Source organism: Melitaea cinxia, chromosome 21 (assembly GCF_905220565.1).
Source record: "Melitaea cinxia chromosome 21, ilMelCinx1.1, whole genome shotgun sequence".
NCBI classification, from domain to species: domain Eukaryota; kingdom Metazoa; phylum Arthropoda; class Insecta; order Lepidoptera; family Nymphalidae; genus Melitaea; species Melitaea cinxia.
Window position 1 is genome coordinate 4,807,087 of NC_059414.1, and position 144,179 is coordinate 4,951,265.

General features: G+C 35.9%; 3 protein-coding genes across 3 annotated transcripts; 1 reads left to right on the forward strand and 2 right to left on the reverse strand.

Annotated features, from left to right (window-relative positions):
• The first annotated feature begins 5,411 nt into the window (after nt 1-5,411).
• Nucleotides 5,412-17,039, forward strand: LOC123664060 (CDC42 small effector protein homolog). Its single transcript, XM_045598679.1, has 2 exons — nt 5,412-5,732; nt 16,939-17,039. Exons 1-2 carry the CDS (start codon nt 5,591-5,593, stop codon nt 17,037-17,039), a joined length of 243 nt encoding a protein of 80 aa, XP_045454635.1. The 5' UTR covers nt 5,412-5,590.
• Nucleotides 17,040-22,366: 5,327 nt separating this feature from the next.
• On the reverse strand, nt 22,367-34,835 carry LOC123664249 (zinc finger CCCH domain-containing protein 13-like). The gene is given in 14 exon segments (XM_045598843.1): nt 22,367-22,626; nt 23,502-23,678; nt 24,956-25,064; nt 25,584-25,694; nt 26,779-26,895; nt 27,406-27,516; nt 27,598-28,413; nt 28,580-28,697; nt 29,303-29,422; nt 31,537-31,628; nt 31,703-31,775; nt 32,779-32,913; nt 34,025-34,083; nt 34,710-34,835. Coding segments are annotated over 14 exon segments (2,235 nt in total). The 3' UTR covers nt 22,367-22,555.
• A 2,253-nt stretch (nt 34,836-37,088) lies between these two features.
• On the reverse strand, nt 37,089-113,250 carry LOC123664251 (trithorax group protein osa). Its single transcript, XM_045598845.1, has 17 exons — nt 113,245-113,250; nt 112,479-112,628; nt 70,599-70,728; nt 57,138-57,427; nt 56,526-56,700; nt 53,469-53,629; nt 52,156-52,197; nt 50,517-50,705; nt 48,938-49,154; nt 48,069-48,185; nt 46,717-46,791; nt 45,733-45,820; nt 44,985-45,303; nt 43,932-44,009; nt 42,152-42,391; nt 39,702-39,767; nt 37,089-39,315 (listed from the first exon to the last, which is right to left on the reverse strand). The coding sequence occupies exons 1-17, from the start codon at nt 113,248-113,250 to the stop codon at nt 37,414-37,416; spliced, it is 4,245 nt and encodes a 1,414-aa protein (XP_045454801.1). The 3' UTR covers nt 37,089-37,413.
• Between the last annotated feature and the right edge of the window lie 30,929 nt (nt 113,251-144,179).

A 144,179-nucleotide genomic window follows, 5' to 3' on the forward strand; every position in this document is an offset into this window, starting at 1 on the left:
CGTGTTAAGTGTAGTCACTAGTCGACCATAAGTATCGTATAAAGAGCTTCCTGTATCTTAGGGTGCTCAGGAAACGGTGCAATTTAATCTATTAGACACGTATTTATCCTCACAGACGAATACATTGATCAATATAGATAACGTAGCATATGTTTCTTTTTTTAATTTGTTTCTATTTCTATATTCATGTGTTTATAAATTAAGATAATTTTGAAATTTTGAGTACTAAGGATTTATAATACCTTTTCACACTAAAGCCAACCATTTTTGTATCGTAAAGTTAAATCTTAGTATGGTAGTTGAACATCCAGATTAACACATAAGTTGTTTTTATTCCATGAGTGCAACAAGATTAAGAAAAACTTCTAACTACACAACAATATAAACCATTAAAATATAAAATGACAAATGATACGACTTGTCTACGCATACGGAACTTCACGTCGCATCTTTGCGCAACTTTTTTTACCCATATAAGCGCAAGTTCTTCACATAATATTAATTATAAACACCGCGATGTTAGATATTAAGCTTTCAAACTATCTGTGCCAAATATTTGACCGGATAATTGGAAATTTAAAACCGAATACACGGTATATGTTGAACAAAGCTAAATACTGAAATATCTCAGGCATTAAAACAAAAACACGCGCTTGCCTATGCAAAATTTTATACATGAAATGATTATTTTTGTTATGTACTAGCAGCGCGGACAGACTTTGTTCTGTCAAAAGTTAATAGTAATTTTTATTTTTATTTTTTTTAGTATTAAAACCTTGGAAAGGAACTTCAAAGGAACATACAAAAAAAAAAATAGCTGGATTGGTCGAGCCACTCTCGAGTCATGCGCTTAGCAACATTGATTTTTATTTATATAGATTGTTTTTGTTTTGAATAAAAACCTTAAATAATTTATAATATTATTTATAGTTGTGTCTTTGCAAGAAACTTCGAATGAATTAGGTCCATCTTGTATCAATGGTAAGCAAACCTAATGAAGTGAAAACTTTCGCTTCCCTTGCTGTTCTATCAACCATAAACTTTCACTGCTGTGATGTCATCGGTCTTCAGAACTGATGTAAGCTTTACGAGATAACTACGAGTGTCCCTGCGGTGTAATCACTCATGTTACAATAGAATAACTACCTACACTTACCTATAAATTTTCGTACAATATTAACGTAAGTCGTTTTTTAATGATTGTTTACTTAAATTAACGAGATTATTATTTGCACCATATCAGTGTTCAGAGTAGAGGATTTCTTATTGATTTTTCAATGTTGGAAAGTTCATATACCAAAGATGTCTAGAGGACGTCCTGACGTTATAGCACGATACAATAGTCTCAAGTATATTTTGGTTACGAACTACCTAGCTTGCTAATGCTTCAAATAAAAAGGGAAAATATGCATTTGTTATAAAAATAACACCACTATACTCAAGTAATCGTATATAAGTACGCAAAGTATACATTTTATATCTACGTATATCTGATAATGCCTGGTATTTTTAGTAGTAAATATGTAAACAATTTGTTTAACGTTATTTATTATTGATTTTTCCTCCTTAATATGTGGACACTTCTAACCACTGATACTGTATCGTGTTTATCTGGAAATTTATCCCAAAGTTTATCTGAAAGAAATCGCTCTTTAGCGATAAGATCGCCTTTGTACATATTGTATTGTATCTTTCTTTATCTTTTTATGTATCTAAATTTTAGTGTACATTGAGAATAAATAAATAAGAAATTTTTTAGTACAGATTAGCAAAGGTACTTGTAGAGAACAATTGTTTCCTACGTGCGTGACTTAAACTCTCTCCTAATGCTGTATCTTATGTCAAACAAACTAAAGTGCTCGCTTGGAGCACGCATCCTCTCCACAGCTTCAGTTTCAGACAAAACCAGTCTGCCGGAGTTGAAATTGTCATCTATTGTGGTACATTTGCTTTAAACGCACCATAATAACAAGTTATATAAATCTTAGGAAATAGGTAGTTGCATACTAATAAAAGTATTTATTTATTTATTTATACTTTATTGCACTCAAAAAATAGATATAAAACATACAATAATAGAAAGGTTTATGGCAAAGGTGGACTTATCTCTTAAAGAGATTTCTTCCAGTCAACCCATGGTCATGAGTAAGTGTTTCATATAACGAGGCAAACAGTGCAAGAAGTATTCATTCTGAAGAAAATAAAAAGTATTAAAATTTAAAGCTATTCGTAAATTAAATGTAACCTGTTACATGTAACATAATGTATTAGAGTATGTATATAAACTACCTCGCATTTTATAATTGTATTATGTAATTATATATATAATTATATATATGTGTAATTGATCAAGATACTTAATAGAGCTATTTATAAAAAAGACACGTTATCTTTTCCTATATAAATTATGTTGGTCTTAAATAAATTAGTTCGCGTTCATATTGACAATAAACATTTATTTTATTGTAAATTTGAAATAAGTTTTCATATAAGAAGCCATATTTGTCTTCAAATAATAACGTTTAGGAGTTTAAAAGAGAAATATTTCTACGTCTGCGTACTTAGGCTAAGTGTCTGGCTTCGTTCCAACATTCCTTACTAATAAGACTGCTTTCCTTAGAAAAATAGCATATTAAAGTATTTTTACTCTAGGTACAACAGCGTACTCTATGAAACCTAAAAATTTAATTCTATCTATTAAAACCAAATCTACTTACATAGTGGCAAAACCGAATAGTGGCGCCACTTCGTAAAAGCTCTTTTATCAAAGATGTGTACTTATTATTTTTGTATTCATAGTGTGTATATTAGCGTAGGTCCTTTGTCTTCATATAATAGCCCGTTTTTTATAAATAGTCTATAGCCTTATAAATAGCCTTAATTGCCTTAGAGTAAATCCTGTTTTTAAAAGCTGTATGGCTACGGCAGTTAAGAATATAGCCACCCACTCTCTTGCCGTGGCTGTCTTAAGAGGCGACTAAGGGATAAAACAGTTCAACTACCACCTTGGAACTTATAAAGCCAACCGATGCGATGGCGGGATAACCATCCAACTGCTGGCTTTGAAATACACAGGCCGAAGACGGGCAGCAGCATCTTCGGTGCGACAAAGCCAACCCTGTGGTCACCAACCCGCCTGCCCAGCGTGGTGACTATGGGCAAAACACATGAGATCACGCCATTTGTGGAGGCCTATATCCAGCAGTGGACTGCGATAGGCTGAAGTGTGTGTGTCTAATATATTTATATTTAGAATCTGATTTAAAAATTTCTTGAGTTTTTTCATCTCTTAATTTATCCACTGGTGTACAAATACATTTTGTCATATACAGGAGAATATGGAATAAGGGTTAGAGCTGAGGTGATGACACTGCTCCATTACTGATTTGTTGCACTACTTCATTACTTTTGCAGTGGACTGCGAGAGGCTGATGAAAGAAAGGAAGGATGGGATGAAAGAAAGATGGAGTGATGAAATCCTGTTTTATTTGACCTCTAATTAGAGGGATACTTACCTAGTGTGAAAGATAGTAAGTAGTAGTAAGCCTAACGTTATAAATGCTTCATGTGCTACTTGCCACATTTGCTAGACGCCTCTCTACGTTTTTTCATACCATTTATTGTTTAATTTTCAAAGCAAGAAGTGTTCCCTCTTCTCGCTTTTCCTAAAATAGTCGAAAATTCAATTATATTAGTAGTAAATTAATTCTATTCTTGTTCCTTCACTGCTAAAGCTGTCCGCCTTTGGAATTCACTTCCGCTTCCAATAAGACGTGCTTCTACTCCAGCCTGTTTTAAGCAACGTCTAAAGAAGTACTATATGTCCCTTAACATATAATAATATTCAGAATTTTAACATGCATATTTTATATTATCAATATATATTTTACATTTATACACGCATATTAATAGTATTTTGATTATTTATGTATGGATACTTGTATGTATTTATGATTATTTATGTATTGATATTTGTATATGTGTATGCGTATGTATTATTGGATCTATCATACACTATTTTTATTCATCCTTAAGAATATTGTACACTTCCTATCCGTCACTACTATATCATGTCCTGTGCCCAAAGGTTATCTGGAAGAAGTCGCTCTTCAGCGATAAGATCGCCTTTGTACATCTTTTTTTTATTTACTATTGTTTTTTCATATTATGGTGTTGCAATAAAAACTCTATTATTATTATTATTAATTATTTTTTATTTTATTTATTCGTTCATCAACATTTAATCGTTCCCTTAAATATCATAAATAAAACAAATTGCAAAGACATTGAACATTGCAATAATAAACAAAAAACAATTTTGTAGTTGCTTTATAACTTATATTAATAGTAGCTTTACCTAATTTATAAAACAAAACCGGTAAAATAATTTACCGACACGTAATTACAAAAGGAGTGAAAATATTAAAATAAACTCGAATAAATGCTCTTTTCGTTATCAGAATGATGATCACGACTGAGGTCGACTCAACGCAGCATCCGTCGCATGTTATCGGCATTATCGCCTTCATTCTCTTAACTGACGTGATAAGTCAAAGATATGATTAAGGCTAAGCATTTCTTAGTAAAAGTGTTCAGTTAGAAATTGCGTATGTTGTGTTGTTTTTCTTTTTTTCGTATGTCGGTAACGGGATTATATTATATGAGTAGTTTTACGTAGATTATTCAATTTGCACAGTTGCACTGGATATGAGTGTGTATATTTGGAAATACGTTACACTGTGTACCAGTGTTGCGTTAGTCAACTTACGAGTAACATGCGTTCTTATCACTTTATTAAAAGTGGACAGAAAATAAACAAACAATAGCTACAAGTCTGAGTAATTCTTTTGTTTCATATACAAAAATGCATAAACTAAATGATGAATAAATTTGTTTATTTCTGACTTGTTTCTAATGTTAACTTTTTTACTAAAACTTTATAAACAAAAACATTTGAAACGTTTACACTGAAACTGTCATTAGTTGATTAACAAAAAAATGTCAACATGTTCTGTAATGTAATGTAACTGTAATGTAATTTTAACGACAACTAATTGTGATAAAAATTCTACAGTAAAGACTCTTTTATTCGTTTGTTCAATGACGAATAAAATAAAATATTGATTGATCGTCTGGACAAATAATCATTAGCTTAATATATAACCTAAATAGGCAGTTACTATAATTTATCCTATTACAAAAAAAAAAAAAACGTTTATCGATTCGTTGAACATCCTTTTATGAAGTTTTTCTTTTACAGCTAACTGGCGAGCCATGCGGACATCACTATCAGTACACGCGAGATCAACGAAGGAGACGCATCTCTCAGTTTGAGATATATTTTGATAATAAGACATATATAATCTGACAAAGGGACAATCTATTACATTCAAGTGTTAACTACTTCTAGTCAAGAACGAAAAAAATATTCGTGAGCCATTTGCGACCTTCGATCCTCGAAGGTTCGAATATTTACTTTTCGAAATTTGAATTTTACTACCGTTATAAAGTTTGTAAAATCTGTGCCGCGTTTAGACGCGCCGTTTCTTGAAGGCTAGTGTCGTGTAGTGGTGTTGTAGACTTTTTTAAAATGGCAACTACGGGCAGTGAGATGTGGCTGCAGTGGTTCGCTTGCTGCTACCAACCCGCAGCGCAGGCACAGAGGACCCGGCGGAGAATAGACAGATCTATGATTGGTGCACCGACCAATTTCCAACACACAGGACACATCGGTAAGTTAAACATTATTAAAAAAACTACTCAATTTCGATAGTTTATGTTTCTTTATTACTTTCTCCATATTGTTCTAGATTATGTTGTCAAACATACATTATGTCTTGTATAAATTTACATATTTCGTAAGATACATGAACCAGATATGTATATTTTTTTTAAGATACAATCTCTAACAGTTAGGCTTAAAACTATAGTTCATCAAATAATGCAAATAAAATGAGAAACTTAATATACCTAAGCATATTTTTACAAAATGTAAGTCTAATTTCATACGTCAAGTGGCACTTGAATACGATAAGTCTGTCACTCGATTAATGACAACCTTCTAGAACAATGTGAATGACCCATCACTAATACGATATCGATACTCGACTCGAATACATAATTATGTATAACAAAGTTTTCGTACATTTTTTTTACCGTTAACCAAATTATTATTAAAATTGTTACACTGTAGTAACAGTCTATTAAATTATATGCGGGTTTTAATTTTTATGGAATTCTTTCTGGCATAATATGTAAATATTTTGATATAAATTATATTTTGTTTTAAATTTCACAGATAGTAAAGTCTCTTCTCAGATATTATTTTTACAAAGATGTAAAAAGTATTATTGCAATATTCCAAATACGATATACAAGAAAAAAAATACAATTTATGGTTTTAAGGATGTATCAAACCCCATTTTAAAAATGTCAACAGCCTCTTACATTTTTTATTCGCAAATAGACTTAGATGCTTAACTTATTTAGTCTTTATCTTCATACTTAAACCAATTATAGTAGTCCTTAAAATGTTATAAAAACTAGACAAGCGTTGTCATGCAACTTCCATTTATGAACTAGTTGTTTGCTCACAAAGATTAGTCTCGTGACTTGAATATTGTTAAATCAAAAATGTCTCATATTTTTGATAGTAAAATATCCTCGTTTACATCAAAATTATAGATAATATATTATATGCAAAAAGGCTAACATTTTATCACTATGCTTAGGATACCAATAGTCTAAAGTCCTGTAAAAATCAATAAGCATTCTGGAATGTTTCCAACAAAAATGCTTTCCAAGCTCTCTTCGAGAGGGTATTCAAAACGATTCCAAAGTAGGTCATTTTGTCGTCACAATGTAGAGGAAGTTCAAATCTGTCTACACATCATACCTAAACCTGCAGCTGTCAAGTTATTTAAATGTTTCAAAGAAACTTGAACACAGACTTTAATGGACGATGGCTTTATTAACGTTGTAAAACTTTATTTTCATAACTATATATTTTACGGTAAAGAAAAGTTTTTCGTAAAAAGATTAAATTCGACGATGTTTTATGCACTTGGACGTCAGTAACTTTTTCCTACGTCACAATACAGCCACGGTCTGATGCAACAAAGGAACGTGGATCTTATGTTATTATACGTAAAGAATCATTTGAATATCAATGATTACGTATTATAATTATAGTTACATAAAACCGTTTCATTAGTATGCTGGATATACACGGGTGTACCAAATTCGGAGTCAGAGCAGCCAGTTGGACGTCTTCTTCCGTATATGGGAAAGAATTGTCGCATCGTTGATGCTACAACGAATGAATTCATACAAATTACGTGTAATGCGACAGACGCACACAGTCTGGAATAATTATTGCATTTATACCATGAACACTTAACTTATTGCAGAAGCCTTGTATTATATAATAAGGCTGATGGATTTTTAATGCCACACCAACGTGCACGAGTATCTAAGTCTAGTTTAAGTCTATTTCTGCACATCATTATGACAACCTTTTTAAATAGAACGAAATTTCCGGCAAGAACGAGTATGAGTCTGATATAATTACTTAGTGGTGATTGACGATTGGACTTGATCGATAGAGGGGATAATGAGAGTACGGCTACGTGCGGTCTTGTACATACAATTTCCATTAGATTTTTGATAATTATTTGACACTTAATTATAAATGACATAAATGTTAAGATTAAAGATAATATAATTTCGTATCAGATTTCAATTCATACTGGGCTTGACATGTGTTTTCATTCGCATTGAACATTTGTTAGATTGATCAACATTTACGGTCATTGCTAGCCTACTATGATAATTTAACGTTTTATGACATCCTCTTCAATAATCACCATTAACATTCAAAAGTAAAATAATTACACAAATTGACTGAATAAACGCTGAGATTAACTTTTTCGCAGAAATAAATAATCAATAACCAGAATTGATACAAAGTTAAATATTATATGTATAAATTGTAGGTATTTTTATTTATTCATATTTTGACGCTTTTCGAGAGCGATTGTGTATGGACACCAATTTATTAGATTTACGCATTCGTGTTGATTTAATTCTTATGTTTACCATGTCTTGCAAACTAATACAACAAATTTGAATTTGAATACCACAGTGAATAAAAACAAATTGATAAAAAATATTGTAAATTTTTTAATGTTTATAGATATGATATTGTTTTAGGTAATTATTTTCTTCTTTATTAAGTTTATTATTATTTCTTAATAATTGTGGAATCCCGTTAATTTATCTTATCAAATTATTTACGAACTAAAAGGTAGGATTGATTCAATATTTCCCACTGACCATTCTAATAATGTTAATATTAAAGTTATATTTTTATATATATAAATGTTAATCTGTGCTCCGTTTTGTTATAAAGTGAGAGCTTACTGAATACTGCTACATAGAGCTTACCTAGATTTGTAATATATTGCTAATATGAATGCCGTTTAAATTACAACTAAATTCTCAGTAAATGTAATTTCTTAATACAAAAAAAAAATTAGAACAATTTAATCGTCTTGACAGATACATTGAAGTTAGTATGAGTCATTTTTAAATAGAGTAAACACAACCGCGTTCGTTCGGCTTCAGTGAATTTTAATTAAATGTGAATATTAATCGATTTGCTTAACCTTCACTTTGTTTCAGCACTTAATATGATTATTTCGGGTAGTATCGTGTTACTTATCGATGCAAAAGCTTGTAGTGGTTGTAATTTTGTAAAAAAAATCTAAGCTACTATGTCCTTTATACTTTTTTTTTTAAATACTAGTGGAATAAATTTAAAACATATTTGTTAAAATTCTGTTCCTTTACTGAGTTATAACTTAAAGCATTTTGTCGACAAATCCATCAGCCATTCGAAAATATACTCGATAAACATTGGTCTGTGACTTAATGGAACTACATAATTTAATTATAAGGTTTAGGTATTTTAAGAACAAAAAATATTTTACGACTATCCGCCCTCCGTACGAACGCAATCAATACTTTTATATTTTAAACAAAATAAAGTATAGTACCTATATACAGTAATAGCCGCTGTTGTCGTTTTTATTTAAATTTAGAATACTTTACACATTCAGTGTTACCAACCAACCGAATGAAGAAAATAAACAAAGTTCGTCGGCCGAGGCGAGTAAGCAGGCGAGTGACTCATCTCCGTTCTAAACGCGCATAAATTCTATTTTCTTTATTTTTCAACATACGACATCGCCTACGAAACATTTTCTAACGTTTAAATTTTTTATTGTTACATTTTACTAATATTAAATACTAATAATATTAAATATATATATTATTCTCATAAATTTAACTAAAATATTGTCGATTTTGCTTTCATAGTATAAAAGAACAAAAATTTAATAGGTACTAACATTAAGGATCACTAACCTAATTCGTTCGCCAAATTACTGAGTGGCATACAATATGTTAGTTTATATTTATAACAAGGCAATGTTTCGACATCGCGCATATGGTTTCATATATCATGACGTGACACTATGTAATTAAGCGTAAAAACATATATAATAAACAAAGTAGGTACCGTAGTATTTAAGGTCACCTATTTTTATAAATTTCAAAGTAGTGCAAAACTATTTCAAAATACATATAAAAAGAATGAATAGCAGGTCGCTATTGTGTTAGAAACTGGGTTTCGAAGAGTTGAAATGACTTTAATTATCTTTGTGGGGCACAAAGCCGTAATTATGAAAACAAAATAATATTCAGTAATCTTAATTACGAATATACGCTATTATTTTGAACTTACCGCTTCAATTAAAATCAAAATTTTAGTCAAAATTGAGTCATTTACTTTTTTCATATTTCATGTAAGACAGTAAACCTAACTTTTTTATTTTTGCGAATCTCACCCAGGGGAGGAATTAGTTTTTTTCTTCTTCAAAATACCTATTAGCGTACGTCCAGCATATTTACAAAGCCAATCTTTATGTTACAAACAGCTTGTGTTTACAAGCAGAACGGTAAACATAAATGTTAACTTTTTTGAAACCGCATGGGTGCTACAGTATCATCATTTAAAAAATGTTATATCTCAATTTTCCATATAATTATATTAACTATTTGTTTACCTGTCCATTGTTTGATGAAATATATTATAGATATAGATTTAAACTTTTATTAGTAATCCCACTAATTTAATAAAACACTTTTTTCGGATTTTATCGTGGTTTATTGTTAACTTTTGATTCCCGACGTTTCGGATACTTTACAGCAACCATGGTCACGGGAGGACTGACACTCGAAAAAAGTGTTTTATTAAATGAGTAAAATTCGCGTAATCTCACTAATATTATAAATATGAAAACAAAATGTGGGGAAAAAAAATAACAAAAAATATATGAACGCAAAATATGGGATGAATGTATGAATCGTGCAAATCTACTTAAATTATTTAAAACTTACAATTAGTAATAGCTAGCTATTATGACAGGTAGAAAAAGGAAAACAATCCTGCGTCTGATGTCTAGAATAGACTAGGACTGTTGATAAAATATCGATATATCGAAATATCGATATTATTATTTAGAAATATCGATATTTATTACTAATTTAATACTTTTTTGGACGATATATCGAAAGTTCTATATTGAAATTTAAATATCGACACTCGATATTTTGAAGTAAAACTTTTTTACGCAAGCTTGTCTTGGGGAGTAAACTGGGAAATACGTGATAAGAGTGTTACGAAAAGTGTGATCGGGTGAGGCGAACGGAAGCTCAAAGGGACACATAAGTTAGTGAAAGTAGAAAGACAGAGAAACTTATGTTTCGTAATGCTTTCGTCGTGTAGTCTAAAACTTACTCGTATTTTTAAGTAAATTTTAATTTTTCTTATTTTTTCTCGTCAATTAAACTAGAACTTAATCTACTGAACTTTATTTACACTACATTATTTTTTCCTCTTTTAGTTTATTTATTTACATACTAGCTTTTACCCGCGGCTACGCTCGAACTGAAGCCATTAAATAAGAAGAGAGATTTTATCTTTCGTAAAAAAAAAAAAAAAAAAAAAAATATATATATATATATTTTTTTTTTCTCTTTTATATTTGATACTTTTATCCTATGTTACTTCTTATACCTCCAAGAATATATGTACAATGTTTCATGATGATAAGTAGTTTTCGCGTGAAAGCGTAACAAACATTTATGATATTAGTAGTAATTATCGTAAATCAAAATGTAATTTTCGTAGGCACTTCCCCACGCAGAGAAAAGGAAAATACTTCATCATTATGGGACAGACATGAAGGTATGCTCTTGAAAAATTCGTCTAATGCCAATGAATTTTTTTTCACAATTTTTGTTACAATGTCTGATGTATTAAAGCATCATTTAGATCAACCGAATATTTCAAGGTTATTAAATTATGGGTTGTTAACATTTTGGATTTATAGTAAAAATTTTTACTCTTGTGCTATCAGAAATAGCTGTTAAATATTTGATTTCTTCTGCTACGTCTATAGCATCTGAACGAATTGCTTCTATGATCAATCTTTTAGTGCCTAATAATCGTAATAGTCAAATAATTAAACATATAATCATTATCATCATCATCATCATCATCATTACAGCCTATCACAGTCCACTGTTGGACATAGGCCTCCACAAGTTAACACCAAAAATGGCGTGAACTCATGTGTTATGTGTAACATGTATTATGTGTAAACATATAAAACAACGAGTATTTTTTAAATACTTACTTCATATTGGTACGGATTAAAATTGAACAATAATGACTTAAAATCTTACATTTTAATACACTTATAATTTAATTTGTTTAACAAATATACCGAATTATAAACTGTATAAGCTGCAAATAACTCAAAATTTTAAAGAGCTTGGAGGTTGTATTTCAATTTTGGCGTATCCTCTCTCAGAACTTGCTAAGCTATTGTATAAGATTGTAAACATTGATATGCGACGACGACCTCATTAATTTCTTGTATGTAAATGTGTGATGTTCCTATGTAGTGGCGTAGTCCTTATGGACTAAAACTCCTTAAAAAAAAACTTTATAAATTATTTTTGAGCCGACTTACTATTGTTTTTTTTAAAACAAAGCCGATGAAATCCAATCGAAAAAATATCGATATATCGAAATATCGATATTTTGAAGAATATCAACAGCCCTAGAATAGACAATGCAAATGGTTTGACATTGACAACGATAATCATCTGTACAACTATGGTACAACTGATGGAAAGTTGATCATAAGTTTTCTCATTAGTGGAGTGGACCAGAGAACCAGTAGCGCCACAGCTAGTTCCCATGACCAATGAGCACTTCTACGTAAACATAAATAAGTGTGACAGGACTACGTACTTTATCATTCAATAGATTTTAGTCAATAACACATTGTTTTTTGTTTCTGATAATAGATAAGGAACAAGATTGATTGCATGTTACTGAATGACTATATCGTATTATTAGAAATGAGTTAGTCAATTGCCTGTTTCAAAGAAAAAAAAATAAGACTAGTGTAAACATTTTTGAATATCATATCAAAAATTGACCGCTCCAGCGGGGATCGAACCCGCGTCTCCGACTGGAACTTAAAAAGCCGACCGATGGCGGGATAACCACTCAACTGCTGGCTTTGAAATACACAGGCCGAAGACGGGCAGCAGCGTCTTCGGTGCGACAAAGTCAGCCCTGCGGTCACCAACCCGCCTACCCAGCGTGGTAACTATGGGCAAAACACATGAGTTCACGCCATTTTTGGCGTGAACTTGTGGAGGCCTATGTCCAGTAGGGGATTGCGAAAGGCTGCTGTGATGATGATGTGATGATCACTCAACCGGCGTGCGCAGTGCGCACTCCGCACCGCACCGCGTGACCGCACATAGCGATAGCAGTGTCGTACAGCGGCGTTGACGCAAACTAAAAGCTATGAATGACACTATCGTACTAATTTCTCACCATTGAGATTGGGCTCCGTTGCATGACCTATATAAGACGTTGGTTATGGACGTGGTTTTGATTTTGAGTCCGCTTCACAACTGACACACAATTTTGTATTTTTACCATTACAAGATTTCTCATACAATATTTATCGAAGAACTTAACAATAGTTCATAAGATATGGGATTTTTTTTCACAGTTACCTCGATATCTCGAACAGTCCAATTTACACTGACCTTACACATAAGGTCTCAAATTAACTTCGCTTAAACATTTCAACATTGACCTTACGTTGCAGATTAACCTTTTTTTACGCAAATACAATTGTTACACGTAATTAACTTTAAACGCCAGCAATATTTTGTCTGATATTATATTATTTTTAGATACATCTAAATATCGAAAAGGTCAATAATACATTATAATTGATATAAGTTTATTTTACTGAGATAGGGCTCGGCAGGAAAATCTGAAGCAGCCCGACTGAGGAAGTACCTCACCATACAGAATCGTTCCGAACTTAAAGACTGCAGCTAAATAATAGTCATCTCAAGTAATAAACATCGCACACTCAACAGACCCCTACTAGGATTCACTTGTGTATCGGGGATACGCAAACACACAATACACAAGCACAAACGACCAGACCACGATAAACGTTTAGTAAGTAAATGGAGGTAAATAAAAGAGGTCTTGTTGCAGTAAAACATTACACATGTGTAGATTCTAACACAGTAAATGTAACAATTGAAATGTATGGTTTTACTCAATATCTCCACAACGGCTAAACCGACCAAAATATAAAATCAGAAGGAATGATCGTTAGGCAAATATAAAAAATAAACTCGTATCACGTATGACTATTAATCATCTGATTTACTACATTAAAATGTATGCAAACACTGTCATTAAAACACTTAAATATGCAATTAATTTAAAATTCGCAGCTTCGTAGATTAATTTATAATAGGTACAATCTCGCGGTCGAGTTAGAAAGCGCCAGTATCACTTCCAAGCTAGTAATAGTACTGGCCTAGTAAAGTAGAAAATTAATAAAATAATTAGCACTCGTCGTTATCTACTTTACTACTATATAAAATAACTTATTTTCAATATAATAATTATAATGGACTTCATTTTCTATACTTTATAGTTTGTATGCAGGTAATATTTAACTCAATATTCACTTTAGCACAAAATCATCAAATAAAGTAATTCCCCATAGTGGGGTGTGAATCCTGAGTTAAAAGTCCGAATACTAACATACACAACATGAACACAATTACCCAGAACACGAAGAATATATCTATAATTCTTATAAACATAATAATAAAAACTAACAAATAACGTTAACAAGTTAGTAACACTTAACAACTTTTTGAAGTAAAACTTTATGCACGCTTGACTTGGGGAGAGTAAGCAAATGAATGCGTAACGAGAGCGTTACGAAAAGTGTGATCGGGCAATGCGAACGAAAGGTGAATGGGAAAAGTGAAGGGGGAAGATATAAGTTAGATGGAGCTAAAGAAGTTTTACTTCAGTCATGTGGTCTAAAGCACACTCGTTTTTCTGATAATACAATCGTTTTCTGCACGAAATAAGAATGTAATGAATTTGAAAGGCAAGAAATTTTTAAGTTTTGAATCTTAATATACGATAAAGGTAATATTATTACATTCTAAAAGAGAGGGTAAAATATGATAACTCTTTACATACATAATTATTTCACTTGTCTATATTAATATAGGTACGTTTAATGGTTATATTCTCTTTGAAACGGATCAAGTAGGTACAGGCTTATAAAATAATAATAAATACTAGAAATTATATCTAAAATGCGGGACAACTAACCGTATACTATAATAATCTTATATGTGCACTATGCTGTAAGGAATGTCAGGTGAATCAAGGACGGCTCTCACAGCCGGCCCTAACCGAGTCTTCATGGCTTTGCCAGCATTCGAACGCAAGGTCGCACCCGCCGGCGTCGCACGTAAACCTGATCACGTTAGTCGTGATATCGAATTATAAATAAATATATTAATTTCCATATTAGGAACTATTAAAGTTCGTTTGCATTAGTCATTAGATTAGACTTGTCAATCTTAACAAGTATACAAACGTACCTTTATGTTTGTATAATACTAGCGGCCGCCCGCGACATGGGAGTTAGTTATTTGCACATAATTTTTAATTACATTCGAAACAGCTAAATACTCAATGAAAGGAACAAATAAAAGAAAGATAAATAAATTAAAATCCTTCTGCGATAGTACTTTTACTTCAATAACATTGGACTTTCATACAAACTACCATCCCTTGTTTTAACCCCAAAAGGGAGTTGATTTCTAAAGATACATTATTAGTACACGCCTCCACACCATCTATAGAGTACACATTTAAAATTTCAAGTCTCTTACTTCAAAAACACAGGACTTTCATACAGACTTCTAACCACCGTTTTGCCCCATTTGGGGTGGAGTTTCCTGCCAAATTTCAAGTTTGTAGGTGTTATAGTTTCTGAGATTTCGTGATTAATCAGTGAGTGGTATTTCGCTTCTATATATCTATATATTAATAAGTGAAGCAAAAACTTTGTACGGCTTTTGTTGATTGTCAGTCTGTAGTCAAATTAAAAAATTTAAGAAAAGGTTCTTAATTTGACTTTTCTTTTTTTAATTTAATTTTTTAATTTTGGTCGAATTTCGACCACTAGGCGACTACTAGTAATAAACGTATATTAATAAATTATATATTAATAAAAATTCATCGCCAAAACGTATGTTCACGCATAACTTCCAAACGACTACACCGAATTCGATCATACTTTTTTTGCGTTCGTTTTTTATTACAAGACAAAGTTTGTATGTAAATGTAAAGGCAGTACTAAGTGCGCCGGTTCGCCTACTAGCCAATTCATAAAATTTTTGTACTTTCTGTGTACTCAAAGTTAATGAAATAAAATAAGTATAAGCTTGAGAAAGAAAATATTGACCCACACATCAATTTAATTACGATAAACTATTATCTAACCGCCAAAAATAGTTATGTAATTTATTAGCTGTTAAAAATATGCCTTAATTTTCATTACAGATAGCGTGACTTGTGTAATCTATTCGATGTAATTAATTCTAATAATAAAAGTCGGCAGTGTCGTTTCATTGTATCGTGAACGCCTAACCTTCTAATTAATTACGTATATTGTGAAGATTTTGCTGCTTTTAGCGTTTAGTACTTGTTATAACATTCAGTTTGCTTGGAGTTAATGAAAGTTTTTTAATAATTCATTGTTATGACGTTTGTATATATTACTGCCTTTATTGTAAAGTATTGATTATGAAGTACCTACGCAACCTTCCTTTTTAATATCATTATAGAAACTTTCGTGCAGAAATAACTTAGCTACAGTCCTGTAACAGTATACAGTGTAGTGCTGTAAAAAAGAATTATGAAGATCCATGAATTAAAAAAAGTTGCCAGTTTTCATTTCAGAATACTAATTTCAGAATACAGTACTAAAGTCTTATGACCTAATTATTTATTCATTTATTTTTTGAATAAAATTTCATCATTATCATCATCATTACAGCCTATACAGTCCACTGCTGGACATAGGCCTCCACAACTTTACGCCAAAAATAACGTGAACTTATGTGTTTTGCCCATAGTCACCACGCTGGGCAGGCGGGTTGGTGACCGCAGGGCTGGCTTTGTCGCACCGAAGTCGCTGCTGCCCGTCTTCGGCCTGTGTATTTCAAAGCCAGCAGTTGGATGGTTATCCCGCCATCGGTCGGCTTCTTAAGTCCCAAGGTGGTTGTGGAACCTTGTTATCCCTTAGTCGCCTCTTACGACACCCACGGGAAGAGAGGGGGTGGCTAAATTCTTTAGTGCCGTAGCCACACAGCACATATTACATATATATATATACAGAATAAAATTTATCTGTAATTAAAAAACCCTCTGTCTCCTTTCAGGGTCGACCGACGTGGACATGCCCTCGTCACTCCTACACTCCATACAGAACCAGATGCAGAGCAAGGGGGGATACGAAATGGCGTACGGTGTTAAGGTATAGAGAACTTTGTCTTTTTTTAGATAAGAACGAACAATTAATTTAAAAAAGTGCTTCTGTACAATAGGTACTTATTGTATATTTATTATTATTATTTATTTTAAGTTTGAAAATATTTAAATCTCGTAAACCTACCGTTACTACCACTACATTATTTAAGAATGTCAAGAGAGAAAAGAAATGAAAATGTATTCGATCTTTTACACATTTTTATTTGAAGCATTATTCTTTCGAAATATTTTAAATAAATTACCATTAATATATTTTCATTTCAATTGATTAAAGATCTACATTAGTAACCTTAGGGGCCGGTTTCACCTGTTTTGGATAAAGTTTATCATACATATAAGTTACGAGTAGACTAACAGCAGAAGGTAATATAGACCATTAGGATCTATCAGATTTTATATACATATATGATATTAGAAATTAATAAAATAAAATACAGTTTCACACTCAACGCTTTACACTTAACGGCCTCCAGTAGGATTTTCTCCTGTGTCGGGGGTCCGGAAACACACGCAATACACAAGCACAACGCCCAGACCACGACAAACATCTATATGGTCGATACAAATGCCTGTCGTGAGCGGGAATCGAACCCGCGAACGCCAGCGCAACAGCCAGTGCTATGACCGCTGCGCCAACGCGTCGTCATACAGTGGAATTCGATGGTGATAATGAATAATAAACCTATAACTTTTATTGGTTCGATACCGTCATCTGTCAAATAGCGTTAACGGCAACCAGTGAAACAGTGTTGATATAATATAACTAGCTGACTCGGCAAACGTTGTGTTGCCGCTAAACGCTATTTAAAAATAAGGGTTGGTGGTAGAAGGGTGAAAATTTATGGGTGTATGTATTTTTCAACGCCAAATCATAATGAACTAAATAATAAATAATTTATCTAAAAATTAAAAAAATATATATTTTGGGGTGGACTACCCTTAAGATTTAGGGGGATGAAAAATAGATGTTGTTCGATTCTCAGACCTAGCCAATATCCACACAAAATTTCATGAGAATCGGTCAAGCCGTTTCGGAGGAGTTTAACTACAAACATCGCGACACGAGAATTTTATATATTACATATTTAATATTTTAAGCTACATAAACCAGTTATGTAAATGTTTCTTTAATTTAATAATTTTTCTTTTCTTTCAGGTTTATTAAGCGACAGTAGCAGCAATGAGAGACGTTTGTGACAAAATAGAGTGAAAATGTTCTAATAACATGATCTTATTATGTATTTATTAAAGAACCTTTAGTTTTAAGATTAGGTAGTTGTCTTTTGTTGTGTATAGAGAAAAACATCAGAGCTGAAAATGTATGAGGTACCTAAAATTAGATGATGCACGCACATAACGATAATATAATATTTTTTTCTGTACCAAATAAGTATAATAAATCATCAATTTAACAAACAATTTGTCTGTACGTATATAAATGTCTCTAAATTAGTATAATAGCGTTTATCCGCTAGGTAAAAGCTTAATGACAAGCTATTTTGTGCTTTTACGGTGCGTCATAAACTACTATTCAGAAAATCTTTAGAAAATAATCACTGAATTTACTTTTGATGAAACTTATTTATGCATTTATGATAGAACGCGAATAAAAATTATGGCATGTCATTATAAAATATTATACCATATATTTAAAGACAAATATAACATTATTCTCAATACTTAGACACGGTAGTACATAAATAATGATGATTAAATGATATCTTTACAAAATGACAGTTGCCTTTAATTTAATAAATAAAATTGTCCAATGTTAACTTTGTATTTTTATACGAATTACTTCAAAATAGTCACATCTATTTAAAATTTTAATTTGTTTAAATTTTATAAGATCATCGAGTCGTTTTTGATGTTCGAAGCAATATGTAGTGTTAGCATCTAAATTTAAAATACATAATTATCATGTTTAGCTATTATATTAGTATTTCAGTCTTACGAAGAATTAAATATTTTATTTGTAAATACCGAATTACTTTGTCTAAAGTTTATGTAGTGTGTGTAACGTAAAAAATAAATAATACTTCTAAAAGTATGAAGTAAATTGTTCGTACTGATATAAAAGTCTCATACACTTGTATACCAAAATGTAGTCCATGTATTCCTTTAGACGTCCTCCTGTGTGTTTTAATAGTTAAGCGAACTTTTCTCATGAATAAAGAGTAAATTGTTTGTAATATTTTCCACATGTAATTAGTTTTAGTTTGTTGTGAATTTTAGTGTAATGTCTTCATGCCCGAACATTTTTGGGCATACGAATGACTAAGAGATTAACACCCAATAACAACAATAGATTGAAGTTGTATTATTCATAGTCTATAGAGTTTTGTATTTATTTACATTCTGTGTACCATCGCTGTATTTGCAAAACTGAAGAAAACCAATTAAGAAAGAAACAACTTCTGTAATTCTTCTTCCCTTCTTAGTCGTACACTCTTGTTAGAGTGGTCGTCGTTGCGCTGACGAGGTACATTGTGGGGTGTTTGGTGGGTCGATAACATTTCCGAGGGTAGCTCTCCTGGCGATGTGCTTCCATTCTTTTTCTGTTGGAGGCGTCGCAAGTACACTGGACCATGGTCGACTCAGTACCCCTAATTCTGTAATTAGCTAAAAATAAAGAAATGTATGTTTTGAACAAACGCAAATTGTATATTTTATGCATTAACCTTATTGGTTTAATTAAAAATATAAAATACGTAAGTATAAAATAAAATACACAACAACAGGATTAAATTAATCAAAAAATAATTAATAATAAAATAACGCGAAAGTAGAATCGGAGCTGGTTATAATTACTTTACTGGCAACACTAAAATGACGTCACAACAGACACAATCAATTGATTTCTTAATATATAATCAATTCAATATTAATATTTTAAGTTTGAATATTTGAATAGATATGGGAAACGCACTTACTGTTTTAGTATCTTTTAAAATTACAAATGTGAAAATTATTATTGTTTTTATCACAATGTTTTTTCTAGTTATAGTTTTAATATACCACACAAGATTTATTAAATTACCTGTAGTTTTTTGAAGTTCTACCTTCGAGTAACTAGAGATATTTATTATCAAAAGCAAAAATATCATTTTAATATTTCTGTTTCTCCGTTTTTTTTTTTCTTTTTTTTTTTTTGAAAGAAGGTTTTCTTCTGTCGTGTGTTCAAAAGCACACTCGTTTTTTTTTTGTAAGTACAGCGTTGATACTAGCCAAATACTTATTTAGCAATTCTGTTAATAATTTTGTCATTTTATTGTTAAAATGACAAAGTTGTGTGTAACTCAATATAATGATATACATTGTATAATATTTGAAAAAAATATCAGTTGTGGAAACATGTTTTGTGATTTTATTTACCTACTTTAACTCCTTAGAGCTCCAACCAAGTAAATTAAGGTTTAGCGGCATGATTTAGCATCAAAATGAAGATGTAATTTAGATAATGTGACGCTCTACTTTCTCTCTCACACCCATCAAATAGCTAAAATTCTAGAACCTTATAGCTTGGCAATAATATTTTATGTACGATTTCTTGCAGGCAAGCTTATATGATTGGTTTTGTAATTACAATATCTTACCTATGATATCAATTTGACTTATATTGACTTACCTGTTCACATCTACTTGCCTGGTAATAAAATAAGTAGACAAGCCTACCTAGGCATATTCTGTGTGTTAAAAACTATCAATAGGCAAGTTATCATAGGAATATTTGTTTATAAATTATCTATATATATAAAAATCAATTGCTGTTCGTTAGTCTCGCTAAAACTCGAGAACGGCTAAACAGATTTATCTTATCTTGGTCTTAAAATGTTCATAGAGGTCAGAGAAGGTTTAAAAGGTGAGAAAAATTCGAATAATTGGTCGATTGGTTCGAGTAAATGTTGTTTTTTATATATTTTTTTATTTTCTTCTTAATGAATACTTCTTGCACTGTTTGCCTCGCTATATGAAACACTTACTCATGACCATGGGTTGACTGGAAGAAATCTCTTTCAGAGATAAGTTCACCTTTGCCATAAACCATACTATTATTTTATGTTTTATATCTATGTTTTGAGTGCAATAAAGTATATAATAATAATTTTTTTTCAAGATAGAAATTGAGCTTCGCCGTTCGATATTTAAAATTGATGACTATTATACTCACACGAAGACAAGGCTGAATAGCAAAGCGACCTCTTTGGTCATTGGGCTGAATGCGTGATGTCTATTGCCAGTATAATGGTTAGCTGTACGCGAACTTTTTGAAAGAAAGAAGTGTTTTTTTTAATTACTTACTGCCCTAGGGCTTTTCTAGCTACATTATTACCCCAGAGCGCTAACTATTCACCTACAAGCCCCATTTGGATGTAACAAGAACCTACTTACCGAACATGAGACATGTAAATTTAATTTACATACAGTAAAAATGGTATTATCTAGCTATTTCACATTACTTATTATATTCTTGCGGGGGCGTTATCAATGGAAAATTCCCGTTTTTAAACTATAGCCTGCCTATCGACTCCAAATTTCGTACGAATCTCCTATATATGTGACATAGAAATGATCAATGAGCGGATTTTAGGATAACTCATTCCCAATAAGGATTTCGGGATGAACATTTTAAATGTATGTAACTCCGAAACTACTGAACCAATTTTTATCAAGTTTTGTAAGCAGTAAGTAATTTGGTCTAACTTGGAAGATATGGTAGTTTATATCTCAATTTGATCCGATAAGTGGCGCTGCTATTGGTACGTAACTCCGAAACTACTGAACTATTTTATTGTTGGAAAGAAGATATCCCTACTTTGGTACCATGATAAGGAAACCAGGATCTGATGATGGGGGATGGGAGAAATAGAGGGAAACCCTCGAAAATCGTAGTGACGACTAGTGCGTTTGTTAATTTTTTTTTTCATCTTCTTACGTTGTATTACTTGTCGATGTAATTGAAGTCGGTCTTTTTCGTTTGCGAGCAAACACAATTATTTATGTGTTCATTCGTTGTAAACACTTCAGAATTAACGACAAACCTTTAATCCTTCGGAACACATCTATGTTCCATTGAAATATAGCCTTAAGCGTAAAGACAAAAAGTCTGTTTTAATATATATTTTAAGTTAAGACTTCATTCCTCTAAAGCAACAAACTGTTATATAGTGTAGGCTACAAAAATGTGTTTTCTTAAATTAATGGAAATATAATAGTAATATTTTAATTACATAATTATTCTATTAAAAAAATAACACACTATTACACTATAAAAGTTTATTAAACACATAAAAAATCCATTTATCAAAAGAAAAACAATCACTGGTAGGTATTTTAATTACTTATTATTAATTTGGGACATATATTTCAGGATAGGGGTTCTTGAAAGTAACAATGTTTTAAAAATTTCAATAAACTACTCTTACACATTTAAAATTAGAAGTAGGACATACATATACGGATTTTTTTTTTGTTTTTTTTTATGGGCAACTGTTTTTTATTTATATCTCATCTTTTCCTGTGTCTATGTTCGGAACGCGCGCCGCTTGGTTTCGACTTTTCTTTGTATCTCGTATCATCTGAAAAATCAACAAGTACCAGATTATGTAGTACAATGTAGACAATAAAATGATTGAGGAAAAAGGATATGTCGCTACTACTACTTGGATTTTTAGGTCGTCAAACAAGCGTACGGTTCACCAATGATAAGCGATTATCGTAACTTATAGACGATTGCAACACTACAAGCATCCCAAGCGCGTTGCCTACCCTACCCCCAATCCCCCAAGGAACTCTGGTCACCTTACTTACCACAGGAACACGACACTGCTAGAAAGCAGTATTATTTAGCTGTGATCTGTAAGGTCGGAGTTCAAACGTTGGATATGGATTTTTAGGTAAATAATTCTTTCCGGTTTCGATGGCTGTCCCCACTGTGCGAGTACCTTAGTTAAGCTGCCAGTCAGTTATCACCTGATAGCGATCTATTCTCATAGTACTCACCAACCGCAATGGAGCAGCGTGGTGGATTAAGACTCATCCCATCTCCGACCCATCTTCTACATGGAGGAAGAGGCCTCCGCCGAGCAGAGTGCGACATTACAGGCTGAACCAAGTCAAATCTCAAGCTCATGAACTATACAATTTGGTTCCACCATCACCTTTCTACCACCGAACCGCAAGGCATCGCATGAATCTACACCGCTATGTGGTTGAAATGCCACGATCTCGCACTAAACGATTTGCTTCCTCGTTCCTAATACGCACCGCAAAAATTTGGAATGCCCTTCCGGCTTCCGTTTTTCCAACGAACTATAATTTGGGTATCTTTAAATCAAGAGTGAATAGGCATCTTCTAGGCAAGCGCGCACCACCTTAGGCTGCATCTTCACTTGCCATCAGGTGAGATCGCATTCAAGCGCCAGTCTATATATTTAAAAAAAAAAATACAGACCTCGCTCTCTCTCCTTGTGGCGGTGTCGCCGCTCGCGGTCGGCGCGCGAGTCGGGCGAGGAGCGGCGGCGCGGCGAGCGCTCGGGCGCCCACCACCACGCGGGCGGCGCGGAGGCGCGCGCGCGCAGCGGCGAGCCCGCGTAGCCGGGGGGGAGCGGGGGCGCCTGCGGGGGGAGGCCTTATGGGAATCGATAGAGAGAGAGGATATTATGTACAATCGAGGAGTGTAATTTATGGATAAGTTAGGGTTATTTTTTTTTTTTTTGTATAACAAAACTGTCGTTAAACGTTGTACTTTTAAGTTAGATAGGTTAGGGTTTTTTTTTTTTGTTTGTTAAACGAAACTGTCGTTAAACGTTGTACTTTTTAAGTTAGATAGGTTAGGATTAAATTACACTCCGTGATTGTACACAATTACCGAGAGAAATCCGAGCCTGATGGTCACAACACTGGCTTACAGCTGTTGCGCTGGCGGTTGCGAGTTCGATCCCCGCACATGGTGTACATTTGTATAGACCATACAGATGCTTTTCGTGGCCTGGGCGTTTGTGCTTGTGTATTGTGTGCGTTTTCGAACCCCGATACAGGGGTGAATCCTAGTAGGAGCCGTTGAGCGTGTGTGAGGCGTTTAATTTAAGTGCAAGCGGCCGTCCATAAAATACGTCATTCGGGATTTTACTGTTTCGGACCCCCCCCCCCCCCACATACAAGCTAATTGTAAGTCACAATTTGAATGTCCCCCTTACGAATATTACTTCACAAAAGCTAGACGCTTACCCCACAAATATAATAGCATACAGCTTAATAAATTAGATCTTTTTATTTGAAGGTATATACAAATTTCCTCTGCCTCATCACGCTAAGCAAATAAACCTCATATGGGAACGTATGTTATGGACAACCCTAAAGTAAATTGTAATAATTTAGAAGATTGGAAAAATCAATAATAATAATTTAGTTACTAAAAATACTTTTTAACCGACTTCAAAAAAGGAGGAGGTTACTCAATTCGAACGTATAATGTATGTTCGGGGATAGCTTTGTCGTTTACGAACCGATTTTGATAATTCTTTTTTTTATTGGAAAGGAGATATCGCAAGTGTGGTCTCATGATAAGGAAAACAGAATCTGATGATGGACACGACTAGTGCACTTGTTAATTTTTTTTCGCTACTAACGTTATATTACTATCGATATAATTGAAGTCTGTTTTTTTTTTTGTTTGCGAGCAAATACAATTATTTAAACTATATTTTAATGGTAACACTTTTTAATGGTATTTAAGTAAAATGTCTCAAATACAAATTCGCACTGTACTTATGTGTATTGGTTTAACAGTTTATACACGACATTTAAAGTACCTAATCGGATCGCTTCGAATATTAGTCGGAGTAGACAATACAATCTTTTCTGACAACATGCATAAAAAATAAAAGTATATCCAATAGAAATCACATACAGCAGGATACGTGGGCGGCAGGCGGTAGGGCGCCACCGGTGGGCCTTCGCCTTCCGCGCACACAAGCGGCGGACCGGCGCGCGTAGGGCTCTCCGATGTTGCCAGCTGTGAAATTAAATTTAGGTTTTAGTGATATAATGTTTTTTATGAGTTTGATACGCGTTTATTTGCTGAGTTTGGATGCTGAAATTAATTTCGAAACGATTTACATAACTACATAAACTATAATATTACATACTAGATATTTTATAGGTTTATTGTAAATATTTGCTGTCCTACATTTTTAAATTAATTTTTGCGTAACATTGTCTAGATTTGTTCTAGTTTTGTGGCAACATTACAAGCTCAATAGCTCATAAATCAAAAAACGTGTAAGCAGATTGTTAATGTCCTACGCCGTTTTTGTCTTTACACAAAATCTTTGTGGCCCTCTATTTCTGGCTAAAAGGCAAAAGTTGTTAGGACGCCTTCACAAAATAAATATTTTCGAATTAATCGGCAATAGTACACAAAAAGTTTTAAGTTTAACACTTTACTTACAGTCTTATGATTTGTTTTACGCCATTTTTCAAAGAATACTCTTCTAGATTTCTAGACATTTAGTAGGTAGTTATATAAAATTACCTGTTGCTTGAGATTATTGAAATCGTTGCTCATGTCGCGGTAACGTTGCAGACACTCCTGCCACATGTTCGCCATCTCAGACATTTCAGACCTCTGCTTGTTTATTTCCTCCTATAACATGATAAACAAGATATAAAAATTACTTTTGATACATAATTTTATTAGTGGTTAAAAACGCAAATAAAATATGATCCCCGCCAAACCATTTGGCCGTGCGGTTTCTAATATAAAATATCGACTTGGAAAATATTACGTAATAATCAGTTTGACCCCCCAAGTAAGGGTATGTAGAGATCCTTTTTTACAAGGATCCTTGCGTAATTATTGAATGGCGTAAAAATTGTGTCGCTTATATGGGTAAAAATGGCCGCACGCCTAAACTGCTTAGATTGTTCGCAAGTTATATGAAAGAAAGAAGGCAGTATGTGGAGTACAATGGTTACTAATATTTTAGTATTAAATTGCATGTTTTGAATTTGCAGATGTATTTTTTTTTCTTATAATATTATATCTTTGTTCGATAGCAAGATGTTAAACAATGTTTTAAATATTTATATAATTGATGACTTTCTCCATATAGGTCGGAGCTTCCCCATGGAAAAAATCTCATAAAACATGGATTAATGCAGACCAAATTCTCATACAGGGCTGAGAGTCTATGAGATCTGATAGATTGCTACACTGAGGTTTGGCGAATATATTCCCTACTATGAGTAACGATAACTCACATCGTCATCAAGTGTCTATAGTAACAACCGGGACTGATAGCATAACGTGCTCTCCGAGCTACGATACAGACCCACTAGGATGACATCCAGACACGAAACAAATATTTGTACAAATACAATTAAATACCCATTCCGAGTGGGAATTAAACCCGTGACGGCTAGTATTTAAGCCCCTACACCCACCAATAGTTGTCAAATATTTGTAAAATCCTACAATGTTGGTACAAATTTTTGTTTCGGTACATTTCCTTTTATTTCACGTATCGAGTAAGTAATAGTAGTAGTAAGTGTTAGTACTAGTTAATGTTCCTAAAGAATTTGTTTATTAAATATCCGGTTGCTATATTGAGAAAAACTGTTCGTTTTGCTTATGAACTGTTGAATTTAGAACATGTATTGTTCAAAATTTAATGATTCTTAAGAAAAACGAAACGTTTTCTGAATATTACAATCGGGTATAAGTGTACCATTAGTCTCGCGTCAGTGTCGCCGACATCGCGAGCAACAGTCTCGTAGCGTCGCATACACTCGCGCCACAGACGTAGTTGTTCGGCGGCTGATTCACGCATATTAGCCGCCGGCTCCTGGAATATAATGTATATATTCGATATTTTCATTCCTATTTTTATACATAAACTTCAGCCTGTAATATCCTACGGCTGGGCATAGGCCTTTTTTCACATGTAGGAGAAGAATCAGAGCTTAATCCACCACGCTGTTCTAATGCGGGTTGGCGGATATGTTCCCTGTCTTTGAGTAACGATCGCTATCGGGTGTACATGATAACAACCGGGACCGACGGCTTTACGTGCTCTCCGAGGCACTGTGGGGAGACCCACAATGACTGCACAAACACCCAGACTACAGCAAACATCCTAATGGGCAACACAGAAGTTTGTCATGTGCGGGGTATAGAACTTGCAACCGCCAGCGGAACAGCCACAAACCAGTGCTGTGACCGTTGTGCCAACGCCTCGTCGTCTAATTTGGTAGCGTGTCTTAAATTCATGTTCAATTTTATTACACATGTACCTATATAAATCTTTTCTACAATTATTAAAAAGTCTAAGCGTCTTTACTTTGTAAATACTTACATTAACTTTATTTGGACTCTGAGTTTGCGAGATACCCTTAAAGCACCTCATCAATTCTTTCCACAATTTCATCATTTTGTCCATTGCTTCACGTTGCTCTGATATCTCTTGCTAAAAGTAAATAATTGATTAAGATATCACTTTCAAACTAAGTAGGTACCTATACTTTGTCAAAAGCAAATAATCAATCACCTTAACAACACGCAAATAATTGCTCCGTCCGCTTATCGTACTCGTCTCACCGTCCGCCACACTCAAACCTGAATCTCTTTCCCTCTCTGAATATCTATCTCTATAATCTTCATCTCTCGAAACAACTGAAGCACGTTCAAATTTTTCCAAGTTCCTCCTTGACCTGTGCTCTTTACTCGGCAAGTGAGAAAAATTTCGCTCTTGAACGTCTTTATCGTAATATTTTTCCCTGATCTTTCTCTCTTCGTGTCTTCTCTCTATATATTCTCGGTCATCGTAACTTGTGTCCTTAATTCCATCGCTTCTGGCTGTTCTTCTATAATTTCTATCGTCAGTATATGGCTCTCTTTGCATATCAAAACTTCGACTAGCCTTATGCTCGCATTGTCGCCGTCTGTCATCATACTTTCTATTTCGCTCATCGTATGATCTGATGTCTCTTCGTTCTGGTACACTAGATCTGTACTTTCCATTTACACAACTTTTTGTCGGACACATATCGGGAGGGTAACATCTAAACCTATCATCTTCATAATGCTTCGTTTCTATATTCATTTTGCTCGAATATTTAGGCATTTGCTTGTCATATGGATCGCAACAGACACATTTCTCCTTTCGATCGTCTATGGGCACAGCAATAGTATCTTGACTTCGATTTCTGCTGCGAACATGTTCGTGGCTACGTATTCTCGAAGGCGAAAGATTGTCTCTGGAATAATTTCGACCACGAAGACGTTCTAGTCGTTGAGTGTCTTCAAGTAAATCACGACGAGATACCACTTCACATTGTAATGATTTATGACTTTGAGAACGAGCCTATGACAGAAGTTAAGACACTAAATTTTATTTCAAAATTAAACTAATTAATTTTTTAATTTAAATAATAACTATGGGTATATTAGATCTACTAGTAAATTAAATCTTAGATTAAAATATCTTACAGAAACACAGAAACAAATATAAATTTTCTAAAAAAGCTTACAACTTGGTTAGCAGTGGCAAAATGTGCAGTTTTCTCATTCATCTGGGCACACAGTTTCGCAAACGTTTCAAAAAGTGCTGCTTGATCTAATGTAGGGGTTTCTTCCTTCTTAGCATGCCTATGATTAAAATCAATAGCATATTCTATATTGTTAGAAGTTATTTTATTAAACTACCACAACTATTATATCTATTGGTAGATATTTGCATTGGAGACAGCGATCACTCTACGATAAATTAGTAAGTTGATCGATTCTTTATAAATGATGCACCCACGCCAGGTTGAAAAGATCAGTCAATCTGTAGAGGGTCTATATAAATGTCCTATATCTTGTATAATATTTTTTCTGATCTTAAAAAGGATCAGAAATTAATGTCGCACCTTTTTACCACGGATTTGCTCGTTATCACTAAGTAGACATCTCACTAGCATAGTCATCAGTGACGGTGGCGTATGCAACGTCACCGAAAAATCGATAGTTTCAAAATGACAATCGCAGTAAGTGTCGCATTAGTAAAAGTGAGGATATCTCAAAATTTCTCTGGTAGGTTACAACCGCTCAAAGCATGATTTCTTTCACACACGACTGTTTAAACTACTGCAAACTTCTAAATTTTGCCTAACAATGGTCTAGTTAATATCCGTATGAATAGGTATAGCAATCGGGTTCTCATTGTTATGGATCACACGGAACGTAAAATATATGTAGCAACATGTCCTTACTTGTCCCGTTCTCTAGTCTCTTCTCGGTGTCTCCGATGCTGGTGTCGACGATCCTTTGACTCAGATGCATCGCGAGCGTGATTTGAGCGTCGACCCTCACGATGCTTACTATGTCTGTGTCTAAAGACAATACATTTGTATTTATTTGTATCATTTGTTGTACTTGTAACATGGGCGTACTCATAGTGGGGCAAGGAGGCACATTTGTCTCACCCTGACTCGAAGCTAATAATAACCCTTTAGTTTGTAATATCCCACTACGGGGCATAGGCCTCTTTCCCCATGTAGTAGAAGGATCAGAGCTTAATCCACCACGCTGCTCCAATGCGGGTTGGCGGATATATGAGTAACGATCGCTATCAGGTATAAGGTACCTTAAGGTTTGTTACCCTTTTTTTATAATAAAAAAAGCTAAAAAAGCAAGTTTTGGCATTTATTTATGAAGAGTGACTATTTATCTTTATAATAAAGGCAAAAAATACAAAGATTATAAACAATAAATAGTATTTTAAACAGTTTAAAAAAAAAATAGAAATTGGCCATATTTTCGATGGGGTAGCTTAATATGTGAAAATATTTGTTGTGTTTATTTACTTGTTTAAAAACCACTATTCAGTAACTGAAATAAAAATGGATAATATATTTTAATAGTGTTTATTTAAAAGGTATTCTTTGGACGACATTCATTACAAATATGAAGTATGAATAAGAACTATTTAAATATTTAACAAGTAATGTAAATTTGAAAATATCAACATTGATATTCAAACAATAAGATAGAAAATCAACAAAAAATTAAAAAAGAAAACGTAACATTTGAGATCCTTCATAGACAAACGAGTTCATACAAATTTATCAGTATCTTCTTTTGTTAACCCAACGCAGTCTTCGTGGACATACGTTTTACTTAAAAAGCATAGTCTCATGTCTGCTACTCTATCCTCATTGCAAACGTAACAATACCAAGTCTTCAGATTTTTTTAGAATGTCATTTAACTTTTTGTTTAGAAACCTTGGAAGTTACTGATTCACTCTTGTTCATATTAGCAGAATATTGTTTTCTTTTTTGGGAAGAAACTTTAGGTGATCCTGGCTAATGAGCCATTTTTCTCTGTAAACATCGATTTTGTTATCTCCCGTTTCAGAGTTCTCAGTTTCAGTTTCGTTTTGCCATTGATGCAGTTTTTAGTCTTGAAATTTTCTCCGGAGTTTTTAAAATTTCACAAAAATATAAATATGACTCATTACATTTTGTGGAGCAAACGTTTCTGTAAATATGGCCAAACACTGGCCATATTTACAGTCATGCAAATTTTTTGCATTTATATTAATAATAAAAAATAAAACACGCAATGTTTTGATAAATAAACAAAGAAATATTGAATTGCAATCGTCACACAATATCGTAATGTGAATAGCAACGATTTTTATTAGAAAATTAACGAAATACAAGACAATATTTACTTAATATTTTTATAACCACAACGGTATGTTTCACAATAATGGACGCTGGGCGACCAGCGAGTGCGCGAGAGGGGTGACAAATACGCTGTTCTGATACATGCGGCATTAGCGAGTTATGATCACTTTGAAGTTATTACAATGCTTCGTGTTTTAAATAATGGCATGTGGCCATATTTTCCGGCTAGCCATATTCGACCCAGGTACCTTACATGATAACAACCGGGACCGACGGCTTAACGTGCTCTCCGAGGCACGGTGGGAAGACCCACAAGGACTGCACAAACACCCGAACACAACAATTGATATTTTAGATTTAAATATCTAAGTAAATTTTAGATCAATTTCGCTTAAACCTACGCAAGCTATTTGAATTAGTGTAACTATTGGCAATAAATGAAAAAATGTAGTAAATAAAAGAAAAAAAAAATCTCTTACTTATCGGGTTTTACATTTTTTTTTTGCCCCGCTTTTACAAATTCTGTTTACGTTTATAACTTGTAACATACTCAAACGAAGGAATTCAATTAGTTTGGGCTACGTAATCATTTAGATCTACTCCGTACGTTGCTGCTTTTTTAAGTTTTTCAACTTAGTGCACTTTATTTCGTCTACAACTGCTATATTCACTCCATGCTTAACTTTTTCGAATAATCCTACATATTAGCGTACGTCCAATTGACATTAGCTTCACCCAGGACAATTAAAAGTTGTAGGTAGAAAATAAAGCTCTAACAATAATAAAAGAATCAGCTATAAGTATTTTTACTTACTTTTTTTTATCTCTTTTAACAGCTTCTTCCAGAAAAGCATAAATAAATGAATCTTGATCCTTTGGAATTGATGAAATTATGTCATCTCCCGCCTAATTAATAATTCAATATTTAAGTAAGTAGGTAACCAATTTTACAGTACAGCATGTTAAATAAAGTAATTTACCTGCGGGTTAGGAGACAGAGATCTTGGCGTTGACACAAGACCAGCTTTTAGAGCCAGAGATATACCGTCTCGCCTGTGATATAAAAACTGGACTTGATATTAAGCATATTGTAATATTTGACTTGAATCGTAACTTAGTTTTCGTCATTTGATGTAATCATTATATTAAGTTCTATCGACTTTTATATTAAATTCTATCAACTTTCTTCCTCATTATTATTTATATTGAAGCGATTATAAATGCAAATACTTATATTTATAGTTAGGTACTGTTTTTTTGTTAAGTGAAAGTTGCACCAAAAATTGTTATCAAATTAAAATATTTTTAGAAGTTGCCAAAAATATTGTAATTTTTTACTAAAAATATCTAGTATAGACTCTGCTACCTTGGTAGCTTCAGCTTTTAATATCCCACAGCTGGGCATAGGCCTCTTTCTCCGTGTAGGATAAGGATCAGAGCTTAATCCATCACGCTGCTCCAATGCGGGTTGGCGGATATATTCCTTACTATAAGTAACGATCGCTATCCCGGTTGTTATCATGTATACCTGTACATGATAACAACCGGGACCGACGGCTTAACGTGCTCTCCGAGGCACTTTGGGGAGATCTACAAGAAAGAACTACACAAACACCCAGACCACGGCAAACATATTCATGGCCAATACCAATGTTTGTCATGTGCCCCGCAAGATCATAGAACCCGCAACCGCAACAAACCAGTACTATGACCGTTGCGCCAATGCATCGTCGTCTACCTTGGTAGCGTGTCTTAAAATCATGTGCAATAAAAAATAGAAAAACAAATAAGACAATCATTTTTTCTCTCTATTGTTTTCGCGAATTTCACTCATTATAATAAAAAAAAACTTTTTCGGATTTTATCGCGGTTTATTAAGTTTTTTTAGAAGTCGACGTGTCGGATACTTTACAGCAACCATGGTAACAGGACTCCTCCTCGAGAAAACCCGAAAAAGTTGTTTCATTATAACAAACATTTTTATTATAATATTTAGCAACTTCGCAGCTGTAAAGTACATTTAGAAGGTATATAATGCTTTATGATCAAATCATACGTAGGCCGTCGGTGACGTCGTGGCGAGCGAGACAGACGGTGTGGGTCAGCCGGTGAGCGAGATACCGACGGGCTGCTGTCTCTGTCTCTGAAGTTTTTTATTATATATTTTAATTAAAAATTTAGCTTTGATAGACTTTTATTATTATGAAAATTATCACTTATTAGTATTAATAATGAACTAGTAATACAAAGACTATATAGAATTAATAATTAATAAATAAATTAGCCACATAAATAATAATAAATAATAATTTTTTGGTTAAATTTGTACATATTTTTTGGTTGTTAAATTAAAAAAAGCTTGAAATTGCTCCTGAAAAGGTTGTGTTATAATTGTGTTTGCAGGTAAACGAAAAAAAAAAACGACTTCTATTATATCGATCATTAATAAAACGTAGGTAGACGAAAAATTAGTCAAGTAAATACGTATTATCAAAGATTACTCCAAAAGTTGTAATCAGATCTCGATGAAATTTTAATGTGACCACATGATAAACATCGTCTTTCGATTAAATTAAAAATTATCAAAATCGGTACACCCAGTAAAAAGTTATGTGAATTTTCGAGTTTCCCTCGAGTTCTCTGCGATCCCATCATCAGATCCTGGTTCCCTTATCATGGTACCACCCACACCAGGGATATCTTCTTTCCAACAAAAAAAGAATTATCAAAATCGGTTGATAAACGACGAAGTTATCCCCGAACATACATATCGTATCTAGAACATCATATATAGAACGGTCGAATTGAGTAAAGTCCTCCTTTTTTAAAGTCGGTTAAAAATAACTCAATTCTTTTTTCCCTCTGGCCCTTCAATTTAAACAATTTTATTTAATATCTTATAACATTCAAACACGGTCGTCTGTTCCTACGCTGAGTAACTTAATGCTTGTATTATAGGGAATAGCCAGCTGATAGAGCTTTTTTTATATATAAATCATAAGTAACATGGTCAGTTGAAGAGATAATATACATGGAAATAATTCATATATAAATATTACACCCAGACTCAGGCAGGAATCGAACCCACAACCCGAGGAGCAGAAAGCAAGCCCACTACAAACTGTGCCAACGAACTAGTCGAAAATTATACTAAAACTGTTTTTTTTTTTTTTTAATTGTATAACCTACTAGTGCTTAATACATTTCGTAATGTTTTAATAATGACATTAACTTATTCTTATAACCTTTTAGTCGGACCATTTAGATCGGTTTCTTGACTCCCGTCTATACATTTAGAAGGCAAAATGTTCTGAAGACTCGCCTTAGCAGAATTTATCCGACGCCCGTTACCTTGACAATCCTGAAGTTTTTAATTATTTTAAGCTATCTGTAATACTTTTGTTTATTTAATTTGAAGTAAAAGTTGTGAAATATTTTAACAACTTTTTGGCCCCCTACCCTTGGTGATAATTTTAAGGTTTTAGACTACCGTACCAAAAATCACGTGTAATTTTTGTGTAAAGTACATGGAATTTTTTATTATATTATTTTTAAATACAGGTATAATTTGATTAAATTTTGAAAAATTAAGCACCGCGATACAAATTTCTAGACATGTATTTAAGGGTATTTGTACAATAAAACTTTTATTTGGCACCATTAATATGCCTTATAAACTTTATAACTTTTGAGTAAGCTTATAAATGAAACGATCACTTCAGCCTATCACAGTCCACTGCTGGACATAGGCCTCCCCAAGTTCGCGCCACACATCCCGGTCTTCCGCAATCCTCATCCAGCCTACACCGGCAACCTTACGTAGATCGTCGGTCCATCGGGCCGGAGGACGTCCCACACTGCGTTTGCCAAGACGCGGTCTCCACTCTAGGACCCGTCTACTAATAAATGAAACGATAGTATATCGAAATCACTAGGTTTTGGTAAATTAAAGCTAATCACTTATTTGTGTTGATCAAATATACTTACGCCTGCAGAATCATCTGTAGCTATCGAGTTACTGTCATCTCCTTCACGTTTTTTCCTGGTGCGTTTACGTTTTGATGCATCAAAAACTTTAAATAATTTTTTACTATCGCTCGGCTGACACTCCATCTTATATGTTCGAATGGATCGCGAAACATCTGATCGACTAAACTATTTCCATTACTCTTACCGCTTTTAAATATGTTACTAATATGAATGATTTAATTTAATTTTAATTGTTAAAAATTTATTCGGAATTTTCATATGTTTGATAACCAAATAACCACGGACAGAAGTGAGTGTCACTTTTATTGAATTGAAAAAAGAATAACGAAGCTGTGGCAGATCTTTAATGCCAGGATTGTTTTAAGAAATGTACAGACATGTAATAGAAACAAGAATATTTAGTTATTCAATGAAAACCACGCGAAAATACCAGAAAACCATAAACTCGTTAAGCTAAATACGATTTTTATTACTAACTGCGATGAAGTTGTGGCCTTTTGGTCGTGCCCACATTTAGCAAGTTGTATATAGCTCAGCGCTAAGGCATTTGAAAATGAAGTGAAAAACGCCGTGTTCATATCGACTAAAGTAAGCCGTCAGTCGTTTTAATTTAATAAGATATAATTAGTCTGTCGAATGGAGTAGCCAAGCTAACGGCGATGAATCACTATTTTCTTAGCGCGAATAGACTGTTACTTTTTCTCATCTGTTGTAACAAATATAATGTTACTGATTTATTTTGGTGGCGTAATTGCTCTTTTCTTCTTGCTAGGCGTTGTCGTATATTAGTGCGGTCCTTGTGACGTGTGGTTTTGCGGATGGGGCCATAGGTAGGGATCTGGTGAGTTAGGGTTTAGCTCATCAGTATATAAGCGCTTGTGACGAGTGGCTCCTTCTTTTTCTTCGTCTCCAGCCACGGCCAGGTCCAGGTGCCACGTGGTGCTTCGGAGCATGATCGGCTAAGTGACCTTTTATAACCTCCAACCATGTGCCAGGAATAATTCGACCCTTTGATAAGCTAGTACTAGTTTTTTAATTAAGTTTTATTTGTTAAAAATTTAGACAAGTTTTTGTTCCTAATTTTAATATTAAGAATTTGTAATCTTATTTAAACTAAAAGAGCGTGCATACTTTGTAATCAATTAATTTCAATGTTTTATTTTTGATTTCATCATCCTTTTATTCAATTATAGTTTTTTTTTGTTTGTCGTGTTAGAAATTTAATTTCTCTTATTTTTTTTTAACAGGCGACACTATGGTAAATTAAAAAGAATACAGCTATTATATTTTAGCGCCATACTTGGACAATTTCATATTGTAACACTAGTTTTTTACATAGGTGTTATAATAATTATCACTATAGTCATGTATGTATATATATATAATAATTTTCCACACGGATTCACACAGATTCACCCGCGTAGTATTTGGTTATTCCGTTTTATCTCGTTAAAATATAGTCTATATCACTCAGTGATGGCATAGTATACTTGTGGTGAAAGAATTTTAACGGTGCAGTAGCTTTTAAGCTGACCAAATTACAAATGAACAAAAAATAAATCTTTCATATCTATAGTACTAGTATTGATTGTATAAACAAAATCTACAGAGGTAGGTTAAGGTATTTTTAAATATGAAATGATAATCTAATATACAAAATTCTCGTGTCGCGGTGTTTATAGTTAATCTCCTCCGAAACGGTTTGAACGATTCTCATGAAATTTTGTGTGCATATTGGGTAGGTCTGAGAATCAAACAACATCTATTTTTCATCCCCCTAAATGTTCAGGGTAGTCCACCACTAATTTTTGTTTTTAATTTTTAGATAAATTATTTATTTTTTATTTTATTATGATTTGGCGTTGAAAAATACATACAAACCTAAATTTTCACCCTTCTACCACCAACCCCTATTTTTAAATAGCGTTTAGCGGCAAGACAACGTTTGCCTAGTCAGCTAGTGAGTGTCACAATATCAATTGCTCATAACTTGTCTATAGGGTCTTTATTTTAAATTTGATACAGTGCTGTGGCCATTAAAACACATCAAGACAAAAAAAAAATGGAATAAAAATTGCGAACATCTTATTTTGCAATAAATATTGCAGTTTTATATTATTTATTAATTCGTTACCGTGTAAAATATAAAAATAAAAATTTGGTAATTTGGAACCAAGGTTTATGGAATGTTAAATGCCAATTAGAAAAGAAAATAATGAAATCAGATTCAATTTCAATATATTATAGATTATTGTAATAATTCACATTAAACTTAATTAAAACTTATAGCCCACATAAGCTCCTCACTATTCACTACTCTCTTATAGTCAAGGCGCTAAGGTACTCGGTATTCAATCTCCATCATAAAACCAATAATAGATTCGAAGTCCCATTTTATTATAAAAATCAAAATTACGAGTTATAATACATCTGTTTTTCAATCGAACAATAGAAATCGATTGTAGCACATTGACATTCTTGTAAATAAATCATCATGGACATAAATAACAAAATTCAGATTGTACAGCCTAACGCCCGACGACCGAGCGCCGGGCGGCGCGAACGCGGCGCGCGCCAAATCACTATATGTACACGTACCCAGCGGTAGTCCGGCGCGGGCCGCGTCACGAGTCACGATCACGATCACGAGTCACAGCGTCACGGGTCACGTCACAACACGTCACAACAAGTCCGCGGCACTTCAGTCGTCCCCCGGGCGCGGCTCGTCGGGCCGCTGCTGGCTGCAGTGGAACAGCACGTCCGCCAGCTCGTGCGCCACCTTCTGGTCCAGGATCTGGCTCATGACGAGCGAGAGCAGGCGGCGCTCGTGGCGGCGGATGAGCGGCCGGTTCTCCGCGTGCTCGGCCAGGCGCAGCAGCGTGGCGGCCGCGCGCCGCAGCATGTCCAGCGACGTGCCCATGGCGTCCGGGTTGTCGCGCAGCGCCGCCACGCCGTGCTGGTTGGCCACGCCCAGCGCCGTCTGCTCGGCGCGCTCGATGAACGCCACGAGCTGCGCCACGGCCGGCGCGTGCAGCGCCACCTCGCGCGCCGCCGCGCCGCCCGCGCCCGCCAGGTAGTGCAGCAGGTTCACGGCGAACTCGCGCACCACCGGCCGCTCGGGCCGGCACAGGTCGCGCGCCAGCCCCGCGCACAGCGCCGCGATGCGCCCGCGCGGCGGCGTCGCCAGCACCAGGTCCACGTTGGCGTCCGTCACGCACAGCTTGCACAGCGCCTCGAGCGCGAGCCGGCGCGGCGACAGCGGCGAGCCGGGCGCGGCCGCGGGCGGCGCGTCGCCCGCCACGGCGGCCGGGCACACGCTCCAGTGCAGCAGGCCGTCCAGCAGCGGGCGCGCCACGGCCTCCGGCTGCCCCGCCAGCTCCACGCTGCCGGCGATGTTGGCGCAGCACACGAGCGCGTCCTCGCGCAGCTGCGCCAGCGCGTCCCACCACCACTCGCCCTCGCCGCGCAGGCTGGAGCAGCACGCGTCGACGTCCACCTCGTCGCGCGCGGCGCGTTCGTAGGCGCGGGCGCGCGCCGCGCGGGGTGCGTGCTCGTGGTGCAGCAGCAGCAGCTTGCCGGCGAGCGCGAGGAAGGCCCCCGACCTCGAGAACTCAGCCTCGTTCCCGGGCACGAAGGTGAGGCCTCGCAAAATGTTCGAGAGGGCTATACACCGCTTGGCGAGGGCGTCCCGCGACTCGTTGACGAGGTTGAGACTCGGCTCGTCCCGCGTGTAGCACTCGTCCTCGTAGTCTTCGAGCCGGCGGCGCTTGAGGACGCCGGCGGGGTCGCGGACTTGCAACGAGGGCCGACGCTCGGGCTCGAGATCCATCGGTTCAGCCTCGAGGTTGTCGCCCTCGGGCTCGGCGGAGGGCTCCCGCGGCTCGGGCTCGGGCGCGGGCTCCGGGCGCGGCGAGGCGGCGGGCGCGGGCGCGGCGGGCGGCGAGGGCGCGCGCGCGCCGTCCAGCACGCGCACGAAGGGCAGGTGCACGAACTCACCGCGGAAGCACGGCATGACGTGCGCGCCGCCGTCCGACTCACCGCCCAGCTGCCAGGGCTCGAGTACGTCCCCGACATCTCGGTCGGGCTCGGGATCCTCGGGTGCGAACAGATCTTCGTCGGGGCGGGCTGCGAGAGTTACGGGCAGGCGCCGCCGCGACTCGAGCGTGTAGTTTTCGCAGGAGAGTAGGCGCACTCGGTCGCCGGGATCCGGCGGTTCCTCTCTCCGCCGCGTCTTAGCCGCAGGTTCCGGACTAGTGGGCGGCGCGTACCACGGCTCGCTTTCGGTCGCAGGAGCGTCAAACACGTCCGTCAAGCTCTTGTGAAAGTGTTCCAGCAGCAGATCGAGCATTCCGGGCATATGCTGGAGCCCGAAATAGCCTATGCAGTTGTCGTCGAAGAGGAGTATATTCAGGATATCGAGCGCCCAGCAGGTCTCGGCGAGCAGTCCCGACTTGAGCGCCATCATGATGCGCCACGCGTCCACCGGCGCCACGTCGGCCTTCGTAAGACGACGCCGCTTTTCTGCGGAAGGTACGGTCGCTTCTACACACTCCGCGGGGAACGTCAATTCTCTTTTTATTTGACCGACGGCAGACGTTGCACCCTGAGGAAATGAAAAATATCATCTTTAGAAATCTAAATGGACGGCTAGAACGGAATAGACGGAAAAATCTTACTTTTTTTTTTTTAAATATTACAAACCTAATATGAATGCATTACTAACGGTTAAACTTTATTGACATTTAATTAACTAACCGTTTCTACTAAATACACCTTGAAAAATTAACTACAACTTATTTTTTAAAGAATAAGTTTTTGTCAAAGAAACATTGAAGATACAACGTGAGTGTATTGGCTAACGCGGAATGCCGGTGCGTGTGAATTGCGTGCGAATGAGAGTGAGACAAAAATGAATAAGATAAGTGTAAATGAGATGTGTGCAAGCGTGTGGAGGCTGTATGCGAGTGAGATGAGTGCGAGTGAACTCACGGGCGAGTGCGCGGCGGGCGGCAGTTCCTGCGGCGGCCGCGGGCCCCACGCCGCGCCTCCCGCCGTCTACAACACCCAATAGCGCGCGTTACTACCCCGTTTACATATAAGTTGTCAAACTTTCACGGTCACTATGAATACTTCGGTTCTACGGGACTTACCACGATTAATATTTAGAAACTTCCGATATTTCTTCTGATGATACTCAGGCATAGCGACCGTGGTGCATGCTACGACGTCGAAATATAGGCAGTTTCAAAATATTAATCGCGGTCAGTCACGCAGAATCATCCAATGTGTACCCCGTTTACTGTATACTACTTATTTAACGCGGTAACATGACGACCTAAATATATTGTTTCGCTAACAAGAACAGAAGTTCTTGATCTTTGTTTGATCTACAACTACACACATCGAGTATTTTCAAAAATACTTAGATCCATTAAAAGTTTCTCAAAAGTGAATTTTCCATTTACAAAAATTTATGTTCTTTTTTATTATTATTGAAATGAATGAAATAGCAAAAGCGTGCGTTTTGATGATATGTCACTGATGAACATCCGAATCAATATCACTAAAAATGTACAATACAACAGCGATGTCATTAATTTTCTTACAATAATTTTATTCCTCTGTAAAATGAAAAAATTATCACAATACTAATGACGGTTCAGTACTATCAAAATATTTAAAATATAGTAATATTCCAGAATTTAAACGATACAATGTGATACTTTAAAATTGAAAATCAAAATATGAAAAAGTGAAAACTAAGCGTTGCTATATTTCTCTCTTAAAAATAAATACGATTTAAATAGTAACTTAACCTTTATTAAAATATGGTTTTAATTAGTGTTAATTTAGTGATATTCATTCAAACATTGTGAGATAAAATGGTAGGGTATGGTTATATATTTTAACTCGATTTTGAATTAGGTCAGATTTCAATATGATACTTAAAATTAAGAGCCATTTCACAATTTCTCGCTATGCAAGTTTTGGTAAATTTGGTCGCATCGCGCGAGTCGTACTAGCCGTGCGATCTTTGTGCTACTTGGTATAGTGTGACAACCAGAAAACCATCTTGAACTTTTTCTAATGTTTAATAAAAATTAATAACTATGTTATAAAATATTTTTTACATAATTTATTAAAAATTTCAAGTATGCTATATAAGTGTAACGATTTTGATGATTTTTAATTTAATCGAAAGCCGATGTTTATCATGTGGTTACATTTAAACATCGAGAACTGATTACAACTTTTGGAGTAATCTTTGATAATGCGTATTTACTTGACTATTTTTACGTCTACCTACGTTGTATTACTTGTCGATATAATTGAAGTCGGTTTTTCTTCGTTTGCCTGCAAACACAATTATTATTTTGTAATTAAATTATTAATTATCCACATTCTACATCCTTTTATTCTAAATCTTTTACTGTGGAAGCTTGTCGTCTTTGGAACTCATTGCCACTGTCTATAAAGAATGCTCAAACATTAGAGACATTTAAAAAACTCACAAAAGAAATGTATTTATCGTCTTAATGTATGTCAAGCAATTTTATTTCAATGAGTACTTTATGCTATGATGTTTTGTCTGTCATTTAAAATTTATCAGGTTTTTTTTTACTATTATTGATATATATGTATTTGTGTATGTATGTGTATGTGTATGTATATGTAAGTAAGTATTATGTATATGTAAGTAAATGTATTTGGTGTACATGTACGTTTGTGACTATGTTCATATGTATGTTACATAACATTTTTGCGCCCCATCCCACACTTCTTATTTAGTCCTCTGCCCAAAGGTTGCCTGGAAGAGATCGCTGTATTAGCGATAAGGCCGCCTGTTGCAGCTGATGCAAATTTTATTTTTATATTTCATTTGTTATGCTGTTAAAATGTTAAATAAATAAATATTTTGAAATGGCTCTTAAGACTAATATTCAAGTATAGTTAACTGTTCAGATATTAAAACCGAAAACTTAACCAATTTCAAACATTCCCGTAAGTTTTATTATTATTATTATTTTTTTTTTATGTAATAGATAATTCGCCAGTCACATAAAGTTTAGTTGAACCAACCAAAGTAGTATAACGCACTAATAGATTGACGTAAACTATAAACTAATAACTTCCCATTTTACAAAGAGAGTCGTTACTTTTCAAATGTTTTTCTCCTATCCTTAGCTCCACTTAATTTGCTGATGTCAGAACTAGTTTCCCAGTTCCCGTACTGTACAGTACATGTTAGTTGGATGTGACTAGCCCGTTGGCGTAGTTCGTAGTCGTACCGCTTTATGCTCCGAGGGTTGTGGGTTCGATTTCTGCTCGAGTCTGGATGTACATTCATATTTATACGTCGCTTACCTTAGGAACAGGAGGCCGTGTGTGCGTGTGTGTGTGGTGTGTGCTACGGATAGTAACGAGTAGAGGGTGGGTACCGGCGGGTGGTAGGGCTGGTGCGGGTGCGCGTGCGCGTGCGGGTGCGCGTGCCAGGCGGGCGCGTGGTGCGGCGGGCCGGGCGCGCGCCACGCCGGCGCCGGCGAGCGCGGGAAGCTGCCCGCCCACGCGCTGCCCGCGAAGCGCGCGCCGCCCGCGTACCCGCCCTCCGCCTTCGCGAAGTCCGGGTGCCGCCGCGGGGCGCCCGCCGCCGCTCCGGCCGCCGCTCCTCCCTTCGCGTACTGTCCGTTGTATATGCATATCATTTATACTTCACACACCGTGCCCCGCTAAGGCGCTGCTCGCTTTGTAATAGTGCCTTCGATAAACAAAGTGCGTACTGTAAGGCAGGTGTTTATAAACTGTCAATCTTACGGTAGTATTTTCACACAATTCATATGATCTTATTTCCTACAAGGAAAAAGTCGACATATTAAGTTTATGTTATAATTGTATATCTCTGCTAGTAAAATTAATAAATAGTTTATATGCACCAGCCGTTAGCCGTTGCTCTAAAACGTCGTAAAGTTACGCCTTTTGAGTACAAAGGTCTTTTGACAGAATCGCAATAATGCCATAGAATAAATACGACATTTTAGCGCAGTTAGTAAAAGTTTCGATAAAGTACTCACACTGTTTGATTACCTAATGTTGTCCATTCAAATTAGATATAAACTTTCTTGTTTTCCAGAAAAATACTAGTTTTTTAAAACTCAACCTTAGCGGAGCAACTTCTATATTTTTGCCATATTATAGTAAAAGGATGCTGAAATTAGTTTTTAAAACCATTGTTAGAACAACTTAAAAAATTTATAGTAACCGAATTAAAAACTAATTTCCCAGCCTTCGTGATTTGTGTAACTCTGATTACACTAGCCATGAGCCCAAATATGATCATAATGATGATTAACCGTAAATGTTCTAAACACATCTCAACTAGACCATTTCATAGAATACTTTCGTTGGCTCAGTTAAGATGAGTTAAAACATCGCTCTTTACAAAGCTAAAACGTCGATGGTCCACTTATAGCTAAGCTTACATGATAACTGTGAAAGCATGCAAATGAATCAGTGACAACTTTTTTTCACGTAAAGCCACCACCACACACTCTAAACCTTAACTTCCATGTTCTTATTGTTTGTTAAATTTTGAGTCGGGTTTTGGTCCGAAACGTTACGTTTTTGAGAATCAAGAAGCCAATTAATCACACCGCAAGCCAAAATTTAGTAAAACGAAAACTGAAGAAAATTAATTGTGACAGCTTGAAATTTCGTTAAGCGAGTGGTATTATTTATAAAAAAATATAATTAAATGAAGCCAAAACCACGGATGAGTTCCACCTTCACAGTCCAATGTAACCCTCGACACGAAGATATCGAATCGAAAATTACAAAGGACATCATCACCACGTCATCATTGGGATTTACCGGAGACATTGATCTTACATTAGTGTGAGAGGGTGTCAAAAATCCGATCGTACAACTTGAGTATTGACAAACGGAAGGTCAAATTTAAAATTTTCTAAAAGGGGTGCAGGTGGCTGGAAGAAATTACTTACAAGCCAGACAAATCATTTCGTCAACAAAAAGAAAATGTATCAAAATGTCACATCAGTGTCAGATCAGTCGTCGCTAATATAGGGTGACTAGACTAGACAGACTACGGGGGACGGGTCTACGGGTGGGGGTGGTAAGTGCCCAACGACGGCGGCTCGTGAGGCGTGCCCGGTCGCCAATATGGGAAGCGGTGTTGAGTGCGTGGTACAAACGGGGCGTCCGTACGTAGGGGCGGACGGGCGACGGCAGCGGCGCCACGAGCTGGCGCGCGAGCTGCGAGCTCATGAGCGCGCCTCCGGACATCTACGGCAACACACTCCGTCAGACTGGCGCGCACACGCGCTCGCTAGGCGACGCTCCTAACTACTACTCCCGTGCGTCGTGCCATTAGGGCTATGACGTCTAACTTTAACTTGGTTTTATGAAAAGAGGGGGATTTTTAACAGAATCTAGTAAGCCTCGATATTTCTATTTCCAAGATAAAAACAAACAAACAGACTATTGTAAAAGTACCTAATTAAATCAATGAAAGGCCCCTGGAGTTTATCAGTCTTTTCTAATAAATTAAACTTTGTCTAATGTTAAGCATTGCAATGTATTTTCATAACTTATTATTCCCTAACCAGATTTCCGTCAGCAACAATACAAAGATTGTTTTTTAAATCTGTATACAATTTATTCTACAATTTTATAACAGTTTATTTAGGAAGCACAAAATGTTGTTAAATAAATTTTCATAACAAAAGATCAGTAAATCTAACAAAAATTTAGAAGTCAATAATATTATATTTAATATTAATAATAAAGAAACTAGTAATTTGTTCCTTACTTGCTAACCATGCTTATACTAAATGTGTCTCGATATCTCTATCTACTTAACTAGTTGTCGAATGATATTATTTTATTATTACAATTACGATATCTATAAGCACATCTAGTTCTTTAATTATAATCAAGAACATTTTTTATCTATCGCAACTTTAGATTATAAAAAAATTACTAAAATTATGCACACAAAAACAGAATCAAAATGAATTTTTCATTGAAGACGTTAGATTAAAAATTAATTTAAAATAATAGTTACACCGTTTTTTGAGTCGTGTCAAGAACATTCTAAAGATGCGATATTTTCCATGTAAATAGAATCTTGACAATTATATACTAATTTTGATGATAGTTAAACAAATCTTAAGAGTATAGTCGAGTTCACGCACACAATCGACACGAACGTACTACAGTCGCAACTCACGCCGCAGCAGTAAGTAGTCAGATACGCACCTCGTGTGGCTGTTGCGGCGAATGCGGCGGATGCGGTGGGTGCGGCGGGTGCGGCGGGTGCTGCGGGTGCGGCGGGTGCGGGTGCGGGTGCGGCGGGCGGTAGTAGTCGGGGTAGGGCTGCGCCGGGTGCGCGGGGTGCGCGGGGTGCGGCGGGTGCGCGGGGTGCGGCGGGTGCGGCGGGTGCGGCGGCTGCGCGGGCGGCGGCGCGGCGGGCTGCGCGGGCGCGGGCTGCGCCGCCGCCGCGCCGCCCGCCGGCGCGCCCGCGCGGTACCCGCCGCCGTAGCCGCCGTACCGGTACTCGCCGCCCGACCCGTAGCCCCTGGAAACGAGTTGAGGAACACTCCGTTTGATAAACAGGCCCACGTACTGTAACTGAATGCAGCTCGATCTTAACGAAGGTCACAACTAAATAATACTTCTTTAAAGTAGTCTTGTGTTTCTGTAGTGAGTGAGGCGACCGGCGGTCCTGGCAGCACACACCGGAAGTGCAAGTGCAATCGCAAAGCGCGTTGCCGATATCTTCTGGTTTGCATCTATAGGCTACGGTAACGAGGTGATCGGTACGCTTGTATGCTGCCCTGATCGTATAAAAAAATACCTCACTAAATTATCATTCATTGCGCTTGCGGTATCTGGTAGTATACTACAAATGTCACGTTTGCTGCATGCTCATTAATCTCAAAACCATAACATTAAGACACAGACTGAATAAAAAAAAATTATCTTTTGGTATGTAACGTCTATATACCTATCACCATCGGGACCGTAGGGCGGGTAAACAGGCCTATTCGACGGATAAGGAGATCCATATTCATACCCGTAACCTTGCTGATAGCCTGTAAATAAAAAATTATTAAATTACTTATATTTTGTTTAAATCACGTGTACTGAATATTATGTTATTAGTAAGTAAAATACATAAAACAATATTTTATAATGATCAGAACGACAAATACAATGTACAAAAACCATCACTATTATTTATTACCTCTATCAGCTATTCAAGCAGTTAGTCAAACAGACACAGCGTTAGTAGACTAATCAAGCTGTAGCAAATTCACAAAAGCTGAGAAGCCAAACCTATTTCTATAATTATTAATACGAACCATTACAAAGCGTATGACATAAGTACTATTAAATCACTACACAAATTCAAAAGAGAAATTTCTCACGTCTATTGAGAAACTAGTAAAACATTATATCTCATATATTTAAGAATTCTGACTTACAACCTTATTATTCAACTATTTCTGTTCTGAAATAAAACTTATTTAATATGCATTTTGACATATTTAGAAAAATTCCACTAAACTGTTCACATCGATATACTGAAGATTTACAAATTTTTATATCCAATTGAAAAGTTTTATTTCAAAAAAATACATTAGGCATGGAAGATTAAGCATTCATTATTGATAAAAGCAATTCTTTAAATCGATACTTTATTTTGAGAATGAACCAAACCTCTATTGTTTATATCGCATTATTAGTTTATATTAGTTTATATTAGAACTAAAAAAATTACTGTAAATTCTATATTCGTTTTGCAAGTCTAGAAATGTATCGACCTAAAAAGATCTTTTATTTCATTCAGCTCAAATTGCTATTTAAACGAAAAGATTAGGAAGCAGTTTGGCAATGGTTAAGTTCGTGGGGGGTTGGATTTTAAGTTAGTTTGAGGGTGTGTCGGGGTCGGGTGTGGAGTAAAGGTTAAGGGTTGGGGGTTTAGTACCTGGGGGTCGCCTCGGCCCCGGCGGCTCGTCGAACGGGTTGGAGGCGGCGAGGTTGTCGCCGCCCGGCCCGCCGCCTACAACCACACGAGGTTATACCACCCGTTACGTGCTTCGTGGAAATCTACTGACACTACTTAACTTGCATGTTTCGGAATTATTTAATTAAATGTATGACGTTATAATAATTGAATTTAAGCATGCAATAACTTCGTCAGTGGATTTCCTTAATATATTTTAAATTCACAGATTAAATCTCGCCACGAAATAACTTACTTAACCCTACATGAATTAAAAAAAATTATGATATAATTATTGATTCTATGATATTATATAATTATATATTATGTATTCTATATATATTTATTCAATGGCGATCTCTAAGCTGGTTGAATTATGATGGTGCATAATTAGTAAGGAGATAGTGACAAGCAAACTAAAGCCAAATGATTTGTTAGCTATTGTCATAAGAACAACACAGACTAATTCAATACAGCTATGACGATCCTTATGTTAGAACTACATTTTAACGAACACACATATGTATAAAGACATATATATGGCAAGTAGAAAATTAGTCTATCCTGTTCTAATTATTTAGCTAGTAAAACTTAATCGTCAAGGGTTAGTTCAGACCGCATAAATAAAAACAAGCTCCGAGCGTTGTTCTCCGGGAACCACGAAGCGCTTTTCTAACACTATATCTATGTAGCGCTTATTTACAGCGTAGACAAATTTTCCGTGCAATCGGTTAAACTAAACACTAATGATTCGAGGTTGGGATTATTTAAGAAAAAGAAGAATATTTACATATCCATCAAATTGGTAAAAAACGAAACAATATAATTATGAGTATGTTGTAATTTCAATTTGAGGTTTTTTCTTGAGGTTTAATTTATTTTAACTTGTAGTAAATGAAGTAAGTGAAATAAAACTTTGTAGCATTTAATACTGTAGTAATTTGTAGGTGGTAGATGATACAGTTGTGTTGCGACACATTTATATTATTTATTGTTAATTAAAAGTCTTAATCAGATAGGTGGTACATTATCATTCCCTGCCTACCCCTCTGCGAAACAGGTGTGAGGTATCTGTGTATTACAATTTACATTATTAATGGAAATCCAACAACACGTTTTATTTGTTTTTAATGAATTTTTGTATTTCAATATATCAGTTCAAACTAGTATGATCGCACTGTTGGCACAGAATTTACTAGCAATTGAGTAGTACCTTAGTATTGCCACATGTATACTCGGTTTTGCCAAGCTATAGATATGCCCGAGGTAGTTATGATTCGTGCAGTGAAGCAGTACGGAGAGCATTGTGTGTGCGTGTGTGCGTGTGCGCGTACCCTGCGGCTGCGCGGGCTGCGGCGGGTAGGGCGCGTAGTGCGCGGGGTAGCCGTCCATGGGCGCGCCGCCCTGCCCCGCGCCGCCGCCGCCGAACTGCTCCGCCGCGTTGGACGAGCCTGCAACAGCGCGCTTGCTGTACACCGCCCCGTTCGTCACAGGGATATAGGGTTTAATGTTGAGGTATATATGTATAACTGACGGTAGGGCACAGCAGGAATTTCCTGCCCAAAAAATATGGAGCAGTCCGACTTTGTTAGTACCTTACAGAAGACCACAGCTAAATAATACTGTTTTCAAGCAGTATTGTGTTCATGTTGGTGAGTAAGGTGACCGAAGCTCCTGGGGGGATTAGGCATTGCGTCGGCAACGCACTTGCGATGCTTCTGGTCGTCTTCAGGAGTCTATAAACTACGGTAATTGCTTACCATCAGGTGAGCCGTACGCTTTGTTTGCCGATTATAGAAAAAAAGGTACATTCTTCGACGGTTAGTACCTTTTAAAAAATAACACAATCATTTGATTGTTAGTGCAGGAGACGATTTTAGATCCTTGAACCTCACTCTTAGTTAAGTACCGATGACTGAATACCGCAAGTGCTTAATATACTTATATATACAATATTATAAAGCGGCCGACAAAATAGTTGATGTTACGGTCGGTTACTTCAGTAGCGTAATTTGATAACTTAAGTTCTACCATTGTGTGTGTTCATTAGATATGCTTTCTAAGAACAAAATAAATTTTTGATACTAAATCAAGGTGTACAAATAAAGTAACAACATTTTCTTACCTTATTATAGTTGACGTAATGACATAACAATTGGCAATTTTAAATACTATTTTACTTTAAAAAATAATGATAAATCACCTGCACTCGCCGTGCTGTTAGCCTTGCCACCCTTCTTCTTAGTGGACGCCTCGACCTGGTTGATGATGGGCTGCGGGTCGATGCCCCCGCGGTCGAAGTGGCACTCGTACGCCAGCAGGTTCTTCGTGTAGTGCTTCCTCAGCGTGTAAGCCGCCGAAGACGACGCGCCGATGCCGAGCAAACCCGCAATATCTTTCCACGTTTTATTTTTCGTCACCTTGAAAGACAAATAATTATACATTTACGACACGATTGAGGTAAGAAATATTAGATGTAAAACGACTATAACTTGTACTATTAACGACTGATAATCCCACCATGATTTTTACGATATTAACTTTGTAAGAAAACGTGCGCTACGATCGACGGTCAGCGGTCTACTGATCGACGTACTATTAGTACAAAACAATGTTCGTGCAGTCGATGCGTTCTCGACGAACGTTCTAATGATAAAAATTTATTAACTATCGTTAAAATGCCGGCCAGTTTATGGCGGCTATTCGCATAGCACCGACATGCACTAACATAAATCCGACTTCAGGTCTATTAGTTTTACTTGCACAAGTACGATGTGAAGTTTTAATACCGCACTTAAGTTGGGTTGAAAGTTACGAATGTTTGCAACCACACACAAATATAATTAGATCTAGGAAATGAATCTGTCTGGAAATACTTTAACTTCTTTTTAAAACGTTAAATTTTTTACTTTTTCCAATCGAGTTAAAGTTGGACCACTTTCTTTCATTCGTTTTATTTATACTGATTTAATAAGTCATAAGAGACTACGACCCACCTCGACGAAGTCGCCGCGGTCGCGCACGAGCAGGTAGAGGCGGTAGAGGTCGAGCGGCTGCTTGGAGATGGTGGGGCAGGCGGCGATGGGCGTGCGGCGCTCCTCCATGAAGGTAAGAGACTACGACTCACCTCGACGAAGCCGCCGCGGTCGCGCACGAGCAGGTAGAGGCGGTAGAGGTCGAGCGGCTGCTTGGAGATGGTGGGGCAGGCGGCGATGGGCGTGCGGCGCTCCTCCATGAAGGTAAGAGACTACGACTCACCTCGACGAAGCCGCCGCGGTCGCGCACGAGCAGGTAGAGGCGGTAGAGGTCGAGCGGCTGCTTGGAGATGGTGGGGCAGGCGGCGATGGGCGTGCGGCGCTCCTCCATGAAGGTAAGAGACTACGACTCACCTCGACGAAGCCGCCGCGGTCGCGCACGAGCAGGTAGAGGCGGTAGAGGTCGAGCGGCTGCTTGGAGATGGTGGGGCAGGCGGCGATGGGCGTGCGGCGCTCCTCCATGAAGGTAAGAGACTACGACTCACCTCGACGAAGCCGCCGCGGTCGCGCACGAGCAGGTAGAGGCGGTAGAGGTCGAGCGGCTGCTTGGAGATGGTGGGGCAGGCGGCGATGGGCGTGCGGCGCTCCTCCATGAAGGTAAGAGACTACGACTCACCTCGACGAAGCCGCCGCGGTCGCGCACGAGCAGGTAGAGGCGGTAGAGGTCGAGCGGCTGCTTGGAGATGGTGGGGCAGGCGGCGATGGGCGTGCGGCGCTCCTCCATGAAGGTAAGAGACTACGACTCACCTCGACGAAGCCGCCGCGGTCGCGCACGAGCAGGTAGAGGCGGTAGAGGTCGAGCGGCTGCTTGGAGATGGTGGGGCAGGCGGCGATGGGCGTGCGGCGCTCCTCCATGAAGGCCAGCAGGCGCTCCACCCAGCCGCGCCGCTCGGGCGCGTCGTCCATCTCGTACAACTTGCCCAGCGAGTCCGACTTCTGGCGCAACACAACTCATCATACACCCGGCGGCTGAGCCAACGTCGACAATCGGCACAGACAGTTCGATTCGTCTCCACGAGCCACTATGTGTGCGTATTATACTGGTTTGGTTATAGACGCTTATTCGGACCGCTTTGTTATGCGAGTACTGTATATAAATTAAAAACTTGATCCTTTGGTACAGAGATATTGCTCTTTTTTAAATTAAATGAATCCAGGAAATTACCAAATGCAATACTGAAACTATCAATTATTACCACAAACATATGCAGTTACTGTATCGATTAAAACTTTACGCACACACAGCACCAACGTAGATATGACTTGAAGCATCTGTGGACTGGTACAGCAACTCAGCCATTATATTCGTGCAATATGGGAGCGAGAGTTCCATTTTGATACCAAGTGAGTATTGATCGGGTATATTATATGAGCTACTTATGTGAATCTTAGCAAATCTTGTAACTTTGAGCATCGTCATAAAGATCAGAACTCTAATACAGTAATTTGTACACATGTAACAATTTAAATATTAATAATATTATAGTGCTCCGAAATCATAACAAAATCATTTCAATCAGTCGTTTTACAAAAGTATTTTATTTTATTTTATTAGCAGTATCATGAAAGCTCCGAATCAAATTCCATCCCATTAAATAATAAATACCCATCTTTGATGTTTCATCACACCTTAGCAACTGCATAAAATACTAAAGATCCCTTGCGATCTTTTGGTGTTGCGAATATTCATAGCCCATGGTCGCTCTCACTTTGCTTAGTTACAAAGCAGTATTAGTATATTATTTTATTTCGTGCACAATGAAATGAAACGTAATGTACATACACATCTTTAAAACTGATAACTTATTTATAATAAGCAAAAGTTTATTAAATTATTAGTTTGGCACGTCGTGGCATATTAGAGGCAGGCAATATAATGATCTGATTATTGAATGTTATTTTTCTAAACCAGGCATGCTACATTATCAATATATTTAGATAAAGAAGAAAATAAAAATATTATAATAATAGAACTGTGAAATAATAATACTGTAAATCTACCATACTCATACCAAATAAATACGCATAAATCACCTTGAACCAGTACACAATTTTTTGTAAATTACAAAATCAAACTACAATAGCTACAGACAAGACTTTTTAGTTTAACCGGAACTGTATTAAAATTATCAATTGAATGGAAGAAAAAAACCAACACCAATAGGAAGAGTATAGCTGGAAGCACAACAGATTGTAGTTTTTAAAGCTCAAGCGAAAAAATAATTTTGATTAATTTCGCACAACATTCCAGATAAGGTCCGATCAGTCGTCTACGGGGCATTATGAATGCATGGTATACGTAAATCGTAAATATAATTATGTCGCCATGCATTCACGCGGTTTTGAGCACTACACATGCTTAGTGAGCTTTAACATGGATATAAACCTTTGATCTGTAGGACTCCGGCGCTATGTGACTGTTAAATACCTGAAATATACGACACAATGCAATGCTTCGTCTAGACATATTGTTAGCATAACTAGGGAGGTAAAGTTACGGCAATCATTAGGGGGACAGTGTCGTCATTGAAAATAAGATGTGCACATGTTATTATTGACAATTACATATAAGAACTGTTAAAATTAATTTAGTGTGGTGGGTGATTGGGGGATTGTAACCAACATTCTACGTGTTTAACCAGATTGTCTTAAAATTATACAAAAAATTTACAATTTGTACATTTACATACAACAGACTTGTTTGCTATACAATCCGTGAGGGTTTTCAGGCTTACACATATTTACACAGACAGGAACAATTTTTATCAACACTGATATAATTGTTAGTTTTTATCGAAATATTTTACAATGATATTTAAACAAAATATATAAAGTCGAAATTGTTGTCTCCTCTACAAACTTTGACTTATGACGTTCGTGACTTCTATTATATTCATATTCGACATTAAAGCTCCAAATGTTGGTATTAAAGAGGCATGTATTTTATATACATTTTGTTTTTTAATTTACTCTGTATCAGTTCAGCATCATACCAATATTTTAAGGTAATTTTTATGGAAAAATTACCTTAAAATATTATTTTCCTAATTTTCCAAGTTCGTGGCCTATGACGTCATCCGTTCAAGCGGCATCTGCCTTTGAATAAATCCGACGACTGTGTTTTATAACTTCTGATAGTAAAGACGAAATGACGCGAACAAGTCTGTTGGTAGTGTCGTGGTAGGTGTGGAGTGTGTGGCGTGTGTAGTGCGGTGTGGAGTGTGTGGTGCGGTGTGGAGTGTGTGGTGCGGTGTGGAGCGTGTGGTGCGGTGTGGAGTGTGTGGGGCGTTGTGGAATGTGGTGCGGTGTGGAGTGTGTGGTGCCGAGTGGAGTGTGTGGTGCCGAGTGGAGTGTGTGGTGCCGTGTGGAGTGTGTGGTGCCGAATGGAGTGTGTGGTGCCGAGTGGAGTGTGTGGTGCGGTGTGGAGTGGGTGATGCGTTGTGGAATGTGTGGTGCTGTGTGGAGTGTGTGGTGCGGTGTGGAGTTTGTGGTTGGGTATGGAGTGTGCGGTGTGGAATAAGCGGTGTAGTGTGTAGTGCGGTGTGGAGAGTGCGCTATGAAGAGTGCAGTGCGATGTAGTGCTTTGTGTGTGTGGTGCGGTGTAATGCGTTGTGTGTGTGTGGTGCGGTGTAATGCGTTGTGTGTGTGTGGTGCGGTGTAGAGCGTTGTGTGTGTGGTGCGGTGTGCAGAGCAGCTCACAGGGCTAGAAGGCGGGCGCGGCCAGGGCGAGGGCGAGGTGTCGTAGTCGTCGTGCGCAGAGGAGTGCGAGGCACCGCCGGGCGAGGGCGAGGGCGCCGCGCTGCCCGCGCCGTACTCCTTGCGCGAGCCCTTCGGCGTGCCGCACTGCTCCTCGCCGGACGCTGGAACGAGCGACAATAACGTTATGTACATGTTACTTGCTGCACAGAGCCAGTGGAAATGCTGCTACTTAACGTGTCTCAATAACATAGTTTTCAGAATAAACTAGATATCAAAAGCACAAGTTTTTTTTTATTTGTTTGTTGTTTTGTGATTGTCGAGATCAGTACATTATTTAGTCTCATACTCGCAAGTGTAAGAAGAGTTGCTATAGACCTTAATAGGCTAAGTTTTGTGGAAAGAAACATAAACAATGCTCAATATTTTAAAGAGATAGTAACACATAGATTATTGTTTTTCTTCAACTCTATTTGTCAACCCTGTGCTTTAACTGAGGTAGGGCACAGCAGGAATTTCCTGCTCAAAATATGGAGCAGCCCGACTGGGGTAGTACCTCGACCTTACAGAAGATCACAGCAAAATAATACTGTTTTCAAGCAGTATTGTGTTCCTGTTGGTGAGTAAGGTGACCAGAGCTCCTGGGGGGATTAGGGATTTGGTCGGTAACGCGCTTGCGATGCTTCTGGTGTTGCAGGCGTCTATAAGCTACGGTAATCGCTTACCATCAGCTGAGCCGTACGCTTGTTTGCCGACCTACTGACATAAAAAAAAAAATAGATCGACTATAACGAATCAGCAATCAAAGTTGTGTGTTATTAATAAAGACATTATTGAATTACATATACATAGTCTTGTCCTAAATATTGTTACAAAGAAAATAACATTTTTTTCTATAGCATGCAACGTTTATTTCTACTACAGAGTGTTAGTTTAATAGATTAATATAAAACCATTAAAATATATATAAAAAGTGTCAAAAGTGAAAGTGTGAAGACCCCATTGGCTGCAGAACAGAAACGTTGCGACCAGTTTTCAATAGAAGCACGCACTCTTTCAATGGGAAAATTCTTCACTGCCAATCGTATAGATTGTTCTAGGGACTCTCAAATTATGATCATATTGAGAGCAAGCCATACTCTTTAAAACTGACCATAAATCATGCAGCGGATTAAGATCGGGACTAGATGACGGCCAGTCTTGAGCTTTGGTGAAGCCCTTAACGTTGGTTTTTAACCAAGATTGCGTGGATCGAGCTTGATGACCCAGAACCAAGTCTTGCTGCAAGGACAATTCTTGATTGTTGAACATGGTTGTTGTTAAGGGGCTTAACTACCTTCTCTGGAATGGTATCTTGACACCTTTTTCACAAAAATATGGCTCAGTCACTCCTTCATAGCTAACACCCTACCAAACCATCACTGAAGTCGAATAATGCACATGTTGTACTATGTTGACAACACAACAAAATTTCTCATCCGTAAACAAAATTTTTCTGTGACCCTTTTCGTACCGCTAAGTAGTTATTTTGATTTTACCACCCCCTTCTTTTGTAAATTATCAGTTAAGAAATAACCAGTGCGTCTCTTATAGACTGCAAATCCTGAGTCATCTTTTAAAATACGCGACATGGTTCTAGGTTCTATCCTCATCTCCCGAGATAAGATCTGTTGCTTTCGGACGGGATGCTTTGATTGCTTTTTTCGTACGCACACTACGTGGACGGCCAGATCTTTTTCTGTCACAAAAGAGGAAGTTTCATTGTACCTAACAATAGGTACACAAACATTTAACTAATACCAAGTGTATGGAGAGTTTTCAAAATTGTATTTTGCTCCATACCTACTTTATGTAATGCATGCACAGCCATTCGGTTCCTTTATCACCCCACTCCATATTAGACTGGGCCAAAAAACTACTATATTTTTTCAACGATACTGTGAAAATATAATTCATGATGATAAAAAAATATCGTGAAAGTTTGAGCCCTTAACAAGAATATTAAGGGGTCTATCATTACGACTATAAGTTTTTTCAGAGTAATCGCATTTTTTAACTCAAAACTCGTCAATTATCAATCTGAAAAATTTGAGAGATGCGTATTTTTAGAGTGAATTAAATTTCCTAGAAAAAAGCTTTCTTAGTAAATTTATGTAAGACAAGCCGTTTCCTTGTAAATGGATTTATTTTTTCAATTTTGCGTTTTGATTTTGGATTTCTGTAACTACCAGAAGTATCTAATTTTTTATGGTTCAAAATATATATTTTCAAAGGAAATTTAATACTCAACAAAAAAGTTTTTTAACATAAAATTTAATTAAAAAATTAAATTCACTCCTTTCATAGTTATCGTTTTTTAGCGGTAGACATGATTTTTTCCAATTGATTGAAAAATTTATGACTTAAAGATTGAGAATAACTTTGTTGGACCACAATTTTTTTTTTTTTATTATTATAAAATCATAATTTATCAGTGTATTGTTTTGCTTTTTATCGATTGGTTATCTAAACAGTGGCGTAGCGAGCTAAACTCGCGCCCAGGGCATACCTTTTTATCCCCCCCTCCCCCGTATAATATCATATGTAAAATATACTCGCAAATTAATAAATGAATAAAGTAAAATAAATAAGCTCACTGAATAATAGAAAAATCATATCAAATCAGTCTAATTATATAATAATGATATCGATGGCGCTGCACTGACTGATTGCGGTATCTCTTCTCTCTTAGCGTCTTAGTCAATAAAGGGGCCTTGGCGCACTGATTCACATTTTATTGAGATATTTAGCAGAATATATCCCGCTCCTGCTCAAAACCTGAAGTAACCCGACTGGGGAAGTATCTCAATCTTACAGCTAAATAACACCGCACTCAAACGGTGTTGCGTTTCGGTGGTTAGATCGACAGAGATCCTGGGGAGGGTCGGCGGATGGGTCGGCAACGCGCTTACGATTCTTACCATCAGGTGGGCCGTACATTTGTTTGTCGACCTAGTCACATGAAATAAAATTGTGTAGGTGGTGAACTTATAAATAATATATAATATATGGCGATCCTACCAGCGGACGCATTACTAAGTGTGCTCTGTTGGCTGCCTTCATCGAGTGGTGTGCCATCAGGCCCTGTAGTGACCAGTGCTGTAGCAGGCGCCGCAGGGCCATTGTCGTGAGGCTCGCCCGGCGCGGTGGGCGGTGGCATGGCTTCGCCTGGCGGGCCCATGTGCCGCCCTGCCTGCTGTAATGATAAACAGTGCATTGTTGGTAATGTGATCTTAAGTAATTATGTCAAGTTTTCTACCCAATGTCAGCAATGATGTTCTACATTATTTGGTAATTAATTTTGAGAGACCTTAAAATAGGCGTGTAATTATTTTTATCGCTTGAGAACTCAATATTTTTCTTAGGCAGCTTCAAAACTTTCAATATACTTATCGATAAGATTATTTTTGTATTTTTTTCGTATATTACGAGGACCAAAGAATGCGCCGTCTGTAGCTTTTTTTTGTACATATTATACAAACGATGCTACGTAAAAGCTTTATGTTGTTTTGAACAGTAATTTTTTTTATTGTAATATATTTAAAAAAAAAATTATCTCCAGTATATAGATTCAAATAATGTAAAGCCATAAGGTAAAGCTTAATATTAAGAAAATAAAATTTATATTTTAACCTTAAGTGGCGGATAGTGTTGTGAAGGATGTGGCGGTGGCGTCGGCCGGTAGCCTCCGTACGGGTAGGGATGATGGTTGCGAGGCGGGTACGCGTAGGGCTGCGGCGGATAGGGTGCCGGTTTGTAGGGCCCGTGGTGGTAGGGCTGTGGTAGCATCGCGCCCGGCGGTGGCGCTGCAGACGGTGGCGGGCCGGCGCCCGCGCCCGCGCCCGAGCCGGCCCGCGCGGTCGGACCGCCGCCGTCCGAGAGCGACGACGATGGCCTCGGTGGCATCGGTACGTTCTGGGTACCTACAAGTACACAAATTATAATTCAATTAAAACATGTTATAATTTTCACACACACATACATACAATATATATATATATATATATATATATATATAAATTTCGTGTCAAGATGTATGTTAGCGAAAAACTTCGAAACTACTGAACTAATTTTTATCAAATTTAGTAGATTTTATCTCAATTATTGATCTCAATATTAGTTATTGCAAATTAAATGTTTATTATACGACTTTAGTGTGTGTATTTATCGGTTACTATTTCAATAAAATCCTAATAGATGGCGGTTTAGCATCTAAGTTGCACAGATACCTGGTAGATGGCGCCGTATTTCTATTTCTCAAGATAGCGGTTTGGCATCTAAATGTCACAGATATCCGGTAGATAGCGCCGTAGTTCTATTTCTAGATTGTAGATGGCGCGTTTGAATATAGTATTTACAATTATACAAATTATAATTACTGAGCCACACACAGCAACGCGTGGCTGGGTCAGCTAGTATTCTATATAAATTTAAATGAAACGCTATGTTGTTCTTAAGCGCAAAATAGATGAAGAAGGTTCTTACGAAATGAAAAATTAAGATAACTAACTAGTTGTCTAGAAGAAATATCTAAATAGTCGTAAGTCCGCCCATTGTACGTCACAGTCTGTTACTATTGTGGTCTATGTCTCTATTACTAAATATGTGTATATGACTAAATTGTGGTGTACAATAAATAAATAAGTAAATGAATAAATAACTGCACAGAAGATTGAAAAATTATGAAGTTCTTAACACACATAATATATACAAGGCAAAAGTTAATATGCGTTATAGTATTGTGATGGATACTATTCCGTCGAATCTCCCGGTCATAACATAAAGGTACAATAAGTAATATTATTGCGACAACATTAGTTAGACGTAAAAAAAATATCAAAGCGTGGACAACAGAGACGTTTTAAGCGTCTACCTATTTTCTGAACTACATAATAAGTTTAGTTAATGTTAATAAAGCGGATAGTTTAATAAAACAACAAAGAAATAATTGTCGAAATAATAACGTACATTTGTTTATGTTTGGTTTAGATGGCTACAATTCAGACATCCCCAAAAGCGGTTTACAGTACCCAGGGGTCGATTTCAACCCATGTCAATGGTATGTAAAGTTGGGAGTTCGTGAGATATAAATAGAGGTTTATATTAGTAAATGATGTCCTTTGTTTTTTAATCGTAACAAGTATGTTTTAAGGTAGGTACATTTTTATAATTTAAAAGTAGTACTTTATACTGTAATAACTGAGATGAAGCCTTGAAATAATTTAAAAAAAATCCTCTCTTACAACCATATCTAGGTGATAAACTTTGTACCAGATTCAAAACCCACCTAGGTCGTTTAAATTACACATATAGGAATTGTAAGAAATTTATTCACTTTTCTGTCAGAAGAAAGTAAATATATATTTACGTGTGTAGGTAGGTAAAGATACATTTGATTACTTGTAATTGGATATATTTCAGATACGCCATGTACAGAAAGTATATAGGTTGAATCATTATAAGCATAATCTTAATACGTTAAAATTGTGTAATTTTAAGAAAAGCAAACGGGAATGTTATCAAGGAACACAATAAAATTATCTTTACTGCACGCTAATAAAAATTTCTCATTTCATTCTATGAAGATACATTTAAGAGTCATTAACAAATTAGTAAACATCTCAAAACACGGCAATAATGATAAGGTTCGAAATAAAGACAATCACCTCACGTTAAACAGAATAGCATTTGAGATAACAAAACAATTGAATGATACTTTTATTGGGTCGTAAAGTTCTCTCAACGTGCACGGGGTGCGAGGTGCGTTGAAGGGGGATACGAAACGTTGTGGTAGAACCTGAATTAAATTGTATTCGAGAGTGCAAGCGGCAAACGTTTCCGTGTGTGATCGATCCGAGCTCGCAGCTCCTCGTCGTACACACAATTTGAATAATACAGTTAACGAGGGCTCGCCTAAGCTGGGCGCACATCAATCGAGGGAGGAGAGACGCATCAGATCACTTTCGTTTTCCGGCGGCACGTGAGCCGCATACACCGCTAGCCTGCGAATTCTCGCTGCACTTTATTGCATCCGTATATGTGCATACGACTCACGCAACACATTGACCGAGGCCGAGATACAAACGGCAGTGATTTGCGACGACGAAAGTGGTATTGCAGCTTTTATGTAGGTCGAATTGAACTTATGCAGTAACGTCGACATTACGAGACATAACTCACCCTGCTCTCGTATCGAAGTCGGCGTCTTAGTTATCGCCACTAGCGCACTCGCCGACTCTATAGCATAAACAATGCGTTATCACGTGCATGAGACGACACTTTAATCTCGTCAGTGAGTAATTATCGGAGCATTATAATATTGTCGGTGCGATCAGACGGCACGCAGACGGCGAGGCGCCGATGAATCATATCGAATGAGGCATATACCTATATTTATATCTATTTGCTGATGGTCATTAATGATTGAAGCCCGAGCAACTAGGTCGCCTGATAAGAGTCACTGATCCGTGAAAATAACGCACTGTCAAATTGTCAGAAGAATCTCAGAATTAGTATCAGTACAGTACCAGCAGCCACGTTTATGGGGTGAAAATTAACACCCGCATGTGAAAAGATTCAAGTATCACAAATCCCAACTGTACAAATGAAATTCATTAAAAATAATCTGCATAAGTGATTCGGAAATAAACAGTTTGTGAATCTGAAAACGGTATAAAACATTTTTACAAATGTATTATACAACAACCACATATTATATATTAAAATTAAAAAATAACAATGAACCAATATAGCCCTGTAAAACCTTAAGTGATCCAACATCCTTAGTCTTATGAATAACCGTTTTTAATGTAGAAGGATAGACTGTTTTAATTTTCATACTTTATCCAAAATATGAATATCGGTAGATCCTGGGTGTCGGAATATTGACTGTAGTTATAGTTAAAGAAAACACATAGTAAATAAATCGTTGTCTAAATTTCAATTATTCCATCAAGTACCTATAATATATTTGTATTTAGATAAGTTAAATAAAATTTTGAAACGCGACATTTTCCGTTAGGAGCCGAATTTAAAAAATTAAATTAAATACATAGTCGCCTGAAGTAAACTGCCGCCTTACACACTACGTACTCACTAATATTACTTCTAGTTTATAATCTACATATAAATATATAAATTTCTTGTCACGGTGTATGTAAGCGATAAACTCCGAAACTGCTGAGCCAATTTTTATCAAATTTTGTAAGCATCTGTAATTTGGTCCAACTTGGGAGATAGGGTAGTTTTTATCTCAATTATTGAACACAATATTTACTATAGCAAATTAAATGTTTATTACTAGTATACGACTTTAGAGTGTATTTATCGGTTGGTTCTATAAAATTATAATAGATGGCGGTTGGCATCTAAGTTGCACAGATATCCGCGGAAGATGGCACCGAATATCAAAAATATTAGTAAAAAAATTATTCAAATATATTATAATTACTGAGCCACAGCAACGCGTGGCTGGGTCAGCTAGTAGAACTAGTCTAGCAACGTCAGTTTGACTAACTCATCATTTTTTTTTTTTTAATTTACGTTATAGTTATGAATAAAAGATAACTGGTAAATTAAATACGATTTTGATTCGTCGATTGACAGATAAGACTAAGCTTTAACTTTCATGTACTGAATCTCGAATGAAAACTAAATCTTCGAAACCACATTAAATCAATTAATTTACATTTCAAATAAACTGTGATCTCAAAACAAAAACAAATCGAGTTCGACTTTAACGAAACGTGCCACAATCCACAACCGTAATATGGCAGTGCACGCACACAGACGCCAGTCGCTGTCAAGGGCAGCAGCAGCCACGACGAGGTCTTTACTTTCGCGTCTCAACCGCGCACTGTCAGTCGCGCTCGATATGATCGTAATCGATCGAAATAATAATACTGTCAATATTTACTTCCATTAAAAGAAAAAGCAAGGGTTTTATTCCTTGCCCTAAGGAAGCATTGTTTATAAAATTTGACTATTTATTGCTCTTTTACTAAAAATTTCTGGAAAAATTTGTCATCCAAAAAAAACGCAGTAAGGTTAGGTAAGGTAAGGTTTCATTATAAAGGTCAGAATACAAAATTTATAATGAAACTAGAACTGAATGTTTATCAACTAAATGACAGACAGTTTTACAACAATTTACATTACTTATAAAAGAAACTTATTCAAAAGCGTTACCCACTCAAACTGACTCTACGAATGATATAGAAAAAACATGTAACTTGAAAGAATAAAAATTCTTCCTACCAAAAATTAACGATCGTTATCAGGTGTTTATGATAGTAACTTAAACCGTAGGTTTTACGCGTTTTCCGTGACTTTTTTTTTATATCACTAGGTCGGCAAACAAGCCTACGGCTCACCTGATGGTAAGAGATTACCGTAGCTTATAGACGCCTGCAACACCAGAAGCATCGCAAGCGCGTTGCCGACCCAATCCCCAATCCCCCCTCCCCAGGAGCTCTGGTCACCTTACTCACCAACAGGAACCCAATAGTGCTTGAAAACAGTATTATTTTGCTGTGATCTTCTGTAAGGTCGAGGTACTACCCCAGTCGGGCTGCTCCATATTTTGAGCAGGAATTTTCCTGCTGTGCCCTACCTCAGTTAGTCAGTGACTAACTGAGGTAGTGCACAGCAGGAGAGTGAGTAGTGAATAGTAGTAACTGAGTAGTGGCGGATAGACTAAGGAAAAACGCATAAACGACAAACAATTTAATATTTGTACGAGTACAAATATTCGCTCTGAGCAGAAATCGAACACGCTAATCGCGTAAATAGAACATTCGTTACCACTATATCAATACCACTAATATACATAAAATATAATTAACAAAAAAAAGTGATAAACAATATTATTAACATTAATTTAAAGATATCATCGGCAAGTGCGTGAAATAAAAAGCGTATTTCAAAACACCTTGGCTGCATCCAAGTCATATCGACAAAATTCACTTCAATAGGCATCTCAGCAACAGGTGAAAACAGTTGTAATTTTCAGAATTACGCGCCTTAGTCATCCCGAGAAGGGGAACTTCACTACTAACGAACAATTAGATGGTACAATAAATCGTAATACGAGGCATGTAAGGCTCATTTCGTATTGGCTAGTGTCGTGCGGCTAGCTAATTAGTGCTGGTAGTGTTACGGTGTAGTGTTGTACACGTATCGATATCACGTGTGGAGAATGTGGTGTTGCGGGCTGGTAATGTGCGGCGAGCCACGTACCGCTAAATCCGCCAACGGTAGTCCGACATTCCGTGAAAATGATCACATACACAATATACATTGCAATAATGGAGCCAAAATATAACCGCGCTCTTTAGAAAAACATTTCCATCGTACAGCTTCGTATTGGCATTCCATATCATGTTTAACAAATAATAATTGTTACATATTATATAACTAGGTTAATGAAGTATTAACAACTTAATTATTTTGAAGTATGATCAACGGATAATATTATTAGATACTTAAAATAATTATATCTACGGGAAATTTATTTGACATATATAAAAACTTAATTAAACTTTGTTCAACATAGTCAACACCGCAACCAATCTATCACTGACATCCGTTTCTCTAGTTTTGATATGTTTACAAGGAGCATTTCAATCACATTTATAGTAATTAAACTAGTTTTTTTATTTAATGTCATATTTAACCATAAATTATTGTTAATCAATCTACTATATCACCAACCCGCCTGCCCAGCGTGGTGACTATGGGCAAAACACATGAATTCACGTTATTTTTGGCGTAAACTTGTGGAGGCCTATGTCCAGCAGTGTACTGTATAGGCTGTAATGATGAATCTACTATATTGTACCGAAAAAACCAATTAATGTTCAAATAACTTTATTAATTTGAATTACGAATTAGCGATTTGAATCACGATTTAGCGAGTTAGCTCTCTTGTTTGACCCTGACAAGAAAAGAGTAATAAAAGATTAGTTATTAGCTAACTCTACCACTCTATTCCACTAACAAAATGAGATATTAACTGGTAATAGTAAGATCATAAATTAATTTTACATGACACGAACAACTTTTAGTTTTAGATATAATTTAATCACAATAATTATAGCGTTAGACCGGCTTTCAATGTAAAATTAGAAATAAACTTGAACTATAAATAACTGGCTCAATATGTTATGCATCACATTGAACCAATAAACCAAATGCCTACCGATTAACTGATAGCTAATTTCAATTTTATATTTTATGAAAGTAAAATACACCCCAATCTGTACCTACCTATAAATCGTTTATGTCGGACTGCGTTCTCAAAATTTTTAAGGAGCAATTGCACTTTTGAAGAATAAATTACGTCGATTTTCACGTGTTATATATATATATATATATATATATATATATATGTATATGTGTGTGTGTTCAAATGTAATTAACATGCACGCATTTTCGTATATATTGAATAAATCGAAAGTTTTATTTACATCTCTACGATAACATTCCGAGACGTAGCACTCAACACTCAACTGTATTTAATGTCCTCGGGGGACACGAAATGTTTACCTTCTCTTAGACAACGTGCGCTAAGTCGATTATGTCCAATAGCAACGTAATCTACAATGTACACCGAGCGCGCTAACAAGAACGGCCTAGTTGAGACTAACGCCGGCGTCACGGCGACCAGGCTCGTTTGTGGTCCATTTAAATAGATCGTCACCGAAGCCGGCTTCTAATAAACACAGCTAGCTCTCTGCGTCTGTTCTACGTTGATTGATACAGGGACACGAATAGAACAAAGAATTACGTAGGCAAGGATTGCACTTTGATGCTTTTAAATTAAATCGTCTTAATAAATTATAATGTAACACATAAATTTATGAACTTTTTTTTTAATTTATATTATGTACTAGCTGTAACCGCGACTTTGTCCGCGTGGAATTTAACAAAGAAGTTATTCTTCAGTTCGCAGAGCTATAAAATAAATAAATTTGTAAAATAAATGCAGCCTAAGTTACTCCTTACTACATCAGTAATCTGCCAGTGAAAGTCCCAAAATCAGTCCAGCCGTTTCAGAGATTAGCCAGAACAAACAGACAGACAGACTATTGTCTTTATCATGAAAAATGTTATTTTGGTATATGTACCTTGTATAAATCGTTATTTTAATATTACAAACCGACACTTCAATTTTATTTAATTGTATAGATAAAAAATAATGTAACGTAAGGTATATTTTCGTATTACATGCAGACAATTAAGTACCATGACAGACATAATATCAAATATAATCATGTTACTGTGAAGTAATGGTATGAAAACTAATGTTGCATACACACCTTGCTGTAGGTAAACTAGTGACTTTAAATATTACAAATATATAAAGTAAACGTTTAATATTAATCGTGAGAACAACCATTATATGTCAAAGAATAATTCTTACACATAGATAACAAATATTCTATGTTGTAAACACGATAACCTTTTAGAATCAGGAGAACCCCAATACCTAAAATAGTTCGTAACAACGTATTGCCATACCTGGCACACCTCGCGCGCAGGTTGAAATAAATTCCTTGACTTCTATAAATTCCAGCCATCTGGTAATGTAACAGTTATGTTTATTAATATTCAATTTAATGAAAAGAGCGTTGAATAAGTTATTTAACGCCGTCACTTGCATCTTTTACTTTAAAAATTCTTGCATATTTGACACAACAGTTACAAAGCGTAGTTAATCTAAGCTCCCAAGCCGGTATTAGTTTCAGGCTTAGTATTATGTGCTCATATTTACATAATACAAGTATTTTAAATTATACACGTTTTCGTTCTTGTATTTTTAGCAACCCTATTTTATATTCATTAATGAATTACCTTTTCAACATCGACTATTCATTGACTTTTAACCTCGAAAAGTTACTTAAAACATTCGTAAAAATTAGCAATGAAAAAATTGTGCATGTTTAAGACCGAGTGGTGTTAAAAAAAAAGAATATTCCACGCCGTTAACAGAGGGCGGGAAAAGGGTGAATGAAATTTCGAACCTCCGGTTGACCTCGAGGGAGGAATTTATTACTTTCCGGGAAACACTGAAGACAATTAGACGTTGTTGAACTGTCGAAGACAGATGTCGCGAAACCAAGACAACTTTCAATTTATGAATGAAAGGAACACTTTACGAGGACTATACTTGTTAAGAAACCCGAATAGATATTGCCAATGTACCTATACAAGTAGTTTGATGATTCGCACGCAGAGATAAAAAGTTGATGATAAAAATGTAAGAGGACTAAGTGATCGGATCGACTCGGCAGTTCGATTCTGATAAGAAATAAAATAACTGACACAATTATTAATCGACGAGTCAGTCGGACCGTGAAACGTCATGAATAATAATAACGAACATCAATCTCGGTACAAAAAACCAAAACATCGTCTATGGATCGTTTACGTGAAAACGATCAAAACAAACATTATGGCGGGGATCGGGGCAAAAAGCGTTTTGTTTCTTTTTTTCTCATTCTCATTTAAAGGTCGTTGGCCTTGCCAAGGACGCGAGGCACGTGGCGGTCGACGAATAGGCAGTGCGACAAACACTGCAGGTGCCTGAATACGAATACATGTACTTACCTACCGGGATTTGAGGGGGACGAATACGTGCCCTATGTTATTACCGCAAAAATAACAACTATGCAGAGCGTCTTTTATCATTTCAAATAAAGAAACTATTGGAACTTGTTTAAGTTAACATTTATTTTTTTTACAACTTTTTTTCAAAATAACATTTTTAAATGCATACATGCTAATACAATAATCGGCATTGTTGCAGTGACAATCAATATACAAATTGGTCAAAAACAATAAAACGACGAAATAAATCGTTTTCGCGAAACAAACTTACGTAAAGATATCACATACAATTTTGCCTTAACAGTTACTTGCACTACTTATAAGGAAAACGAATACAATATTAAAACTAAAGCTTTTTTAGTCACCCAATGATTAGTAATAAAAACTTTCTCATTGAATCGGGTATTTTTTTATTTATTTCGCTTGTTCCAATCATAAAAACTACAATTTCACGAATACAATTTTTCAGAAAATATATACATTATTTTCTTTTTTTAATCGGAATGACATTAAGTAAATTCTTTGACATATATCATTTTTTAGTATATCATATAGAAGAGTTTTGCACAGCCCAAAAGTTGATCCTAGTTTTGGCCGAGTCCGAATCAGACTTGTCTTAGTTGATGACATTCCAGCTCGACCACCTGTACGTGCAACGAACGAACTGCGAAATGCTTTTAGCGCCCATAATTAACACAACAACACTGATACTTTGGATAATATACCTTAAATACTTGTAATAGAACACAAAATAGTTACTGAAGTAATCCGATACAACGACGAGCAAAAGAAACCTTATTCATCAAAATTTAAAGTCGGTTTCAAAAGTCACGTTGCATGCGGGCTTCGAACAATACGCAATTCACCTTCGAACGCCTCGGGTTGCGGTATTGCGGCTTCATTGTGATAAAATAACGATGGAACTTGGATTGGAAACGGGCACAATGCGCCAGATAAACTGAACTTTATATTCATAAACGGCGATAAAGCGATATTTTATACGGACAAGATTACGTGAAAAACAAACACGTGTAATTCGTTACACTTTTTACATAAGAAAAAAGTAGTGAAAATGAGAATACTTTTTTTTAAAGTAAAATTTCTGCAGGCTTGACTTGGGGAGTAAGCTGATGAATGTGTGGCGAGAGCGTTACAAAAAGTGTGACCGGGCGAGGTAAATGGAGCAAAAGAGGTGTGAGCACACATTTTCTTTCTTTCTTTCTCTCATACCCAGTTACGTTTCGTATGTATATCTAAGACACAGTACAGGCTTATTGTGCAGAAGTTTTACTCCAATCGTGTGGTCTAAAGCACACTCGTTTTTTTATTTGTCACTCATATTTATACACGCTTAAATCAAAGTAAATCGCTAACTTTGTACCTAAATATATTAATAAATATAGAAACAACACAGAATAAATAGCGTTACATTTAATATTTTAAGTTTCAAACTCTTTTAGCGTATATTCTCGGTTCTTTCCTCAAGCGCTTTGTATAATTTTCCAATGAGACTTCATATATTCACTCGATGTTTGTCGAGAGTCGAGAAGCCCGACGAGCCGAAAGGTTGACGTCATGTAGTCATGTTAAACTTGTACTAGCTTAGCGACTTGGTAAGCGACGAGCATACTATATTTTTATACGTTACTGGTTTCGTTCGAAGAATCACCGAAGTGATGGTGAGCAAGCGGCATTGGAAGGTATACATCGCAGAGTCGGTTGTGATAAACAAGGTCCGGAGTGAAGGCGTATCGCGGTCACATAACCGGTATTCGAGTGCTCAGTCGCCATTCGCCTAGTCCATGCTCCGGCCTGATGTTTTGAGAAAGCCGTGTTCGGCAATCGTTGACGTTAACAAAACAAGATTGCAACGGCTGTTCGTTACAAGCAGTGTGATAAAGTGAATACTCTTTAAACATACTCGACCGAGATATAAGTATGAAGGAGGAATGAAAGTAAAAGGGTTTATGTGTTGAAATTATAAAGGGGACTCTGGTGAACGTAGTTCTCGGAAATGATGAAATATTAAAAATGTTGACGAATGGAAATAACAATTTTTTTTATGATTTCCTTTTAATATAAGTAAATATTTCCCTACTATATTCCGATGCCTACGAAATGTAAATTTAATATATTATCCGACAAGTCAATTTCGAAGCACACGAAATAAAAACAAAACACGAGAAATACTATCGCTTTATATTCAGAACATTCAATGAATCCGCATTTAGTCTCCGTATATCGTTCAAATACGCAATTTATAATATCATAATTTACGTAAAAAATCGTTTATTGGCCTCGTTCCCCTCGATTCGTGAATGAACTCTACTATTCTCGAGATCAAATATCTAGGTCTTTACAGTTGTCAAACAAATCTATGTAGGGTATAAAAGCAACCCCAGTCGATGACCTTGTCAAGGACACTCCGAGGGAAGCCCAGCAAGGACACTGATGATTTTTGTATTAACATTTGTAGGGAACACAGGGCACATTCTTTTGTATCGAAATAGATATCGATGTGTAAGCTTGAAATTTTAATTTGATTTACGCTTCAATGACATAATAGGTGTCTTAAAATGGGATATTATATACATAAAATTGGTCAAGTGTAGCGGGATTATTTATTTATACGTATGAGTAAAAACTATCCAAGTTATTAAACCTAATTTTATTTTATATTAAAATCTCCTGTACCCCAAGGTTGTCTGGAAGAAATCGCTTACCTAGCAATAAGACCGCCTTTGTGCATAATATTATTTTGTAAGTTTTATTTTTAAAGATACCTATATATACCAGTATATTTCTTCTTCTTCTAATTTTATGTTACTTCTGTGTTTCATATACAGAAGTATTTAAAATTACACATACGTTCTTTGAAAGAACATTAAATGATCGTAGCATTCGCATTCGTCAGGCAACTATTTCAATTATTATTATATCCTTAAGAACAATTATTAAAGTTTGACGACATTTCAACTTCAACACAGATCAGCTGACTTTGTCATAGTGTTCACAAGATACGTAACCATAGTAAATAGGTTGAACAATCTCCCTTATGCATATGTATAGATATGTATGTGAGGCAAAGAATCGTAAACAGAGGCTGGTCCGGCACATAAGAGTGACGCGTCGACACCCATCGGGTGGAAAGGTCCTGTTTTGCGTGCTCGCCGCCGGTGGGGGTAAGTTTTTCACGAGACCCTATATACCGCGACCACCCCGCTTGTACATAAGGTGGGTGGAGGGTGGTTCGCGCCCGCAAAAGGGGCAAAATACGGTGTACTCTGGGCGCCCGCTCTATGTGGGTCAATGTCGGGAAAGCCCGCGTCTGCTAGTGACGAAGTATGCACAATGAATCTGATCAACACGCCTTTGGTGAAACTACAACTCCACTAAACTAAAATACGAGCGAAACTTTTATGATTTTCAAAATTATCGTTTCAATTTTAAAATTGAGTAAGGATATGACTAAATGCCTAGTTATATACTTATATATCAATAATTAGCAGCGTTCCGAAACGACCGAGTGATACCGTGTCGAAAACGACAAGTAAATAACAAAGTGTCACATTGACCTAAGGTGCGTGTGACAGATTCTATGACAACGTCACAAAAATATCTAACTCTATGACGAGATTGCCAGACTGAAAAAATTTCTCTGCAAAAGATACACGATAAGCACAAAAGGTATACGAATTTTTATTTTCTTCTTGAATTTATATTTATGTACAAATATAAACAGACAATTGAATAGTAAAAAAACAATATAAGTAGCTGGCTACTGTCATAGCGGTCTTGAGTCATACTCACTACACACACGGCTCGTAGCAAATATTTCAAACATCATACAGTCATGTTTGTTGTGGTCAGACAGTTAGTGCTTGTTTCTTTGTGCAAATCAGAATTTCATCCGAATTCACGTGGGCCAAGGGGAGGTAGGGGGGGGGGGCACTAATATACAGACACAATTAACACTGTAAGTACTGTACTGTAGTTTCAATAAGCAAAAGTAGAGCAAACAAAACTTATCCACATATAAATCAAAGAATGTCTTTCTTAATCCTGTTTAGGGCAATGAACTAAAACTTATAAATGCGTATCCCTTTTTCTACTAGCCGCTATTTCACTACAATATTCACAAGAGATATTGCCTCGGGATGCATTCATGTAAAAATCTTTTCTTTACTTAAATTCAATAACGATTGATCATAAAAAATACTTATTTTCATGTGAAAGGTCATGTTAAAGTTTATATTACGTAATTTACCTTTTTTTATATATTTTATTAATTTTGTTACTAAAACACACTAGATATAAAATAATTAGCTATACTATTTATAAATACGAAAAGATATAGTAGATTTAACGACAAGATGCCAAATTTCAAAATGACAAATCAATCTCCGTTACAGCTCCTTTCAAACAAATCTCATTTCTTACGGTTCTCAATCTTAGAGTAGATAGGTATATAGTGTCAGCACTCACCAACAGCCGGTGACATGGATCGCGATCCACTCGAGCCTGTCGGACTCGGCGTGGGCCTCAAGTGCGGCGTGGATGCGCGCCCCGCGCCGCCGCTGCCGCCCGAGTCATTGCTATTCTGACCGGTCAGATCCTGAAACAAATAAATGTTTTCATTAACACACGATCACTCAGCTATTTTATACCAATATATGTATAGAACATAATAAATTGCCATATTAGTAAAAATTACTTTTTTGTTTACCTTTATTTAATTGTACATGACAACATAATATTTTTATTTTCGTCTTACTTTCGCAAACACTTAGTTTCACAATTATAGATAAAGTATTATTCAGTCTCATACTTAAGAAGAAATACCACAAAATTAAGATCCAAAAAAAAAATTAACAAACTACGTACATAATACATGTTTATAAACTCAACAATAACTAATAGACACGAAAATATATCTCCCGATAAATTTGTAAGAAAGTTCAAAAGAAATTAGAAGAAAGTTGGTTAAGAGTGCTAGATTTTTTTAGTTTTTTTTAATTCTATCATTATTTTATGACCGAAAATTAAAATTCAAAAGATTCAAAGAGTGAAATACCCCAAAAAGCGCATAAACTAACCTACAGACAGTTATAAACCTTATAAAACTTATAATATTATACATTTTACCTTGTCATAAGTTCGATTTACTTATTTTATATTTAAAAATAAAATTGCGGTATATAGTTTTCAGTAGGTACATAATAGGTTTATAACCAGTTTACTTGTTTATTAAACTACCCCCATTATTGTACGCTTTCTAAAAACCTTTATTTTAGTAGCTAATATCAATTTATTGTAAACAATTAGATTATCTGTGTTATCTTGGCACTTGTAAAAGCCACTAAATTATAAATAATTGTGTTGTGTTTGCAGGCAAACGAAAAAAAAAACCGACTTCAATTATATCGACAAGTAATACAACGTAGGTAGACGAAAAATTAGTCAAGTAAATACGCATTGTCAAAGATTACTCCAAAAGTTCAGATCTCAGATATATATATATACGGTCGAATTGAGTAACCTCCTTTTTTAAAGTCGGTTAAAAATTGAATTGAGAAAGAATTAGCTGAATCATATACATAAGTGATAAGTACATATATTAGAACAGTCATATCCTCGAGTGGAAAAAGTGCTTTCACTAACCCTTTAAAGGTCGTTAGCGATTAAGCACGCCTTATACCGAAAAGGATATTTATTTATTTATATTTAGATATAGTTTTAGCACTACGGTAAAATATCGTACAGTAAAAGTTGTCAAAGAAATAACTAAGAATACATTATGCTTAAAAAGCTAGGTAAACAGATATATAAATCTACTTATTTAATTTAATATCTTTTCTGAACTAATCTATAATCTATAATATCTATCTATAATCTATAATAATATATATAAAAGCGAAAGGTCATTCATCACGAAATCTCCGAAACTATAACACCTAGAAACTTGAAATTTGGCAGATAGGTTCCTTATAGAGCGTAGACATCCGCTAAGAACGGATTTTATGAAACTCTACCCCTAAGGGGGTAAAACGGGAGTTGGAAGTTTGTATGAAAGTCCTATGTTTTTGAAGTAAGAGACTTGAAATTTAAAATATTCGCTCTTTAGATGGTGAGAAGGTATCCAAATAACGTATCTTTAGAAATCAACTCCTTTTTGGGGTTAGAACGGGGGATGGTAGATTGATTCACTCATCACGAAATCTCTGGAACTATAACACCTACAAACTTAATATTTGGCAGGTAGGTTCCTTATAGGGCGTAAACATCTGTTAAGAGCTAATTTTACGAAACTCGACCCTTAAGGGGATAAAACGGGGGTCGGAAGTTTGTATGAAAGTCCTATGTTTTTGAAGTAAGAGACTTGAAATTTAAAACGTATGCTCTATAGATAGTAGAAAGGTGACCAAATAATGTACCTTAAGAAATCAACTCTCTTTTGGTGTTAAAACGGGGGATGGTAGGTTGACTCACTCATCACGAAACCTCCGAAACTATAACACCTACAAACTTGAAATTTGGCAGGTAAAATTGGCGTTCCTTATAGGGCGTAGAAATCCGCTAAGAACTGATTTTACGAAAATCGACCCCTAAAGGGATAAAACGGGGGTCGGAAGTTTGTATGAAAGTATTATGTTTTTGAAGTAAGAGACTTGAAATTTAAAATAAATGCTCTATAGATGGCGAGGAGGTGTCCAAATAATGCATCGTAATCTATATATATATATAAACGAGAAAGGTCACTAACTCACTCATCACGAGAACTCAAAAACCGCTGGATGGTCTATCCATCCAGTTTGGGCAAAGATAAAATTTGGCAGGGAGGTAGATTATAGTTAGCAGACGTCCGTTAAGAACGGATTTTATGATATTCCACCGCTAAGGGGGTTTAATTAGGGTTGATAGTTTGTATGAAACATATACAGCCTGAAAATAACACTAAAAATGTGGTGTATAGAGAGGTTTTATAAAAATAACTATTAAATTATACTAAATTATGCCTTTTAAAAAGTTACTCAGTTTGATAAGCATTTCAAGTGACTGAAATAAAAAAATAATTTGCGTTAAACATCTTAATAGTAATGCATATCTTCATAACCACGCGGACGTAGTCGTGGGCAACAGTTAGTGTATTATAAAACAAAGTCCCCAAAAGTGTATGTGATCGATTCGCTCAAAATCTACCGAACGGATTTTCATGCGGTTTCACCATTGGAAGAGGGCTCCACCATTGGCAAGAAGAAGGTTAACGGAACGGCTAAGCCGATTTTGATGAGAGTTTCACTGGAAGTTTGTCGGGAAGACTTTGTGACACACTAATTTCAACGCGGGCAAAGCCGCAGGCACAGCTAGTTAATTTATAAAGTAATGTTTTTAATTTTCTACATAATCTTTTGGCCTAGTAGATACACTTTTATTTATTAGTAAAAGTTATAATCTAATAAGATATTATTAATCTTCATTAATTCATCATACAATCGAAATTTATTTTATGCTTTAATGAATTGAAACTATCAAAGTATTATCTCATTAATGCTTCGCTAATATTGTTTTCAAGTTACTACTATTGTTTTGAAGTTTGTGTTATTTTTCACATTTCGTTTATATATACACATAAAATAAAATGGTAGGAAAGTCAAAACTGTAAATTGAAATTTTTTTAAAGAATACTTACGAGTGTGATGTACAATCGATACCGAAGCCAAAAATATAGTTTTTAGAATTTTTGTCTGTTTATCTGTTTGTCTGTCCGGGATAAACTCAAAAAGTACTGCATGGATTTACTTCAAATTTGGCACGAATATTATTAAGAAGTCGGATCAACATACAGGGAACGAACAGTCAACCTTTATTTCTTCAACGCATTCTGTAACAACGTGTAATCTAACGACACATATTTGAATGTTGTTATCATGTTAATAACCATGCTAAGCTAGCTTCACACTATAAATAAAGACATTCTGTAGTATATTTAGTATCAACATAGCACCCGTGCGAAGCAGGGGCGGGTCGCTAGTATTTGTAATAAGTTGAAAAGAATAATTATGTGCAGAATCATTTTAAACGTGATTTTATATAATTATATCAAAAACGAAAGATAAAAAAAAAACTTATGGCACTGAACTGGTAAATATATATTTAAAGACAACGTAACGATTTACGAATTAATTATTTCATAAGCGTAATACTACGAATACGTCGTTTTAATGGAGCAGGTTTAATGATCGATTAACAAAACACACTTCGTAATTCTCTTTTATGAGGACCATTACACTCTAATAATATAGAGAGCACTATTACGTTTTATACGTTTACTCCACCTGGTAATATTATATGCACATGAAACTCTTACTCATATATTTAAATTATGTAGTTACAGTTTAATTTCCGATATCTTACATTATTCCGTAAATAGTAAGAGTATTATTACTCGTAATTATAAGAAAATAAATAATCACCATTATATTAAATAAACTAAATTGAAAAAACAATTAAACGTAAAATATACTGAACTTTATCTTACGTATTTGTTTTAAATTGATTTAAATATATAATTACAAAGTAAACGATTCGCCTTGGCATTGCCACCTATGCACCGGTACTAAAGCAACAATAGTTCATTTGTGTCAATAGAGCATGGCCGCTTGCGGTAATCGTCGCACAATAAAACGACTTGCAAAATTCACTGTTCTTTACTACTCACCAAAACAAAAACAAAAAATGCGCTCGCTCCTCTTTAATAATAATACCCGAGCCTTACCGATGGATAAACACTACAAAGATTATGTAATGATAAAAGTAATAAAAGGTCAAGCAGAAACTGTTTTAACTTATCGATTATTTAACTTTTTAAATTGACAAGACTAGAAAGTAGAGGTGATATGTCTGTGGCACTCACCGTTCAAAGCGACCAATGGTCCGACGATCGTAAATCAATCGCTGGTCGCTTTCAATTGCAACGTTATAAACAACGGTACCGGCTACTGGAATATAAAGTTCACAGTCGGAAACGAAGAGCAACGACGCAGAGTTGGAGCTTTTTAGAGTAGAGAACGAATCGTAAAACAAAGCGTCGTAAACGGTAGAGCGATGTAGCTCGCAAAGCGCGCACACTGGTCGCGAGAGCGAGCGAAGGAGCTCCGACGAAGCAAGTTTCTACCCCCCGCTGTCGAGGTTAGCTCGGCCGCGAGAGGCTCCGGCGTCGATCAGACGAGTCCGGCGGGCGAGAGCGGGTGCGGCGCGGCACGGGGCGGGGAAGCGCGATAACCGCGCCGATGTTTTTGCCGTGCTCCAACTCGCTCGCTCGACGCAGCGGCGCGTTCTTCATTTAGTACAGAGTCCATTATCTCTCGCCCCGTCCCACTCGCACTCGCGGCCGGCTCGTCGCGCCTCGCCGCACCGGCCGCTGTTTTATTGCCAGCCGACGATTTTAACGTGCGCTCGCAACGTCCGGAGCACAAAAGTTTTTATGGAAATTTCATTCCGAATGCGCCTCGCTCGCTTGCTCGCTCGGGAACGTCAATATAAAAGCACGATAACGAACGGACGAGTCAATTAATTATTATTGTTGGAAGCTGTCGGAACGTGCTGGGCGGTTCTATCTAGATACTGTACTGAATGTGTTGTGCTCTCTGAAGCGAGCGTATTTTACATTGTAGTACAGAATTGATTCTAGTAAAGTTAAAGTGTTCTCTACGAGCTATTGCAAATTTTTAAATAGTAAGATATTTTAAACATTTTTATTCTGTCTTTGAATTATGCTATTGGCTTGGAAAGAGAAATGTTTCGCATATTTTTCGCGGTTCAGCACTGTAAATACATATTGAAAATTTTTAAAGTTATTAAGTTTTTTACTCAACAGAAGTTAACTTGGCTCTGATGGTTAAATTTTTAGGAACAGCAATGTGCTGAATAATATTGTTTCGTTACATGTACACGTACGTACAAGTATAATTATAGATATGTCATGCAACAATTATTAAATAAATAAATACACTACTCCCAGTATCAATGAATATGTATCACAGTATCAGTATATATGTATTTTGCAACAAATAGTAAATCTTGTAATTTAATGTTAAGTGACACAATAGGAAGTTAGACCCGTAATATATAGGTACATCGACTACTTAATCAAGAGAACAATTTTCAAGAACATTACAATAATAAAAAATTATAAACTCGTTCTTCTACTAGGAAACGAATAACTATAAATAAATAACTTGATCTAATAATGTTATCTAACTCGAACCTGGTTACTGTTTATAAAATTGGTCTTCGAAATGTCACATTCGAAATCTCAATAACGACAACCCCATTCTGATTATTAAGGCCATGTACCCCTTTATTCCTTAAGGAGTGGATTTTCGGAAAATCACGAATTACGTATTTAATTATTATATTCTTTGGGTAGTCGTATTAGCTATTAGAAAATACATACAAGCTCCTTAAGGGAAAAAGATTCAGTACTCCTCGACTAAAAGCATAACCGTTCATCTGCTCTGACTATAAAGTATCATAACGATAAATTTTATTAAAAAAAAACAACGCGTTTATCTAAAATGTTTTAGATGCTAGAGTATATACAGTTTTTTTTTTTCATTCGGTCACTACATCGTTAACTGTAATTACTTAGGAATAAACAACGCCAGATTTGACTAAATATGCATTTATGAATTGGCGAAAACAAATTACGTAAAGTAATTTTACGCTTTACTTTAGTAATTTTTTTTATTGTGTCGACAAGAGAGAAATCGTGAATTATCATAGCGCATCTAAACAAATGGAAGTTTTAATTTTGATCGTAACTAATCATCGATGTAAATTCATCAACATACTTATTTTTATGACTAAAGTTTCACTATACTACTATATCGTTATATACTGCCTAAATCGTTGTGTGAATTTTTTAATACCGTTTGTTTTTGTTACTACTGGATATTCCAGCTTTCTTTTGATAAAAACTATTAAAATCGATTTTATTTAACAATTTAAAGATTACAATAACAACAAAAATAAATAAAATCTTCTTTATAATGTTATTATAAATCACATATAGGACAAAAACTACAATTCGACTTTTTCTAATTGTAATTGCTGTTCCCAAATTCAAAATAACTTTTCATATAGAATTCAATTCATATAAATTATTCAACGTAGAATTAAGTCTTCGGTGCGACAAAGCCTGTACTGCCTCACCAATCCGCCTGCCCAGCGTGGTGACTATGGGCAAAACACATGAGTTCACGTTATTTTTGGCGTAAACTTGTGGAGGCCTATGACCAGCAGTGGACTGTATAAGCTGTAATGATGAAGCTACCCCTGAGCTTTAAATACCACGCACATCTAATCTACAAAGTACAAAGCTACGTGCACGGCATTTTGTCTCTTTCTACACTAATTATGAAATGTAAACTTTGCACAATACTTCATAAAGTTTTATAATGTTCGTATCGTTTTAATGTAAACATTTTAACGTTAAGTAATACCTTGTCTAATGATAGATTATTTCACAATTTGCAGTTAAATTTATATATAAAATAATAATAAGCTGTGTGGCTACGGCATTACAGAATATAGCCAGCCCCTCTCTTTCCGTGGGTGTCGTAAGAGGCGATTAAGGGATAACTCAGTTCCACTACCACCTTGGAACTTATAAAGCCGACCGATGGCGGGATAACCATCCAACAGCTAGTTTTGAAATACACGAGCCGAAGACGGGCTGCAGCGTTTTCGGTGCGACAAAGCCAGTCCTGCGGTCACCAACTCGCCTGCCCAGCGTGGTGACTATGGGCAAAACACTTGAGTTCACGCCATTGTTAGCACGAACTTATGGAGGCCTAGCAGTGGACTGCAATAGGCTGAAATGATAATGAATGATGATGATCATGATTCTCTTTACGCACTCTTTAGGGTTTGTGGGTGTGAGCGTTTGACAACAGTGTTTTCTATTTCCTATCTTTCTCAAGACCCTCAAACTCTGCCAAGACACCGATTTTCTTAAAATAAAAAAATAAAAAAATTATCAATTTTCGAAATAACCGGCATCAGTACGTTTTCGGCTGAGACCGATGATGGCGTTCGCGTAGTAGATTAAGCTCCAACCCTTCCACTTTTTTTATATAACAAGGTGGGAAAACAAGCATACGGCTAACCTGATGGTTAGCGATTACCGTAGCTTACAGACGTTTGTAACCCCAAAATCAACGCGGTCACCAACCCGCCTTCCCAGCGTGGTGATTATGGCCAACGCATATGAGTTCACACCATTTTTGCGCGAACCCGTGGAGGCCTATGTCCAGCAGTGGACTGCAATAGGTTGATATGATGATGATGATGAGATAAATTTATCTGACGTATACCGGTATCCTACAAATAAAAGCTTATACTATAGAACATAATTATGGACTTATTCTGTTGTACTCTGAATGAATTCACAAGAGCTGGTTTATTTATTATATGTTATGGTTAGTGGTTGTTTTGGCTACAATATTTTAGTATTATATGTACCATCGCATTACGTAATAATAGTATATTTGTAATGTAATGATAGTATATTTATGGCAAAAAATAAATAAACAAACAAACATATATTTTATTTTTCACCACCAAATTTTACTTCATCTGTCAGATATTTCTATTAAAAACATATTAATCTGAAAGTTAACGTGAAACAGTCTCTACGTGCCTGTTTTTCCTTCGGCTGTTACGTGCACATAAACTTTATCAGCAACCGCTGAAGCAGGTCATTGGTGTTGGAAAGTCTAAAATTGTACTAGTCATAATCACATCGATATCTGAGTAATATTATGTCAGTGACAATGTTTTTTTTTTTTTTGCGAAGACTAGGAACTAGTCTGTTAAGCAGAGATTTTAAATTAATACTAATAATATGCAATCATTCGAATAGAATCGTAATATATTAAGTTACGAAATAAAAACAGCATTACGTAATATTATTATTTGAATATCTATTGAGATAGGTCTTGGGCGGCAATATATAGGTACCTAACGCTTTAACGAATAAGTAATTTGTTTTTATCAACAAGTGAAAATGATATAATTATCAGTAAATTATCAACATATTTTCAAAGATAGAAAATTCACTAAAACTTTGCAGAGCCCCGTAAAAATTATTCTTAATGAAACTACGTCATCTTTTCTAAATATAACTAAACTTTTTGCGGAGTTGCTTTACTATGTAATGAATTCTAATTTTGTGACTTGACCTAAACTTTCATAACCATACACTTATCATTTGTTTAAATGCTCCTAATCTAACTTAAGCGAGTACCTAAAACTCTTCCCTAGTCCCTAAAGATATGGACGGTTTAAGCTGTTTAAAGTTTGAATGAAATATTTATAATGGCTCTCATAAACTCATAATTTCGTAAAAAGTATTTTAAAATGAAAAGTTTATTAAAAACGAAAAGATTTTTTTTTGTAACAAGCAAATATCAAACGCTGACGGAAGTTAATTAAATATAAAATTATGAGTTGATGAAAAAATATGCCGCCTAGTTTCTATTTAAGCATTAATCTTGAACTTACGAAACATTTCTATCTCCCATTTTGTACAAGGTATTAGAATTTATTAACTATGTAAAGTTTTACGACGAACTAGCTATGCCCGTGACTTCTTCCGCGTGGAATTTAACAAATACGTTATTATTCAGTTCGCAGTTATAAAACAAATAAATTTCTAAAATAAGTGTAACCTAAGTTACTTCTTGTTACATCAGCCAGCGAAAATCCCGTGATAATCGGTCCACCTCTTACAGAGATTAGCCGGAAAAACCAGACAGACAAAAATTGTAAAAAAAATGTTATTTTGGTATACGTACTTACACATAGTACGTACTTACATTTGGTAAAATGTGGTTATTTTATTATTACAAACAGACACTCCAATTTTATTTATTTGTATAAATGAGAAAATATTAATCTATGCTAATATTATAAAGAGGTAAAGTAGTAAAGTAAAGGGTAATCTTCGCAAATACTGATCCGATCATGAAATTTCTTTCACTAACAGAAAGCTATACTATTCAGGAGTGACATAGGTTATATTTTATTGTAATTGAACAAAATATTCAGTAAATTAGAAAAAGATTAAAATATAATATCAAAATGGTAAATAAACTAGCGCCATCTATCGCTATTAGAAAACAATTTATTAGTCTTTCGACGATTTTTAATTTAGTCTTATTTTAAGTCTATCGACGACGTTTTCTCGATTTTTGATAGATGGCATTGTTCTGTTTATTTTCAGTTGTATAGAAATTTACAGACTAAAAGTAGTGAGTTGTGTATAATATATATAGTAATTTTAAAAATAGCAAGTAGTGTATAAATTTGGTATTCTAAATTATTATTGAATCTGGTGAATGTTTCTTATTCGTTAAATTTAGTATATTAAGTATCTGTTTGGAAAAACAATTTATTGTAGAACCACCCTATTTTTCTTTTTTTTGTAGCTTAACACATACATTTCACCTTTTCTTTAGATATAATAAATAATTAATAAATCTGTATTATCTATTTTTATTCTAAATGCATCATTCGTTTGTCGGAGTAATATCTTGGCGCCCTATTTAAAATAAATTTTAGTCCCTGTGATAATAACTTTGAAATTGATAAGTATGTCTCATAGCTAGTTCGGTCAAATTTTAATAATCCAACGGGAAGTGCTACAACGCCTAACCGTGAGTCGTTATACATATAGTGTTTGTGAATAATATCAGCTACATACAGACAAAATGACCGTGATAAGTCAAAAATCTAAAACGTTAATTAAGACATTGTTTTCTACCTTCGAAATTTCAAACCCGAATCCGTTCATGTATTTTGTATGTAATGCTCTTTGTACAATGAAAGATACTACGATGCAACACGAAAACACAACGACGTCAACGCGGCTAGCAGACGCTTTAAGGTGAAACGTTACGAATGTAGACACGTGACAGTTACGTATAAGCATATAAAGACACATTACAAAAGGGTGAGCAATGTCACCCGAGGACACGGAGAGATTAATCGGCGTAAAAGCGTTCCAAGATCATTCGAGAGGTCGTCGACCGGCGTGTGAAAATGTTGCCTCGTAAATAAATAATTCACAAGGCTAGTATTCTCTCGGAGCACGTGGTCGCGGGCACGTGTAGTAGGTACATACGTAAACATTTACATTACATAACCGGCTCGTCATCGGCGACCGCGCCGTATCGAGAGCGAAATGCTGGTTGTATTGCGATTGCCTTCTCTCAGGCGTGCGCCCTAAACGCAGTCCGCCAATTATTGCAAACGTGCTACCTACGAGTACGATAGTGTTTTATTCGTCTACGCGACTGTACCCGTTACTGTAAATACTGCCGTCGGCTGAACAAAGGAAGCTTTCACTTTCTGTTGATATTTTAGGATGATGCATTTTTTCATTACATTTCATAAGAGTAGAGAGAAGATTGCTAAAGCGCAACGAAAATATTGCTTGTACATTAAAAATATAATATTACATCATATAAGTTAATAATTATCACTATAGCACAAAAACAAAACAAAATACGTAGAAAGTAATTTGTGAGTTACTTTTAAAGGTCTTTATTTTAATCTTTACCATTTCAACACATCTATATTAAAATGATAATGTGGTTGTGAAAGGGTTTAATTTTTTATTTGAACCTCCTATTTTCAGGAACGACTGAATGAGAGTTTTTCATATTTTATTCTGAATGAGAGTTTCCATATTTTAATTTTAGTATACTAAGGCACAAATAAAATCAACAAAAAATCGCGCGGATTTCTAATATGTCAATGTAAACACTAAAATACAGACATAAATATATTTTTAAAACGTGAGCTACGGACACCTAATTAGGTCAATAATCATTTTACGAAAAAGTAAGCTCAAACTCAGTTCATAAGATCAATACTTTTAAGTTTTTTTTTTTTATTAGATGAAATTCTTGTCCTTTAACTTATAATTAATTGTAGAAACCAAACCTGAATTTCGATTAACAAATGTAAGATCTTTTCCAGATATTGTTTAGAGTCGAGTGAAATAAAAATAATCTTGGTACAAAAACATTTTATGAGCAATCTGTTATGAGAAATTTTGCACAATAAGTTATGTTTATACTACATAAACATAAATATTAAAATTTATATGTAGTCTTTCGACTAATTGGAAGCGCGTTTACTATATTTGCAGGGCGCGGGCGTAGGTTATACTCGCACTCTTTACAATACTATGTAGGTAGTACTTAAAATGATTATAACAAAATTGTAATGCGATCCGATCCAATCTATCGTGTGGCATAGGGAGTAACTCAGAGCAGTGCCTAGGACTTGCGACCTAGGTGTAGGTTTAAGGAGGCCTCCTTTGGGATGCGCATCAACGCTCACCTTCACTGCTCGAGTTATCCGCCATAATATGTAACAATTAATTCGTATGCACAAATTAATTATTGAACGAGTCTAGGTTAAGCTACTAGCAGGATACAACAAGTGTATCGTGCCAAGCCAGAGCCAAGACTGCCCTAGCGGCAGTTGCACTGCTCGTTTTATACACGTCAGAATAGCTTGAATAATATAATAAGTGAGGGTAGTTGACTATCGAATAATTGCGTACGACAGTGCTATTGCTGACATATAAATTACAGAATGTTCATAATAATTGTATTCGCAAAAAGTTTGTTTTATATTTACACTAGCCATTTCACAAAAAAATAAGTTTTACCCTCATGACACCTGCGTCATGTAAACTACCTTTAAACTCACGTAAAATATTACTACATTTTTTATTGATATATTAAACTTTAATAAAGTCATAAAAGATTTACTACACCTAAATTATAAACTACACTGATTCATAACTCACTCAATACGCTCTATGAATCAGCGGCGGAACGTTGTTATCGATCGAATAAATTTGAAAATATCAACATACTATTTTTATAGACAATGTATTTTAGCTGAACCACTTTCGTTTACAAATATCTTTTGTACTCAAAGTAAGAATAGAACGAGTGTAAAGTGTACACTTGTGTTTATATAAAATCGACATTGAAGTGTGAAGACGAGTGAAGTGGTACAGTTTATTGAATGTCTTTATAGGCCACCTGTTACTCGGGATCAGTGCGGGAAAACAGCTGATCGGGTTCGGGCGAATTATTATTATTGTCGAATTATTGCCGGCCCTTGCTTACTTATTTCTAACGAGGCGAGCGGAGGAGGACGCAACTTTTCCTGGCGTCTCCTGTCGATGACGTGACACGGCGGTCTAATGAACAAACTCTGTAAGATTTAAATTAAGTCAGTCTCACAACGTAAAGTTACCGAAAACAACATCATTAACGAGCACATCATTCTTATCTAGAATCAAAATAACATCAACTTAAAAAAAGTGTAACATCATTAAAACTATATTTTGATAAATAAATGACAAAATTATGATGACGTGGAGAAGTCAACAAAAAAAGGAAAACTAAAGATTATTCAAAGACTGTGTGTTGTCATTTGATTGTTGAAAAAAACTAGCACCGGACGATGATTAGTGGAGGCAAATAAGGCCGCTAAAATTACGGTGCGGCGACGACGTTGGCGCGGGCGGCGGGCGAGGGCGGGCTCATAATCACAGTTCGTGCATGCCTTTTCTACAACTGAAACATCCGTTGCTTTGCCTCATGGCAGTGTTATTTTCAAATCGTCAATATTATCCAAGCACGATGTTTACCCAGCACGTACTCGTAACTATGCTCAAGATTAAAATGAAAAATTTTCAAAGTTTCTATCTATTTTGTAGTTTCAAGTAGCGAACGTTAAACTTTCGTCTTATAACTACAAAGTTGAGAACTTTGACGGTTTTACGATTATGAGAGAGAATTTACTGGCTACCGTTAACTTTAATAACTAGTGAAGATACTTTTAAACATCATTACGCAAAGAGGAAGCAAGTGAAGCCCTTACTAGGTGAACATATTGATAGCTTTTTCTTACTTGACGTAAGTAATACATACAAAGACAAATAGACATTTATTAAAATTACTACACACTAGAGTTAACAATAAATAGCAAAGTGATTAAAACACAACATGAAAAGATATTGTTTTCCTACAACACTACCTTTACATTTACCTTATTAAATGTAACAATGCACAGCTAACAAAATGCATTTGTTAAGTAAAAAAAATACGAGTATTAAAATAAGCATGAAAATGTAATCATGTAGAATCTCGAAAGTAAATTTTTCCATTTATTTAAAAAAAATATGTACGAGTAAATGAAAAAAATAAAAATCGACATTCCACTTCAACGGTGTCAAGTGAATAAAGTAAAGGAGCAAAAAAAGCGGGAACAATGCGAGTGTCCAATTAAACAAAGCTCGCTCACGTCATCAAAAGGTGTTTCCCGAAGAACGTAACTCACACATGCGTGATCAGCTGACTGCTCCGATTTTAACTCACACTACTGAACGACTGTTAGAGAACATAAATAATGACGGCCCACCTAAATAGCTATACGTAACATCGTATAATTTGTATAAACGGCCGGCCGACGGAATAATGTGCGATACGCCAGTTTTCACCGCTGTAGGTTTTAACAACGCTCGAATTAAAGCGAATGGTTCGATTTGATGGAGGCAGTTAGGACATTTTATGATTAGGTGTCGCCGAGCGTGAGATCGCATAAAATAATCACTCTCATAAACACGCACACCGCGATTGTAACGCTCCGGTATGCCATTAAGAAAGTCTATTCTGAAATGTTTTTATAAAATCACATTTCTAAAAGCGTACATAAAAGGTTTGCTTTACTTCTAGTTATCCACTATCGAGTTTAATTTAAATGTAACTTCAAATACAATCCTTTGCTCGGTACTTTTAACTTTTTTTTTTCATAGCCGATGAATGTTTTTCAACAGCGCTGATTTAATTACTTTGCGATTAATTCTTTCAGTTCTCAGAGATAATAAACAAAAGCGTCGTAAGTTTTATTTCTGTTTTGTCTTATAATTTTTATAATAATCATATTTATTAAGTAAGGCGGATCTGTGAAATATTTATGATGTTGAACATTTTATTACCAGGAGGATTTTAGAATTTACAGTTTGAACAAATTATAAACTTAACAGGGGACGATATTTATATAAATAAATTCGGCTAATTTAATTAAGGCCCACGGAAAGTTTTAATACTAAAAAAATTAATAAAAAAATATATTTTTTACTATTACGTATTGCCCTCACATCCGAGAAGAGGTTGAGAATTTTTATGGACAGCTGTACTCGTCGAGCGCACGCAAGCCTGCAACTTGGGACACCGACGATCCAAGGGCACCATTGTTGCGCTATTATTCGGAGTGTATCTCGGACTTCGTAGAAGATGAGACTAGTGCAGCTCTCGGGCAGCTTAAAAACGGAAGGACCCCGGGGGATGACGCAGTTACCACTGAGCTCCTTAAAGCCGCAGGGCGACGTGCCCTAAAAGCCTTGGGCAAGACTCTTTAACGCCGTCATCCACCGAGGTACCACGCCGGAGGCGTGGTCCAGGAGTGTGGTAGTGCTGTTCTTTAAGAGAGGCGATAAGTCAATGTTGAAGAATTACAGACCGATCTCACTTCTGGGTCACGTCTATAAGCTGTTTTCGAGGGTTGTTACAAATCGTCTCGCCAGAAGAATCGACGAATTTCAACCACCAGAGCAGGCTGGGTTTCGAAATAGCTACAGCACCGTAGACCACATCCATACTGTTCGGCAGATCATTCAAAAGACAAAAGAATATAATCAGTCGCTGTGTATGGCATTTGTGGACTACGAGAAAGCCTTCGACTCTGTCGAGACCTGAGCTGTTCTGGACTCTCTGCAGAGATGTCATATCGACTGGCGATATATCGAGGTACGGTATGCACGACGCGGCGACGATGACCGATTATGTCCAGGACCTGAGAACAAAACCTATTTCCCTCCGGCGTGGGGTAAAACAGGGAGATGTTATATCACCGAAACTGTTTACCACTGCGCTGAAGGATGTCTTTAAGACCTTGGATTGGGGAAGAACAAGGCATAAACGTCAACGGTGAATACATCTCTCACCTTCGTTTCGCCGACAATATCGTCATCTTTGCGGAGACGTTGGATAAATTAGGCCAAATGCTGGCCGGCCTAAACGAGTCCTCCCGGCGTGTCGGTCTCTGTATGAACTTGGACAAAACGAAAGTTATGTTTAACAACCAAGTCATACCGAGATCGGTATCGGTAGATGGTACTCTTCTCGAAGTTGATCAGGATTATATTTATCTAGGCCATACTATCCAATTAGACCTCAACAAGTTCGAGAAGGAGGCCGATAGATGAATTCGTTTGGGCTGGGCGGCGTTTGGCAGGCTTCATCGAGTCTTCACTGCGAATATTCCGCAATGTTGAAGACAAAAGTCTTTAAGCAATGCGTCCTGCCTGTGTTAACATACGAAGCCGAGACGTGAACACTGACGAAGGGACTGGTACACAAGTTTAAAATCGCTCAACGTGCAATGAAACAGGCTATGCTTGGGGTTTCTCTCAAAGATAGGATTAGGAATGAGACTATCCGCGAGAGAACGAAAGTAACCGACATAGCCCACAGAATTAGCAAGTTGAAGTGGTCCTGGAGTGGAGACCGCGTCTTGGCAAACACAGTGTGGGACGTCCTCCGGCCCGTTGGACTGACGATCTATGTAAGATTGCCGGTGTAGGCTGGATGAGGAATGCGGAAAACCGGGATGTCTGGCGCGAACTTGGGGAGGCCTATGTCCAGGAGTGGACTGCAATAGGTTGAACTGATTGACTGTTTGATAAGGTTTTGACAGAACGTAGTCGGTCCAGGCATCTAGTTATTAAAAAAAATATATTTTTTTTGACAAATTTACTAATGAGCCCGTGCATATTTTTTTGAGATTGTGCTGAGAGATAATATATGTTACATATGCACTTTATATTTTTGCCTCGATCGTTTGTTTGTATAGCTTATAAAATAAAATGTCGAAATAATAGCCAATTAATAATAAATTGATCGCACCTTTTCGAGAGAATATATTAATTAAACTTTTTTATTTCAAAAACACTCACGAAGTCGTAGACATATCTTTATTATTTTAACACTGTTTTACTAACCTTTATGAATTAGTTTTTATAATATATATATAAGCGATTTATATATGTAATGCGTTGAAGTATATAAAAGCTTAAAGAAATAATAGACAAATTAATATTAACATCCTTCTCCTGCATGGGCAAAGAGGACTTTGCCCAGAAGTGGGATATTACAGACTGTTAAGTAGTGGGGTAGTACATGGCGTTAATATAAACAATAATCAATAAAATGTTTTATTTAAAGTTCTATTTCTCTGGATGAAAAAAAATCTTGTCGAGTGATTCACAGTAGAACGTTGCAGCACCAAATACGCCTATAATAATTTTACCGACGGCAAGTGAAATTCAGAAACTAGAAGCAGAATTCATAATTTACAGCACATTCTCACTGTAGAACAACTTAAATTATAATAACTTGTTGAATGATCGTTACACAGTTCATAGTTAGAATAAATAAATTGCGTGAGGTACTTAATATTTAAATATACCTCGGAGTATATTAGAATGTCAAACGAGAAATATCTAATTTCGCTGTATTTGATACGCTATTGAGTTCAAACTTTCCAGCAGTCACCGGTCATATGATAATAAAAACAAACATCTAGTCACACCGCCACAAAATAGAATCCACGAGTATTGAGCTAACGCACACCGACAAAAAAGCGGTCGGATGTCACACACACAGCGTCGGTGTCGATTCCGTACAACTGCGCGCACACATGCATGAATCGGCAGTAGATAAGAATCGTCCCATTTTACAATACGGAGTCATGCGGCCGCGATTACTTACTGTGTTCGCAGGCAGCCTTATGATGACGGCCGTCTTGTATCCTTCTCGGAACGACACCGATACACAGATTAGAGTTGCACACACATGCACTCTACACACACACACACACACAACACAAACAACACTGACAGAAAATGATAAGACTCGACAATATAGTCGGGAGATCAGTTGGAATCGTCGAGCGAGCTCTCGATATGAACACGGCGAGTAGAGTATTTATGTGGGTAGGGGAGTGTAGGGGAGTGCGAGCGACGGGCGAAGGGTGACGGACGACAGTCGTGTGGATATAACAGGAGTACGCTCGATTGCACTAGCGGTGCGCGCGTTTCAGTTGGCGCACAGCGACTGGCGCAGGCGAGGCGCGGTGCGGCGAAGCGGGCGGGCGAGCGATTTCACCGGGCTGATATTGCGACGGCGGCACGTCGCTCGACTCCGGCCCATATGTATAGCTACGACGAAGCGAGGGCACGCCGTCGAGTCGAGCGGGGGGTCGTGCTATGCCAGCACTGCACGCACCCAATCGACTCTCCTATTCGACCAGTTATTTGTTCGCGCACACATTCGTCTTCTATGCCAACGAACATGGCAAATCAGCTTAGTTCTGCTATGGCTTTGTTGCATGTGTATTCGATACATTTAATTAATAATACGATACTTTAATACTTCACGTTGTTTACCTTATGTTTCTTGTTTATGGAAAATAATAATAATAAATAAAAATATCGCTATCGATGCGATGATCGGCCAAAATATGGAAAAGAATCATAAACAATAACAATTAAACATGTAGGTATGTATGATTTTAACATATGTTATCATAATAGTATCTAAAATTAAGTTTCTAATTTAGTTAAAACCAGATAATCATGACATAGATATCGCATTATTAAAAACCGATCATCTAATATTCGCAATATTACCTCTAAACCGGAAACATCAAATATCGTATATGCCACTGACGCCTAGTAACAAATTAATTGGGCAATATTGATCCGATTGTGTGCGGTTGTCGTATAAATACATCCATTGATATAATGTTATGCATCTCATTACAGTTGCAGTATACAATCATAACCAATAGGGAATGCGGGTCACTTGTAACTGCGCACTCAAGCTTTTATTCTTGTACTTTATAAGATCATCAAAACCAACTCCAAAATAGTTTCGATGTTAATAAAAATAATATAAGAGGTCCCTTTTAATATTTAAGAAAAGCATAAGCTATATCTGACTGAATTATATCAACAAAAAACAGCAGACATGAAACAAAAGCTTGCAGAGTTAAGAAATGAGGTGAGATAGATAAAAAATTTAAATAATGCGAGGCTCGAATACCGGCGCCACCGCGGCGCCTTCAGGATATGGAACAAAAGACGCCTAACGGTCTGCGCGCGAGTATCATACAGATCCATATTAATCGATATATTTCAATATCGCATTAATGATAAAATAATAAAGATTTTTTTCTTTACCAGTATACTGTATAAAGGATAACGTATATCTAAGTATAAAACGAACTTTAAACGAATTCACAGAACGAATAATTTAAATAAAACGTTTAACAGAAATTAAATCCGCTAATAAGTTAAATTTTTAAAGAGCTGTTTAAAATCATAATATTGAGATAAAATGAAATTCTATCCAACAAAATTTAAACTGGTTGAAGAATTCCAGTTGAATCTTAACAAATTTTGCTCATGTCGAACTTGAATTGAAACAAAATACGCAGGACTGAAGCGGCCGTAGCACGGCAGATTAATCCGTAATTTTCAATATAGAAAACCTGTTCTCTAAGAGCTGAGAGGAAGGCAGTAGGGTGTTGCGAGAGCGGGAGCTCCTCAAAATAAAAGAAATATGTTTTAGTAGGTTAGCGAGCGTGTTTACGGGCAGATTCCTTCGTTCCGATTATGCTGCTGTTAGTTACATAAGAACAGAGGTTATGCAGGAATTACGATATACTTAATAAGCAATTACTATAATAATATATCGTCAAAACGTTTGTCAGGCTTTATACATGATATTGTTACTTTACGTTGTTTTGCTTAATGGTACTAAAAAGCATTGGTTCCGATAACATAGAATGTATTTTTTTTTATGATTTATCGACCGTCCCGTTTTCTCTATGGAAATTTAATCGCATTTCTAACTTTATACTTACCACCGACGTAAAACATAAGACTTTATAGTTTGTAATTTTTTTAAGTTAAAGGTTACTATTTAAATGTAAGACGAGCCTGTGACGCCATCTGTCGGCCGACCGGCGCAGCGCGGACCGGATACTCGACCAGTTTCGTAGTGACACCAAACACCTGCAAGCAGTCGCCTACCGAGTCACTATCGCGGCAATTTATATCGCTGCATACATGACACTAACCTTGCTATATACGTAGAAGGAAAAAGTGGATGCTATACACATAGTTCTAAAAGTTGGAATTGAAAAATCGAGGTAATTATTCGTCATTTGTGATCGACTTCTTTTGTATTCACCGAGGCAGCGTCATCGCCGAGACAATAAAGTTACGTAAGAAGGCAAGACGCGTCAATGGTATTTCGACCCTGCCTCCATTCTTGTCACTGACCCACATTACTCACATACTCGTACACAATCACAATTCCGGTGTAATAAGTTCATTTGTTATTATAACATCATTTGCAACTCCCGACGTGAAGTGTGCGGAGTTTTCTTTTGAAAATTTATAGTATAGCAATTGTTGTTGTAAATATAATTTATATTTATTTATAAAATAAATGATTTTGCTAAAAATGATTACGAGTATTTTGCATGAAATAAGGTATAAAAAAATTGTTTTATGAACAAAGTATAAATTAACATAAAATTTGTAGAGTCGGCATAAATATAGATAATCTTCGATATAGTTTTCCTAAGTTAATAACATTTTGTATAACACGTATCGCGTACTTTTACACGAATAGACTAAATTGAAACATTGAAACTCTTACGTGATCGTGACAAAAATACTACGCTTTTTTAATACAGTATGTATGTAATCTAACCGTACTTAGATCTAAGCGTACGTAGCAGGTACTTAGTAAGTTGCCAAGTAGAAAAAAAGATGCGTGAGATAAACGAAATTAGCATGCGAAAATCGTTAAATACTAATGGCAGTGGCAAGGTTGCACAAGATAGGAATAAAAATAGCCATATCATGTAGCAACTCTTAGACACGTGACTATTATTCATACTAGCGGCAAATGGAGAACACTGAATGAACTTTTCTTTTCGTGAGAAATGGGCGTGTGTGCGTGTCCTGGTGTCAATGTAGGCCACTGTCAAGGTCGAATGTTTAATATAAAGTCTGGCGTCGGGACATTAAAATGGTCGGCCCCTCCCTGAGACCCCCTTATCCCCGGTTCGGGCGGCGGTCGCAATCGTTGCAACTCGTTATTTATTATCTAAAGGCAGCCCCCCTATCTCAAGTATTACTAAGATTTTCAACCTACAGACCTAAGTATTAAAAAAACAATTACAAAGGACGCGCTTATCAAAGCCGCATTGGGGGACCAGTAACAGCTGATGCGATAAAATAAACACATCCCTGACCTATTCTACGTGTGACGAAACTAGTGCCGGAAGATTACTAACATGGCGGTAGATAAATGTAAATTAAATGCGCGATAAGGATTATCGGAAAACGGTAAAATGTAGAGTCGAATGTCATTAACGTTTTAGTCGGGTACTCAAATCTAGGACGCGTTCCGTCAAGCCGAGTCGTGGTGGATATATAGCATTCAAAGCGAAAACGAGTTGGCGTTGAAAACCAAATTATATGTAAAAGAGCTAAACAAATTCCTGACGTCGCGCGTTGGTCGACGCATCGTAAAGCGTGCTCCCGAGAAACTTGGAACTCTCACTTTCGTACAAGAAAGGCTTGGTGGCTGTGCCTCGACAAGTTCGCTATAAATATACAAACAACTAATACAAAACCGCTATGTAGCGTGACATTCACCCTCATACCCGTTTCAGCGTGACACGGCATTGTTGCGATTACTTAGGCGAACTATTATGAATGTAAATTATATAAATATCGTGCAAATTGTTTTGTAGATCTATACGTTACGACTGATAGTAGTAGTAGTGGTGAATTTAATTTAAATAGAATAATGAACTATGAAATGTACCGAATGTCTAAAGTATGTCTGTCTTTTTATTCCAAATAATCGACATTAAAAACAACGCATTATAAAAAAGAAAATCATTCGTAGTATTTACAGGATACTAACAACGAATCACTAAAATTTGTGTATCGCAATACTTTCTCAAACACGGTTTATGTAAAGCTGAATAGCATTTTAACAAAAAACAAAAATCCACAATAATCTAATCGTCTGGTAAATGCTGGGGTTTCCCAGTTGGAGAGTTGCCAAATCAAGGGGGCATCTTAAAATAAATTCTGGATTATAAATTTCTTTAGTGGCGCGATTATATTTAACAGGTTTATTTACATAAGCAAAACTATTTATAAAACTAGAGCACTAACGTAACCAAGGTAATAGACAATTTTAAGATTTAATTACCGATGTTAGCTTATCAAAAATATCTCTTGATGATCGTTACATTCATATAAACAATGTATCTGTTTTTATTCTTCGTAAACATACAAAGTATCGACTACAACATTTTTATTACCATCTTTTATGGTAAATTGTTCACAGTTTCTGTTCCACTCTGTTTAAATCAATCTCATTTTAATTTAACTAAATAAATTTGTAATTGTGACTACGATTCTAATAACGAATATCGAAAGAACTGTATTTACCTTACACACTGATACTATATTTATATCAACATTCTTACATTCCTATAAACATACGGTAGAGACAGAATATCAAAAAATATATTTTTTTTATTATTATACAATGATAGACTTGCGTTTGACGACTATTTTACCTGATGATAAGTGAAAATGCTGTCTAAGATGGAGCACGCTTACCTAGAAGTAACCTGTTCACTCGCGACTTAAAGATCCTGGTAGAGAGTTCCATTCTTCGGCCGTACGGATCAATAATGTCCTAGCGAATCGCTTAGTGCGTATAGGGGGAATGTCAACCATATAAGGGTGGCGTAACGCAGAGCGTCTGGTTGTACGAAGATGGAAGGAGGAAGGGGGAATCAGGTCATGGTGGTCCTGTGCACACTCTCCGAAGAGTAGCCGATAAAAAAACCAATAGGCCGGCCACCCTACGCCGATGGCACAAGCTCTGCAGCGACCATTACATCATCACCGATGAGTTTCCTGGCTCGTCTTTCAATTGACTCAAGAAGCCCCAGCTGGTACTTAGCTGAGCTATCCCAAAGATGACAGCAGTACTCCATGCACTTGGGCTTAATATCAATTTAGGAGGTGTTCCGGAGTGAAGTACTGTCTTACCTTCGAGAGGACGTCCAGTTTTTTTGGCAGCTGTTTGAGCCTTAGCCTCTATGTATGAGCCAAAATTGAGGGTAGATCACAAAGTAACACGAAAAAGCTCCAGGTAGCCGGTTATGGGCGCGGGTAAACCTAGGAAAGAGGAAGTCAGATGGAAAGGCCTCCGCTTTGCCGAAAAGACACACGCCTAGGTCTTGAGGCGTTGAACTGGACCAGGTTTGCGTCATCCCAATCAGATACAGCTTTAAGGGACAAGTTCAGACGCTGAATCATGGCTCTCTCAGCGACTGGATCTCAGACCCAATCGCTCGTGCGTCGCACACGTAACGCTCGACAACGGTGGTCTGCTGCATGCGTGCAAATGCAAATGGGTTTGAGCAGGTCATATTCAAATGACTCTTCTATTTGCCCACCAAAATGACGAGTCTAAAGATTATTCACGGATGAAAAACAAGCATTCGGCAACTATTCAAAAATTTTAAAGACGTAAGCAATAAAAAAAAAACTTGAAGTTTCGTTTCGTCAGCAATCATTTTATTCATATACTTATTTAAATTTCACAGGTATAATATAATATAAGTTTATTATTATATTTGTCGGGTTAAAAAAGAAGCGTATTTAAAATATCGGTAACTTTATGCAATGAAAATAATAGTAGGTATATTCAGACTGACACCGAATACTCACTCGATCCTCTTGCGTAGCCTAGTGAGACTACACTTAACATGATCAACCCGAATTTAATAAGTAGGTACCTTCTCTTTGATTTCTTAAACAAAATACTCAGCTGTGCAATATTATTAACATCACTCATCATCATCATCATCACTTCAGCCTATCGCAGTCCACTGCTGGACATAGGCCTCCTCAAGTTCGCGCCAAAAATGGCGCGAACTCATGTGTTTTACCCATAGTCACCACGCTGGGCAGGCGGGTTGGTGACCGCAGAGCTGGGATCGTCGCGCTGACGCGCTGCCCATCTTCGGACTGTGTATTTCAAAGACAGCAGTTGGTTGGGTATCCCGTCATCGGTCGGCTTTTTAAGTTTCAAGGTGTTAGTGGAAGTGTGTTATCCCTTAGTCGCCTCTTACGACAGCCACGGGAAGAGAGGGGGTGGCTATATTCTTTTCTGCCGTAACCACACAGCACGCCAATGTGCAATATTATACACATAGTTAATATACTTTTTCAGACTGTTACTGTGTTTTCAATCTGATAAAAAAACTGTTTGAAACTCGGTACTTAGAGTGCTATAAGTAACTTTGCGATGTATAGAATATAAATAAAATACCACACGAATTCGTTATAGCTTTTTAAGTTTAAGAGTTTATTAAAATAACCGCTTAAAAGGAAATATGTATAGCTGTGAAAACACAGACAAAGATACTTACAATGTTAAAACAAAAAAACCAGTGTCACGAAATAAGTACTTTACGTTGAGTTTACGTCTAACGAAGCTGATGATAGTTCGTTACGTTTGTTTAGGTACTAGAGTCAAGGCTCTACGTGATCGAAGCGAGCTAGATAAAATTTAATTTTTTACTTGTCACGTCGTGCTGAAACGTCCAGTTGAAGATATCAGTAATAAGGTTATTTTATTCAACCACCTGTCATAATTAAAACAATATCTCGAAGTATATATAACACACTGTCAACTGAATTCCCCTCAGTGAATGTCTGCATCATCGGGTTTATCGGTACCATATATTTGTCACGATGTAACATAAAAAGCGCATCGCTGTTCGCTTCAAGAATGCACACGTTTGTTCAGCATGAAGTGCGACTAGGTATGCGTTAGATGGTCACGAAGTGTTCGCGGTGTTTGTTCGTTCATCGCAATCAAATGACATCATCCTACCGTGAATAGCTAAATTCACTTGTTGAATATTGATCCTTACGCAATTATCACCCTCTATTTTATAGATAAAGTTTCGGAATGTATAGAAATTGTTAATAAACTTTAAATGTATTCTGGGTTTCCGAAGATATTAATTGTTGTTCTAATAAATATAAACAAGAACGTATATTTACTTCGTCAGTTCAATATCTGATTCGAATGCGTAAATGTAATTCATCATAGGTAATAATTAAACGTTTAGTTTACAGTTTAATTTGTCATGTGTCCAATAATGTTAAGTTTGAAACGTGTGATTTTCCATTAAAGGCAGTGTCAGAACCGTTGACAAAACCTTTAATTAGAGGAACTACATTGTCCGGAATGAACGTTTGTTACACTGTAGCCTGTCATGACGTAAATTAGACAATATGAAGTTAGGGGCCAGGTTAGTGTCGGTCGGGAATTGCGGGCCGCTAGCAAAACGTCACGAACAGGCCCGTGATTGATGGCTGCGGTGACACTCGTTGCGTCAACCGGAGGTTGCGGGGTCAATGCCGACTGTCATAGTAACCACAAGAAAGACTAATCATTACGATACATAAAAATGAAATCCGTGCTATAAAATTCTAACACGTTATACTAAAGCTTATACATATTAATTTAATATATTATGCGATTATTTACTACGTTTAGAAATACTTTTATCAAAATGTAGAGCGTTTTCTGACTTCATTACAAACATATCTCCTGATACCAGTTTCACCAGGCACCCCTTCTTTTGTAACAGAACTTATGCATAAACATGCGCTCTTTTAACCGTCCTCCAGAGAGATTGATACTTGGATATTACTTGGAAATAGCAGCGCAATCAATGCTTACATTGTTTAGTTTATGAAAATTCATGAACAAGTATAAGGTGGGACGGTCTCAGGTTACGACCACCCGGAACGGTGACTGTCGACCCAATTTCAATACGTGGGGTCTCCATAAAACGGTTGCTTTTACGACAGCGGGAACAGTACACATACACATTAGAGTAGGCATTCTAAAACAATAACGATTCAGCTAGAGTCCGCGATAGGATCCTCTTTGATGTCATAAACGGCCCTCGTCGACACAATACCCCGTCACGAAAATATATTCTGCATCACCTGTTCGCACCATAATGTTATTAACAACCATAAAAGTTATATCACATCGTCTGAGCGTACTCGTATCTAATGAGAAACCATTCCGTGCGGCTCGTGGCTTCAAATATCGGTTCTCTTGAAGGATTAAAGTAGTTTTGCAAGCAGCAGGTTAGCATAATAACACTATTTACTAAGAAGGAAATGGTAGGCACGTTTGTTAGATGAGGTTATCGGAACACAATCCAAAGTAAATGTTCGTGCAATAGTATTATGCATAATCTTTACAATTCGTATAAGGTTTAATATCATTCCATGAATATACTGGTAAAAGCTAGCGTCGCGTATTCGTTATAACCCCTCTTCGCGAACAATGTATGAAAAGTTTAGCTTAAGCCTGTAATAATCCGTAAGTTAGCTTAGGTTGATGGATAAACGTCGGTGTGTGCATGAACGAAATATGGTAATGCAGACATTATTAAAGCGTGTACTCGTGCAGTTAGCTAACAAAGTAACCGCAGAGGCGACAGAGTACGTTTGCTCTACACGGGCTCGGCGGCTCGGCCACGTACGTTAGCGGTTCATTGCGGCTCTCTTAACATTTCGTTCTACATAACTTGTAATGGCTCTGAAACTCGTTAGCCGGGAAAACGCAGCACGTTTTGTTATGACACTATATGACAGCACTTTGTGGAGAATTAATTGCATCGTATTTTTAGTTGCGATTGTGACTCACATAGGTAGGTAAAAGCATTTGTTGCCAAATTAAATAACGAATGGCTTTTAAAAATTAAAATACGAGAGAAAATCTTAGAATAAGTTATCATTTTAATTCAAATAGAGCCGATACTGTGTTGTATGTAAATCAAGATAGCAAGTCGGTTTCGTGAATATATATATATAGGCTATTAAGAAACGATTCGTATGGTTGCGGGACGGGTCCGGTTTACAGCCTCGTTACCGGCGATCCAAGGTTTTTACAACGCGATTATACCGCCCACTCCGCTCGACCTACGCACCCTGTAATTGGGGTAAATCTTTTTATTAAGGAATCGTAGCATCCCGAATAAACATTTATACGATCGTCGGTGCTTCGAAACGAAAACTTGATAAGCAGGTAATTTTAAAATCGTGATTTTAATTAAAACAAACAATAACTATCAATCAGAATAAATAATGGACGCATTCATCATTCGAAATGTTTCATAATACAAATACTTTGTAATTAATGCATTAGTGCTTTTTGACGTATTTTCGGCGGGAAATAACACGAAAATGCTTTATCTGTTTTTGGAGCAGTATCAATTATTAAAATGCAAGTATAACGAGTGCTCGACCACATTTCGTTCGCGCTCGGCCTCGCGGCGCATTATCGAAATCGGACCGCAATAATTACATTCGAGCTGAATGCGGCCGCCACTCCATCCATCTGTCCGAGCGACTGACCATATAAAATATACGCCCGCGATAAACTTTTATCATCGAGGGATTCATTATTACTCTCCTTTTAAATAACTCTTTTTACAACTACTTATACCAGATAATTTAATGGCAAACCTTCGTAATAAATATAAAGTTTATGACGTTATTTTATTCAAAATTTAAAACCCAAGAAGTTAACAAAAATTTAATCGAGTTGTAACTAAAACGCAAATCATTAGGCTATTGTAGAAGCTAAATTATAAAATTAACCATGTAACAATTAAAAGCTAAGTTTTTCTGATAAACTTTCGCACACAATTATTATAGCTATCGGCGAAAAAGAAGACGATGGCTATTTTTCCACTTTCACCTACGATTTCATACTCTCATGTGACATATTGATAAATAAAGGTTTTAGAAGAAAATGAATTGTGACTGTTTCTAAAAAAATAAAAAAAGAATGAAAATATAAGACAGAAGTATAGTGCACGTGATTCCTAAACTTACCTTAACAATGATAATTGTACGTGCAACCTATGATTTGCCGAAAGGTTATAAGTTTTGATTTTCATTACATCATTTGATTTTGAACTATAAACATTTTACATTCGAAAATACAGTGAAAATACACCAAAATTTTTTTAGGATAAAATTTCGTTTTGTTTTTGAACAGGAGCGGTCGACAGTCGGCTGATTACGTACTCTGCCGTCATTCATTTGCGTCTACACCGCTCTACTCAATCTCGTTTATTATGAACGTGCAGCGAGCGGCCCTGTCTCCCGCATTTTACATTGGTACGTTTTGCTACGTAAAATGCTTTTAGTGTTACTGTTACGAAAGTTTTTATAGACATTATTACAGAAGCATGTTTAAACGAATTACGGCCGTAATGAACATAATACTGACTACCGAACTCGTTCGATGTGCTTTAGTGGAACCATTATTTTTAATAAACTCTATTTAACATTAAACCTTTAGTGTACCGTGAATATTTTCTGACGGTATTATACCTCTAGAGTCTAGTGCTTTGTACGTGCAATGAACTCTAAATAGAAACTTTTTTTGACCTATCGTAATCTTCCTACACATCTAAAGCAATTATAACACTACATAGGGTGCATTCGTGACATAAATGAATAGCATTGTAAAAAGACATTCTTATAAAACATCCCTCGGGTTTCTAGGATGCATAATATTTCTTTTGAACTGTCATTCACCGCTCGACGTAGAGCTGCATAAATAAGTAATTCGAATCGGACCCTTTTCGACCTTAACTCGTTACTTCAATTGAATGACTTGCTAAAAGTTTCAGAGCATTAAATTATACTCCTTGCGAAATAATCGCAATTTAAAATCTATTTGCACTTTTATACATTATGTAAGTATACAATTATTAATTTATTATCATAAAAATAAATTACAAAATTAAGTGGTTATATACGAGAATATAGCAAGCTATTTCGTAATATAGTATTATTTTGACTGTATTTTGCAAACCGTAAAATCTCGTTGAAATTATGGAGAAGCGTAAAAAGTTAATAAAATACTCCGACGAAATTTCGTTCAAAACAGAAACGCGAGGGTCGACGACTCGGCAGTGGGCCGCGCTCGTTCGCTACAGTAGAAAGGAACGGTCTCCTCGATTTCGGCAGAACGTTTGGTACATTCATTACAAAAAGCGACACATAGCCCCGGCCCCGGTTTTATAATTCTACTCATTTAGTTTCGCCCGAAAAGAGTCACAAGACAACGCGCTCCGCTAACTGTATCAATCAACATCAAACAAACTCGCGCTATATCTTTATAAATATAAATGGTAGGGTTGCAAATGAAAATTATATTTTATTACTTTAAATATTCTAAAACTAGCAACAAGAAATATCTATGCCACTTCAAAACGAGCTTAACTTGATTGATAGGGGATCCTAAAATAACAAGACTTGGGTCTATTCCTATTCAGTATACCCGCATCCAACCAACTGCGACCCAACGAATAATTCCGTACAAAGAACTTCTCGAGAATAATAAAGACGTTAAAGTATACGTTTTATGCGTCACGGCGACTAGTCATGTACCAGCCCTACGAGCTAGGGTTGCAACTGGCACTGACAATGCTTTTTATCGTTCCATTCGTAATGCAGTTCTGTTATCGCCGGAGCACGCCCGCGGCTGTATGTCTCGAATAAAGAGGCGCGAGCTTTGATCTACCCTTAATGAAATAGCAGGACGATATACGGATCAAAAGCAAATATAAATCCCGATCGAACCCTTTGCGGGCGGAGGCGTTCGCGTCCGATTCGATTGCGAAATATGTTCAATATTAATAATAAAAAAGCTCGTCGATTTCCTGCATTGCATAGGAAATTGCTTTCATTTTTAAGCGAGGAAACAATGTTGACTATAAATAAAATTATTCACGCCTACACAAATTGGAGTAGGTTTTGCTTTTTCAGCGCGTCGGGTGTCAGGCGACTGGCGGCACAATTTAGCAAACAAGCTTATTGTCAAGTGTCGCGGCGGACGGCTCGCTAACTACGTGTATGGAGTATGGAGTGTCGTTTCACAAACAGACACGCGAGGCTCACTTGTTTTCGCGAGCCATGCACTGATGAAGACACGACATTTATGATTATAATTAATGTTGTTTTTACTAGCACCATTTCGGATTTCATTCAGGTTGCGAATATCATTTGAATGCGTTCATTTGGCAACACTGTATTTATTTCATCGCGGTTTATGTTTGCGCACACTTTTAATATCAATTTGTTGGTTTCTAGAGTAATTTAAAAATATTATATTTTAATGACTTACGGAATCTTGATCATGGGCGTTCGGCGTGGACGGCTGCGCTGGCCGGGGCGGTGGTGGGTAGCCCTGCGAGCAATCAATTTATAATGTCAGAAAATAACAATAATTACAACTCTAAATACCTTATTATTGAGCTAAATTATATTGGAGGTATAACGTTCTTACAGTATACCCTTCAAATTTTCAATTTATCTAATTATAACTATCACACGACTAAAGGATTAAAGTTTATTGTTTGTATCTAGCAAACTTCTAATTTGTAACTTTAAAAAACTCTTGTATAGTAAATTAGCGGTAAAAATAACACTCCTTATTTCCGTTAGGTTCAGTGGTGATCCTGAAACAAGCTCGATCATGTGGCGTGCTATTAATTGAGAGCGACGCCGGCGCCGTCTGCGCTACTAAGCAACTATTTTCTTATCTCCTTTACGTTGTATCAAATTATTCTTCTCTAGAATTACTGTCAATCGTAGTTTAAATTTCGAGGAAATAACACTACATTAGAATACTTTAAAAACTCAAACCTAAAAATAATATAAGTTTTTATTTTACATTATTTGCCGTCTAAGCAGAACTAAAACAGAGTGCGGATAAAGTTACTCTCTGTTAAAGTTGACTAAGAGATGGTAAAGAGAGATTATTGTTAATCGAAGTGATACGAAACAGAAATAATATCTCAAACGTCAGCCGCGTTCAATGTTTACCCAACGTTCCGAGAACATCTTTACAGTATTAACGTAAATGCACGTAATTACAAACGGTCGTCGACAAGTCGAGCTCGCTTCAAACTTAGTTCCTGCTAAAACTCCGGGGGCAAAGACGCTTAAACGTTTAATACGAAAGATATCTCACTCGGTTCGCGCAAAATTTTATCATCTTTATTAACTTTTATACGAGACGACTTTAAACGTATTTGATTTAACTTGGAATATTTCTTATAACTTATACCGCTTGTCCTTTTTTTTAAAAGTTAAATTATTAGATATGTTCTGACAAATATTTAATTAGAATTTTTGACCATATTTATATAAAATAATATGTATATTGTATTTGAGTGTTAGAACGTATATGAATGATATTCAGAACTTCGAAAGCTGTGTATGGTTTAAACAAATTTTCAAACAACGCACGTAGTGAGAGGCAAAACAAGCCCGCAATTACAGAGTTGAATGCGCAAAATACACTAATTTTACTTTGTCGAGTCCGATGTCGGACGGGAGATCTGTGTGCTTAGCAAATGAAAAATGCAATTCAAAATTGTATGATTGGTCCCTTTGTTCAGTGAATACGGAAACATGGACAAACGAACATATTTGGTTTACGTTTTGTACGTCGAATTTGTTTTGATGACGACGATAAATATTCAGCTATACGATACGGCCTTTCCTGTTTTTGTTGTTCATCGTTATCGATTAATGTGGTCAGAGCATTTAGTTTAAGTTATGTTATGTAATCTACTTTAATTGGCATTTTCTTAGACAGGCATAACTTACTATAAGTGTTTTTCTATGTTTAACCCCAAAGAATCTATTTGCAGTCATATAATTTAAATTATTACATTTAAATTATTTTTATTTAAAATTATTACACATATATAATATTATAATATTTTAGCCTTAAATTTCCCACAGCGCGAAATAACGCGCCTAAATTGATTCGTATTTATAGACTAAACCACTCATAGAATCTATATTGAGCAATCTATTAATAAATACTTCTAGCTATTAATACATTACTTAACACAAAAAAGTAAGTTCAAGAACGAAACCACAATGACGTAACAAAACCCCATTTGTTACAATAAACATAAATTTTAATATAAAAACATTTCATACAAAACAGAAACATTGTCGGCCAATTAATAGAAGACAGAGAACAGACACGTCAGTCGCAAGCGGGGCTTTATTCTTCGAGTATTATTTGCGGGAATGGTAAAGGGAGCGGGCGTCATAATTTATCCAACACGGCAATTCCCGACAGCGTCGCCGCTACCACTCCGTAGCAGAGAACGTAAGCTACAGTCAGCGTTTCATAGGTTTCCAGCCGAGAGAGCCGCCGCGCTGAAGTTCCGGGAATCTAGAGCATTTTGCAGTTTGTTATGAACGTACCCACCCGCCACACTACGACGATAACACGCTCTTTATGTACGAGGAAAAACGTAGACACGACATGTAAACTGCCGGTCGCATCGCGTCGCTCGCCGATTCTAGTGAACGACAAGATTAAATCTAGGAAACTTATGTAATTATCAAGCAACCGTAGTAATTGATTTGACATAAAAATCGAGCTCGTTACGGAAAAAGTTACTCCATTATGATTGACTTGACACACCGTAGTGATTCATTAATTTTTGCTTCTTATATTGTAATTATTGAAATTAATTGTTACCTAAGTTTTAACAGGATCAATAGTTTAACAATAATAAATAAAAAATCAAAGGAATTCGAAAAGAAAAAAAAAGATTAATAAGAAAAGAAAAATCCCACGACTATTCGGAGTTACAAATATATATATCTCGTTGGTAATAAAATATAACGACTTCTTATTCGCAAAATGAATGGCCGACTAGCGAGTGGTAGAGCTGTCAAATGCAACCGGCGCGCCCTCTGTGGAGGAATACAAAACGGACTTCCATAGACAAAACTTTATACCTTGTCACTATCCGACCTCTCTTCAATATTTTAAAACGTAAACGATGTTGCGTCTACTTCTTCAGTTTTTTATCTGCTACAGTATTTTAACAAGTCTGTAAACGTCTACGGAATAAAACAGAAGCTTTATTGAAAATAAAATATAAACGATTAAGCACTCGAGTCGACAGCATATTTTTCCATAAAACAGCAATGTAATTAATATTGTTTCAGTAGTGGAGTCCAGTAAAATATAATTAGTGATTCCTCATTACCGCGCGGCATGGCCCCTCTGGACGTTCGTGCGTCTGCCTGCTTATGGTTATTAATAACACCAGCCGCCCCCGCCCCGTCCCGCGCCCCCGGCCCCCATGCTCGCCCGCTGCCGCTGCCGCACGTCTGACATTTTAATTCCGGACCCGACTATACGTCCACCACTTGCGTGTTTATCGATAAACATTTTATCGACTCAATTCATTTTATATAGAGACTACTTCTAGGTTCTTCCCTTGACACATATATCATTGATAATATTTCAAAATATTTCAATTCTGTTTCTATATTATATATAGCCAGACTATAACAACATGTTTGGTTTATTATATTAACTGGCAACGAAGTAGCATAAAGAATAAGTACCGTATTTCGGAACGTTTTCATTTAGAGCCTGTACAAGAGTTTACTAAATTATCATCGTACCAAGTTAGCGAACATCACTAGCTAGCTACAAATGCTACAATGGCGGTCGGGCGAGCGCAGGTCGAGCGCAACATGGCTGCCTAGTAGGCGGTTCGAGTGACAGAGAGGACTGAGGCCCCGAGTGTCGCTCTCCCGCTCGCTCTCGCACGTAACGCTCGCATCGATCTCTACTCGCTGTGCTCGCCCCCAGCACCAGAAAGGCGGAACTAACAAAATTACAAAGCGCTTTCGAGCCGCTAATCATAAAATAAGATACGACGTTTCATTTCGACCGTACGACTCTCGAGCGATCACGATACTGGAATGGCCCTTGACTCTCAAAATTCTCTACTGACATCGTAGAGTATTAACCTCGCGTCACTGTAAGTTTCGTTTAGTCATAGATGGAATTTTAGATTGAAGCCGAAGTTCGAGTTAGATACTGATTTAGTGTCTCATTCAAGACTAGACTACACTTATTTCATTGTTCTGTAGCGTGGACGGAAAATTGCTTCCGTACATAATAATTACATCAGCGACCACGGCACCGTCGAGTTTGAGCTTTAGAGCGGAATTTTTAATTACGTTTGTTACTTTGATTGGTAACAAGAATTGCTTTGGGGTAGAGACTACTCGGAATGGAGCTGAACAGTCGCATCTCAGCATTGTTGTGGCCCCAGTTAGTTTTGAGTTAGCATAAATTGGACCGGGGATCGATTGTTTCATTCGAGGCCCGGAGAACCGAACGAGAACACCCTACTGAGTTCTGCTTCGCCGGTCTCGTGATAGCTGAGTGACGTTTAATTTTTGCACCCCGAGAGACAGGCCTCCTGTCTTGCTCCAAAGTTTGGAAGCCTTTATCTATCACACGTCAGTTTTGTTCCCTTTTATTAGATAGAGCTCGTTACTTGGGTGTCGCTTAACTTGTTACATATATATATTATTTATATATATATATATATATATATATATATATATATATATATATATTATTTATATATATATATATTATTTTCATATCATTGTATATATACCTATATATATAGATTCCGATATTTAAGATGAATTGTATAAGTAAATCATAGACCTATTAAAACTACATTAACATTTTATTATTCACTATTGAATACTACTAAATTTATAAAAAATTACACATTCAAATTTCTTTTTTTCACATTATAACCGTTTACATTTCTATTAAATTAGTATAAAAATATCACATTTACTAACTTATTTTTAGAAATGCGAAAACCATATCACAAAGGCTTGATATAAATTGCAGTTCATAGTAATAGAGTCGAGTCTATCTTTTAATGGTGGAGCATGTGCGCTGTCTCTATTATAATGTCGGCAGCAGTCGGCCACGTGCTTTAAATAAATATCGGGGGGAGGAAAATATTAAAAATGTGCTATGAGACAATTTTCACATACAATTTTATCGAATAAAGGTATATTTTTGGTTTAATCTTTATATTAATGTTTAATACTTATTTACACATTGCGTCTAAAATCTTCGCGGTTACTCATCGTGAACTTGATATTGATTACTTAGTTCTTAACAAAGATTATCGTGAACATATGTGCGTAAGTCATTAAACGATAAAACATTATCACTATTAAAATAAAACACAGCACAATAAAATCGATATAGTTTAAGGTCGGTAGTGCAGTAGAAACTACGTGCTTATCAACGAAATGTCACGTTTCGAACGGCTCGCAGTACCCTTCCTCGAATCCATTACCGTCAGCGACGGCCACGTGCGTTTCGTACATAGGAATATGTAAATCTCGAGAGTTGTGCCAAAAACAAAACTATCGTAAGCGATGTTTCGATCCCTGTGTTATGTATGACGGATCGTTTACGACGACAACTTATCCGAGTTACAATCAAAGTCAATAAAGATCCAATGGTTTGTTTATTGTTACATTCTTTTCTTATTCTATTATTCTATTATTTCTTATTCGGTTATTCTGTTTCTTACAATACAGACCATATAATCTCATATTAAAACAACCTTTATTTGCTACATTTGCATTGTTACTTTTACTTTTAAGTAAAAATTTTTAGAAGGTCCTACCTAATCTAATCCTAAAATAACAATTCAAAAATAAATATTTTTGAACAGTACAGTACAGTTTAAACATTCAGTAAAAAGCACATAATTCATTTTTAATATATGATTAAAATTGTTAGACACATAAAAAAAATATCTTCTTTTCAAACGCAAAATAAATTAACTTTTCCACGACCGTAATCAAATATTCCTGGCTAATTTTATTCGCATTTCAATTATATAAAAACAAAAATTTTTTTTACATAAAAACAAAGTTAAAATATCTAGTTCTAAAAATATACTTACTAGTTCTATAAACAAAAAATGTAGTGCTGATTTCCGGTAAAACTAATTTAATTTAAATTAAACCATAAAGCACATGTAGCATTAGGAGCAGTAACTTTAAAGATAAAAAATATATTTCGTAGTGCACGTCATAAGAGTAACGGCGTAGGGAGTGGCACATGTATTAGCAGAGGACGGTTGGCTAGGTACGAACTGAGGGATCGTTTGGCGCAGAAATACTCAGATTTTAATTATAACTAACTGGTAAGTAGTTTAATTCGGTTTGAATGACTACAAGGAGAAAAAAATATCCATTTATTTCCTGGTGCTATTTAAATACCGTAATTTAAAGTCAATATAATATACAAAATGTTGCGACTGATATTGTGCGAATCTTAATACACATTTTTAACCGACTTCCAAAAAAGGAGGAGGTTTTCAATTCGACTGTATTTTTTTTATGTATGTTACATCAGAACTTTTGACTCGGTGGACCTATTTAGACAAATTTTTTTTTAATCGAAAGGTGGTGTGTGTCAATTTTTTTTTCATTCATTACAGCCTATACAGTCCACTGCTGGACATAGGCCTCCACAAGTTAACGCCAAAAATAACGTGAACTCATGTGTTTTGCCCATAGTCACCACGCTGGGCAGGCGGGTTGGTGACCGCAGTACTGGCTTTGTCGCACCGAAGACGCTGCTGCCCGTTTTCGGCCAGTGTATTTCAAAGCCAGCAGTTGGATGGTTATCCCGCCACCGGTCGGCTTTTTAAGTTCCAAGGTGGTAGCGGAACTGTGTTATCCCTTAGTCGCCTCTTACGACACCCACGGGAAGAGAGGGGGTGGCCTACATTCTTTAGTACCGTAGCCACAAAGTACAATGTACAGTACAGTGTGTCAATTGGTCCCATTTAAATTAATTAGAGATCTAACAACTACTTTTCGAGTTATATCTAATAATGCGTTTTTACTTGACGCTTTTTTCGTCGACCTACGTTGTATTATACCGCATAACTTACTACTGGATGTACCGATTTTAATAATTCTTTTTGACGTGACAACGTCAAATAAATTGGTTTGCCGGGTGACACTTCAAGAAACTGCGTTACGCTCCGCTCACGTTATGCGCTCACAATGAGAGCGAGTGAGAGGCACGCGTCCCTTCCACTCGGGCAAAATCACTCAGATAGGAACAAGTTAAGTTGTAGTAAACGCATACGCGTTTCATTGTACGCAAATGTATTGCAAGTTATTGTATGTATATTTGTATATAATTACGTATGTATGTGTAAAGGTAAAAATAAAATTTTGTTAATATGAAATTCAGTGCGAGATTCTTTGTATAAATTAATGTTTTAAATATAATTCTTTGTATAAATAAATGTTTTAAATTGTTACTATTATTTCATCCTTCTTCCTACTATACGAATGAATATTCACATTAAAATTATTTTACCACTCAAAGTCGTTGTCACGTAAAACTTTCGCCCGTATACCGACTTTACAGGCAACCAATTTTTTTTTTGTTGGAAAGGAAATATCCCTGGTTTGGTACCATGATAAGGATACCAGGATCTGATGATGGGATCCCAGAAAAATCGAGGGAAACTCTCAAAAATCCGCAATAACTTTTTACTGGGTGTACCGATTTTGATAATTTTTAATTTAATCGATAATTAATAAATAAAATAAAGCTGATGTTTATCATGTGGTCACATATAAGTTTTATCGAGATCTGATAACTACTTTTTTAATAATCTTTGATAACGTGTAGTTACTTGACTATTTTTCGTCGATCTACGTTGTATTACTCGTCGATGTAATTGAAGTCGGTTTTTTTTTTCGTTTGCGAGCAAACACAATTATTTAAAAGGACAGGACCGAACCGACCTGATCAGATGAGATGAGATTTCCTGATCTGGACCTGATCAGAAAATCTCATCTCATCCTGATCAGGTCCAGACCAATCATCTGCGTTACATGCCTTAGCTAGTCCTGATCAGGCATGCCTGGTCCGGTCCTTCTAAGGAAGACGAAAAAATTTCTACTCGGGTAATTTATTAATCCTGGCGGTCCTAATAAGGGTATTGGGAAACTGTTATTGAATTTATTGCATTGTCATCAGTCCTTGATACGTGTGCAAAGTTTCAAATTAATCAAACTGCTGGAAATTGGTGAAAATTATACTCAAAGATTCCATTACATACATACATACAACCCAAGCTAAAAAGCGTGGTAAAAATAAGAGCAATGTTACATTAAATAACGCTCGGCGTGGCAGTCTCGTTTATAAGACGATCGAATTATTAATCGTATCTCGAAATTAATTTGCATATCCGTTCGGCTCGAATATCTCGACTTAGAACGCGGCGACCGTCGAGCGGACGTCGTTACTTTTTATACTAAAATTATAATAACCAAGAGATACGGCGGTAGGTTTTTAAGAACTAGAATTACTAGTTTATGTCTGAGATTAAACTTAATTTCAGGAAGCTTATAAGAAGCTTAAGAAACGACTTTTTTTTAAAAACGGAACTAACGCAAAATTTTATCACTTAGAAATTCTTTTAAGATGATGATCGTAACATAAATACGAATAATATATAAAAAATACACATAATTGTCCTTGAATTTTATATATTTAGTAAATATAGAGAGAAAGATAAAAAGTCTTAGGAGTCACTGTGTCAAATAATAACAAGTTTATTACAGGGCATCGACAAACAATACTCAACGCAAGGTGAGGCGTTATCATATTACATAACATATTTAAATACAGTTATTATACAAGTTATGATTTTACATACATATGACGTGTTCAATGCAATATCGTTTTCATTCAACATTATTTGCAAAATTTAGTCCTTTTTCCGATTTTTATTGATTCCTCCCTATTAATAGAGTATTGTAATACGTAATATAAGTATAATTTACAAGTATTTTTGGAGATACGGATTTATTTCTACATAGTTAATATATGTATTTTATTTAAAAAATTCGCAAACGAAGCCGTGTCCAAAAGTGTATTAATAGACATGTGCGTGTCCACACACTATAAACAAATACTGGTAAGCAATATTTTTGTATTTATACGATAAGTACAGTGTTAAAACGAAAATCATATTTCGTTTATATAAATGTTACGTACGAACGGTAGCTTCGTTATAACGAGAGGAACTTAACAGAATTTAAACATCCGACATGATAAAACTTTTTTTACGATTCGAACATAAAAACTTTACGAATCACACGGGACTACCGAGCGAGGAAATAAGCTTTTACTTATTAAAAATATAAATATTTATTTTATTAAAAATACAATATAAAACGTTGAGCGTTAATTTAGTATTTTTTTATTTTTTAACAAACTATGTAACGGGATACAAATATAAAATTAATAAAAGCCTTTTAAGCGGCGCGATAATGCCGAGCCCGACAAAGGAAAAAAATATATAAAAAGAGCTGTGAAAAGTTTGCGAAAGTAAAAGTTATCCATTAGGATGAGCATGACCATAGACGGTTTATTGAAATAGTTATTGTTGGGGAGGTAATTTTTAAAAATTGCCTACATTTGGCAGCAGTTTAATGGCTGCGATAACAGTAAAGTTCATAGCCGAAGCTCCACTGTAGAGTTTCGTGGATTACTCGTACTATCCATACAGAGGGGTGCAATTTCGTTAACGTTACAGATTTCCATATAAAATAACATCGCGCTGGTCTGCGTTATCGCGCGATAATGTTTTGAGATGGAAATTTGACTATTTTAACACAAACAGCGATATGTATACAGTCGATCTAGCTAACATTCTTCGTGTTGATTTTATTTTCAAACACTGTAAATATGGTAATCTTACAAAAATATTTTACCTGTTATTTTATATACTGTTTAACATTATAATATCGCCCTATGCGAACACTACATACGTATTTTCATATACGTACGTTGGTTTAAGTATTTATGTCATAGTAGTAGAATAAAAAAAAATTAAATGAACCCAGAATATATTAAATAAACTCATAATACCTCGACAATATCAAATACAATTACAATATTATTTCGTATCTTAGAGTAAATGAAAGTAAATAGTCCCTTATAAGCCACCTTTCAAGACCTCAAATATACGAAAATAGCAATATTACTGTCTCAAACGAACGTAAGCAGTCCTTCGCTCGGCTTTAGTAAAACTCGCTAGACGATGTCTTGTGGGTGAGAAATAGCGCGACTTAAGAGGACTTATCAAAAACTAAACAAGTAATATAATTTTATTCATGAAAGCTTAAATAAAATATTTCTTATAAATCGAAAATAACGATTAGAGTTATCAAATTGTACGAAAGTTTTAATTGATATATAAAACTGTCACGTTTGTAATACATTACAGTTATTCAACTATTTTCTCAATATTGTTATTTCTTGCACTGTGTCCCCCGCTATATGACACTCTCTCTCATGACCATTGGTTGACTGGAAGAGATCTCTTCTAGGGATAAGTCCACCTTTGCCATCAACTATATATGTAATTTTCTGTACATTCTGTTCTTAAGTGCAATAAAGTATATAATAATAAAACGAATTCTATACATTGAAAAGTAATTGCTATTTTTTTTTATTCTTCTGATACTTTCCTGATTCTGTTTTCGATACTGAGGCTGTACTCTTTTTCATTTTTTTATTGAAGTTATTCGAATGAAATTTGGTACCATTTAATTTCGTTACTAAAAGCTAAGACATTTTTCATTCCGAAATTTAGTACAGTCTTAGAAGATTAAATCTGAAGATTAAATGACATTTTATACGTGTAACGGCGAATAATGTAGAAGATACAGCCAGAGTTTAAATATGAATGTGATATGTATGTCACAGCTAACTTGGCTAAAATAGATAGTAAAACGGACATTACTTTTTATACAACGCCATTCATCTATACGCATAGCTGTAGTCGAATCATTATGAGATATATCCAAAAGATTCAGGTTTTAAAATATGAATCTTTTAGACTAGCTAAGAGTCACTGTAATGTTAATTTTGTGTTTTTCCGCAACTGTACATCTCTTTGCATTTCTTTTATAAAAAGTTATTTACAGTTGCTGCTGACTGATTTAGTTTTATATAATAAAAAATGTTAATCTTGATATTTATTTTGTGCTCCTTAAAAAACTAAACATAACGTAACTTATAGGTATGTATAACCCTATTTCAACAAAGTTTAAACTTCAAAACTTGTATCTGTCTGTAAATTCCCTAATAATAAATATATTTCAGTTGACACAATTTATTGCAAGGCATATCACGTACAAGGCGCGACATACTATTCAGTATCGTGTACGATATAAAATGATAAATGCACTCGTTATCGGCCACTTAGATAGATACGCCGCAACGACACTTTTAAACAATTCTAAAACAATATTCGGTGATCTTCACCTTGATAACTAAGTTTTAAACATATTATGCGACATTAAATATTTAATAAATGTGTTTGCTCGGAAACGAAAAAGACCGACTTCAATTACATCGACAAGTAATACAACGTAAACAGACAAAAAAAAAAATAACAAACGCACTAGTCGTCACTACTATTTTCGAAGGTTTCCCTCGATTTCTCTGGGATTCCATCATCAGATCCTGGTTTCCTTATCACATATATATATATATTGCGCATTGATGCTTAGACGGGGCAATGACCGACTTATAAACAACATCTTCAATCGTACTTTTGATAGATATTTGGCAGCAATAAATAAAATCAGCTATTAATGAAGATATTCTAAAAAATATAGATGATATATGGACTCTTTCTCTTGTCTTTTCTCGCCGACAGTAAAATATTATAAATTTCTCAAACGCTCAATCAACTCAATTTTAAGTTCCAACGAATTGATAAATTATACACTAACATTCTGTATTAGTGCTAAATGACCCTAGACATTATTAGACGAATAATAAAAAAACAAAAGGGAGCCTCGGCTGGCTGTATTATTTTTTGTGTACATTAAGAAATATCTCCGCACCTACTACTGAGACTATTGTGATCATTTTTTATAAATTAAATGCTTCTAAAGTGATTATCAAAGTTCATTATGAAAAGTATAGAGCATAAGACCACTATCACATTAGCGCACGACAAAGGTCAGAAAAAGTCGCATGGCCTACAAACGTTAAAACGTAATAGTTAATTTCTGTAAATATTTTTAAAGATTGAACTTACCTGGTGCGGTGGTTGAGATCCGGGTGGTAAGTGAGGAGGATGCTGCGAATCTTGCGTCGGAGAGAGTCCTCCTGCACTCTGTGCTGTTCCTGGGCTAGGTGCGCCCGGCGGGTGACTGGGAGGCTGTGGAGAGCCTCCACGCTCGTAACCCTGAGACATAAAGATAAGATTACTAACGCCAAACAATTATAACTAAAGATGATAAAAAACGGAAGACTACGGATATATACAAGATCTCAAAATTTCAATATAAATTTCGAACTATCATAAAATCATGATTCATATTTGAATCATAGACGGAAATATAACGACAAAATATAAGTATCTCATTTCCTTATATTCCACATTTAAAACCAAATAGAATGATCAGTTTATTTTAAACACAAAAATAAACTCTTACAAAAAAATCTTTTTTTTTTCTTTTCTTGTATTAGGTAATTAAAACAATTATTGTATAAGTGTGTCAAAACTATTTTACAACAAAAGTACCAGTAACTAGCGACAATTTCCAAAAGTAGATGAAAATAACTCTACATATTGTATTAAATAAAATACAGGATATATTCCGATGTTAATCACCTTATAGGTGAGTCCTTGGCCGTGACTTCAACTCCATTATTATGACTTGTTTTGTTGTTTTTAAAGTTATTGTGTATTGTATAGGTAACATTAAACTTTATTCGTTCATTTATTGATTTTAATAACTTTTAGTTACAATTATTAATTATTTATTATTATTCATTAGCCCACCCGGTTAGCTTCGCACCTTCATATTTCTTTTATGCCAAATTTCCTGTTCGATTTATTTAAAACTTCTATTATAGGTACTACGTGACACTGTTCTGACAATAAACAACCAAAAAAAAAGCAAAAATTACCCAATTTGGTGGGAATTTGTGAAAATGCGCGTACATACATTTCAGCGGTTTATTTTCATTTATATATATAGATTATTTATTACCAGTAGTTTTTGCCTAAACTTTAAAGTTTCGACAAACGTAGCACCTGTCTCGGTTACAAGGTGACTATTAAATAAGAATTAGCAAGCTTCAGTTTCCCAAATTCAAATATACTTAGTAATTTTTGAAGCTCAATCTTTTTATTTATACCTTGTGTTTTCTATGGGTTATTAGTGCGATGTTTTAGTCTATAAGATTGGTCCAGTAGATTCTAAAGCGCGTTCGAAATAAACAACTATCGTTTTATGCTAATAAAATAAATAATTCCTACTTAATTTAGATATTTAGTATATAAAAGTCATTAATGAGACGACAATGCAGATATACTAGACTTAAAAAATTACTAATTAATACCGATATTGTATTTTAAAACGGAAGTCAATAAAAAAAGATTAATAATGTTCTGGCGGTTAATGTAATCGTCATTACCTAATTTAAGCTAATTTGACACCAATTAGCCATTAACATGTAAAATATTTGGAAAAACCCAAAAGTGCACTTCTCAACGCGCTTCTTTTAGCTTGTTAGGAGCTAATGATCGACCGTAACACGATTATAAGTTCGATTAATTAATTTGGTTCTTGCACATAATCACAGATGGCTTTGCTCTCATTATTTTATTATGGTAGAAACTAAAAATATTTAGTGAAAAAAATTGAAGAACTTTTTAGCCTTTATATTCAATAGGCTTCGTAGTTATTATTTTATTGACAAAAAAACAGCTTATTTCGTCAAGTTGTTCTCGCGTTATTTTACTATCCTCCGTACAACCAAAATATTGACATCAAACATAATATTTATTCAATTCATTCTTTTTACTATAATAGTATTAAAAAAAAGACTTCAAATGATATTTAATTTAGAGTTTGATGTGTATTCTGTATAAAAGTGTAGATTTTATAGTATATTAACGTATTATTATAGAAATATAGATGTTTAAGAGTAAGCTCTTCCCGTATTTTTCATTTTGTGAGAGTAATCAGAGTAAAGAGTTTGGTTGTTAGTTTGTATAAAACATATACAGTAACTATAGGTTCGCCTGATAGGTTATTTATACTGCAGACTGAAAATAAAACTAAAAATGTGGTGTATAGAGAGGTTTTATAAAAGTAACTATTAAATTATACTAAATTTTGCCTTTTAAAAAGTTACTCAGTGTGATAAGCATTTCAAGTGACTGAAATAAAAAAATAATTTGCGTTAAACATCTTAATAGTAATGCATATCTGCATAACCACGCGCACGTAGTCGCGGGCAACGGTTAGTGTATTATAAAACAAAGTCCCCAAAAGTGTATGTGATCGATTCTCTCAACATCTACTGAACGGATTTTCATGCGGTTTCACCAATTGAGAGAGGGCTTCAAGAGAAAGGTTTACGGAACGGCTAAGCCGATTTTGATGAGTTTCACTGGAAGTTTACCGGGAAAACTTTGTGACACACTGATTTCAATGCGGGCGAAGCCGTGGACACAGCTAGTATATATATATATATATATATGTATATTGTATGTTCGGGGATAACTGCGTCGTTTATGAACCGATTTTGATGATTTTTAATTTAACCAAAAGCCGATGTTTATCATGTGGTCACATTTAAATTTCATCGAGAGCGGGCACAGCTAGTGAATAGTTCAAAATTGTAAATCACAACTGATATGAAACGCAATACAAAATCATCTTACATCAAAATCACAATACTAACTCATCGGTTAGTTTGCTTACTAGAGACAATATTAAATCCCCAGTTTATAGAAACCGGCCGCTAATGATCAAATAGGTTATTTACTCGATCGTCAATCTACGAGAGGCAAACAATGCACCGGGCGATACAATCAGGCATGTGGCAGGCCTTGACCGTGCGTTCATTATGCAGAATTTACTTGTGAACAAGTGCATTACAACATCTAAGAATCTGACCACGTGATAAAAATAGCTTATACCGCTTGTCTCATTGACTACGGAACCATTGAGTAACTCATTGTTTTGTTCATCGCGTTTGTTCTTAATATGTATAAAATATAAATAACGATGCTGGCATCGTACAACACACCATAAGTTTTAAATTAAAAAAAAAAAAAAACTTAATATTCTCTACTATAAATTAAAATAACTATTTAAATAATTTATTTAACCTTACATTTCCAAACGGTAATCTTTATAAAACTATGTACTCCATTTATTAAACGTGATAGATTTCGCTGTGATAAAATCTTCATATATAATACGCCGCTACAATCATTAACAATCCGTGAAGACATAATAATAATTGAAGCCGGTTCATTCATTATTACAGATTTATTACAGCGGCGAGACGTCCTCGACACAGTTCCCTCAGACTTATTGCATTAATCGCTAGATGCTTTCACTCGACTACTTTCTGCGTCACGTTTCTAGGATGTAAACAATAAGTTCAATCTATACCAACATTATAGAGGTGAATAGTTTTGTTTTGTGTGAACGAAATAATATATCAGAATGGGCAAATGTGATGCCATTTTGTGGACCACCTGTTCTGTCACGTTACGAATGATTTTAGGGAGTTAATATATTACACTAACTATATAATATAATAATATATAATGGATTGTACCTGTTGCGCTGGCGGTTGCGGGTTCGATCCCCGCACATGACAAACATTTGTATCGGCCATACAGGTGTTTGCCGTGGTCTGGGTGTTTGTGCAGTCCCTGTGGGTCTCCCCATCTTGCCTCGGAGAGCACGTTAAGCCGTCGATCCCGGTTGTTATCATGTACACCTGATAGCGATCGTTACTCATAGTAGGGAATATATCCGCCAACCCGCATTCGAGCAGCGTGGTGGATTAAGCTCTGATCCTTCTCCTACATAGGGAGAGGCCTATGATGTTAAAATACTAACTACACACTGTATACTTTGCAACGACTCAATATGCGATTTATTATGTGATTTATTGGTTAAAATTATTGGGTTTGAAATTATTTTTCTAGGACACAGGAAGATATAGGAAATAAATTAGCTTTATAAGCAGTTTGTTTGTCACGAACCTAATTTTTTTTAACAGTATTTTATTTAGAACTGCGAAACTTGAATTAAGATTCATAATAATAGCCACTATGATTATACCGACATAAATTACGTCATCAAAGACAATCTGTAAATTAATGCGTTGGGTTTACATAAAAAATATGTATTTATTACATTTTAATTTGGTATCTTGCAAATAATTATAATCCTTAAAAACTATGATAACCAATTATTAAAAAACATGGTTTTAGTACTAAAACGTTATACATAATATATTAACACAATTACTTTCAAGTTGTATTCATCTAACACATGTGTACTGTGTGGCTACGGTACTAAATATAGCCACCCCCTCTCTTCCCGTGGGTGTCGTAATGATGATGATGATGATGATGATGATGATGATGATGATGATGATGATGATGATGATGATGATGATGATGATGATGATGATGACGTGTTTAAAAAAATCTCAGTACATTTCACAATACCTACATTTCGTACCCTTTACACCTTAAGAATAAATGTGCAAGGAAAAAAGAAGTAATGAATAAATATTATCGTCAAAATCGTTACAAACTAATACAACTACGTCAAACATAAGACTAAATAAAATAGCACACTAAGATAACGTCACCCAGATATTTTACAAGTCAAAGTCAAGGACGAGATGAGTCATTAACTTTTTGTATTTTCCCTTATTCTACAACGATAATTGATTACGAAACGTCACGAGTTCGTGACCTCGCGTTGCGTAAATAATAACTACAATAACTCAACTTTATATATTATCGCTCGTTGATTAATAAATAAATTGATAATTAAGTTGATTTTATTGTGAATTAATTTATAGCCAAAGGCTATTATTACCGTAAACATGATTGGAATGATGTTGTCTTGGTTCGTTTCTCGTTTTTATGTATTCCAAACATCTATAGGTACCTACTATGATATTGAGTACAAAAATATTTCATAGTAATATGCATTTGACTTACCAGTAAATAACGCTTATATTCATACTAGCTAACCACGCAAACGTTGTTTTGCCATATATGTTATTAACCCCTTAATTCCCCCCCCCCCCCTTAAATTAGGGGTATGAAAATAGATGTTGGACGATTCCCAGACCACCTACCCGATATGCACACAAAATTTCACAAAAAATCTGTCCACCCGTTTCGGAGGAGTATTTTAACTAATAATGTGGACACGAGAATTTTTATATATAAGATTATTTTATATTTCCGATTACACGATAACGGAATAACGATTTATTTACACATAACAAACAATTATATAAGAAAACTTTTCATGAAAGATTTAAAAAAAATGGGTATATTTTAAATGTTTTAAACTATATTACTGTATAAAAGACGCATAAAAGATTAAAGATATCTTCAAGAAGATACGCTGCTAATAGCCAAACTGTCAAACCATTAGGAGATACTGAAATTCAATTCGTAGCAACGTTTTAATCAGCTTATAGAGGATCGACTGTTGGACTCGAAAGAAAGGCCGCCTCAGGGACCTTCGCTATGTAATTTGATACCGAGCGCCTCATTCGTCAGTCGAACCGAAACCTATTCATTACCTATCGATCGTGCTATTGATGTAGAATTACGTTTTTCATTACAAAAAGTATGTTGTGGAATGTTTATGCTTTATTCGAAAATCATTACAGCAAGGAAGTACGATATTGTCACATCGTAATCTGCGAATTGAACCTTTACGAGTTTTACTTAACAATCGTGTCACGAGTGGGAGGGCGGGGTGGCGGGTGACTGCGGCCAAAACAAAACACAAAGAATCCCAAGAACTTTCACTGAATAATAATTCGGGGCAAAAGTTTGTCGCTATAAGGTAGCAGGAAATCGGGACTAACGCTTAGTCGTAGAGTTTTGGCTGTGTTTCAGTCGAACCATCCGCGCCGGTCGCCAACCAATCCATCAAAGGAGGGTGACTGGATCGGGTGTGGGTAACCTCCCCCGTACCCACATAAATATTGCGGGTAGGTGAGTACAAACCCTTTGACCGAGTTCTGTTTACTTTCATTTTCACTCAGCTGACGGGGCCGCCACCCTGCCTATTCAACGCCACTATTATTATGATAATTAGAAGGTTATTTAACTTTACATCTCACTAATTGATAGCGACTAACTCGTATAACAATAACAATAATCATATAATTCGTGATTACTACATCGTTCCGGTCATTATTATTATGTTATAGTTGTTGGCGCTATTAACAGATTATATAAAAAGGTCGCAATCAACGATGCACGGTGACACATGTGGAGACGGTCTTAGCCGTGATGCGTTACGTGGGAAGAGTGACTTTTCTGCTGTTTAAGGGTACAAAGCACGAGGGGGTTGTTCCAGAGAGCACTCAAGGTTGCAACGGGTTCGGACGCGGCAGACAGGGCGCAGACGTGCATTATTAGGTGGGTGCCGGAACACCCGCGGGTGCGGTGGGCGGTTGTGGGGCGCGCGTATCGTACGTCATCACCTGAGGCGCGCCCTTGAAACCGTCGTCGCATTCATTGCACTCGGATGCGACCCGGATCCCCAGCCCGCGATACCCGCACTCGAGATACTCCTAACTACCGACTAGTGAGTACCGGTACATCCAAGTCTTAAGATGGATAGCGAAAATCTCACACACGTACAAAGCAAACGTATAGCGCTTAATGGTCTTGTTTACTTACTTGCAAACGTGTTAGAAAAACTTGATATCTTAATATTCATCTACTTTTGAACAAATTTTAGCCAAGAAAAATAAATTTCGGTTATTTCAGATTATTTCGCAAATTACATGTTGAATGGAGTAGATTTTCGCAAATGACAAGTAGAAAGTGGGTGTGGTTGAGTTTGCGAGGTCCATAAAATTTTATAATCTTAATTATAAATATACTCAAAGATATAATATAAAAACCAACAGTCATTGTAAGAGAATATTTAAAGAATCTAAATGAAGGTGAGAACTTAGTAAATTGATACATACAAATAACAAATTAAAGTAACAACCGATTATGTCTTTAAAAAAAGTCAGTCTGTAAAAATAGACTAATTATTTTTTTCTTTACTGTTATAATTTTTTATTATCTAATGTCTACTTTAGTTAAAAAGACTTTATAAAACAATTTCTTATAATTATTGTATGTACTCATTCAATTTTGTAATAGCCTTAAAATTAGCATAGCATTATATAGATACTAGCTGTACCCGCGACTTTGTCCGCGTGAAATTTAATAAAATAGTTATTGTTCAGTTCACAGAGTTATAAAATTAAATAAAATAAAAAATCTAAAATAAAAGTAGCCTAAGCTACTCCTTATTACATTTATCTTCTGCCAGTGAAAGGTCCAGTCGTTTCAGATATGATACTTGTGAAGCTAGTCGTCTGGTATTTATATAGATAATAAAAACTCAATTAAAATTCAATTTAAGGGAAAAAATAAATTATGCTTAAAATAATACGCTAGAACGAGAACTAATTTTGTTTATATGATAGGCTTCGAATGAGAACAAAGATCATGCGCGCGTTTACTTGCGTTATGTGTTACTATGCGCGTGTATGTGCGTGTATTATGTGTCATTATATGCTCGGAGGACAGACTTCGTTCTGTCAAAGTTATTAGTAAAAATGATTTTTTTTTAATTTTTTATTTTAGTATAAAAACCTTCCATGGGCCTTTTTTGATGATAGGATCCCAGAGAAATCGAGGGAAACCTTCAAAAATCCACGTAACTTTTTACTGGGTGTACCAATTTTGATGATTTTCAATTTAATTGAAAGCCGATGTTTATCGTATGGTCACATCTAAATTTCATCGAGATCTGATTATAACTTTTGGAGTAATCTTTGCTAATGCGTATTTACTTGACTATTTTTTTTGTCTACCCACGTTGTATTATTTGTCGATGTAAATGATGTCGGTTATTTTTTCGTTTGCCAAAAAACACAATAAAATAATAAAATAATGTTATTTGCATTGCATTTCTTCTAATTACTGATAATTATTTTCTAACTGCCGCACTCAGAGACGTTTAATGATTACTTAAACGATTACTAAGTACAGATTTAAAAAAGTTGTCTCTCAGAGTCAGTTAATGATTTGTTATATGACTAATCATCCATTAACTTTAAGTATTGCTGGACCCTTACTTAAGTATTGTTAAATGGAGATTTTGGCGTTTCGAAAGTGAGGTTAGCTCGCTATGTTATATGACAACAGTAGCCCGTGGTGTATAATATTATAAATTAATCTAATTAATAAATAAATTATAAACAAGTGTGATGTCTGATCTAGAAGATTTTGTCGAGTTTGTAAATTATGCAAGAAGGTTCAGAGAAACTAAACTTAAATATTTTCGGTAGTAATTTACCAACTATTACTTTACAAAATTAAAATTCAACAAAGATTGAATTAAAATCCAACAAAATCAAATTTTTGCGATAACGATCGAAAGCCGAAAACCCGATTGACAAATATCATTTGTTTGATATATTAAAACAGACTGCCAGTAGGAATTAAATATTACCACTGAAAAAAAATCTGAACGTAGTATTAAAAATAACGCAAAAGTATCTTTTCATTACGTTTTTTTGATAAAAACTGATCGCAAAAGAACTAATTCTTACATATTTATGCATAAAATGAGGTTTTTTTATGTAATTTATTCTAAATGTTATTAATTTAAATTTACATTTTTACGTACAGCAACACCAACACTTATCGATATTCTATCGAAAAAGTCATTTCCCTGACACGGTCACTTAAATCTGTCATTAACTAACGAACACTTATATTATGTCTCTGGGATGTGACGATAATTAAGGGATTTAATGTAAATTACTTAAGTACCAATTAGGACTAATTTAATGAACTTTTCTGAGTGCGGCAGTAAATTGTATTGTATTAATTTTTGACCCAAAGCTACCTATTTATCGGTTTCTCAGATAAGTTCCCATGCCATAACCGTAATGCAATAAATTTAGCTGTCATTACTAGCATGGCTATACTTAACAACGAGCAAAACCACAAAAAATTGTACGTTTTATTCTAAGAAGCGAAAAGTCGGTAAGGCAAAATACAGGTACAGGTAATGATAGTATGGTATTATGGCAACAGTTTGTAATTTTAGCTATTTGCCCACGAGCTACGGTTTCAAAACGACCTTGTGCATTGTGAGTTCGTTTCTTAACAGCGATTTCTAGACAAGTTCGCTCCAACAGCCCTGCTTCAAAACGTACCTCGGGCTTCGTTGCACAACGAGCTTACGTCAGCTAGCTCACAGAGGCGGCTTACGTCATTCCAGCGTGATAAATTCAAGCGAAGATGAAGCCTATTTCAGTAGGCATATGGACGTTGTTGCCGCGACGGGTGCTCTAGTATGATAGAGCATTTATGTTCACGTGAGTGGATGAGGCTGCGACGCCGCGCCGCCGGCTCAACGATTCTGAGAAACGTTCGAGTCTCTCTAGTTTCGGACTTGAATATGAATCGTGTAATACGATGTCTAAGAAGAGTATTTCGAGCGTTCTTTATCATGCTTTACCGCTTTAGGAAAACAATTTGTTTTGTATCGTAATTACTTTAAACATATAATATTTTACACGAATAATATTTTGTTTCATAATATTAACACAAATTTAAAGAAAAAAATGTAATATTCATTCTTTCTGTTTCGCGTAAACTAAGCAAGTCATATATTTCAGTTTTTTTTTTGTAACAGACTAGATTACCCAGTGAACTTCGTATCACCGACAAATATTTGTGAAAAATATGGACAAGCACTTGATAACTATTTGGCAACCAAGTAACAATAGTTTTTCAGAAAAGGGATAAAATGATTTTCAGCTAGAATCATTTTGTATTGGAAAATTAAATTGTCGGCTTTAGTGTTTTCCGTTACTTATTACTTACGTTTCTCATCGTTTAAACCTTTCCTGAACTTCCACAAATATTTCAAGTTCAAGCAAGATAAGCCAAATGGGTCCAGCCATTCTCGAGTTTTAGCGAGACAAACAATCGATTTATATCGATAATATATATATATACACGTACACGACACATGATTTCAAATCAATTTTTACTAAACAAACGACGCTCTTGCTAAAGGACGACCACTCTGGTATATCGGTGCGTGCACCGTGTTGGCGACGCCTAAATACTGACGGTCGCGGGTTCGATTCCCGCTCGGAGTGGATATTTGTGTTTATAAAAATATTTATTTTTTGTGGGTCTCTCCATCGTGGTTCGGACAGCACGTTAAGCTATTAGTCACGGTTGTTATGTACACCTGATAGCGATCGTTACTCATTTTAGGAAAGATAGCCACCAATCCGCATTGGAGCAGCGTGGTATATTATGATCCCTCTCTTACATGGGGAAAGAGACCTATTTTCAGCAGTGGGATATTACAGGCTGAAGCGTAAACTTTAACATTATTTACTTCGTTATTGCTTTTTATTAAATTACATGAATTCAAGGTTTCCGAATACTAAATGTTATTTTAATGGAAGTAAGCCAGCAGTTACAAGTGTTTCACTAGATTTTGAGTGATGACTGCAGTTCATCAACATTTGCTAGAGAAGCTACAAGGCCGATTTTATTTGAGAATCTGGACGCCATCATAGCTAAAAAGACTTCCTAAATTAATATATAAGGTTTCTCATAATTGTACCCATTGCCAGACATATTATTATATCATACGTGTTATATACTTTATATCTTTATACACCTATTGCTACGCGAAGTGTATATTACGAACAAAGCAGTATTTTATAAATAATTGTGTGTTTTTAAATACCGGTTGCCATGGACTTGATATTATTGTTGTTAAACTCTCGAATAATCTCGCTAGAAACAATAATAAACAAATAACAGAGTGAATAAACTCAAACCCATGAATTTAATAATATATTTTTTCCAAGGTTACTCCTTGTATTCAAGGTTCTTTATGTATTTTTGGTAAACATTTATTATTTTATTTTGCTACCGCGAAGTGTTTTTTTTTTTGTAGTCTCTTAAACATCGCATGAAGAAAATATTTGGACAAATTTAATAATATTTGTAAGAATCTTTTTGTATTTTCTCCATTCTACGTGACATTGATAAAATCATCTGTGCTTTTTTTACATTTGAAAGAAATAAATTAATTATAATTAAAATACACAGGTCATCAAAAAAATCGACCCACCCACTTTTTGTTTAATATTTATCGATTGTTTCACAGATAAGCTGTTTCACACGTTTGTTTTTTATTTTGAGGGTCGGTTACGATGTTTGGCATCTTATTTGTCGTAAATCTTATTGAACTTGAAGGTACTTAACCATTTCTTATACAGAAACACTGTTGAGTACTGATTTGATGGTTTTACATCGTAACAAATTCGAATCGTACTTTGAGTCCGGAAGAGCCCTTTGTAGGGATTACTTGTTAATAACGTTAAGTTTATTTACTGTGGCTGTATTTTGATTCATTTTGACTAAAAATAATGAACACTACAGAAGCTGAGGCGGCCCAAGTTGTGGCTTTGCTGCAACAAGGCATAAGTCAACGTATCGTGGCCAGGAGGTTAAATCTGAGCCGTTCTGCAGTTCGGCGAGTTTACCAAAGGTTTCTGGAGACTGGGCAGTATCGAAGAAGGTCTGGATCTGGAAGACATAGAGTGACAACTCAAAGAGATGACCGCTTTATAGTGTTATCAGCTCTACGGAATCGACACCTATCTGGTGTTGATCTCCAGCGACGCTTACGCGAAGATCGGGGGGTGGCTATAAGTGACAGTACTGTAAGAAGGAGACTTCGTGAGCAGAATTTAAGACCACATAAGCCAGCAACAGGACCACAATTGACCACAGCTCATCGACAAGCCAGACTTCAATTCGCACGTAATCATATCAACTGGACCATAGGCCAATGGGAGTCAGTTCTTTTTAGTGATGAGAGTCGAATGACTTTACACGGTTCTGATGGACGCCGTAATGTCATGCGACGGCCAGGTGAACGTTATACCCAGTGTTGCATAAGGGAAACTGTCAGTTATGGTGGGGGCTCTGTAATGTTTTGGGGTGGAATATCTTTGACTGGACGGACGGAGCTGGTTTTCATACGAAGAGGTGCTTTAACTGCTGCACGCTATATCACAGAGATCTTAGAAGACCATGTGATGCCTTATGCCGGCTATATTGGAGAAAACTTTGAATTAATGCATGATAATGCACGACCACACGTAGCGCGCATCACCACCGATTACCTTCTAGAGGTTGGCATTCGGGTAATGTCCTGGCCAGCAAGAAGCCCCGATCTCAATCCTATAGAGCATATGTGGGACACCCTAAAACAAAAGGTTAGAGCCCGTAATCCAGTCCCTACAACATTAGGAGACCTGGAAACCGCCATTAGGGAAGAATGGAACCGAATCCCTCAAGAGACCATTAAAATCTTGATAAGGTCATTAAAACGGCGGATGCAGGCCGTCATTCGAGCAAGAGGAGGGAATACGCAATATTAAATTGCAACAATTGTATGCATACCATTTAAGACTAAAAAACTAGAGCGTATTAAAAATTAATCAAAAAATCGTGTAAAATTAAAGATTCTGATTTTTAAATCAAAATCTTAAAAAAAAAACATTTTGATGTTTTAATTGTGATTAAATTGTTGTAAATAAACAAGTTCAATAAAACATTATTCAGTACTAAAAAGTTTTGTTGTGATTTGTTTTAAAAAAACGTGATTATCGGTAAAAACGCAGGTGGGCCGATTTTTTTGATGACCAGTTTAGTTTCACTTAAGGACAAGTTATATTATGCAGTGTACGCATTAAGAAACTTTATTGGACGTGTTCTTACCTAATTATAAAGTATTTTTTACAAGACGGACACGAGCCCAATTGTTCTATGGATTTACAGAATATGCCCATCACGTTTTAATGTGTTAGTAATGAGGTAGAAAAAAAAAATATTTTTCTCGAGTGAATTGGAAAGAACTTGTAAAGCACGTATTGCTTATCGGCCTCAGATATCTATCGATACTCTTGGTAGTTATTAGTTAATTTAATATTATTAATTTCCTTCGATCGCCACCTTTCCTTTGTTTATACAAACAGTTGCTATCAACTTTATTACATATTCTTAGCAAAACTGAAACGGACACACTGGTTTCCCAATTTTATTAAAGTATCCTGGTATTTTATGACTGGTACAGTTCGACTGGGTATATTTAGACCGTTGCAGCGTTTCTATGGAAACTAAGTAAATATTGTGAAGTTACCTGGTGAGGAGAGAACGGTGGTCTCGAGTTTGGTGCGCCAGGAGGTCCTGGTGGAGGCGGGTACCGTGGTGGATAGGATCCGGGCGGTCCGTACGCACCCGGCGGCTGCTGGGGCCCGCCGGGAGTACCACTTCCGTACGGCGGACCACCGTACCCTCGTGGTGGCTGGAAGGCAATGACATAACTTTAGTATAATAATAAACGATTAACACTCAACGGCCCCCAGTAGAAAGTTCTTCTGTATCGGAGAACCGGAAATACACAATACATAAGCACAAACGCCCAGAACACGACAAACACCTATGCGGCAAATACAAAAATCTGTCGTGAGTGGGGATCGACACCATGACCGCTAGCGTAACAGCCAGTGCTGTGACCGCTGCGCCAACGCGTCGTTTAATTTATGATGGCAGTTTAGGTGTCATTCAAGTATTATATAAGCACAATTTAAGTAATTTTTAACCTCATCCTCCCTCTTGTCAGCGAAAATCAGCTAAGCCCTACCCCTCTCCCCTTTCTTACGTAAACATAGGTATATGTGGTTTTTAAATCTATTCTAGTACCTTTACTGTTATTTCATTTAAATTTATTGCACAATTAATATTCCAATATCTATTCAAGAAAGTTGTTAACATTCAAAAATTTATTTAAATATTCTTAACATATAAACAACATAGAACTCACTATAGACGGTGCCACGGTGACAATATAAAATCATCATATCAAAAATTTCGATCTAGCGAGTACATCGTTCCATATAGCTTAATTGGCTAGAGCACCGACACGTTCAGTCGGAGATGCAGGTTCGATCCCCGCTGGAAAGGTCGATTTTTGATATGATATTACAAAATGTTTATATAAACAACCAATTTTTTTTCTATTTAAAATTTGATAAATTCAAATTAATTGTTCTCTGTCCATGGCACTTGAATCCATGACTCCGAGTTTATGATGACATTAGATGTTTGCTGTTCGATGTTGTGTGTGCGCTCACATTCGTGTCCTTTTGGGATATCGACATCGTTCTCTTCGAACCATTTAGCCTCTTGGGGTTCGTCTGAAGTTTATATTATGCACATCACTTCTCTAGCACGACTAGCAGCTACACTTACAGGTCTCAGTCTTGTTTGTTTCTACTATCACATTATTTCTGCTTAGCCATATTGGTTTTGTGAAAAAATAAAACAAAAAATAAATATTGGTGACGTAACCATCATCGAGACCCCCTCCCCCCGGCACCCATTTCATTAAAAATAAACGAAATACTTGAATGACCCCTTAAACAAAAACTAGGTAAGGTTCTATAGGAATTTTAAATCAAAATGTCCACACATGTCTAACCCACAAGACAATTACGATGACGCTACATACTCGTACGAGTGAGTATACATTATAGGAGCAATGCAAGGGAGTTGCAAGATTTCACCCGAACCTACACACAGTGCAAGTTAAATAAAAGCTTGTAAAATGAAATATTAGATAAAATCCTGAACATCATAAAGGAAAATTCTGATTTACCGTCTATGACAATATCGACATGTGACGTTTTGGATTTAGTAAGCAAAGCAAAGATCGCTTTGAAAAATTTATTGTGAACGAAATAGCTAAGTTCACAAATCTTCGCGTCATACGTTACCCACCTAACTGTGACCCAACTAACTGTGAGCTCAACACAGTTAAGCTTGTTTGGGCTCAAGTCTTTACTCTTTGCTCTTTTTAAATTTTTGCTCTACAGTAAATTTTAGAAGTATTCAAAATAAACGGGCCTTTACAATTTCAAAACAAAAACAAAGGCGTTGGCCTCACCCCTAACAATACCCCACCTCACTTTGTCAATATCGGAAATGTGCGAGACATAATCAGTACTAGTTTGTTAATAAAAAAATAAAAAAAAACAGACTGTAGTATTAATTAAATGCCCTATTAGTAATGAAATGCTGCAAAATCGGCTTATAAGTTAGTTAACCATTCCCCGCTGAGGCATATTGTGATTTTTTCATAATCTTTGTGAATTATTGATAATGAATCTTCATAATAACTAAATTCATAAGAATTATTTAATTAATTGGTTCCGAAATAATAAATCTAACTATGAGCAATTAACTTATTATTTTTTGTATTATTAACCGACTTCCAAAAAAGGAGGAGGTTCTCAATTCGACTGTATTTTTTTTTATTTTTATGTATGGTACATCAGAACTTTTGACCGGGTAGACCGATTTCGACAAATTTTGTTTTAATCGAAAGGTTTTGTGTGCCAATTGGTCCCATTTAAATTTATTTGAGATCTAACAACTACTTTTCGAGTTATATCTAATAATGCGTTTTTACTTGACGCTTTTTTCGTCGACCTACGTTGTATTATACCACATAACTTTCTACTGGATGTACCGATTTTGATAATTCTTTTTTTGTTGGAAAGGGGATATCCTTAGTTTGGTACCATGATAAGGAAACCAGGATCTGATGATGGGATCCTAGACAAATCGAGGGAAACTCTCGAAAATCCGCAATAACTTTTTACTAGGTGTACCGATTTTGATAATTTTTAATTTAATCGAAAGCTGATGTTTATCACGCGGTCAAATTTTATCGAGATCTGATAACTACTTTTTGAATAATCTTTGATAACGCGTAGTTCCTTGACTATTTTTTCGTCGTTCTACGTTGTATTACTTGTCGATGTAATTGAAGTCGGTTTTTTTTCGTTTGCGAGCAAACACAATTATGTTTGCTCCAGTATTACGCAAAATCTGCTGCGCGATATTGGATGCGTTTTTACAGTTGTGAAATCAAAATCAATCAAAACCAAAAATTACTTTAATAAAATAGGCTTCTCAAATTATATTTCTTTTTAATTACTGTTATTGTTAAGCAATCGCTTAACTTTAACTATATCATTCATTCGTTGGCCTTAGTCCTTCTATAGCAGACGATTTAAACAGTGTCAGACAGACACTGTGTCGCCTAGGACACTCTTCAGGAAAACGCAGAGTTGCCTAAGCTCTGCGCTACCCTCTTGACCTCACTGACTAGGCCCACAGGAACGACGAGACGATACGTGTGAAGCCAGTTTGGCTGCAGGAGTCTTTCGCATTTTAGAGCTATTCAACAAATGCCTGACGGAGACCCCATTCCGGGTTTCAAATGAAGTTGTCCTTCTCCAGGACCCTGATGATTATGAGCCAGGTTTATCCCTCGGTCGCCTTTTACGACCCCCACGGGAAGAAAGGAGGTGGTGCTATTCTACTGCGCCGGCACCACACAGCATTTTAACTATATAAACTATATATAACTACATAATATATAAATTAAAGTTAAACTCTCTGCAGAGAAGAATCGGAAAGAACTTCCGCAGTTATACTTTAAAAAACTGGTTTTTGCTATAAATTTTGTCTTATCATCTTCTAATGAATAAAATTGGAGTGTTTGTAATATTAAAATAACCGCTTTTTATTAAATGCATATAGATGTATACACGGTACATATACCAAAATAACTTTTTTACAATTTTTATCTGTCTGTCTGTTTGTTTGTTCCGGCGAATCTCTGAAGCAGCTGGACCGATTTTTACGGGACTTTCACTGGCAGACAGCTGATGTAGTAAGGGGTAACTTAGGCAAATTTTATTTTAGAAATTTATATATTATTTTAAAACTGGGAACTGAACAATCACTTTTTTGTTAAATTCCACACGAACGAAGTCGCGGGCGCAGCTAGTATATTATATAGTCCAAGATGGACTAACAAAACAGCCGGTGTTTCACAACGGCATTTTGTACACACATACTACATTTAGACTAGCCCGTTAGCGCAGTTTGTAGTGAGCCTACTTTCTGTTCCGGGAGTTGTAGGTTCGATTCTCGCCCCGAGTGTGGGTATAACTTTTATCTAGATCAGCAAACACGCGTACGGCTCACCTAATGGTAAGCGATTACCGTTTCTTATAGATGACTGCAAAGAAGCATCGCAAGCACGTTGCAAAGCCCATCCCCAATTTCCCCCAGGAGCTCTGATTACTTTATTTACCAACAGGAGCACAACACTGCTTGAAAATAATATGATTTAGCTGTGAGCTTCTGTAAGGTCGATGTACTACCCTGGTCGTGCTGCTCCATATTTTGAGCATGAAATTTCCTGCTGTGCCCTACCTCAGGTAATATGTTTTATTTTATGTATATATTTTAAAAAAAAATAGCTATAACAGTTGGCTATTATGCTTTTACCACAAGCATTTAAAGTTGCGTCCCGTAGCAAGAGATAACCGTGTGTGTATGCTATAAAATATTTATTTATTATTTATTTACATCACATGATTCTTATTCAACAACATTCAGTACGCACATAAATTTATTTTGTTCATGTATCCTAATACAATTGCTAATATACACTTATTGTGAGATATTACAAATAACATAAATCAAACAAAAATATTATTCAAAACCTAATAATTTAAATGCAACCCTTATCGGAAATGATCAATTGCTAGAATTCAAGAGAATATTATTGTCATAATTCTGTATATTCATATTAATTACGTTGTTTCGTTCATAATATTAAAATAGTATAACTCATAAATAATGTGTTATTATATTGGCGAATTTACGTTGTGATAGAAATTATACATTTATAAAAAAAAAGATTTAACGTAATTTAATCGTTTTTAGATGAAAATTCTTTATCTAACACTTATGACTATATAAAAACAAAGCGCTTTACTGTAATATCAATTTTCAGACAAATATGGCATCAAAATAATTGACGTCTAAAGTAATTCGCTGTGCCAACAATGCCGCCCGTTTCAGTTTTCAGCTCTCATTTTGTACTATGATGAAAATTCAATTATTCCGTACGAGCCCCGCTCCGAGGTAAACGAGCGCCGAGAATCAGTTGGTACTCTTTGATCGAACGTTTTACATCTTGAAAGGACGGATATCGGAGGCCCTAGATCTAGTAGGGACTAGAAGATATGAGGAGTTTGTCCGCCAATTAGACTTACATTTTTACGAATATTGGGGTGTTTTATGGCGGATTCAATGATTTATGAGGGCGGCGTGTCATCGGGGTGCGGCGCGCGAGGGGTGGTGTGAGGGTTGCGCAAGGCGCGGGCAGCGGGCGCGGCGGGGGGCGGTGGCGCGCTATTGGCGGACACTGCATCGATCGCGCGACGAGCTCCGAGCGGCCCGCCCGCGGCAGCCAGCCTCCACCTACGTTAATAAGTAATCATCCGACCCCGCGATACCTCAGCGAGTTTTCCGGACAGAGCTGGAACCACTGAGACGGGCCTCGTATCTCCAGTCTGTCGGAACAAAGAGTCACCGCATAGGGCGACATCCGTATTGATTTATGCAGTAATTGACCCGCGGGTAGGTGCGCAGGCCGCGCATACCTCCGCCCGCTACGCACCTATGCTGCCTCTACACGCACCCGTATCTCTATTATACATATGAAAGAGAACAATGCAATTGGATCAATGTTCCGTTATATTATTAAAATTGACCTATTTCGAAAAAATAACGCATGGGAAATAAATGTATAAACACTAAACAAAACCAGTAGAAATTCATAAATAAGTAAAACTCGCCCTTATTCTCGAAGATCGTAATCTTAGGTTAAAATGAGCCCGACGTCGCAGTGACCTATTGCCTCACAGCCGAGGCCTCTTCAAGTCTCATAAAAGTTCATTTAATGCGAGGGAGGATTTTTGTAAGGTTTTCAGATCGGTAGGGAGTTTCTCTTTTGTATAAAAACAAAACTTTATTCATGTTTCGAATATAATAATACGTGTTGTAAATGTATTTTATTTTACCAAATCTCATACTCATACATACCACACACTTTACAAGGCTTGCAAATATAATCGCTATACTTCTACATAGTTTTAAGTTTATAAAATTACGAGATACTTATTGTATATATCTGACGTTCGCAAAAAAATGTATACTTTTTTTTTATAATTTTCATACTTTAACAATTATTAGTTAATTTTTGAAACATGCTTAAAACAACTTTGTCGGATAGTCAAACGTATGTTTTGGACGAACATAGATACAATAAGATAATAGGTATTTTCTTATTTTTCATTGTTATAAATCGAGTATAGTCAATACAGTTGTAATCGGTATGTACTACAATGTAATTATTCGTGTAACAAGTTCACTCGTCGCCAACCTTGTGCGAGGTAATGATGGTTAATGAAGTTTCAGTTTTTTGTCTATGTTTTGTGTTTCATTTCAATTAACTCGCGCCGCCTAGTTTATTGAACAAAACTCATTAGAATGTACGAAGCGGTTGCATCATTATAATACAATTAGTTTTTCAATGCCCTTCGTGAAAAAATCATATAATATTCTAGCTTAAAATGATTTTATTTTACAAAGATTTCTAGATCTGTAAAAAAAAAACAAATATCCAAAACTGATTTTATCAAAAACACTCTTTCAATGTTTCGAAACCTTTGGGACATTCAATTGATATATAACTGATGAATTTGTTTAATGTAATGATAAATAAATGTAATAAAAAAATAATAAGCACATTTATTATAAACTGACGCAAAAACCTTTCCAACGAGTAAAGCTTGCCAGCAAATTGTAAACTGCAGTATTTTTATAATTAAACTAGCTGACCCGGCGAACTTCGTATCGCCTAACAGTGACTTTTAAGTATTATCACAAATCTTTTGTATGGGAGTATAGAAAAGTGTTGTTTTTAGACTTTTTCAGGAAATTTAATATTTTTTTTTTTTGAATTTTTCTCTCCGTAAGAACCATCATCGTACTTCAAGGAATATTTTAAAAAAAGAATTAGCGAAATCGGTCTAACCGTTCTCGAGTTTTGCGCTTAGCAACACATTCAGCGACTCATTTTTATATTATAGATTGTATAATTCATTTGTTTATTATTTATAATAACTATAATTAAATACTGATGGTAATTACGCTCTGTAAACTCTTATATTTTTTTTTTTTACTTTCAAAAATAAAAAATTCCTGTAACATTTTACGATGAGACTAATAAATACATCTTAAATTAAACACATCAATCGAATGAGCTTTTCATCTATAGGTACACATAGGTATTTTTTACTATTTATTACACATACGCAAAAGTAAAAGTAAAAAAAAAAAACGAGTGTATGTGTGTAGACGAAACGAGTGAAGTAAAGCGGCGGCAGCTATGCGGATGACATGTTGCTGCTGAACCCATCCATTGGCGCTCTTCGGGATCTATTGGCAATATGTGAACCCTATGCGGTGGCTCACGGGCTAAGGTATAATGCAGTGAAAAGTGAGCTTATGGTTTTTAAGTCTGGTTCTAAGAGCTACTTGGAGATACCGGTAGTCTCACTCTGTGGCACATTGCTGTGCCGAGTAAATAAATTCAAATATCTGGGCCACTGGGTTACCGACAATTTAAAGGATGATTGTGATATTGAGAGGGAATGTAGGTCGCTGTCTGTCCGATGCAACATGTTAGCACGGAGATTTGCAAGGTGTACGAAGCCAGTTAAACTAACGCTTTTTAAAGCATACTGTCGGTCATTTTACACCTGCAGTCTTTGGGCTGACTACACGCAGTGGGCATACAGCGATCTACGGGTCCAGTGTAACAACGAATTCAGGAATCTGATGAGGGCAGTGCAGTGCCTCGGGCATGTTTGCGGAGGCGCATACGGATGACTTTTACGCCATTATGAGAAAACGGTGCGCCTTCATGTTAGCCCGCCTCGGCGGCTCCTCCGGCAGAATGCTGAATGTGTTTGTGGACCGGTGGGACTCGCCACTGATGTATCGATGGGTGCAGCTGTACAAAAGACCCAATTGTGTAACTGTGTCGTAGTAAGATTAGTTTTTAAGTTTTAAAATGTTACTAACAATTTTTATGGATGAAAATCTGAAATTATTATTATTATTATTAAAACTTACGAAACGAAACTCTCTCTTTAAATCTTCACTAACTTATATCTCCCTCTCAAATTCCGTTCGCCTCGCCCATTCACACTTTTCGCAACGCACTCATCACGTATTCATCAGCTTACTCCCGAAGTCAAGTGTGCGTAAAGAAGTTTTACTTCAATAAATAAATTTTAATATTTAGGAGTCACATATCATTTTAGTCATTATTGCCCCACATAAAGTAGTATAACACTATACCGTGACCTGTCTCAATCAGTCAACCCCGTAGATCGTAAACAATTATATATGGACGGCATGCAGTAAATAAAGTTCATTTTTTGTGTTAGTACACACGATTATTTTACACAAAACCAACTTATATAGTAGTATGGAAATTTTCTATAATATCGTACCTTATTGAAACATTTTATTTGTAGTTCAAAATAAATAGATCATCAATAAATAAAAATTTCACAAGATTTTTTATGAACTATAATAATATACTTACTTATCTCTCACACAAATCAAAGTCCATTTAAACTTCGATGTTTTTGATACATTTTTGTATGATTTATACCAATGAAAGTCCATATTATTGATACACATTAAGATATGCTATATAGTAAATCTTTACTTTGCTTCTTTGTATTTACGGTTTAACATTATCGCCTCGATTTCATTCATTAACTTTTAAAAACATTTAATCCTCAAACCGGCCGTAACTGTACACGAATGGAGTCAGTAGGTAATGAGGCGGGCATATTTAATTGGATATAATATTCCGTGCCCGCAGCAATTGCATTGCATCAAACGCGAGTGCAAGTGCGAAGCAAACCGTTAGGAATGTGACCGGATTCCAAACGGGCGCGGTCGCGTCACTTGCATCACTATTATGTCATTAATAACCTAAACATTTATCCGTATAAATAAACTCGTAACAGGATCGTACCTACACACTGATTATAATATTTGTTTTAGGAAATATAAACGTAAATAGATCATATGACACTATAGGTATATTGAAGACTAATATTACTATTTTTACACGCTTCATATTAGCTTCACCTGTATATTTGTATGTTTGTAATAGACTTCTTTGGACTTCATTTTGACCCACTTCAAACGTTCAGATTTCATTTAAACGTAGTAAACTTATCGAGGACCGATGACAATACAATAATTTGATAAGATTTTCTACTTTTTAGTTTGGTTTATTTATAAAAGCGGGACTTTTAGTTTTTTTTAACTATTATTTATTAAAAGATTGTTCAAGGTGTGAACTTTTTACTAGTCGTGCTAGTTATTTGATTTTTACTACTTTATGTCTAATTGCAACAACAACTTTTTTATACATTTTTTTAAAATAAATTTTCAATATAATTATTAAAAAAACTTATCGTAAATTGCACATATCGTCAAAATATTCGCTGTATTGCATGAATATTAAGGGCATTCTATAAACGCAACAAATCATCTTCGTATATCCAAGATTAATGCAAAATGGTCACAGCTGCAACTCTGCGATATAATAAGGTTGGTATTTTAGGACAATAATATTACTAAAGCTACGTCAAAAACTATTAACGTTAAAATTAATTTCAGACAAAGCATCCACTTTAGGCTTATTCAAATTCGAATATTCGTAAAAAACAACAGCTTCTGTTTGTAAGAATACAAAACAAGATCGGGAACTGTTAACTGCATGTATACTCTCAATCAGATACAAGCACAAACTATTTACGTTCTAACTCCATGGACGGGTATGCTCAGGAAATCCTTTCAAATATATTCATATAATAACGATAATTTTTATTCTATATGTTAAACAGAAATTATAAAGAGACATTGCAAGTCATAATTTGTTATTAATTTATTATATCTTCTCAACAAATGCTATTTGAGTGTTAATTGCACCTTGACGATAATGCAAAGTTTTACTATATATACTATACTTATAATATGTTTACTACTGTAATTTGTATATTATATTCTAATTTATCAAAATTAAAACATAGTTATCGATCTCTATTTCATTAATAGGATTTCGTACTTAAATATACAAGTAGTTGACGTTTCCTTTAAAACGTAAAAAAATGTGCTATGAAACTCCAATGTCCCAGCTAACATATGTACCTACATGTAATGAGTGATATATAATACTGTATAACTTACCAAAAATTTAGATTCTTTTCTTCACATAAAAATCTGTTTAAGACCAAAGCTTTATCTATTTTAAGTAATGTCACTCAACTCAAACTTATATTATCCGTAGAATACATAATTGTGTTTGCTCGCAAACGAAAAAAAAACCGACTTCAATTACATCGACAAGTAATACAACGTAGATCGACGAAAAAGTAGTCAAGCAACTACGCGTTATCAAAGATTACTCAAAAAGTAGTTATCAGATCTCGATAAAATTTATATGTGACCACATGATAAACATCAGCTTTCGATTAAATTAAAAATTATCAAAATCGGTACACCCAGTAAAAAGTTATTACGGGTTTTCGAGAGTTTCCCTCGATTTCTCACGGATCCTATCATCAGATCCTGGTTTCCTTATCACGGTACAAAACTAGGGATATCCCCTTTCCAACAAAAAAAGAAATATCAAAATCGGTATATCCAGTAGAAAGTTATGCGGTATAATACAACGTAGGTCGACGAAAAAAGCGTCATGTAAAAACGCATTATTGGATATAACTCGAAAAGTAGTTGTTAGATCTCAAATAAATTTAAATGGGACCAATTGGCACACACCACCTTTCGATTAAATCAAAATTTGTCGAAATCGGTCTACCCGGTCAAAAGTTCTGAAGTAACATACATAAAAAAAAAAAAAAAAAAAAAAAAAAAAAAAAAAAAAAAAATACAGTCGAATTGAGAACCTCCTCCTTTTTTGGAAGTCGGTTAAAAATAGAAATCTAACGTCTAGTTTTTGTAGTGTCTTTTTGATTAAAACTGACTATAACTGATATTCTTTATAAACTATTTTGTAATTTAATACAATAACGTAAAGTCTAGATCAGACTTTTAGATTAGTAAAAGATATACGTATAGTCAAAGTACCTATAGTAACGAACTGTGTTCTAGGCATAAGGAAAGCTTTTGGCAACATATTTTCAATGTAAATATACAGAATCTTGATATCACGATTACAGGCGACAATCAATAATTTCAAATAGTTAAACATAGTCTTGAATTTAACATTATTGATTTTTATATTCCTTTGCTATTGAAATTTGTTTTAATTTTTATTCGTGTTCTATAAATTTGTTTTGTCATGGCGGCATTCTCAAAAATTATTTTAAATCAGCTTTTAAAAAAGTTTTAATAATAGAAAATAGGCAAATAAATTTAAACAGAAATTAATCAAAACATCTTTTGAGTTATCACCTAATAATATGCGTACGGAGCATTTGAAAATAAAATTTTAATATTTCAGTAGTTACATATTTACCGCCAAGGACACGAGAGTAATATAAAATGTGCAAAAAGTAAACAGTGTATAACAGAAATGTTAATGACCTATGACTAATACAAAAGGCCGGTAATGTATGTATAATATCGACATTCGTACAAACAACAGTAGCTGTGTACGCCGGCGGATACGTGCAAACATTACATAACTCTTTGATTGTGTTTGTAAAAAGTTGGGGATTCCCTCAACTACACGCGCACCTTACACCGATACACTAGTGTGAGTGTAACCTTGCCTTCCTTTACATGTTAAACGTCGTCGGACTATCCCTTTGCGTATCTACAAAAAAGCCGCGCCATAACTGTTGTCGAAGAAAAAGAAAATGAATGAGATGGGATTGACGGTTATTACTATTATTACTTTATTTCAATGAGCTCCTGCGAGAAACGATAAAAGGCACGCTGACCGGTTCACTTTTTGTACTTGTTTGATTTCAAAATCAACAATGGAACGTAAACCGTATTCATCACATCGAAGTATCGATCTCGAATGACACGTGCTACCTTAAATAACTTTTTAATACGCTTAAATGCTACTACAGTCATATGTCATAGGAAAATTGTCATTATTACTTATGAATCAAAAAAGCAACTTTAATAAAATACGTAATTATGTTAAACACACACATGTAAATTAAATATTCAATTAATGATAATAGTGACGAAACGAAACGAAACGTACACGTCACCTCCTGCCGACCTCATCGACTGTAGGTGAATAGAAAATGTCTGTGTATTTAATTATAAAGATCTATAAATAGAATAGACATAAAATTACGTCGTGTTATGCGGTCGGTTACAGAGTGTTATTTCGGTCTCCAGCGTCACGAGCCCCGTGAATGTCAAGCTCGCGATACTAGGTGCAGGCGGTTAGTCAACAGGTGGCATGTACTACATTCTCATTAAATCTCAAATAAGCTAAATAAACTATCTTTAATTTATAGCGTTATATTAATATTGCTCGACCTAACAGTCGGATTCTAGGGCACGGCCGTCACGTGTGACGTGTAGAATAGATACGGGCATAAATTTCTAATCAACCGCATTTTAAGGCTTGTTTGGAATACAAGTATACCGATAATCAAATTGATCTTATTGTTTTTTTGTTATAATTTATACTATTTACGTCTCTAATCTAATAGAACATATAATTAAAATCGGGTATATAGATACATAAGTATTTAAATTATTACTACGTTATTCAGACTTTAATAATCGTCAAAACGATTAAAAGAGTTAAATTATCAATTAGACAAATTATAACTAATGTATCAACATACATCACAGAATGCAATTAGCTTTGAAATATCGGTGTTTTCGTTTTAATTGGAATATAGGCTGAAATTGATAATCGATAAACGTATAACTTCAATGACTTCAAACGTATAACTACTGATTAAAAATCAATTAGGTACAAATCGAATCGCGTTATTACAATTAATCAATCAAATCAATCTAATATGGATTTGTTATCAAATTATCTATTCGGCTGCATACCGATTATCTCTCACGCAACAAGTGTAAACAAAGGTATTACAAGTGTTACTGACCTAATAAAGCGACCCCTTTTCCACCCAAGACAGTTCAATAAAGAATTCCTTTAGGTACATACTATCTGGCGTACATAAGAGTGGCGGTCGTGACCTTTAATGTAGATATACTTTAATGTATAGACGCCCGCCCGTTATGTACCCCACCGACACTCCAAGGATTAAAAAATATGTACTCCTCCTGCTAGAGACGGCATTTTACGAATTCTACAATTTAAATTTATGTCACGAAACAATAATTCATTAAGAATTTTCATACTTAGTCTTGTATCTTAGTACGTAATATTTTCATAGTTTGGAAAAAAAAATTAATGCTATTTGTAGATGTAAGTAACTAGATTTAGAGTTACCATTAAACATGTAAAGTTAAAGACCATAGCAATAATCGAATAATCAAACTATCAGTTTAATTCTTCTCATAGGTACTTATATCAAATTTATTTCTACTGAAAACAAAGTATAAAAGCTTCACGGCGTCTTTAAAACCGTTTAATAAAACATAACTTAGATATATATAAGAATGAGTCATTTACCTTTCTGACTGCATTCAGACAGTCCTTGGCAATGGCCCCTTTTGCATTCATATACTTACATTTATCGATATACGTTACGTCATATCGTATGAATTACGAAGGCTAGCTTGTAATTAAAATGTTCTTGCGAGTAATACGTGTGGCCTTGCGTCGTGTGGTGGGTTACGAATTAAAAAATTATTAAATATGACCAGACCCAAATTGTCATGAATAAGTTTTGAAAAAATTAACTTTTTGAATCTTACTACTACTGACTGAATTTACACTACTTGTTATTAGGAAGGCACCGCAGAAAATTTCCTGCTTAAAATATGGAGCTACCCGAATGGGGTAGTACCTCGACCTTACAGAAGATCACAAGCTAAATAATACTGTCTTCAAGCAGTGTTGTGTTCCTGTTGGTGAGTAAGGTGACCAGAGCTCCTGGGGGGATTGGGGATTGGGTCGGCAACGCGCTTGCGATGCTTCTGGTGTTGCAGGTGTCTATAAGCTACGGTAATCGCTTACCATCAGGTGAGCCGTATGCTTGTTTGCCGACCTAGTGACATAAAAAAAAAAAAAAAAAAGGTGATCAGACCTCCTGGGGGAATTAGGGATAGAGTCGGCAATGCGCTTGCGATGCTTCTGGTGTTTCAGACGTCTATAAGCTACGGTAATCCCTTACCATCAGGTGAGCCGTACGCTTGTTTGCTAGTATATAACTAGATCAGTTATATAAAAAAAACTTTACCCACTTTTTATTCAAATCGTTACGAAGTTTTATTTAAAATTCTGAATTTTATTTAGGAACTAAATAATCGTCATATTACGCAATTTACTACGACGATGATTGATAAAATAATTGTATTTGCTCGCAAACAAAATAAAACCGACGAAAAAATAGTCAAGTAAATACGCGGTATCAAAGATTATTCAAAAAGTAGTCATAAGATATAGATCAAATTTTAATGGGACCACAACACAAGCATCACCCTTTCGATTGAAACAAGTATAGCCAAGTAAATAAGCATTATTAGATATAACTTGAGAAGTACTTTTAAATTTAAATGGTTCCACATGACAAGAGCCGTGTTTCGATTAAAAAGTCATCAAAATCAATCCACCCAGTAAAAAGTTCTGAGGTAACCTACATAAAAAATACAGTTAAATTGAGGACTTCCCCTTTTTGGAAGTCGGTTACAAAAAATAGTGCCATAAAATTGGAGTAACATCAACTGCAATTACGAAGACCTAAACAATTAACGTAACTCACTCGACTTGTGATGAATTGTGCTTTACGAACTAATATCTGTCTGGCGGTGAGGCAGAGATAATGGGCTTGACCTACACAGGTTTCCCTTGTTATTAATACGGCGTTTTGATTCCAACCGAGGACGGGCATAGGGGGCCGGCAATTACATGACGTCACGGTGGTTTAACGACCCCGTTACAACATATTGTATGAATGAATGCAAGCCGTGTGATGAGTGATGTTTTTGTTCGTCAATACGAATCGTGATGTAAGATTGTCTCCTTCTCTGAAAAGTAATAATTAAATAAATCAAGACGAAGCGTTACAGTGTGGTTACTCGTTGCTAAGTTTTCTCTATTGTTTGCAAACTGTTTATGACTTTATTTCAATAGAATAATAACAATGTTAATTTTTTTGTAAATGACATTAAACAAACATTTGAAGATTACATTACATTTTAAGCTGAGTAATTTTTGCGTGAATCATATAAACTGCTAATCCAATTGTTCGAAACGAGAGCAGCTGATGTCAAGTGAAATTTTAATAGATGGTAGTTAAGCGGTCATCCACCCGATGTGGTAGACGAGAGCGGCCATTATCCGAGCACAACACAATGACACGATTATCGGGCACGCGGGTCCGAGACGGCTCGCATTGATTTTACGAAATCCACATCACGGACTCAGAATGAACGGTCTCCGTCGGCCCATTCATCTCGTTTTCATGTACACGTCGCTATTGCGATGCGAAAGTGAGAGCGAAATTTACTCAGGCTTGCACTACGCACCGCAACGTACCGCCCTAAATACGAAGAGAATAGAATATCGAGCACAATCGCGTTAATTGATCATCAAAGGCGGCAAGTCAGATATAATATCCCTCACGCACAAATTAACGACTTTTCTTGTCTTTGGTCTTGATCTTGTCTTCTTCGAAGACATTTCTAAGTGTACACATACATTTTTAGATTTAAGAGGTTCACCTTTAGGTCGAAATCAAAAGGTAATGAGTACAGTACAAACCTAACATTGATTCGGATGTTACACAGAATGTAGTGATTTTTGTTGTATGAGATTAGAATGGATGCCAGAAACAAGAGCAACGTCGTGTATATCTACATCAAACAGCTAAATCTAAATATAGCGGGCGCCGATATCAGCGGCTCGCCCTTGAACCAGTCGCACGGAAACATTTTATTATTATTACCGAGCTGTCGGCGAGCACGAGTATGTCGGGTCGACGACCCCACAACCACGTGTCTCCTTATCGACAACTATCTAACACGATTGTGGGTAAACAACATGTCGAGATAAATGACTAATTCCACAACACTTGTTTATTTGAGCCATTCATAAATTAAATTGTATATCGTCAAAACGATTTTGATGACAATAATGTGTTAATACATTCAACACGTAAGTCCGACCAGACATGCTCACGCCTTTGCGTAAACGCCGAGGAAGACAAATCGAGTAAAAGTCACGAAGTGGTCAATAGTCTAAAGAGGAATAAACATTTTTCAATTAAAAGACATTTGACACTGTTAAATACATCTATTATAAAGGTTTGACGCCATGAAAACGAAAATCAAACAAAAACTGACAAAAAGGTATAAAATTATAAGATTCAACTCCTCAAAGGAAATGGGACAATTAGTCCCATTTTTTAAAAGTAAGGAGCCTTGACGGACGGGTGAGCGGAAGAACAGCCGCATCGTGGGAAGTGGGACAGTGTTACGTAACCGGTATTTGTTCGCCGGCCAGCCTACACAGGTACATCCTTACAAATGCGTACGACCTTGAATATGAACTCAAAGTGTAAACAGCACGTGCTCGATGCATTGTTTTATGGCGGCTTGTTCTGAACAGGCGTGAGTCGTATTAGGATATAACGTAAATGTACTATATCGGTATCAGAGTTTTACGATGCTTTTATATATTGATTTAGCTGAGTGACCTTTAAAGGACTAATTCAAGGATTGATTTTGTAAGTATGAAGGCATCTAAATTTACGTAAAATAAGATGACAATGCGTAAGTAATACACTATAGTAAGACTGTTAGCTATTCTCCCATAGTTCGTTTGCGAACTACTTTGTAAGAACATTCCCACCAACAAACTACATACATATCGTTTCCAAAACTCAACCCTTTATATACTAAGATTATAAAGGCACTCTGCTTCGCTTTTTACGAACTCGCATACTCTGTCACTTAAGGGGACCGGGTGGTCTAGTAATTTCGATTTTTTTCTTTCTTCTTCATATTTTGAAAGTTCAATATTTCAAAAATATACAGTTAAAATTTGGTGAAGATATTTTCAGTATTTCATGCTGTAAAACCTATTTAAAAGATCAGCACCAAAGCAGGTAGTCGAGCCGGTCGGCCCAGTGAAAAATTCTATTATTCGGTGGAGCGCAAGTTGTAGTAAAGGAAAATATTTAGTAATAGAAATTGAATAAATAAAAGAAATTGAAGAGTTTGAAAAGACTGAGGGTACTACGTACGCGTTTATCTCAAAACAACGTTTTTCTGCCTGGTGCTAGGCAAAAAAAAAACTACTCGGTCGATTCGTTTCAAATTTTAATATGTTGTTTAAAGTAACCATAATTTCAAAAACGCACCATTTCTTAAAAAAAAAAATTTTTTTTTTCACTTTACCTCCTGCGATATATTAATTTATAATGATTAAAAATCCATTGTTTTTTTTTCAGACCCATAGAAGAGCTAAATCATCGCACGCCCGGCCAGGTTCTTTTTTTTTAAGGAGACTGACAATGCACTATAGAGGACATTGAATATTTTTATAAAACAGTACAAACGGCCTTGAACTCAGTCTAAACCAGAAATGTAATTTTGCTTGGTGGTTTCAATGCACAAATAGGAAAAGCAATTTTAACGAGATTGATTACATACTAACAAATCAACCAAACTATATAAGGAAATTTGAGTTGTGATGTATTTTTAGATGCGAACTATCATTAACTTTAAAATCACAAAGATGGAAAATAAAACCCGGTGACTACATTAGATATTTGTGTTTGCAGGCAAACGAAAAAAAAAAAAAAAACGACTTCAATTATATCAACAGAAGATTACTCCAAAAATTGTAAACAAATCTCGATGAAATTTAAATGTGACCACATGATAAACATCGGCTTTTGATTAAATTAAAAATCATCAAAATCGGTTTATAAACGACGGAGTTATCCCCGAACATACAATATATATATATATATATATATATATATATATATATATATATATATATATATGGTCGAATTAGTATGGATTTGGTCCATGGTCTTGAAGACAAAAGTCTTCGAGCAATGCGTCCTGCCTGTGTTAACATACGCAGCCGAGACGTGGACACTTACAAAGGGACTGATACACAAATTTAAAGTCGCGCAACGTGCAATGGAACGGGCTATCCTTGGGGTCTCTCTCAAAGATAGGATTAGAAATGAGACTATCCGCGAGAGAACGAAAGTAACCGACATAGCCTACAGAATTAGCAAGTTGAAGTGGCAGTGGACTGGTCATGTGTGTCGCACGACCGATGGCCGTTGGAGTAGACGTGTCTTGGAGTGGAGACCGCGTCTTGGCAAACGCAGTGTGGGACGTCCTCCGGCCCGTTAGACCGACGATCTACGTAAGATTGCCGGTTTAGGCTGGATGAGGATTGCGGAAAACCGGGATGTCTGGCGCAAACTTGGGGAGGCCTATATCCAGCAGACGACATAGTGGTGTTCGCAGAAAGTG

Bases quoted from the DNA above. Each gene is read 5' to 3' on its own strand.
- LOC123664251 (XM_045598845.1), bottom strand. The intron at 57,428-70,598 runs GTGAGTGCTGAC...GTGTACTTGTAG, and splicing joins ATCCATGTCACCGGCTGTTG to GTACCCAGAACGTACCGATG. The intron at 44,010-44,984 runs GTGCGTATCTGA...GTGTTGCCGTAG, and splicing joins CGCCGCAACAGCCACACGAG to ATGTCCGGAGGCGCGCTCAT.
- LOC123664060 (XM_045598679.1), top strand. From the start codon at position 5,591: ATGGCAACTACGGGCAGTGAGATGTGGCTGCAGTGGTTCGCTTGCTGC. The intron at 5,733-16,938 runs GTAAGTTAAACA...GTCTCCTTTCAG, and splicing joins CCAACACACAGGACACATCG to GGTCGACCGACGTGGACATG.